Source organism: Cervus elaphus, chromosome 10, assembly GCF_910594005.1.
Source record: "Cervus elaphus chromosome 10, mCerEla1.1, whole genome shotgun sequence".
Lineage (NCBI taxonomy): Eukaryota > Metazoa > Chordata > Mammalia > Artiodactyla > Cervidae > Cervus > Cervus elaphus.
In genome coordinates, this window is record NC_057824.1 from 23,763,185 (window position 1) to 23,884,206 (window position 121,022).

Consider the following 121,022-nt stretch of genomic DNA (forward strand, 5'->3'; position numbering starts at 1 on the left):
ATCACCACCCCTGCTGGGTTACTCTACCTTCATGTTCAATTCATCAGCCAGTCCATCCCTGACATTAGAGGTAAGCTTTGACAACTAGAGAAGGGCCCTGAAACCCCCCAAAGAGACCTGGAAGTAGCCTTCAAGGTGTTCAATAATAGAGAGGAGGAGGCTAAGAGAAAAAAAGACCGTGAGAGAAAAGCTAAATATGCCTTTTTGGTGGCAGCAATTAAGGGAAGAGATCAGCCCAGCCCAAGTCATCCCAGACTGGGGTTTAAAATCCCCCCTGGACCCTGCTTCTGATGCAACCAGTCAGGACATTGGACAAAGGCATGCCCAAACTCATGGCCCCCCACAAAAGTGTGCCCAGTCTGTGGTCAATGGGGACACCGGAAGATGGACTGTCCCCAGGGATGCCCTGGCACCCCTGGGGAGGTCCCCATATCCCAGGCCTGGAAAGTGGAATGTTCACAGGGACACCCTGGCGCCCTTGGGGAGATCCCCACTTCTCCCCAGAACCCCAGCTCAACCCTACGAGAGTTGTTCCAATGACAGGACCCGGGTTCCAGCCCCCTGCCCGTGTCCTAGACATGAGCTCAGTACTTAGGGTAGATGGGATAGTGGCCAGGAAAAAGACCTCCTTTATAGTAGACACTGGAGCCGCCTTCTCTCTCTTAACTTCCTTCTCTGGCCCAACTCAAGACTCAGAACTCACAATCAAAGGGTTCTCTGGAGTTCCTTAAGACCAAAAGTCAGCTCTCCATTACTCTGTTAACTTGGAAAATCAACCCTCATACACTCATTCCTCATAATGCCTCAGTGCCCAATGGCACTCCTAGGGAGAGATTTGTTATCCAAATTGGGGGTCTTTATTACCATACCCCCTCGATACAGTCTCTATATTCTGCATGCAGATGGCACCTGGACAGTCCCTATAGCTCACCCCTGACCTTCCCTTGGATCTACCCGCCTTAGACCCCCACATCTGGGACACAGATCACCCATCCATAGCCAAACATCATCCCCCAGTCCACATTACCTTAAAAGACCCCTTGACTATAATCACCCAACAACAGTACTCTCTCACCCCGGAGGCCCACAACGGACTTAAGTCTATCATAGACCATCTTCTTCAAGCCTCCATCTTAATTCCTACCCATTCACCACACAACCGCCCCTATTCTGGCAGTGAGGAAGGGACCAAACTCTTGGAGACTGGTCCAGGATATGCAAAAAATCAGTGAGGCCGTCATGCCGACAGTCCCAGGAATCCCTAACCCTTACTCTCTTTTGTCCACCATACCCCCGACTGCAACCCACTTCACGGTATTAGATCTCAAAAACGCCTTTTTCACTATCCCCATCCACACCCTCTTCCCAGCCCTTTTTCTCCTTCACCCGGCAAGACCCTGAGACTCATGTTTCCCAACAACTAACATGGACAGTTCTTCCTCAGGGGTTCAGAGACAGTCCCCACTTTTTTGGACCGGCTTTACAAAAGGACCTACAGACACTCGACCTAGCCCCGAGTCATCTCCTCCAATATGTAGATGACCTCCTCCTTTGTAGCCCAACCCAAAAACTCTGCCTCCAACACACTGCCAAACTCCTTGGGGCCCTGGGATCCTGTGGTTATTGGGAGTCCCGATCCAAGGCCCAAGTAGTACAGACAAACGTCACCTACCTGGAGCTCTCCATGTCCCACCAACAGAGAACTATTCCCCCAGATGGAATCCAGGCCTTAATTAACTGACCACTTCTAAAAACAAAACGGGAACTCCTGTCTATCCTCGGCCTCCTAAACTTTTTCTGTATCTGGATCCTTAACTACTCCCTCATTGCAAAGCCGCTCTAGGAAGCAACTAAAGGATGTCTGGATGAGCCCCTCTTTAACCCCTCCTCGCTGGCCAATCCTATTCTCCAGCTCACCCAGAGCCTCCTCCAAGTGCCAACTCTCCACCAGACCAGACCAGACCAGACCATTCTTTCTCTTTGCCCATTCCAACCAAGGACAGGCCCTGGGGCTTCTATGTCAGCAGGCCGGAGACACCTGGGCACCCATAGCCTATCTGTCAAAACAGCTTGACATGGTGACCATGGGGTGGCCTCCCTGCATACAGGCCATGGCTGCTATCACAGCCCTCGTACCCGAAGCAAATAAACTCTCTAGGCATGCCCCTTTAACAGTCTGTTCTCCGCACTCCTTCTGAGACTTACTATCACATCGGGCTTTCCTCTCCCTTCCCCCTTCCAGGGTACAGGTCCTACATGCCTTTCTCCTCGACCCTCAGCTCTCATTCTCCCCTGCTCTCCCCTTAACCCCGCCAGTTTATCACCCACGCCCTCTACTACAGACCCCCTCCTACATAGCTGCAGCCTAACAGTAGATCTTACCCAAAACCCCTTCCAACATGTAACAGATCAGCCCATCCTAGACCCAGACACCCCACACTGGTTCATGGATGGCAGCTCTCAAAAATCCCCACCCTTCGCAGCAGGATATGCCATCATCCAGGGGGACCTTCGTCACAATCACGGGACCCAGACAATTGAAGCTTCACCTCTGCCACCTTACACCACCTCCCAACAGGCAGAACTGATAGCTCTCACCAGAGCTTTGACTCTGGCTAAAAATCTAAGGGTTAACATCCACACAGGCTCCAAATATGCCTATAACATACTTCACTCAAAACATCCTAATATGGAGAGAAAGAGGTCTCCTACCCCCAAAGGGATCCCCCATTATTAATTCAGACCTCAGCCACAAACTTGTAGAGGCAGCACTCTTACCAAACAAAGCCACCACCCTCCACTGTAGGGGACATCAAAAGGGAAGTCTCATATCAACCTACAATAATGCCACAGACCAGAAGGCAAAGGAGATAGCCCTGTCCCTTCCCTCCCTCCAGTCCCGTCATCTTAGCCCTGACTCCATCTGACCCTCCCACCACCAGAGAAATCCTCTCTTATCTACACTCACTCTTTCATCCCTCCTCCAAGACACTCCAACAGTTCCTCTGTAACCACTTCCCCATATCCAATGCTGACCAACAATATTTAGATAACCTCACTGACTCCTGTCAGACATGTCAACGTACTAATCCCAATTCCAACCTTAAACCTACATCCTTTCCGACACATGAAATGTGAGGCAGCCTCCCAGCACAGGATTGGCAGATAGACTTTACTCATATGTCCCCATTTCAGAGACTCAGATACCTCCTGGTCCTTGTGGACACCTTTTCGGGATGGATAGAAGCATTTCCCACCACAAACAAAAGAACCCACACCGTGGCCCAAATCCTCCTCACAGAAATTAGCCCCAGGTTTGGCCTACCTTCATCCCTACAGTCTGATAATGGCCCGGAATTTACGTCCAAGGTCACCCAACAACTTGTCCAATCCTTACAGATACCCCGGAGATTTCACATTCCATATCATCCCCAGTCCTCAGGAAAGGTAGAAAGGAAAGAATAGAATAATCAAAGAAACTCTTACCAAACTATCCCTCGAGGTACATCTGGGTTGGACTAAACTTTTGCCGATTGTTCTTCTCAAAGTACGGGCTTTGCCCAGAAAGCCCCTGGGGCTAAGCCCCTTTGGGGTGATGTAAGGAAGGCCCATGCTCCCTCCTGGACTCCCCCCTGAACCTCCTCCCATACCAAGCTTCCTACACTCCCCTTTGATGGAACTCCGCAATGCCCTCAGGAAATACATCAACCATAACTTGCCTGCCCCTGACCCTCAAGCCCCCTTGCCCCCTTTACAAATTGGGGACATGGTCTACCTGTCTGATAATCCCCAGGGTGACCTAACCCCAAAGTGGCAGGGACCATTCAAAATCATCCTCCTTAGCCCGCTGCAGCTTAACTCGAGAAGGTCACTTCCTGGGTACACCTCTCTCACCTAAAACGGGTCACCTCCGATCCTGCGCTGCCCTCCCTAACTGACCCCTATCAGGTCTCCCTCACAGGACCGACCTCCTTAAAACTCACCCGGCGACAACCTCTGTCAACCATCCAAGAAGACACTGAATGACCTGGACACTCCTTAACCTACAACTGTTCCTAACCCAACTACTACAAGACCTCTGGACCAGCACCCCGACCTCCTTTGAAGATCTGACCACGCCAGTGTCTCATCCATGGTTCCAGGGGACGTTTTACAACCTAAGTCCAGGCGAAATTGATTTCTTTACTCTCATTCTCTACATCATTCTACATCCTAATGAACACTGTTCCTCTTCAGATTCAACCAACTACCAACTTGGGGCCTTCCGCCCCTCGTCCTGACTGGCCTCTTCCCGTCTCTCTAACCATAACTGCACTCTTAATCTTAGTCCTTGCTATAGGCCTAGTAACTGTCTCCCCTCAGGACTGGCCACCTATCCTTCATCTCTTCGTTGGTATCGCCTACGATGTTAGCTGTGTTCTACTCCTAGGGTGCTATCTCCTCTGCACTGCCTAACTAACAGCCCCATGACTCCTCTGCTCCTTATCCTTGCTGCACTCCCCAGCCTTCTGGCCACTCCCTGCCCCTGCTCAGACATTTATTCCTATGTTCATTCCTCATGTTATAATATGGCTCCAAGATCATGCACCATGAACCTCAGGGTCGGGGTCCAAATCCCTAATCACTGCTAAAGTACAGAAGAGAGGGAGTTTCGTGAGCATCTGCCATAAGCCAAACGGAAGAAACATATGTTTCTATCCCATTACCCACTGGGGGTACTCAGACAGGGGAAGGTACCAGATCAATATCGGGAAAAGAAACAAGAACAGGTCATAAAGAACATAATTTCCTGGTTACAGGCGACCCCTGAGCCTTACAAACGCCTAGACCTCCTTTCCCAATTAGGGCCTCTCCTAAAACCTCTCTCTAACAACAAACACCTTACCCGCCTTCTCAACTCTTTCTTCCAATTCTTCCAGTACACACAACACACATCCCAGTATTGGATATGCATGTCACTGTCTCCCTCACCACACATAGCAATTCCCTTACCCTCAACCTGGCTGTCACAGGGCAACTATACTTCCTCCCCAACAAAAAACTACACAACTCACTGGGCCAGTTTCTGACAATGTCCTTCTCTCAGCCTCTTCAAACCTAACCTGTATCAACTACTCTAGTCCCAACTACACTGGTCTTACAAACTCCTCCTTCTGGAACAGCACAAATAATTGCACCAATCTGGGAATCTTCATTCTCTGTGTGACCTATACATATTCACGCCTCCCCTTAGAGCCCCCTGGACCCTGCATCTTGGTCTTCCTGACCCCGGACCTAACATTCCTCAAAGAAGAAGAGATAGAACAAATAGTCTACTCCCAAGGGAAACTTTCCCACAGAAAAAGACGAGCTGTCACAGCCCCCCTCCTGACTGGGACTGGCATAGCAGCAGCCCTAGGCATCGGGATTGGGGGCATCTCGACCTTGGCCCATTTCTACTACAAGCTGTCCCAAGAACTTAATGAGGATATGGAGGGGTAGTGGAGTCCTTCATTTCGGTCCAAAGACAAATTAACTCATTAGCCTCTGTGGCCCTACAAAATAGGCAAGCCCTGGACCTTCTCACCATGGAAAAGGAGGGACCTGCCTTTTCCAAGGAGAGGACGGCTGCTATTTTGTTAATGAAACAGGCATAGTCCAGAGCAGAACAAAGAACTTAGACACAGAATCGAATGCTACAGAAAAGAGTTATAAAACCTTTACACTCCCCCAAACCTGTTCCAACAGATTCTCCCTTGGTTGCTCCCTTTCTTGGGACCCTTGGTACTTATCATTTTATTCCTCTTATTTGGATCCTGTCTCTTCAATCTCTTTCACAGGTTTCTCCAAGACCAGGTCAAGACCATTCTTCTCGAGAGCCTCACACCGACCTCAGGAAAAGGAGACTCTGGGCCCTACGACGATCCTCTATTCCAGACCCAGAACTGTTGCCCCTATCCAGCAGGAAGTAGCCATAGAGATACGGCACCCTTTTTCCCATTTTTTATGATTTCAGGGTCTGGAATGAAGGAGTCCTTGGGCTTAGAAAAGAAAACAACGGTCTCAAAGGCCCTTGCTGAATCATCAAACTTTGGGGAAAACAAAATCGAACTTGAAGTCCTGCTCCGATGCTCCAGGCCAATTGCATCTACCTGGGACTTATCACCCCCTGCACAAAGCCTCCCATCCCCTGTTCAACTACAAATGCCATCTCAACTAAAGATTACCCAAAATGTCCGGCCTGAATAACATTTCCCTTATCGCTTCCACAAACCTCCCTTTAAATATGAAGCCTCCCTGATCCCTCTCACACTCAGCCTGTTCATTAGGCCGACTGTCACCACTCATTGCCTGAATAAAGGTAACCTATGTCTGCTGGAAGGAAAGTTATGACCAACCTGGATAGTATATTAAAAAGCAGAGACATTACTTTGCCGACAAAGGTCCGTCTGGTCAAGGCTATGGTTTTTCCAGTGGTCATGTATGGATGTGAGAGTTGGACTGTGAAGAAAGCTGAGCGCCGAAAAATTGATGCTTTTGAACTGTGGTGTTAGAGAAGACTCTTGGATTTTAAGGAGATCCAGCCAGTCCATCCTAAAGGGGATCAGTCCTGGGTGTTCACTGGAAGGACTGATGCTGAAGCTGAAACTCCAGTACTTTGGCCACCTCATGCGAAGAGTTGACTCATTGGAAAAGACCCTGACGCTGGGAGGGATAGGGGGCAGGAGGAGAAGGGGGCGACAGAGGATGAGATGGCTGGATGGCATCACCGACTCAATGGGCATGAGTTTGAGTAAACTCCGGGAGTTGGTGATGGACAGGGAGGCATGGCGTGCTGCGATTCATGGGGTCGCAAAGAGTCGGACACGACTGAGCGACTGAACTGAACTGACCTCTGTTGAGATCATCTCTCCTTCTTTTCTGCCTCGGCCTGAACTATACCTTACACAGAAAACTAAGATCATGGCATCCGGTCCCATCACTTCATGGCAAATAAATGGGGAAACAGTGGAAACAGTGACAGATTTTATTTTGGGGGGCTCCAAAATCACTGCAGATAGTGACTGCAGCCATGAAAGTAAAAGACACTTGTTCCTTGGAAAAAAGTTATGATACCTAGACAGCATATTAAAAAGCAGAGACATTACTTTGCCGACAAAGGTCCATCTAGTCAAAGCTGTGGTTTTTCCAGTGGTCATGTATAGATGTGAGAGTTGGACTATAAAGAAAGCTGAGCGCCAAAGAATTGATGTTTTTGAACTGTGGTGTTGAAGAAGATTCTTGAGAGTCACTTGGACTGCAAGGAGATCCAACCAGTCCATCCTAAAGGAGATCAGTCCTGGGTGTTCACTGGAAGGACTGATGCTGAATCTGAAACTCCAATACTTTGGCCACCTGATGTGAAGAACTGACTCACTGGAAAAGACCCTGATGCTGGGAAAGGTTGAAGACAGGTGGAGAAGGGGACAACAGAGGATGAGAGGGTTGGCTGGCATCACCGACTCAATGGGCATGAGTTTGAGTAAACTCCAGGAGTTGGTGATGGACAGGGAGGCCTGGCATTTTGCAGTCCATGGGGTCCCAAAGAGTCAGACATGACTGAGCGACTGAACTGAACTAAACTGTTATTATTTCTATTTTGAAGTGCAGAGAAGAGGCTGATTGTAAATACTTAGCCTAGACCCCACCTTCCTCCTTCCTCAGGAAATGTAAACAAGACTCTATTTGTAAATGCATAGCCTGGAGCCCATCTATCTCCTGCCTCATCCTCAGATAAGGAAGCAGCTCACAACCCCCTACCAACTCCCAACCCACTCCAGGCCCAGCTCTTCAGGGAGTGAGTAAGGGAACCTTGATTTCTTTTCACTCCCTCCTGTTGCAGTTATTGTTGTTCAGTCACCCAGTCTTGTCTGACCCCCTGCAACCCCATGGACTGCAGCACGCCAGGCCTCCCTGTCCCTCACCATCTCCTGGAGTTTGCCCAAGTTCATGCTCATCGAAGCTCCAATACTTTGGCCACCTGATGCAAAGAACTGACTCATTGGAAAAAACCCTGATGCTGGGAAAGATTGAAGGCAGGAGGAGAAGGGGGTGACAGAGGATGAGATGGTTGGATGGCATTACCGACTCAATGGACATGAGTTTGAGCAAGCTACGGTGTTGTGGAATCCAGAGCCTCAAAACATACCTCGGAGGACACTCAAGACAGAGGAGTATAGTTTATTACGCCAGCAGGTGCGGGTCCAAGGGGAATCGGCTCCCAACAAGGACCCCGATGGCTTCAGACGGCTTGGTTTTATACTCTGGTTATGTGACTGGTTACATGTACTTAGTTTTACAACATGAAGTTATACAGAGAATTAACAATTAAATTAAAAGGGACTATACGTCAAAGGGACATTGCTAACATTAGTCTAACAGAGATTAACAATTAATTAATCTAATTAATTAGATATTTAATCTAACAGAGATTAATCAGAGATTAGTCTAATCAGAGATTAATCTAGTCAGAGATTAATCTAACTGAGACAACCAGACCTTTACTTCCAATCTTTGTTTGCCATCTGTGAGAAGGGGTTTCCATGGAGACCTGGTTTTTCTTTAACAATGGTTTCCTTATTCCTGAACAAGGTTCAGGCCCAGTTCACATCCTGCCTTAAGATGGCTGACAGTCTCCAAGATGGATTTCCTCTTGTTCTCCTCCCAGCGGTCCCCAACACCGGGAATTGGTGATGGACACGGAAGCCTGGTGTGCTGCAGTCCATGGGTTCTCAAAGAGTCAGGCACGACTGAGTGACTGAACTGAACTGAACGGATGTTCACTGCATCAGTGATGTCAACCAGCCATCTCATCCTCTGATGCCCTCTTCTCCTTCTACCCTCAATCTTTCCCAGCATCAGGAACTTTTCCAGTGAGTTGTCTGTTCACATCAGATAACCAAAATACTGGAGCTTCAGTCTCAGCATCAGTCCTTCCAGTGAATATTCAGGGTTGATCTCCCGTAAGATTGACTGGTTTTATCTCCTTGCTGTCCAAGGGACTTTTAGGAGTCTTCTCCAGCACCACAGTTCGAAAGCATCAATTCTTTGGTGTTCTGCCTTCTTTACAGTCCAACTCTCACAACTGTACATGAACACTGGGAAGACTATAGCCTTTGACTATGTGGACCTTTGTTGGCAGAGTAATGTCTCTGCTTTTCAACACACTATCTAGGTGTGTCATCACTTTCCTGCCAAGGAATAATCATCTTCTGATTTCATGGCTGCAGTCACTGTCTGCAGTGATTTTAAAGCCCAAGAAGAGGAAATATGTCACTACATCCACCTTTTCTCCTTTTATTTGCCAGGCAGTAATAGGGCCAGATGCTATGATCTTAGTTTTTTTAATATGTAGTCTTACGCTGGCTTTCACGCTCCTCCTTCACCCTCATCAAGAGGCTCTTTAGTTCCTCTTTGCTTTCTGCCATTAGAGTGGTATCATCTGCATATCTGAGGTTGTTGATGTTTCTCCCACCTATCTTGATTACAGCTTGTAATTCATCCAGCTGGCATTTCTCATAATGTCCTCAGCATAGAGGTTAAACAAATAGGGTGACAGTAGACAGCCCTGTCATACTCCTTTCTTGATCTTGAACCAACCAATTGTTCCATACAGGGTTCTAACTGTTGCTAACTGTAACTGTTGCTTCTTAATCCATATACAGGTTTCTCAGGAGACAGGGAAGATGGTCTGGTACTTCCATCTCTCTAAGAGCTTTCCACAGTTTGTCATGATGCACACTGTCAAAGGCTTTAGTGTAGTCGATGAAACAAGGATAGACGTTTTTCTGAAATTCCCTCGCTTTGTCTATAATCCAGCGGATGCTGGCAATTTGATCTCTAGTTCCTCTTTCTTTTATAAACCCAGCTTAGGCATCCAGAAGTTCTTGGCTCACATAATGCTGAAGCCCAGCATGCAAGATTTTAAGCATGAATGCTGCTGCAATAGCAGCCCCAATATAGCCTTCTCTGAATTTCATGTCTGGCCTCTTAAATTTCTATTGACTAAGGAGGCCAAGAACCTTGGTCAGCCACAGACTAGCAGTATCTTTGACATCTAGGAAGCCTAGTTGCTGTAAACCCCATATTATCTGTTCATTACATGCACTATTATATACATAGCAATACAAGTGAAAGGTAGGACCCTAAACGGCAATGGTTAATCTTGCCTAAGAATAAACACACTTGCTTAGACAACCCTTTGTATCTATATCTCCTCTATCCTCCCCCACACCAATGCACAAACACACACAACATGTGCTCAAAGGGGTAGTTTGGCCGAATTAATATTTCTTATTAATCTGAACAAAAAGCTATTTACAAAATGTTATTTTACTACCTCTACTTTTAATATATATTAGGCACTTCAGAACATCTAGCAAGACTAGATATTTTTAAATAGTACTTAGCATTGTCAACTATATATAGTGAGGAATAAAATGAACATATGGAACAGTGGTTTTACTAGGAAAATATCTTCCAAACTTGGCCAGTCTGGCAGAGAAGCTTCTTCTCTTCCTCCTCATACCTTCTGCTCCATGTCCTCTAAACTACAGAAAAAAACGTGGACATTGTGTGCACCTAATGTGGCTTCTAGAGGTCATCTTAACAACACCATTTCAAAAAGCCATTCCAGAAGACAATTTTATGATTTTTTTTTTAAACAAATGGCTCTGTAAAAGTCATGTGATTTTCCTTCTTTAAATTAAAAAAATTTTATGTAGACCATCTTTAAAGTTTTTATTATATTTGTTACAACGTTGCCTCTGTTTTGGTTTTTTGGCAGTGAGTCATGTGGAATCTTAGCTCTCCATTCAGGGATTGAACCTGCACCTTCCACATTGGAAAGTGAAGTCTCAACTGCTAGACCGCCAGGGAGGTCTCCAAGTCATGTGATTTTCTAACCCTACTTCACCATATGATGGGCAACCGCTTTACAGCTGGAAGGCCTAGATGTAGCAGAAGTCTTCCTTTGAAAGGTTGGGAGAGAAGTGAAGAGCAGCGTTTCTATAATCTATGTACAGGTTTTTCATAAATGGCCAGCAAATCTCCCTCAAGGATGGTGGGCACCGCCTATTGGCCCAATGCAGTGTGTGTGTGAGTGTGTATGTGCGTGTGTTAGTCACTCAGTCATGTCCAACTCGTTGCAACCCCATGGACTGTATCCCTCCAGGCTCCTCTGTCCATGGGATTTCCCAGGCAAGAATACTGGAGTGGGTTGCCATTTCCTTCTCCAGGGGATCTTCCTGACCGAGGGATTGAACTCGTATCTCCTGCACTGGCAGGCGGATTCTTTACAGCTGAGCCACCTGGGAAGCCCAGCCCAACACAGTATGCTATTCTATTATCTCTGGCTTCCAGTGTCAAGACTCAAGGGCCACCAGTGCCCCAACTATAATTGCCACAGTTCACTCCGGGCCCTGAAAAGCTTCATTCACATTGTTTGGGACCAGTCAGTCACCTCAGGTGCTGGATTGGTGTGATAACTTGGCTTGATATTGAGATGGCCAAGCTTACGCCAGCCTAGACCAGCCTTCTCTGCCCTGGGTGCCCTTCCAGTGGTCACCTTTGTTCTTGCTCCACCAAGCATATCACCCCAAGACCCCATGTCCTCTGCAGCCTGGTGGGGGTTCACCTCAGCCCAACCCAGACAGGGCAGCCTCTGCGCCTTGAGGCCAGGCCCACAGATGCCTGCGGCCATCAGGGCATAGGGATGGAGGAATCCCTGCTGCCTTGGGACCTTGGGGTAGATGCAAGGGATGGGCGGGGATGGGTGTGGGAGGTGGCAGGGCTGGGGGTGGGGTGGGAGGAGCTAAAGCCCTAGGTCTTGCTGGGCTTCTGATCTTCTGTTTGCCAGAAATTGGGGCAAAATTCCCCCTCCTCTTTTTAAACTGCCACAGAGCTAACACATTCGCCGAAGCTGTTATCATTAAATGACCTTGTGCTTCCACCTCAAAATTTCAAGTTATTCTGAATCCACAGGATCTTAGTCAGTGCACTAGGGAGATGTAAGGAAATGTTATTTTTCAACTGGTACTTTTTTCTTAATGTTTGGGCTACTTTGGGTTTTCTGTTACTTGCAAAACATCCTAACCGATAAAAGTCCAGTCCTTCTTCCTGGAACAACTTCCCTTTTAGACCAACTTTCCTGTGAATCCAACATTTGGCAATTCTTGCCAAATTTTAATACACAGTTACCATTTATTAAAGCATTTTTCCCACTTATGGTTCCTTAATTTACAGAACAAGGGAACAAGACAGAAGGGTATTCATTGTATAATGTGTATAAAAGAAAGTAGGAGGGAGCATCGTGCTAGGTCTAAATGTTGGGAATCAGCTAAATAAGTTACTGTACATCTGTACAACAGAATATGGTGCCCTAGTTTTTAAGAAGAATGAGCTAGGTTAATGCAGACATGGAAAGAATGTCATGATATTATGTCTTTTAAAAAAAAAAAACAGCAATTATTTATTTGGCTGCGCCAGGTCTCAGTTGCCATACATGGGATCTTCAGTTGCGAAATACAGATTCTTTCACATGCAGCATGTGGGATCTATTTCCCTACCAGGGATTGAACCCAGGCCCCCGTGCATTGGGAATATAGAGTCCTAGCCACTGGACCAGGGAAGTCCCAAGGTATTATGTCTTGACTGATAAACAGAATGGTAGGATGGGCCCATTCATGTACTTATTAATAAAAGCTCTAAATTTGTACATGCCCTGTGAACAGATGTGTGTATATATGTGTGTTTAAGTAGGAAAAAGCTGTAAAGTCATGGTAGGAAGCTTAGAGTGGGATTGTAGCTAAGTTTGGTTGTGAACGTGCGTGTGTGCATGCTAAGTCGCTTTAGCTGTGTCCGACTCTTCGCAACCCTAGAGACTATAGCCCACCAGGCTCCTCTCTGTGGGATTCACCAGGCAAGAATACTGGAGTCGGTTTCCATGCCCTCCTCCAGGGGATCTTCCCGACCCAGGGATCCAACCTGGATCTACTGTGGCTCCTGCATTGCAGATAGATTCTTTACCACTGAGCCATCATGGAAGCCCTTAGATGCGAACAGGGGATTTCAAATTTTACTGTGTAGAATATGCTTGTATATGGTTTGTGTTTTATAAGGATGCATACAGATAGTCATTAGGTACATTTTAAAAAGTCAAAATCATTTAATGGGTTTGTGGTGATAGTTTTTTTATTTTTATTTTTTGTGGTGATGGTTTTAAAATCAACCTACAATTTCTAGAATACTCCTCCATTTAAAAGGTAAAATTTAATTCCCCGCCTCTTGATGCTCCAGGCTAAGTTGTACTTTCCTGCTCAGAACTGGAATCAACTATTTTTCTTAGAAGCTCAAGCTTCTTGGAGTAGAAAATAACACAAAGACTGAAACTTGGGGGAGTTCACTGCCATTAGATTGGTCATTATTTCTTGGATTTTTCAATGGGGAAAGTTAGAAATGCATATTTCTTTTGCTTTCAAAAGAGAAAATAGATTATGAATGCACAGTGTACAAAAAAGTTATTCGGATGAAGGTGCTTTCATGGTGTGATGAATATGCAGTTTCCCATTCTTGTTTTTCTTCAGTTGCTTTTTAAAAATTTAGTTGCTAAGGACACAGGACACATCATCAAATAATTTGTTTCTTTTGGTAATGAATCTTCTATTTTAGTTAGAAAGACAGAAACAATTATCCTCTCTTTTTCTACTATAGTTACTTGTCTCTGAATCATTCAAATTAAATTGAGTTGTTGCATAACCAAAATTAGTATCTTTTTTTGGTCTAACTAAATATTTTTAAAATAATATTTTGAGACAGAGAAGTAAAAAGAACAAAAATATTCTATAATCTCAGCCCTCAGAAGATTACCACTAATATTTTTAATAAAAATTACATATACATGTTAATTACTCATGGATTGGAAGACTCGATATTGTTAAGATGTCCATGCTCTATACCTGTCTACATATACAATACAATAAAAATCAATATCACTGTGGTTTTCTTATGTAAAGTGACAAGTGGATTCTATAATTTATATGGAAATGAGAAGAACTTGGAATAGGCAAAACAATTCTGAAAGTGAAGAACAAAGTTGGAGGATTTATACTCTCTAAATTAGAGGCCTACTATAAAGCCACAGTAATCAAAACTATGGGATATTGGCATGAGGATAATTATATAAATCAATAGAAACAAACAATGAGTCCAGAAATAGACTTGTACATGGTTAAATTGCTTTTTGGTAAATATTTCAAGCAATTCAAAGAGGGAAAATAACAGTCTTTTCAAAAATGTTATTGAAATGAGAAAAATAGTATGAACAAAGAAGTGAACCTTGATCCTACCTTATACTATCAACAAAAATTAACTCAACATTGATCTAGATCTATATATAAAAGCTATAATTATAAAATGTCTAAAAGAAACATAAGTGTGAATCATTGTCATGCTGTTGACTGTTGGGGTTCTGCAAACTATGGATTGCTGACCAAATCAGAGCCACTATCTGTTTTTGTAAATAAAGTTTTATTGAGACACAGACATGCTCATTCAATTAAATATTGCCTATGGTTGCTTTCACACTACAGGAGCTGACCCGAGTAATTATAACAGAGACCTGGTGGCCCATAAAGCCTAAATTATTACTTGTTTTTTTGTAAAAAACTCATATGTATCTTGGCTCTTCCATTACCTCTTTGGAAAAGTCCCTCAGAGCTATCTGAGAGGCTGTATCCAGGCTTACATCCTCAGTAAAGCCCCAAATAAAACATATTTCTCAACTCTCAGGTTGTACACTTTTTTCAGTTGACATCTGTAAGGATGTAATAATGTTACCACAATCATCCCTGATTTCAGTAATGTGACTGAATTCATTCTAAATTCCTTATTTGGTTCCAATTCACTTGTCTCACCCTTCTTCCACACCACCCTTCTCTCTCAGCAACTCTATATATACTCTTTAACTATATTCAAAATTGCTATTTTCTCAAAAGATCAAATTTGTGGGTGGGGTGGGGGCTGCAAGAAAAGGGGTAGGGAAGCAGTAGGAATAAGATGAACCAAGTCAAAAGGTACAATCTTCCAGTTATAAGATAAATAAGAATAGGGATGTAACATACAACATGCTAAATACAATCAACACTGCTATATGTTCCAAATCTGGAAAGGAGTACATCAAGGCTTTATATTGTCACCCTGCTTATTTAACTTACATGCAGAACACATCAGGCAAAATGCCAGACTGGATGAAGCACAAGCTGGAATCAAGACTGCCGAGAGAAATATCAATAACCTACACCACCCTTACGGCAGAAAGCAAAGAAGAACTAAAGAGCCTCTTGATGAAAATGAAAGAGAAGAGTGAAAAAGTTGGCTTAAAACTCAACATTCAGAAAGCTAAGATCATGGCATCCAGTCCCATCACATCATGGCATCTGTTTCCATCACTTCATGGCAAATAGATGGGGAAACAATGGAAACAGTGAGATATTTTACTTTGGGGGGCTTCAAAATCACTGCAGATGGTGACTGCAGCCATGAAAGTAAAAGACGCTTGCTCGTTGGAAGAAAAGCTATGACCAACCTAGACAACATATTAAAAAGCAAGGACATTACTTTACCAACAAAGCTCTGTCTAGTCAAAGCTACGGTTTTTCCTGTAGTCAGGTATGGATGTGAGAGTTGGACTATAAAGAAAGATGAGCATGGAAGAATTGATGCTTTTGAACTGTGGTGTGGAGAAGGCTATTGAGAGTCCCTTCGACGGCAAGGAGATCCAACCAGTCCATCCTAAAGGAAATCAGTCCTAAATATTCATTGGAAGGACTGATGCTGAAGCTGAAACTCCAATACTTTGGCCACCTGATGCAAAGAACCAACCCATTGGAAAAGACCCTGATGCTGGGAAAGATTGAAGGCAGGAGGAGAAGGGGATGACAGAGGAGGAGATGGGTTGGATGGCACCACTGACGTGATGGACATGAGTTTGAGTAGGTTCCAGGAGTTGGTGATGGACAGGGAAGAGTTGGACAGGATTGAGTGACTGAACTGAACTAAAATATATGAAGTTTTTAAAGAGTAAATTCTAAGAGTTCTCATCACACACACAGATAACTTTTCCTATTTCTTTAATTTTGTATTTATATATGATATCCATTAAATTTATTGTGGTAATCATTTCTCAAGGTAAGTCAAATCATAATGCTGTACACCTTAAATTTATACAAGGCTGCATGTCAATTATATCTCAATAAAACAGAAGAAAAATTATTTTATGAATCAAAAAACTGCAAAGAATAGCAATATTTTACATTTTCCCCAGTTTCCCTAGTGTTTGACATAAAACAGCTGGATTCTCATATCTGTTTCTGCATTCAACTTGTAGCAAAAGACTTGGTTAATTTCCTAGAAGCTTCTGGAAAATTCGATTTAACTTCTTGAGATTATGAGAATAAAAAAGGCCAGTAACATCTTCCAATTGTTAAGAAAATAGCTTGACTTTATAGACCTCCAGGGATCCCTGGACCACATTTTTGGGAACCAATTGGATTACAGTACTTATTTCTATGAATAATCTATTTCTAGATCGTCCAATTTTGGCTCTTTTTTCTCGTAGCCAGTAGTTACTAGTACAAAGTAGGCAGCTCTGTGATGAGGAGCCCTTAAACTAGATCGAGGGTGCTTAATTAGAGAATTCACTTTAATCACTAAGAAAGCGGTTATCCGGGAGCAAAGTAGGTCTGACGTTTGACGCGGCCTAGCGTGGCAATTCCGTTTAGGAAACGCAAAAAAATACTACCACTGGCCTGTGTCTCAAAATTTAAGTTGTCAAAAAAAAACCTAAATCGAGATCTACGGAATTTTTTTGAAGTATTTTAAAACTTTAAATGCCTGCAGACGGGCCACCTGTTTTTGTAAATAGTGATTTTCGGAAAACTTTCAGTCACTCAAATGCAAGGCCTGGAGCAGGAGCCTGGTCGCGCGACTTGCGAATGATACAACACACTGACAGAAAGTCGCGCGCCTGGAGGCGAACTCTCCGCACCCCTCAGCCGACTTCCACTTCCCTGCCCCCTCCACCAGGTGGCCTCTGATTGGCTGGGCTGCCGCAAGTGCGCTCTGCCATTGGCCGGAAGTCCGTCGGAGGTGGGCGCAGAGAGACTTACCTCAGTCAGTTCACCGGAGAGCGTCATTGTGCCCGGCGGTTGCAGTCCCCGGAGTTAGAGCTTGCAGCGCGGCGCCGCTTTAGGTACGTTGGAACCGGGCGAAAGCCGCGCGCCAGCGGCGGTTGGCCGGGACGGCAGTTTCTCTGGCGCCGCGTGCCTTCCTGAGGGCCGGTCCCCGGAAGCCTCGGAGCGCTGCGCGAGCCGGGCGGTTTTGGCTGGGTTGACTCCAAGGCGTATGGAGTCGCTGGGGCGCCGACCTGGCTGGGAAGACGCCGGCGAAGGGCGAAAGGACGTGTCCCCTCCCGCTGTCGGAGCGGGCGGCGAGCGAAGCGGGAGGAGCGGGCGGCGGCGTGTGCAAGTCGGGGTCGCGGAGGCTCGTCCCCTCAGGGTTTGGTACTCGGCGAGTAAGTACGAGCTTGGGGCCCGACGGGACTACTTTTAGAAACTGACGGAGAAAATGTAGTCCCTCGCCCCATCTTTGGGATTGCGTTGCAACATTCCCAGGAGCTGTTTTAGTTATAATTTATCTGAAGAAACCAGGGGGCAGAAGTTGTGTTCTTGTCCTGGCGGCGGGGAGGCTTTCATTGATGTGTGTTGTTCGAAGGCACTAGAACATTTGATGCCCAAATGCCTTTTTAAATTAAAGCACCTGGAGCACAAACGTGTGACGTACACCTGTGGAGCTCATCCGTGTAGGGATGCTGTGATTGAAGGATGAAAGCCGTGTACCAGCAGGCGTGGTTCTTTAACACAGTTTGTTTTTGAGTAAGTTTAAAAACAAAACAAAACACAAAAGACCATATCCTGCTTCTCGGCCCCCGCCCCCCGCCACTTACTTTCTCCAAATGCCCCTCCCCCACCTACTTTCTCCTTTTTGGCAAAGTTCAAGAATGTGTTCTGTACAGAGGAAGCAGTTATTTTACTTTTTCTCTCTAAAATCTCACTGTGCCTGTAAAACTGACTTCTAGGTTGAAGATGAAATTTCAAACATTGTAAGCCAGCACGTGTTGCTTCTTTTGTGAAGAGCTAGTACTCACTGCTCTAAAGACTTATGTATGGTCAAGACCTAGGAAAAGATGATCGTACTGAATAATTCATTAGAAACAAAATGTTAAAAAATAGAAGAATTATGTGAAATCCAGTTAAGTGGGCTGTTATACTAAATTGGGATTTAATAGTCTTTTCATGATGATTTTGTCATGTATTTACTTATAGCCAGTAAAATGATCTGCGACATAAGTATTTGCCAAATGGGGAAGAACATTCAAGATAATTTATATCACAGGAAAGCTATTGAAAAAACAAAAATGAAGCGTCCGGCTGAAGGACTAATTACACTGAATTCAGCTCTTCTGAAGTATGTCTTAGTTTATTCATCTTTCAATATATTTTTGGAAATGTTGAGTCTGACCATAATCAAATTAATCTACTTAACTCTCAGTCTTATCTGCAGATTTTTACAGACTACATCCTCCTAAGATTGACTTCTGCCTCAACAGAAATGCATGAACAGTGTTATTGGAAATGATTTGCATCCTTTAAGAACTGGTGTATCTAGGTACATCTTGAATTTTCTGCTCTGCTTTCCTTATTGACTCTTGTACTTCATCTCAATCTTCAATTCTACTGTATGTACTTTCTACGTGGTATCTTGAATTCTGGTCTGAAAATATTGCATGATCCCTGCATTGTTGCCTGTGCATATCATGTAGTTCTGTTATAACGGATGTGTACAGATGTATTTCATTTGATGTAATCAAATTTTAAATAACATAGTTGTTAAAAATAAAAATAAACTTTGATTTTAAATGCACGAGAGTATTCTCATTAAGTTGAATGAGATTATTACATATAAAATACAAATAACCATATTCTATCTTATTCTATTTTATATTCTTACATCATTTAAATACTTATTCTATTCTCTGAGGCTTAATTAAACCTCGACCCACACCTTTCAAATGCATTACTACAGATTCAGGTAACTTCGTATCCCTTTTTACCTTTACCAATCGAAGTAGGACAGAAAGCTTGTAGTCAGGCCATTCTAGAGGGAAGTGGACTGTCTCAATTGGGTAGATAATTGAATACAATGTTAATTTTTGAGCTTCTTATTAAATTTCTAGGGGTATAAGGGGTGTTTGTATATAGATAATTAGAGGTATTATATGTATCTATTAAATGTGGTACCATTAGTATATGTTTGAGATTTTACGGTGTATAGTGCTGCTTATGGTATAGTTACTGCAAGTTACTGGAGTCTGTTCTGGTCCTCTATTAAGGAAAAAGTAGCAGCATTAAATAAAGCTTCTACATGAAAAGCATCTCGCTGAGAATTTAAAAATAAGACACATCTCAGCCCACAAAGATCATGACTAAAATATATATTTCTAATGGGAAATTCAGATGAGGAAGTAGTTCTCTTAGGGAAAGATGTTTGCTGAAGAAATGATCTTTAAACATGACCTTAAAGCGAGTGGAGAATAAGGGAGGATGTTGGTGTATGGCAGTTTTGATGAGTTTGAAAAAAGTGAAGGCTAAATTTGTAGGAAATTTGGAGATAAAATTTGATAGCTTTAGGAAAAAGGAAATACAAAAAAGATAATGCAGTTATGATTCTCTGGTTATTTGCTTGTAACAACTCAAGTATTGATTTAATTATATGTGATAAAAAGGTGTATAGATACAGAAAAGAGCTAAATTCTCATTTGTAAGTATGGACCATGATAGTGGCTAAAATTTGTAACTGAGGAAGTACGAGTGAGCATATTTTAAAATACTGAGATTAATTAAAAGTTATGTTAGTTAAAAGTGATTGCCTTAGGCAGTGAGTGTTGACAACCAGCTATTTCGTTGTGAACATTTTATACTGCTTAATTTTATGCTATCACATAGATAAAGAAAATTTTTAAGTAAAAGCAAAATTCTCCTAGCACTTAGAAGATGTTAATACTGCTGGTCCATGGACCTCACTTAGAGTAGCAATAATATTCATGCTCATTGTAAGACCTGACACAAGTTGGTCATGTTTTGTCATTTTCTTGATCACTGTATATCCCTTAACAGTAACCTTGGCACATCATAGTGTCTGATTTTTTACTTGTGATAGGAGATTTCTTTGAATCTTAAGATCCTTGGTTGGCTCCTGAATTGTGTGTATGTGTGTGTTTTTAACCTTTTTTTTTTAAAAGTTATACAACCTATCTTAGATTCATTTTGATAATTTAAATGTAAAATATAACAATGGGACTTTATTTAGTATTGATAACATATTAGGGTAGTATTTCAACAAGAAGCAACCCAAGTGAGAGATATTTTGTAATGAAGAAAGCCAGTCCACCACCAGAAGTACAGAAAATAAATGCAATCATTATATACCCATAGTTTTAAAGTTTATAAGGAGGAGGATTTATAAGGAGGGGGAGAGAGTGATTTAATTGAAAGAAATAGACAAATTGACAATAGTAGTATACCACTCTGAAAACACTGTTAATAACTGGAAGAATATGGACAACACAGCAAAGAAATTTGAACTGGTTGACATCAACATAGAATAACACTGCACCCAGCAATGTTGGAATACATGTTCTACTCAAATACAGGTGGACCTTTTGGAAAAATTAGCCATGAAAATAGCCTCAACAAATATTACAGGATTGAAATTATTCAGAAGATTCTCTAATTACAGTGGACTTGAATTAAGCTAACCTTAAACAACAAAAATGCAACTTGGAAATCTGCAATTGCCTGGAAATTAATGTATTTCTAAATAATGGACAGATCAATATTTACCTCCACAGAAGGAATTACAATGGAAATTAGAAAGCATTTCAAACCAAATAAGAATCAAGAGGGTTCATCAGAATTTATGAGACTCAACTAAGGTAGAGCTTAGGATATTTTGTAGCTTTAAATGCAAAAGAAAAAAAAAAGGAACGTGACTGAAAGTTAAAGATCTGAATTTTCATCTCAATCTGGAAGAAAATCAGGCCTGAAGAAAACTGAATCATTGGATATCCCTCGTGGTCCATTGGTTTGGAATCCTCCTGCCAGTGCAGGGTACACAGGTTCAGTCCCTGGTCCAGAAGATCCACATGCCATGAGGCAGCTAGACCCATGCACTAGAACTACTGAGCCGGCCCTCTGGATCCCATGAGCTACAACTACTGAGCATACTTGCTGCAAATTCTGAAACCCTTGAGCCCTAGAGCCTGTACTCCACAACAAGAGAACCCATCACAACTAGAGAAAGCCTACTATGCACCAACAAAAGACTTAGACCAGCAAAAAGAAAAACTTGAATCATAAAACTAACAGGAAATGATGAAATGTTTGGAACACTACATGTAATAGAAAACTGGAAGTCAGTGCTATGAGAGTATTAAATGGATAAAAGTCTAGTGATCAAGAAAAGGAAAAAAAAAACACATCCCTTATATCAAGAATTAAAAGAGACATCGCTACAGATCTTGATTACATTGTAAGTGTAATTAGAGGATATTATGAAGAACCTTATAAACCAGGAATTCTGTTAAGCTTTGAAGTATGGAAAAACAAAATTAACAGAGAAAGACAAAATATGGATGATCCTGTATTTTAAAAAATTCACTCATAATTGAAACCTTTATCACAAACTTAACTCCAAGCCCAGATGGCATTATGATGAATTATTTCTAGAATTTAAGGAAGGAGTAATACTACTTGGAAAGACAAACTCATCAGAATTTTTTTTAAAAAAGACAACAGTTTTTTATATGAATCCTGAATAACTTTGATTTCAAAACCTGATAAAGAAAAGCTATGACTCATCTTACTGTTGATACAAATTCATAAACAAAATGTTACCGAGTTGAATACAGGAACATGAAGCAAATTTTTTTTTTTAAAGGACATATTATGACTGACTGAGGTTTACTTCAGGAATAATCTAGGTTTAATATTTTGAGAGCTCAACCAATATACAAATTAATTGGGAAAATGAGGTTATATGATCATCTAAACATACAAAAAGGATAAAGTCAAAAATATATTGATAAAACCTTCTGGGAATAGAAGGATATTTTATATTTAATGGTGTTAGTGAAACCATATACCCTCTTCAGGAATGATGATGAGAGACGGATGCCCATTAACAGCTACCTATTCATAGCATACTGTAGGTTCTAACTAATGCAGTAAGAAAATGAGAATTAGTACAGAAATAGGAAGTTCAAAAGAATATGTTAGGTTTAATAAGTGAGTTTAATGAATTAGAGATAGCAATTATATTTCTCTATTGAGGCAGAAAAAAATGAAATTTAAAATGATGCCACATAGAAAGCATTAAAAAATGAATACCTATGGCAGTAAAGGAATAGAGGAACAACAGACATGAAACATGTAAAACAAAAAATAAAATGACAGCCATTAATCCAACTATATCAATATCAAATGTGAATGGATTAGACAATTCAAATACCAGATTGTCAGACTGAATGAAACATAGCATCCAAGTATATGCTATCTGTAGGAGACACAGTTAGTTTGAAAGATACAATTATGTTGACAGTAAAAGGATTTTAAAAAACTCTGAATAGCAACCGTAAGGAAACTAGAGTAGGTATACTAATTTAAGACAAAATAGTCTTTAAAGATTAGAGGTAAAAAGGGACATTTTATAATAAAAGTTGCAGTCTTGTAGGTAGTTAATGAGAAAAATATGCAACTAAGTACAGCACTAAAATAGGTGGAATGAATACTGACAAGAATGGAGAAATAGAAAATTCAACAATAATGGTTAGAGACTAAAACACTTTCTAAGTAATAGATCAGTTAGAAAAGACTTGAGTAACTCTATGAACCAACTAGACTGAAGAAGCATCTTTTGAACATTCAGCCAAATGAAAGCAGAATATATTCTTCTCAAACGTACGTAGAAAAATTTCCAGTATAGATATTATGTTAGACTGTAAAACAACTTCAACACATTTTAAAGGACTGAAATCACAACAAAGTATGTTCTCTGACGACAGTGGAATGAAATTAGAATTGAAGAAGCACAAGAAATTTGAGAAATTCATAGCCATGAGGAAATTAAACAACACTTTCCTAAATATTAATAACTGATGGTCAAAGAAGAAATCATGAGAGAAGTTAGAAAATACTTTGACATTAAAGAAAATGAAGATGACAAAACATTTCGGGTGCAAATAGTTTCCCTTAGGAAATTTGTAGTGATAAGTGCCCGCTTTTTTTTTTTTAAAGACTTCAGTTAACTTTTAACTTTAATAAAAAAAAAAAAATAAGAAACTGAACCTAAATAGAATGAAGAAAGTAAGAATTAGAGTGGAAATTATTAATAAAATCAAGGAAGAAAAAAGTAAAATTAAGGAAATCCAAAAGTTGTTTTCAAAAAGATCAACAAAATTGACAAACCTTTACCTAGAGTGACCATGAAAAAGACTCAAATTACTAAAATATGGAATGAAAGGGTGTGTTACTACTGATCTTGCAAAAGTTAAAAAGATTGTAAGAGACTACTATAGAATGATTCACTTATATACCAATCAATCAATTGATGAATTGGACAAATTCTTAGCAAGACTCAAATGAACAAAACTGACACAAGAAGAAATAGAAAATCTGAAAAGAGATTGAATTAAAACATAAAGGAAAAACCCATTATCAGATGGTTTTACTGTTGAATTCTAACAAACGTTTAAAGATAGCAATTTTCTACAAATTTTTCCAATGAAAGAGGAAGGCCAGTATTATCCTGCTAACAAATCAAAGAGATTACAAGAAAACTACAGAGCAATATCTCTTTATGAGTAGGTGCAAAGATTGTCAACAAAATGCTAGCAAGTTGAATCCAGCAATGTCATGACCATGTGAGATTTATACCAGGAAAGCATCTTTTTCTCTGGTGCTCAGCCTTTATCGTCATGGTCCAACTCTTGGATCCGTACATGACTGCTGCAGAAACCATAGCTTTGACCATATGGATCTTTGTCGGCAAAGTGATGTCTCTACTTTTTAGTACGCTGTCTAGGTTTGTCATAGCTTTTCTTCCAAGGAGTAAGCATCTTCTAATTTTGTGACTGCAGTCACTGTCAGCAGTGATTTTGGAGCCCAAGAAAAATCTGTCACTTTTTCCTCCGTCTATTTGCCATGAAGTGATGGAAGCACAAGCTGGAATCAGGATTGCTGGGACAAATAGCAATAACCTCAGATATGCAGATGACACCACCCTTATGGCAGAAAGTGAAGAAGAACTAAAGAACCTCTTGATGAAAGTGAAAGAGGAGAGTGAAAAAGTTGGCTTAAAGCTCAGCATTCAGAAAACTAAGATCATGGCATCTGGTCCCATCACTTCATGGGAAATAGATGGGGAAACAGTGGCTGACTTTATTTTTCTGGGCTCCAAAACCACTGCAGATGGTGATTGCAGCCATGAAGTTAAAAGACTCTTACTCCTTGGAAGGAAAGTTATGACCAACCTAGACAGCATATTGAAAAGCAGAGACATTACTTTGCCAACAAAGGTCCGTCTAGTCAAGGCTATGGTTTTTCCAGTGGTCATGTATGGATGTGACTGGTCATCCATACATATGACCATATGTATGGTCATGTTGGACTATAAAGAAAGCTGAGTGCAGAAGAATTGATGCTTTTGAACTGTGGTGTTGGAGAAGACTCTTGAGAGTCCCTTGGACTGCAAGGAGATCCAACCAGTCCATCCTAAAGGAGATCGGTCCTGGGTGTTCATTGGAAGGACTGATGTTGAAGCTGAAACTCCAGAACTTTGGCCACCTCATGCGAAGAACTGACTTATTGGAAAAGACCCTGATGCTGGGGAAGGTTGAGGGCAGGAGGAGAAGGGGACGACAGAGGATGAGATGGTTGGATGGCATCACCGACTCAATGGACATGGGTTTGGGTGGACTCCGGGAGTTTGTGATGGACAGGGAGGCCTGCCGTGCTGCGATTCATGGGGTCTCAAAGAGTGGGACATGACTGAGCGACCGAACTGAACTGAACTGATGGGACTGGATGCCATGATCTTAGTTTTTTGAATGTTGAATTTTAAGCCAGCTTCTTCATTCTCCTCTTTTCATCTTCATCAAGAGCCTTTTTAGTTCCTGTTCACTTTCTGCTATTAGGATGGTATCATATGCATATCTGAGGTTATTATTTCTCCTGGCAATCTTTGATTTCAGCTTTTGATTCATCCAGCCCTGCATTTTGCATGATATACTCTGCATATAAGTTAAATAAGCAGAGTGACAATATATAGCATTGTTGTACTCTTTTGCCAATTTTGAGCTAATCTCTTGTTCCTTATCTAGTTCTAACTATTGCTTTTTGACTTGCATACAGATTTCTCAAGAGGCAGGTAAGGTAGTCTGACATTCCCATCTCTTAAAAAGTTTTCCACAGGCTGTGATCCATACAGTCAAAAGCTTTAGAGTAGTCAGTAAAGCAGAATTAGATATTTTTCTGAAATTCTCTTTTTCTATGATCCAACAGATGTTAGCAATTTGATCTCTGGTTCCTCTGCCTTTTCTAAATCCAGCTTGAACATCTGGGGGTTCTCGGTTCATGTACTGTTGAAGTCTAACTTGAAGGATTTTGAGCTTTATCTTACTATCATGTGAAATGAGCACAGTTGTATGGTAGTTTGAATATTCTCTGGCATTGCCTTTCTTTAGGATTGGAATGAAAACTGACCTTTTCCAGCCCTTTGACCATTGCCAAGTTTTCCCAATTTGCTGGCATATTGAGTGCAAAGATGATGTAACAGCATCATCTTTTAGGATTTGAGATAGCTCAGCAGGAATTCATCACTTCCATTAGTTTTGTTGGTAGTGATGCTTCCTAAGGCCCACTTGACTTCATATTCCAGGATGCCTGGCTCTAGATGAATGAACCTATCATGTTCATGGGTCATTAAGACCTTTTTTGTATGGTTCTGTGTATTCTTGCCACTTCTTAGTATCTTCTGTTTCTGTTAGTTCCTTGCCCTTTCTGTCCTTTATTGTGTCCATTTTTGAATGAAATGTTCACTTGCTATCTCCAGTTTTCTTGAAGAAATCTCTGTTCTTTCCCATTCTATTGTTTTCCTCTATTTCTTTACGTTGATCACTTAGAAAGGCTTTCTTATCTCTCCTTGCTCTTCTCTGGAACTCTGCATTCAGTTGAGTATATCTTTCCCTTTCTCCTTTGCGTTTTGCTTCTCTTGTTTTCTCAGCTATTTGTAAGGTCTCCTCAGACAACCATTTTGCCTTCTTAACATTTCCTTTTTTGGTGGGGGGATGTTTTTGATTCCTGTCTCCTGTACAGTGTTGTGAACCACTATCCATAGTTCTTCAGGCACTCTAGCAGATTTAATTCCCTTAATCTATTCATCATCTCTGCTGCATAAGCATAAGGGATTTATGTCATACCTGAATCATCTTAGTGGTTTTCCCTACTTTCTTCAGTTTAAGCCTGAATTTTGCAAAAAGGAGTTCATGATTTGAGCCACAAGCAGCTCCAGGTGTTGTTGTTGGTTTTTTTTTTTTTTTTTTTTTGCTGACTGTAAGGAGCTTCTCCATCTTCAGCTACAAAAAATATAATCAATGTGATTTCGGTATTGACCATCTGGTGATGTCCATGTGTAGAGTCGTGTCTTGTGTTATTGGAAGAGGGGGTTTGCTCTGACCATTGTGTTCTCTTGGCAAAACTCTGTTAACCTTTGCCCTGCTTCCTTTTGTGCTCCAAGGCCAAACTTGCCTGTTACTTCAGGTATCTCTTGACTTCCTGCTTTTGCATTCCAGTCCCTTATAAAAAGGACATCTATGTTTGGTGTTAGTTCTAGGTCTTGTAGGTTTTCATAGAACTGTTCGACTTCAGTTTCTTTGGCATTAGTGGTTGGGGCATAGACTTGGATTACTGTTACATTGAATGGTTTGCCTTGGAAACAAACTGAGATCATTCTGTTGTTTTTGAGATTGCACCCAAGAACTGCATTTTGGAGTCTTTTGTTGACTATGAGGGCTACTCCATTTTTTTCTAAGGGATTCTTGCCCATAGTAGTAGATGTAATAGTCATCTGAATTGAGTTTGCCTGTTCCTGTCCATTTTAGTTAACTCATTCCTAAGATGTCAGTGTTTACTCTTGCCATCTCCTGCTTGACCCCGTTTAATTTAACTTGATTCATGGACCCAACATTCTAGATTCCTATTCAGTATTGTTCTTGACAGCATCAAACTTTACTTTTCACCACCCAGACATACCTACAACTGAGCATTTCTCCTTTGGCCCATTCTCTTCATTCTTCATGGAGCTATTTCTCCACTCTCCCCCAGTAGCATATTGGATACCTATTGACTTGGGGGGCTTATCTTCCCATGTCATATCTTTTTGCCATTTCATACTGCTCATGGTGTTCTCAAGGTAAGAATACTGAAGTGGTTTGCAATTCCCTTCTCCAGCAGACTGCATTTTGTCAGAACTCTCCATCATGACCTGTCCATCTTGGGTGGCCCTGCACAGCACAGCTCATATCTTTATTAAGCATGTGTAAACCTATGGAAAGCAAATGTATACCTTAAAAAAATAGGACATTTTCACACTAAAATGACATGGAGATAGCATAAATAAGAAAATGTAAAACATAACAGCAGCAAGTTATAAAAATCTAGGGCATAAAACCAAGTGTAAAGTATTATTGTGTGATTAATTAATATGATAAATGCAAATTGGATTAAATTCTCCTACTAAAAGACAGATTCATTTGTTTAAAATATTCTCAATTTTGTAAGGAACATCTAAAACAATTTGGTGAGATGGACAATATATTCAGCTGAATTACATCATTAGATAAAATAGAATAAAAGGGGCAATTAGGTTAGGTTTTTAAAGTTTAAAATTAACAATGTTTTCAAACAATTACAGGCATACCTTGCTTTATTGCACTTAATTATTGCTTAACAGATACTATGTTTTCTACAAACTGAAGGGTTCTGGCATGCTTGCTTCGAGCAACTCTGTGGGCACCATTTATTTGACAGCCTTTGTCCAGTGGTGTCTGTCGAATTTTGGTAATTCTTATAATATTTCAAGCCTTTTCATTATTTTATTTGTTATGGTGATCTGTGATCATTGACCTTTGACATTCCTATTGGAATTGTTTTGGCATTTTGGGGGAGTAAAGTATTTTAAAATTAAGGTATGTACATTGTTCTTTTAGTCTGTTGTACACTGAGCATGCGTACTAAGTCGCTTCAGTCATGTCTGACTCTTTGCGACCCTATGGATTGTAGCCTGCCAGACTCCTTTGTCCAGGTGGCACTAGTGGTAAAGAATGCACTTGCCCATGCAGGAGACTTAAGAGACTTGGGTTCAGTCCTTGAATTGGGAAGATCCCCTGGAGGAGGGCACAGAAACCCACCCCAGGCTTATTTGCAGCAACGGATTCAAGCTGGTTGAAAAGTCAGCATGGTGATGTCAGTATTCCCCAATTAGACTGAGTTATGGGCTTCCCAGGTGGCACTAGTGGTAAAGAACCTGCCTGCCAATGCAGGAGACATCAGAGATGCAGATTCAATTTCTGGGTGAGGAAGATCCCTTGGAGAAGGGCATGGCACAACACACTTCATATTCTTGCCTAAAGAATACCATGAGTAGAGGAACCTGGCAGGTTGAAGTCCATAGTGCCTCACAGAGTTGAACACAACTGAAGCAATTTAGCACACATGCATGCATGCATTGCTTTTTATGCTTCCAGTAATAAATTTCATTCTCTCAACCTCTCTACAACATGGAAGCCATTTCTTCACCTTGTGGGCAGTTACCAGTACAGATGAGCCTTGACAACTTTGGGGTTAGAGCTACTGACCCTCCACACGGTCAGAAATCACCATATAACTTTATAGTTGGCACTCCTCAGACTCAACCAACTGTGGATGAATCCAGTAGTACAGTAGTATATATTCAGTGAAAAAAATCTGAGTATAAGTGAACCCATTTGTTTCAAACACATGTTGTCCAAGTGTCAGCTGTACTTTTCTGAGCCTTTTACAAGTTTTATTTGTACACTGAAGCATTTTGATGCAGAGGTTTATCTAAAGTTTTATCAACTACAAGTTGCACACTGTTATGAAGTATTTTTTTTGTAAACTTTATGAGTAATTCACTGTGAAAAATCATACCAATTATATGTTCATTCTGAGTTCTGCATTCCTCTTATATTTTTATCATTGTGATCATTGTGCAGCCCATAGTGTAGCTCCATGTTCTCCAATAAATTAGATCAGAAAGCATCTCTACCACCAGTAGGCCTCCGTATTTTATACATTACCATGGGGTAGGGAAGAAGTTCTCAAAGAAGAGAGATTACTTTTTAGCATAAAAGGAGTAGTCGATAAATCTTTTCTCTATTAAAATTAGTAAAGACAAACCACAGAATGAGAGAATATACCCATAACTCATAGCAAAGGGTTATTTGTATATATGGTATAGTCATAATTTGAGTTCTCTTTAAAAATAAGACAATGTAGTAGAAAAAAATGAGCAAGACATAACCAGGAATTTTGCAGACAGGGAAACAGATATAGCCAGTAAACATGAAAAAATACCAGTAATTAGTGAAATGCAAATTAAGGCAGTGAGATGCACATCTGTGTCCAAGTAGATTGATAAAAATTAGGTCTAGCAATACCAGGGGCTCAAGAGAATGTGAATAACGGCTACTTGTACACACCTCCTGCAGGGACGTAAATTGGTACAACTACTTTGGAAAGTAAGTTGGCTCTTTTGAGAACTTGAAAATTTGTGTAACTTATTGCTACCCAACAAACCCACTCAAGAAATGCTTACAGATATACAGTTTGAAGCAAATATGTTCACAGGAGCAGTGTTATTAAGAAAAACAAAAAAGATAAAAATGGAAATGACTCAAATATCCTTCATAGGTAAATGAACAAACAAATTTTGTTTTACTGACCTAGTGCTTTATTATAATGTCATGAAAATGTATGAAGTATTGCTGTATATAATCACATGCATAAAGTAGAGGAATATGAGTGAAAAAACAAGTATTAGGAAACTATGCTTTGCCCAAAAGTAAGTATAATCAAACTTCATTGTTTTCTCATGACATTTGTAGTGGAACTATAATTCGTAAAAGACAGTAGATATATAAACTCAACAATCAGGTTACAAATTACCTCAGGATGGGGAAGAGAGAAGGGGCACAGTATGGAAAACATAGGTAAATGCAAGTTGCTAATCGTATTTGGTTAAATGGTGGATGGATCAGAGATACTCAGTATCTTCAGAATGTTATTATACATTATAATATTGTATTACGTATATTTTTTTTGTTTCTTTTTTACCACACTGGGGATACATTATAATATGTATTACATGTTTTTTTTTTTAATTTGTTTCTTTTTTACCGAACTGGGGATACATTATAATATGTATTACATGTATTTTTTTAATTTGTTTCTTTTTTACCGCACTGGGGCTTCACTGCTGTGTGTAGTCTTTATCTAGTTGCAGCAAGCATTGGCGTCTCATTGCGGTGACTTCTTGTGGAACGTGGGCTCTAGGTATATGGGCTTCAGTAGCTGTGGTGCAGGCTCAATAGTTATGGCTTGCTGGCTCTAGAGCACTGGCTTAGTTGTGGCACAGAGGCTGGTTTGCTGCACAGCATGTGGGATCTTCCTGGTGTGTGTGTGTGTGCATGCTCAATTATGTCAGACTCTTTGGGACATTATGGACTCTAACCCACCAGGTTACTGTGTCCATGGATTTTCCAGGCAGGAATAGTAGGGTAGGTTGCCATTCCCTTCTCCAGGGTAGCTTCCCAGTCCAAATATTGAACCTGTGTCTCCTGCATTGTCAGGCGGATTCTTTACCTCTAGACCACCAGGGAAACCATACATGTCTTTATGCACCAAATGTAGAAGCATATTTATCTCAAAGGTTTTTACAGCTTTTCGCTAGTTTGGGACTTTTCCAAAGACCCTGAAAAGGACCACAGCAGTGTGTTCCCTTAGTTGGTGTTTGCAAGGTTTACAGAAGTAAGATATTTTAACTGTAATCATATAAGATTGTTGTGTCTCATTTTAATTTCATCTTACCCTTGCTTTACCTAGCAAAAGAATTGCTTCAGGCATTTTGTGATTGGGGATATACTTGGTCTGTCTTTAATAGGATACATTTGTGGCTCACAGTCACTGTTGAGTGTGTTCAGTTACTACTATCAGCTTTATTGTGGTGGGAATGTGTTCTGTGGTGCCTGGCACCTGGAGTATCTGAGTAGTGAAGAAGCTGAAGATTGTAATTTATGAAGCCAGAAGATAGGGGAAATTTTTTCCAATTATTTGATATTTAAAATTTTAACTAGGGAATTTAGTTCTCATAGATTTTCCCCCAAAAGATAACTTTTATTAGAAATATATTCAATAACACATTCAAGTAGAGAAATTCGCTATACATATTTTTCCTTTTGATAGAACTCTACCTTTCAAATAGAACAGATTTTTTTTCTTTTGGTTGTTTTTAAATGACACAAAGCTGTAGAATTATCAATAAGAACTTACATTTTTAGATGAAGTTGATTGTGTATACATCCTGATTTTTGGTTTAAAATTAATCAGCCCAGAACAGATGGACAAACTGTGGCATATTCAAATGATAGACTACTGTACAGCAATGAGAAAGAATGATCTACAGTTAAACAGAGCATGCATGAATCTCACAAACATAAGGAAGAGTGAAAGAAGCCAGACTGCTGCTGCTGCTGCTAAGTTGCTTCAGTCATGTCCGACACTGTGTGACCCCATCCCTGGGATTCTCCAGGCAAGAACACAGGAGTGGGTTGCCATTTCCTTCTCCAGTGCATGAAAGTGAAAAGTGAAAGTGAAGTCGCTCAGTCATGTCCGACTCTTTGCGACCCCATGGACTGCAGCCCACCAGGCTCCTCCGTCCATGAGATTTTCCAGGCAAGAGTACTGGAGTGGGGTGCCATTGCCTTCTCTGAAGCCGGACACTAAAAAGTGCTTATTATGTAATCTCATTTATATAAAATATAAAAGTGGCTTAAATTCATCTATGCTGTTAGATTGCAGGCTACTGATCACCCCTGGGAGATGGGGAACCAGTGACTAGAGGGAGAAGTATGAGGGGGCTTCTGGGGGACTGGAATTATTATTTTTTTTATTCTTTTATTTCTGTAACCTTTTTAAGGAGTAGTTAGACTCACAGCAAAATTAAGAGGAAAATAACAGATTTCTCCTAGATCCCTTGCCCCATACATACATAACCTCTGCCATTATGAATATCCCCTACCAGAGTGTGGTATATTTGTTGTAATTGATAAATCTATGAATCATTCTCTTTTTGATCTAGATTCTAGTTAAAGGGATGTATTCAGTTTGTGAAAATTCTTTTAACTGTGTACACATGATATGTGCACTTTTCTGTAGGTACTATACTCAGTGAAAAAAAAAAAAGTTTGGAAAAGAAAAAAAAAACAACAAAAAACCCCCAAAATAAAAGAATTAAAAATTGATCAGCCTTGCTCTAGAAAAGACTTGGTTTCTCCATTTTTCCTATGGTGAATATTGCAAAAACTGTATTCATAAAGAGGCAATCAAATATAGAGTCAAATAGGGAAAGTAGAACTCTTATCTTGTATCAGGCCCTTAATGAAAGTGTGCTATTTTTCTGGATTTTCTGATTTTTAAGTATGCATGACAGGTTTTTGAAATTTGAATTTATGGGTTTTTTTTCCCCCTTCTTTTAAGTAAGATTCACTCAGCCTCAGGTCTCACAAATCCTGGAATTGTTCCTGATCAAATGATATACTGAATGAAAAGAATATATATAGTCAATGAAAGCTTCAAGTAAGAAAATAGATAAGGATAAATCAAAAAATTATTCAGGTAGCTTTGGCTGGGTTTGTTGTTGTTTAGTTGCTAAGTTATGTCCAAGTCTTTGCAATCCCGTGGACCTTACCCCACCCCACTGGGTTATTTGTACCTTGAAAGGTCTTAGACTCTGTCTTTGAATTTAGTAAGTGTGCTCTATAGTTTGTTAGGTAACTCGTCTACCATGTATTATATAGTTGTTTATTTTGCTCATATTTGCCTTGTAATTTGGCAGTTTTCTTCTAAACCATTTACCTATCTATGGTTTAGATTGGACTTAATATGAATACTTAATGTGAATAATCGGAAATACAGATAAATACTCTTTTTCTCTGCTATGTAGTAGATTTTTATTTAACAAATAATTCAGAATTAAGAATGTATTGAAAAAAAATTGAAGAAAAAAGAATGTATTGAAAACTAACTTTGTTTTGTTATTTGAACTAACATCATGTTGTGTATCTTAGTGCTCACTTCATACTGATAACTGTTGGGAATCAGCTTTTGCAGTACCATTAATTTGGAAATTGGAATATTAGGAAAGCTTTAATAAAGGTGCCTCGTGATACAGAAAATGGAATATTCCATGCAAAACATTGTTTATCTGTTTTTGTGAAAAAATGTTTGAAGTATGGCCTGCTTGGATTATTTAAATTAGAACTCAATGGTTATAGTAGTGAGGTATCATAACAAAAAGTGGCCTGCTAAATGATCAGACTTAGTATCAAATAAAGGTTTACTGGCAGTATAAATTTTGGCTTTATATAGTTAGAGTTATAGAACAACGTTTAATTACAGTGACACAGATGAAAATGAATATAATTTTCAATAAAAATAGTTATCTAAATCTGGCACATAGTCTCAACATTATTTTAATATTGTAAATAAATGTTAGCTTTTGTCTGTTAGAGAAATGCATTCAAATATGGTATTTTACATTCCAGGATATGAAAGATGGCAAGTCCAGATGGAAGTAAACGGAAGATTTTAAAAGCCAAGAAAACAATGCCTGTAAGTTGCCGGAAGCAAGTAGAGATCCTGAATAAGTCGAGGAATGTTGAAGCACTAAAAACAGCAGCAATTGAGAATAATATATCAAGTGGTAATGAGAATTCAAGTACTGCTGTCATAAGTAGCAAATGTAGACATTCTGAAAATGATGCTTCCTCATTGAACTCCATCAAAAATTCAGTATGTGAACCAAAAAGTAAAGAATTTTCTCAGAATTTAATAAAACCACTAGAAATTACTGATTCGGAAACAAGATTGGAATACACAGAAGAACAAGTTGTATACCCTTGTGAAAAGCCAAGTAAAACAGTAGAATTTCCCAGGAAACTCTTTATACACGAGGCAAAAGATTCACAAAATACTACTGAAAATCATTTTGAATGTCAGGCAAGTGTAACAAGATCCTTTTTTGAACATGAAGAAGATTGTAATCTGAAATCCATTTGCCATTTATCCAGTGTATTGAGTGGTATAGTTCAAATTCCAAAGTCTACAAAAACAAATACCTTGGATGATAAGAGAATTGACAAGATAGTTTCCTATTTAGAAGCAAATTCCAGTGCTGAGTTATATGATAAAAAGCAAAGTGACATTTTAATTTTCAGTTCAGATGACCCTTTTGTGCCTGCTGATAAAATACCTAAGTTGGTGAATTCAGTCATTTCAAGTAACTGTGCTGATGACATTTTGAAAAGTGAAGAATCCTATAGAAACTATCTTTCCAGCATTTTAAGTTGTGAAAATTTAGACGCAAAGTGGCTGTCCTCACTTGACACTGATAGTAATAACAGTAAGTGAATACTTATGTATCTCTTGGAGAAATTAAAAATAGTTACTTTGCTTGGGGGAATTTCATTATCTCAGATATAGATGCAGTAGAATCCTTATAGACAGGAAAATAGTAAATGATGACAATAATTATTTCAGAGTATCTTGTTTTTGAACCATTCTTGGCAGTGATGGGGAATGGTATCCTCTGTCTCCAAAGGGAAGTAAGTTCTGGCAAAGGAGGAATCAATCACTTTCCTTTGAAAGTACAACAGGATTAAAAGGTGGTTTATAGAAATTGTTTGCTTCATTGACACCTTTTCTGTTTTTGGAGTTTTATTAATAAGAAGGCTAGTTGAGAGAGTGGGTTTTTAAAATAGTTGATGAACCCATTTCTTTCTGTAGAATTGACCTATATATCACATGCCAAGTATAAGCTGATAGATAATAAGCATACATATGCATACAGGTTTGTGTGTATGTAGTGTAAGAAATACATCAAATAATTAACCAGTGAAGTTTTAGGATTATAAAATCATTAAAATAGCAGAAGTAAATTTTATTAAAAGTAGGGTGTTTTATAGCTTAATGAAATACAAGAAAAAAATGAGTTCACAGGAAAAATATATTTGTTTTCTTGTCTCGGCTACAGAGTAATCATTTAACAAGGTGAATTTTAAATTGCTTAAAAGTAATAGTAGGGTCATCTATTAAAAATATGTTGGACTGCCTGAATAACTATAAAAATAATGTAAGACCACTCAAATAACTGTAAATAGAAGATCTAATGCTATAATTTGTTTAGTTATTATTAAATAAGCATTAAATTGGTATTAAGTAAGATGGGAGGAAAGTACATTCTAGACCAGTACTAAGATTTTTTTTTGTTGGAATTTTTTATACAATTACATTTTCTAAAAAATGCTCCTGTGGTCACGTTTTAGTTTTTAAATTTGCTTATGGGTCCCTAAATTAGAAAATCCCCCTGTTTCTTTCATTAGAAGAAATATTATCATCTCTGATCTTTTCATCTTCCCAAGGCCATAATCAAAAGAAGAGGATGTTTTCAGAAAACAAAGAAAATGTTAAGCGTGTGAAAACTTCAGAGCAAATTAATGAAAATATTTCTGTAGCTCTGGAAAAGCAAACAGCTTTGCTGGAACAGGTAAAATATTGGGCTTAAATATTTGCTTCAGAAGCTTACTTTTGATGAGTAAAAAATAGTAAAAGTTAATTGATTTACACAGTGGGTACAGATAACTTTCATGATGAAGGACTGATACATGAAAACTGAATTAGCAGGTGGAGGTGTTGCAGGAAGGGGGACCCCTTCCAGGGCCCGAAACTGGGCTCTTGTCTAACACTCGGAACTGAATTGTCCAAGGAGACACATGTGCTGACAAAGCAAGAGATTTTATTGGGAAGGGCACCCCGGGGGAGAGCAGGAGGGTAAGGGAACCCAGGAGAACTGCTCTGCCGCCTGGCTCGAAGTCTGGGGTTGTATGGTGGTTTTATGATGATGGGATTTGTTTCCGGGTGGTGTTTGGCCAATCATTCTAATTTAGAGTCTTTCCTGGTGGTGCACGCATCACTCAGCCAAGATGGATGTTAGCGAGAGGGATTCTGGGAAGTGGACGGACACACGGTGTCTCCTTTCGCCCTTTCCCGAACTCTTCCGGTTGGTAGTGGCTTATTAGTTCCATATTCCTTATCAGGATCTCCTGTCATAAAACAACTCATGCAAATGGTTACTATGGTGCCTGGTCATGGTGGGTGGTTTCAATCAATGTGCTTCCCCTAACAACTCCCCCCTGAGAGACTTAATACTCAAGATACTTCTTGGGAATTGGGGCAGAGGTCTCTTTCTTCTGTAACTTCTTCCTGCTGTGCATGGGCATAGGCCTGCCTAGCAGAGCGAAAGTCTCTCTCTACCTGATCTAAGTCAAGGTATTTTTTTTGCCTGAAACCAGCATTCAGCCTTGTAATAACAGCAATTTAGTTTGAAACTGTTGGCTCCTCTCAGAGATAAAATAGAAAGGGGCCAAACAGGAAACCTAACAGGATGGTCATCACTGGTCCCCAGAAACAGGAGGCAACATTTGGGGTGAGGTCTGCAGGGTTTGTGACTTTTTTTTTTTTTTTTTTTTTGGTTGGTGGTGAAGCAACAGGGCTGTGCTCCAGGAATTTTCTGTTTAGTCTGAAGTTACCATCCTCCACCTGGGTGGGGGCTCCAGTTCTGTAGAACTCAAAGACATTGTTAGGCATGTTTGTTTGAATAGGAACCAAGACCCTGTCTGGAGGCTGTACCACCAATTGATTGTTTCTCATCTATTTCCATATCCCCTCCCTTCCCTGATTAGCAACTGTTTGAATCTGCCTTTTGGAACCAGGGAAGGTCAAGGAGGCTGAATGAAGCCTATATCCTACAGATAAGAAATGGAGAACACACAACAGATCTGTACTCCAGAGCCCCACAGAGTCCTGCTCAGTTTTAATTTAGGGAACAGGGCAACTATGACTGTGCTATCTTCTGTCAAAATGGGGCATAGGACTGCCTCAGCTTGGAGAATAGACACTGAATTGGAAGTATTCCTGAGCTCCAAGTTCTAGATCTGAGCCTTGTATGATTAAAATCTCAATCCCTTGGTCTGCCATTTTGTTGTAACAGACCCAATTAGTAGCTGGAGGAGGGATAACTGGAATTTTAATAGACAAAATAAATCACATTTCTTTTTAGAAGAATAGGCCTGAAACCCAATCTGGACCTGGCACTTCAGGGAGACTTGTAGCCAGTTAGCCAGTTGCCTAGTTTTATAAAAAGTAAGGTTGCAGTTATTAGCTTCCAGCAGACATTGTTTTGAGAATGGTGGCATCTAAGCTTGACGTGACTCAGAAAACTCGTGTTCAGCAGTACAACATCTGACCTGAAATTACACCCATAGTAACACCTGGTTATTTCCCAGGATGTCTGAACCATAGCTACTCTATTTTGACTTTTAATTGTAAAGTTTTCCTTAATAGCCAAAGCAGATGTCACCATTAATGACATCAGTGTTTTTCTAGGTATGAGAAGATGTGAGAATTGGAACTCGTATAATCTTCTCCTGAAAAGATCTAACTATCTGAAGGCCTGTTCTGCCAGTTTTTCTCAGAGCACAGAGTGCCTCATTCCTGATTTTTACCCTGAACTCCTTTCAGGGGTGTTGAAAGTTAGCAGTTGCAGTGGCCATGATTTAATCTCTGTAGATGTAGATGGCAAGTGTCAGTCTTCAGTTGGCAGAGCCCCTTTTTGCTCATAAACTTGACCATGATTTTGAGGGGGCATTTCATGACCATATTATCCCGTGGTGCTGAGAATGTCCATTCTCAGGTTTGGCAAAGATTTTGTTGATGGGCCACTCAATGTGTTGTTACTGGACTAGGCCATAAAACTATCCAAAATTCTCTGAACCACCTCTTACTAGCCTCTTGGTCCAGGAAAATATTGCCTCTTGTTGCTTCTTCCCATATCTAGAGTTACACTGTTACCATCATCGATCTCTTATCAGAGGCCTGACACACATTTGACAGTGTAAGAAACAGCAATTTTGTAAAACAGGTGAAATACAAATAACATAGCCAGCAGTATTAGTAAAGTCACAAGTAAGACTTAAGTTAAGAGCTTCCATTAGATGTAGCCCAGTATATCTCAGGTCATCTGACTTAGTCTACTCTGTGGAATCTTCATCTTCCAGGGAAATTATATATTGGCACCACCGTCTAAAAGGCACATAGCCCAGTTGTCTCATGTTACTAGACTGATTATCCTTAGTATGATTTAATTGTTTCCAACACAGAGGAGACTTTAAACCTAAATTACCATAGCCTGGTGTTATCTATATAAATCCATCCCATGATTGTGGGAGATTTTTTCCTCCTTTGCTGAAACTTTTCTTGTTGCTCTGATTGAGTTTGAGTAATAGAAAAAGGCTCAAATTTGTGGCCAGAATCAGAGCAGGCATTATTAATTGGTCCGGTGAGGGGATCCCAACTAGCAATATCACAGTGACCTGAATATGACTATAATTTTTTTTTTTAAGTAAATTTTCTCAGGGCCAACCGGTTAGAGTCTTGTAGTAGAGAAATTTACCAAGGTAACCCAGAACTAGACACAGGTAATTGGCCACAAACCCAACAATTGGATTGATTTCTAAAACTAGCATAGCATCAGGCCTGTGATAGAAAAGCATTTGATTTATATGCAAAGGCCTAAGAAGTAAGGAAAACATTATAAATGATCATACGAATCAGATCCAGCATCTTGGGCAAGCTGTCTACCTCTGATGTCGTCATCTTCTTATCCTGGTGTAGTTTAGTTTCTCCTGATAAAACAGTCCTTCCATCCAGGTTGGAGACAGTCCCTTAAATTATGTCTTTTTCCAGTCCTGGTTGTAGGTCATGAGGCGTCTGATCTTCATCCAAAGATAGATTACTGAGATATGCTTCAGAAACAAACTTAGTATGTTCTTTAAGAATTCAACTAAAATTTACATTAATACCAAATAACAGCAAAGAACTATCCAAGAAATGATTGGTAGACCTCCATTAACAAACTGGGATTTAACATTTATTGAAACATCTTTTTCTCCCTAAAATTACCCTCATTTTTATCAAATATAACTAAATTAAGGTTAGCTTGTTTGCAAAATAGGTCTGTTCTCACTAATTTTGGTCTGATGATTTATATAACCATAATTGATCATAGATTTTTTTTTTTTTTGCTGAAACATTTATACAATCTCAGACTGAACTTTTAAAATAAAACAGGGCTGGGAAACTCACACCAAAGGCTTATCACAGATTTTGCCTAAAAAATCTAGGTGAATTCTTCCCTTTTTAAGGTCTCAAAAATTCCTTGAGATTTTTGTACCTATTAGTGAGATAACCTTCCTAGCTCATTTGATAAACTTACTGGAAACCTAAGAGTTTCAAATTTCTGGAGGAGTCAGAAAATATAATTGTTTTGTTTATAACGTATAATTTTACCAAATTATTTGCATAATTAGTTTGAGAGGAAGGTTTTCCCTACTCCCGGAAAACAAGATTCAAACCTGTAATTTGTCCGGTAGAAACCACTAAAGTTATAAGCACATTCACTGATTCATTCAGTCCTTTTTTAACTTTTGTGAAATCATCAGGTTTTTCATTAGAATACCAGGACATATCAAAATGTTAAGAACTCCATATAATTTCTAGGATATCTGTATTAGTAATTTTACCATACATTATAACATGAGCAGATTTATTACTCATTTGATAATCTTTTTCATGTAATTTAACCAACCAAATAAACACAGTTTAATATCTCTCTTTGGGATGTTTCAGGGGCCCTCTGAAGCACCCCAAAGTTAGCTAGAGGTCAAAGGAACTTCAAAAGAATTCAATTTAGGAAGTTTTATCAAAAAGATCAATTAAAAGCATTTAGAACATTTGGTCAGATTTAGTCAATGTTGATGGGTGTATCATTTAGCTTGTTGATATGTCACAATGGGCGTAAATACCAAGGCTGAAGGTCTAGTGAAAGTCACCTCCACCATCTTGGACCTAGTTGGCTCTAACCAGTTTTCTTATGGCTGTGTCATTCCTAACAAAATCCATTTATCTAACTAATTGTAATCCAATTTTAGAAAATCCTGATCATGTGTAACTCTTTTTAGTATTTTTTCATACCTTTTTTCTTTTTTTTTTTTTTTTACTGAAAGCACACTTCCTACTTTCCTTTAGCAACTAAGAACTAACTTTTATATTAGCATTTTATAGATTGGTGAGCATAAATACCAGTGATAATTTCTAAAACCCTTGCTTTCTTAGAACATTTTAGGATGGCACCAAACATTATTCATTTATAGTCCCAAATCTCTTTAGTTTCTCTGTAAAAGGAAATTAGTGTTTAGTAGTAAATGTTTCACAATCATTTTATTTGGAAATGACCTAACTGTTCAATAGACTTCTGACACTTAGCACACTTAGCACAACCCTTAGAAATTCAAGTTACACCAATCTGGAGAGACTATTTTAGACAGATATTCCTAAAAAATAATTATTCTTAATAGAGTTTATATAAAAGCTCATATCTCATTTACATTTTTTTAGAAGTTTCTTCACTTGTAATTTCCTTGTTGACAAACTTTTAGCAGATATAATATTTAACTTATGTTAAACCTAGGTACAATGAAAATATTCTACTTAATTACTCTAAGACATGTCTATATTAGATAGGTCAACAAATAATCATTAATATCAGGTATTTAATACTGAATATTTCCCAGTTCACCTGAACCTGGAATTTATTGTTTAATTTAGAATTATTTGATTTGTAAGCGCTTACCTTTCTTTAAGCCAATTAAAAGCTCATTTACAAATTAACCTCAAAAATATTACCCAGAGACAAAGACATACCAAGACATTTAGACAGACACAGTGCAAGATCTAGCTTCATTTTCTAAGTTTCGTCATGAATTAGATATTACAATATAAAATTTACTAGTTTATAAAAAAAGTTGAAATAAAATTTTTAAAGGCTTTTTCCCCTTTTCCCTCAGTCTCAGGAGTTAGAGATGGTCTAGATAAGTGTTCCTGAGAGCCCTGGTCTCAAGGCACAGGGAAAGAAAATCAAGTTCTAACAAAATGGCGGCAGGTCTAAACCAAATGGTGGCCAGACAAAGCAAAATGGCCATCAAAAATCACAACACAGAACACAGAGTTAAAACAGATACATGTAAACCTGGCAGTATCAGACACTCCCTGAAATACAAGAATACAGTCTCTCAGAAAACCTCCTATAGAGACACAGAACTTCAGATCCAAGTACTAACAGAGTAAAGGAAAATATCTCAGGTCTTCTAAGATTTCAAAGGGAGGAAAGGAAGCCAGGTTGAAAGAAGAAGGGGGAGGAGGTAGGAGAGGGGGGCAAAAGGGGTGGCCTTACGGACGTCTCCTGCCACCTGCAGATACCCAGGCCTTACGGGACTTTACCCTGGGCCTCCAGAGAAGGGAGGACTGGAACTTGGCCCTACCAGAAATCAGAACCAGAATTCGAGTTCTCTGCCAAGAGGAGGTGATCAGTCTCCAATCCTCAGCTCAGGCTGAGGCCCTTCGACCAGATTCCTGCGTCCACCAGGGGACTAGAAAAAAGGGGAAGGATAGGAAGGGTTAAGGAGAGGAAAGAGAGAGGTAAGGGGAGAGAGGTCAATAAAGTCTCTTGTTTCTTACTGGTCAGAGCACTCTGGCAAGTTGTGCACATCAGGAGGAGACCAGGGACAAAAGGGTCCCAGTTGCAGCCGCTGGGTTTGGTCCATTGGCAGGCAAGCTGGCCCCTGAGTACCCCGACTGGTTAGGATGTCAGTCTCAGCGAAGAAGAGTCCCACCAGAGTCGCCATTTGTTGCAGGAAGGGGGACCCCTTCCAGGGCCCGAAACTGGGCTCTTGTCTAACACTCGGAAAAGAATTGTCCTAGGAGACACATGTGCTGACAAAGCAAGAGATTTTATTGGGAAGGGCGCCCGGGTGGAGAGCAGGAGGGTGAGGGAACCCAGGAGAACTGCTCTGCCGCCTGGCTCGAAGTCTGGGGTTGTATGGTGATGGGATTAGTTTCCGGGTGGTCTTTGGCCAGTCATTCTATTTCAGTCTTTGCTGGTGGCGCATGCATCACTCAGCCAAGATGGATGCTAGCGAGAGGGATTCTGGGAAGTGGACGGACACACAGTGTCTCCTTTCGCCCTTTCCCGAACTCTTCCGGTTGGTGGTGGCTTATTAGTTCCATATTCCTTATCAGGATCTCCTGTCATAAAACAACTCATGCAAATGGTTACTATGGTGCCTGGCCAGGGTGGGCGGTTTCAATCAGTGTGCTTCCTCAACAGGGATATTAGGAAAAAATAATTGTTTACATCACATCTCTAGATCCTTGAAAATGGTCCCTTACAGAGAAGCCTACAGAATCATGTGACGGGAGAGAGCGGTGGTATTAACAGAGAATAGGCTTTTCAGTCAGTATTTTGCTCAAATCTTTCAGGTACTGCATGACCTTGAGCTTTGTGAACAATTCTGTCTCTTTTGTACTGGTCATGGGATTCTTTGATCTCTAGCCATAGCTGTTTGTTATCAGTTGATACTTCATAGAGTTAGGCAGCCCAGACATTCATTGTAAAGTCCTGCTACATTTGGGTTCACTTGCCATCATTTCCAAGTTTATGCAGATATGTTGCATTATCTGACATTTTGCTTTTCTGGCATCATTAAATGTACTTTTTCTTTTCTTTTTGGCCTATTTCATCTCATTGTATTACAGTTTCTATACATGTCTGATTTACTCTGAGTTTGAGTATAATGAGCTTCAAATTTAGTAAGTCCTGTATCAGGACTTGTTTTGATGGTCATGTTTTGCTATTTTATTACCACTGAAATGATGCAACTAAAAGTCATTATGTGGTAAATTAATGTCTGTCCTTAGCTATAATGGATCAAAATGTCTCAATCCAAACTATCCTACTGTTTCAGAAACAAAAACACTACTGTAGTTTCTAACACAGGCCATTAAAATTGCATAGTTACGTGTTATATGAATATATATTTGCATAATACATGGAAACCTTTTGAAAGACTCAAACAGAATCAGCTTAAAAGGTGAGGCAACACTTTGACCCTTTCTACCTCTTACTTTCTTCTGCAAGGCAAAGGAGACATTAATAAAAAACACATAAATATTCTGTTGTTTGCAAGAATGAGGTAGCAGAATTATGTTAAGCATGTGTGTGTGTATGTGTGTGTGTGTGTGTGTACACGTGTACGTATGCACGCATGTGCAGTCTCTCAATCGTATCCAACCATTTGTAGCTGCATGGGTTGTAGCCCACCAGGCTCCTGTGTCCATGGGATTTCCCAGGCAAGAATACTGAAATGAGTTGCCATTTCCTATTCCAGGGATCTTCCTGACCCAGGGATCCAACCCGCCGCGTCTTTTGTGTGGATATAGCTTAAGAGGTTGGGGATTGCAGATGTGTTATTCCCAGTGAGTTAGTAGCTGAATTCAGAAATAACTTCTGATGTGGACATATAAAGACAAAATTTATTCTTTGAACATTTAAATTTTTCTGGCATGGAAAAATCAGAGTTTCATTCACTGCTGTTACCTGCCTCACAAAATAGTCCACATTGATGCAGAATATGGTCCTTCCCATTGAGGTTTAGAGAATGCAGTTTATTTGTTATCCTCCCTGGCCACTACTACCAGAAGTTTCTTGCATTGTCCAGAGACAAAGGTTTTTAGCTAATTCCTTTTATCTGTCTCCCGGTAACTAACTCTCACTCACTTGATATTTTAATTCCTGTCTAAACAGTTGACTCTCTAAACCACATCTGTTTTCCTTGTTTGAATCCCAGTGGAATAAGGGCTTCCCATTCTGACATTGTTCTTTCCTACTGAGAGAATCCAAAAGCTGTTGACTCATCTTTTGAGGTTTCAAAAGGATCTTGTCCTGGTGTATTCCAGTTAAATTACTGAAGTAGACGGGGGTTTTCTTCTGAAAGATTACCCTATGCACCATTGTAGAAAGTTGAGTCAGATACATAATTGCCAATCTTTCTCTAATATTTAGGCCACTTTGCCTGCCATATGCAAATTGTAGCTAGGACTTCATCTGATTCCATAATTTTAGTCAAATTACCATCTGTAGAAGACATTTATGAGGTGTTTGTTGGAGGTTATTGTGCCTGCCTTCTCTATGAAGAATGTCACCACTAAATGAGAATGAATGTCTCTGCTACACCATAGGAATCATGCCTTAATGGGCAGTTATTCCAAAGTAACAAAGTTTTAAGAGTCTGCCTTCATCTGAATCATCAAGAGTACTTGTTTAAATTGTGTTTATTTTAAATTGAGCTCACTAATAATTGTTTTAAGCTTCTTTTTTCTCAAACTTACCTGATGAGAATCATTAGTGGTGACTGTACAACTTTCCAGGCCCCTTTCCAGGAAATTGTTTGATGAATCCAGGTTAGGGCCTAAGAATTTGTGATTTTTAACAAGTATTCCATGTGATTCTTCCTTACCAGGGAAGTTTGACGAACAGTGTTCCTTTTGCTTCTTAGCAAAACAGTATTTCCCTAAACAGAACGGACATGTTTTTCCAAAGTTTCATTGGGGTAGGAGCTTCACATATTGACCTTAGTCAGTGAACTGGCAAGCATGCAGTAATGCATAAAAACCTTACATGGTTGACAGGTAACGGCTGTCAGTAAAAATGGTATGAGTTTCTGAGCATTTACTTACGTTTATTTTAAGCAGTTAATTTAATCAGATATTCAAAAATTGTAAGAGTACAAGTGATAATCATGTCTAATGTTGAGAAACCACTGAAGAAATGTTAATGAAGCACTACAGAAGAAATAAAGTAGACAGTGATTTTGAGGAGCAAGAACAATTGGGAAGGAAAAGGAAAAGCCTTGGGAATAATCAAAGTTACTGATTATGACTAGTCATCCAAGTGACATCAGTATAAATGAGTTTAACATAGAAGCTGTTCTAATTTTGAACCCCAAGTTACAAGATACTAGGGGAAGATATAAACATTACTAATAAATACCTTAATTATATCATGACAGGTTTTGTACTAAAAGAGACTACTCTGTTGTGAGAGTTGCTTAAAGGAGCATTTACATTGAGCAAACACCTGTAGTGAATATTTCTGAATGTATAGCTCAGCAGAGCTGTTCATTTCCTTGGGCATTGAGATTAATTATGCTCCCTGAAAATAAGCCAATCTATTTCCTGAAAACCAGCCAGATAATGAAATTCATTAGTGTTTCATGTGTTAAGTACTATAATCTGATAGAATAGCATGCATTATGCCAGATAGCATTAGTCACATTGTCACTAGTATCTTAAAATTTTATCAACAAGAAGTCCTCCCTATCCCCCATCCCCACCCCCAAAATAAAACTATGTAAGGAAATTATTTTGCATATTTATGTCCTTTCTTTCAATTCAGTGTTTTCCATTTTACAGAGCTCTTATGCATATTATCTTTTTATGTTCTTAACAAAAATCCTACAAGCATCCCTTTTTCAATACTGTATGACATCTGTCCATTTGTGGACAGGGCAAATGAAACTCAGGTGTTGTGACTTCCCAAAGGTCATATAGCTTGTTAATGACAAGGTCAAGGCTCAAATTTTCATAATTTGCTTTGTATCTACTGCAGATCAACCAGCCATTTGAGATAAGTACAGTCTCTTTTCATAGAGTACTAGGTTTCAGTTATGGTCATTAAAAATATATATAAATGGGACCAAATAGGCTTTTATTGTTCCTTTAATTTGTATTATGGAATTCAACTGAAACTGTAGGAAACTAAAATTAGTATTGAGAGAATAAACTTAATTTCTAACTTATCCATATATTTAAATGTTAGATGTGTTCTGCTGAATTTGATTTTTAACTTTTATAAAATTTACTGATATAGTAATACAAATATATAAATAAAGTACATTTTACTAGTTACAGTAAACCTAGAAAAAAGCAAAGCTGTTTTCAAGAAGTAGCAAATAAATTGCTTTTAAATTTGAAACATGGGATGTTTTGTATTTTTAAATTCTAGGTCAGACTTTTGGTTCGACAGGAGATCTGTAGTATAAATTACAAACTATTTGATAGCAAACTGAGAGAATTGACTGAACGCATTGGGAAGACACAGTGCACAAATAAACATGAAGCAACAGCGGATAAACTCTTTGTAAGTTTCTAATTTCATTTAGTTTCATTCGAGTCGTTTTAAAAAGTAATATTTAATGATGTTGTACATGTTAGGAAAGGAAAATAAAGGTAGACTAAAATCTGATCCCTGGCCACAACCTGATATATTAATACTATACATAGAATTTATTATACCTCAGCTATTTTGGTCCTTGAGAAATACTTGTAGAGCCATCAGCCTTTAGGTGTCAATTAAAAAATACATTCTGTATTAGAGTTTATGTAACCTGTTTCAGGCTCGCTTTAGGGGTTTTTTTTGTTTGTTTTATTTTACTCTTCTAGGGTTACTTGTGGATTGATATTTCTATCACTATTAATATTATGGTGAACTAATTAGAAGTTTCATTTTCTTTTTAAATCTTCCAATCTTGGACATATTATACTAGCATCAAACCTGATTTAAATGTTTGCCTTACAGAAGAATTTCTCATATATTTGATGGATGCCTAAGTCTCACAAAACTACATAGGCAAATAGTTTTCTCGCCGTCTCTATGTGATATATTTTTTGGTACTCTGGTTTTGCATTTATTTGTTCTTTTCTTCTAGGCAAAAATAGCAAAACTTGAAAGACGTGTTAAAGCAGTGTTACCTCAAAGGCATTGTGTGGAACCAAATGTGGTATCCAACAATACAGCTTGTAAGGTTGGTATAAATGTATAGGAGTTTTAATAACTTACTTGACGCACATTATAAGTAGTGGGATTGTTAAGAACCAGAATATACTACCAGATGAAGACACGGGTTTAAAAGATAATAAATTTATACTTAAGAATATTCCTGTGACTCTGGAGAAGATAACTTCAGATAGCCAAAAGTAATGCCACTTGTATTTCTTTTATAAAATGAGTAGAGAGGTGATTTGTGATCGCCTAAACTGCCTCCCTCTGTCATTTTATCAGGATAAAAAATTTTAAACATACACAGAAAAGCTAAAAGAATTTTACAGTAAATGCTTATATAGTCAATGTATAACTTCTACCTTTATTTTTTGAATATATTTATATTTGTCATGTATCTGTCATTCTACTCATCCCCCAAGCCATCTTTATATTTGGTCCATTCATAAGTACTAAAGTATTTTGTATCAAAATACACTTTGCAGTGTCCACTTCAAAATATCTTAACATGAGTGTCATTAAATAGAATTTAGTATCTGTTTATAGTTTTTATATAAAATTTAAAATAGTCTTAAGTATACATTCCCTGAATTTTTTTCTTCTATCTTTATTCCCTTCAGTATCATATATGCACTAGCCTCAGTAACTCAACTGCAAAGCATTTTCTTCCCTGTTTTCTGAAAGTTTGTATAAGATATTTATTATTTCTTTAAATATTTGATAAAATCCACCTCTGAAAACCATTTGGGCCAGAAGTTTTCTAAGAAGACTTTTTCCTGAAAATGTAATTCTTTAATAGTATAAAGCAATTAAGATTTTTGTTTCATCTTGTGTATTAGTTTTGTAAGTTATCTTAGCAAGGAATCTGTCCATTTTATCTAAGTTGTTGGTTTTGTTGGCATAAAGTTGTTGATAAAATTCCCTTGTCATTTTAATATTTGTAAATCTGTAGTGATATACTCTTTCATTTCTGTTACTTATATAAACCATGTTTTCTTTTTTTTTTTTTTTTTGGTCAATCTTATTTTAGATGTAATTTGTTCTTTTTCCAGCTTCTTAAAAGAGAAAGAGCTTTAATTTTAACCTTCTTTTCTACTAGGAAATATTTAAAGATATAAATTTTCTTCTAAGCACTGCTTTTTCTAAGCATCCTCTTAGCACTTATGTACTTCTCAGTGTAGAAAGTATAATAATCTGTATTACACTGTATTTTTGTTTTCCATTAGTTCAAAATAATTTCTTATTTCTCTTGTGGTATTGTTCTTTGATCTATGGCTTATTTAGAAGTATGTGTTTAATTTTCAGACATTTCTTGCTATCTTAATTTTACTGATACCTGTTTTTCTCAAAAAAACATACTAGGTAAAATTTCGATCTTGAGTTTTTGACACTTAGTTTATGCCCAAGGTATGCTTTCCCCTGGTGAATGTTCCCTGTACCCTTAAAAAGACTATTGGGTGTAATATTCAATAAGTTTCACATCTGTGCTAATTGTATCAAGATGGTTCATAGTGATGATTCATGGCTCCCAAAAGATGTCCTGACCTAATCCCCAGAACCTGTGAGTATGTTACTTAATGTACTTAAAAGAAGCTTATAAATGGGAAGATTATCCTAGTGGGCTCAATATGATCATTGGGGTCCTTATAAAAAAGGAGTGAAGGTTAAAGACAGAAAATAGAGATGGGACGGTGAAAGCAGAGGTTGGATGATTGCACTGAAGATGGAGGCAAGGGCTACAAGCTAAGGAATGCTGGCAGCTCCTAGAAGCTGGAATAAAGGAAATGGATTCTCTCCTGAAGCCTCCAGAAGGGATCCAGCCCTGCTAACAACTTGATCTTAAAAAAAAACAGTTTCAAACTTCTGGCCTTCAGAAGTGTGAGAGAATAAGTTTCTGTTGTTTTAAACCACCTAGTTTGTGGTAATTTGTTATCACATCCTCCAAAAACTAATACAGGATGTAGTACCAGGAAGTATGGTGTGCTGTTGTAACAAATACCTAAAAATGTGGAAGTGGATTTGGAATGGTAGAGGCTGGAGGAATATTGAGGAACATGATTTTTCAAAAATTTGGATTGCCTTGAACAGACTTAGTAGAAATATAGATGTTAAAGTCTGCAAATAAGGGCTCAGGAGGAAATGAGAACATCTTAGAGAAACCTTATATATTTTAAGAAAATACCTAAATCTTCATAAACAGACTGTTGGTAGAAATATGGACATTTAAAAGCACTGTCCCTAAAGACTCAAATAAGGAACATATTGAAATTGGGGAGGAGGGAGTTCTTGTTGCATTGTGGCAGAAAGCTTAGCTGAAATGTGACCTCCAGTGATATAACATGGAAAGCAGAATTTACAAGTGATGAGCTTGTATTTTTATTAGGCTGTTGAGATTTTTGAGCAAAGTGTTGAAAGTTTGGCTTGGTTTCTTGCTTCTTACAGTAAAATGTGAGAGAAAAGAGATAAATTGAAGGAGAAACTGTTTAGCAAAAAGGAACCAGTATTTGATTTGGCAAAGTATTAGACTATCCAAAACTCATCAACTAGAAAAGAACAAGTTGGAAAATTGATTCATTTCTGGTCTTCACTTATTACTATAAGTATAAAAAATAAAATTTTCTTTGTTAAAGCTGAATGTTTATTAATTCCTAAAATTCAGTATAATAGGAATAAAATATCTTCTTCATTCTTCTGTATCTAAGTACTTAGGTATTTGTTTTTCCTTCTCTTAAAGCTAAGAAATTGCTTCATGTTGTCATTAGTTTTATTTCTTTTGAAGTATTTTTTAAAAATTCATTTTGGCAGAGTAACTGCGATCATGGTCATCAGCCATTGATACACATATAATTTGCTTTACCATATGTATAGAGAAATAGTTTGAGAACAATTTCCAAGTGAAATTTTAACCTATCAATTTTGTGTGGAAGACCACAGTTGGTAACCCTCCCCTCAACTGCTTTTTCCTCACCCAATTAACAGGTTGCAAATTCAGAGACAATGATTTTGGATAAGAATCCAGAGTCAGTTAATAGTCCACAGGAGAGGAAAACTGTGAAATCTGAAACTTGTAACCCTTCAGAAAAATCAAGTGGAAAGATTAATTGGTCACTGGACCATAATGAAGCTGTTTCTGAAAGGTAGGCATTTCTATAAAAATGCATGAACTTGCTCATCTAAATGTGTTTGTAAACACCATGTACTTTTTTTTCTCAACGTAAAATAGCTTAAAGCTTCATATTTATATGAAAACTATTTTTGTCCATTATGAAGAAATTGGTTCTCTAGAAGTTTAATTGTTGTTTTAACTGTACTCAATAAAACTTTGAATTGGTTAGATGATCAGGTTTTTCACTGTGATGCTTTCTATCTTTGATATGGCAACCAGAGTGATAAACTGGATCATTCTAGTAGTTTCCACTTCTACTCATAGAAGAATCAAGGCCCTATGAAACAATGGTTTCAAAAAAATTACACAGAAAAGTAAGATTAGGAAAATAATACAAGGAAAAAAGTGACTAAAATTAGTTCCCTGCATGTTGGAAGTGTATAGTATCATGATAATGTCAAATTAGAGTGAATAGACTAACTTACTCATCTAATTGATCACAAAGCGGCTTAGACACTAGATCTCGTCTAGTCTAATAAAAGATTTGGGGCTGGCGGGAAGGAAGTAATTTAGTTTAACAGAGAAGCTTGATTGGTGATCTTGGCCTGAATTGATGTTCAAGGGTAGAGGGCTGGGGACATTTTAATGAATTATTTTCACTGGTGCCTCTCAACAGTTTTTGAGCTTTATAATATTATTTATTTACTTAACATTCACTCCTTAGTATATCCTATGGTTTTGATTTTATATGGTAAATTATACCTCAGCTTTTAAAAAGAGGAAACTATATAACCAAAAACAACTGAGTTAAATAATGGCCGTTGAATGGAGAATATCACTCTTCTTCCCCAAGTGACTGTGCGTACTCAAGGATGCTGTAAAATTGAAGAGAAGCATTTCAAATCTATGCCATTTACATGCAGTTCTGACTCTTCAGAAGAAATCCTAATGTTCCATGATATTGAGGTCTGCATTCTAGTTTGAGTCAGGAAGCTGCTGTGAAGAAGGCATTTACTTAGTTGGCAAAGAAAAGAGTCACATTTCAATGAGTCTTTATTGCTGCCACTTACTGATGCCTGTGCTAAAACTCATAAAGTGACAAAAAAGAAAAATAAAATGCTGTTGATAGAAGTGAAAAAGTGAAGACACCATTATATAAATAACATTTTATAGGCTGATATGCAAAATTTATCACTGGCTTATATCTGTGATGCGAACAATTCACGTTTCCATGCGCTGTAATGAAGGCAGAATGTACGATTTATGAAACCGTTTCAGGCAGCACTCTCAGCCCGAGGTGAGTGTGAGAACAGGTGTATACAAGAAATGTGCAACTTGACCCTGGTAAGTAAGTAGGTGAGGTTCAGCGGTGAGTTTTATAAAACATTTAAGGAAGAAACAATACCAGTTTTAAACAAACCATACCAACTATAAAAATAAGAGGGACTATTCTCTAGTTCATTTCAAGAGACTAGATACTAAAGTGTATTAACTCTGACACATTGATAATAAAATCAATTGTAGAATTTTACAGAGATAGAAATTACAGTTTACGTGTACCCACAAAATGATTCAAATAATCCTAAACAAGAGACTGGTAAACCAAATTCAACAATATATAAAAGTTGAGTTTGTTCTAGGAATGCTGCAATGTTGGTTTAACAATAACGAGTTAACTTAAGTAATGTACTAGGAGAGTCATCATCAGTTCACAATAGATGTAGGATTTGATAAAAATATCTGGTTTATGATTAAAAACAAATTCTTAGCAAACTTGGAATAAGAGGTAACTTCCTTAATCTAATAAAGAGTATCTGTGCTGCTGCTGCTGCTAAGTCACTTCAGTCATGTCCGACTCTATGCGATCCCATAGACGGCAGCCCACCACCCTGTCCCTAGGATTCTCCAGGCAAGAATACTGAAGTAGGTTGCCATTTCTTTCTCCGATGCATGAAAGTGGAGTCGCTCAGTCGTGTCCAACTCTTAGCGACCCCATGGACTGCAGCCTGCTAGGCTCCTCCATCCATGGGATTTTCCAGGCAAGAGTACTGGAGTGGGTTGCCATTGCCTTCTCCAAAAGAGTATCTGTAAAAACCGTAAAACTAATCTGATAGTGAAATATGGGAAATATTCCCTTTGAGATAAAAATAGAAGGGTGCCTGCTGTTACCACTTTAATGTTATACTGATATCTTGGCTAATGCAAAAAAAGAAAAATATGAAAGAAACAGTAAATATTATTGCAGAGATGATTGGGGTATTATATATATGTAGAAAATCCAACGGAACTTACAGGTAAATTATTAGGATTAATTAGAGTTTAGCACAATTGCTAATATAAGAAAGAAGTTGTATTCCTATATACCAAATATGGGCTTCCCTGATGGCTAAGACAGTAAAGAATCTGCCTACAATGCAGGAGAGCCAGGTTCTATCCCTGTGTAGGGAAGATCCCCTGGAGAAACAAATGGCTACCCATTCCAGTATTCTTGCCTTGAGAATTCCATAGACAGAGGAGGCTGGCAAGCTACAGTCCATGGGGTCGTAAAGAGTTGGACACATGACTGAACGACTAGCACAATACGAGATATAAAAAATTAGGAAATGAAAAAACTTTTAACGTAGTATTAAACATAGCAGGTACCTAGAAATACAATTATCAGGCATGTAATAACTCTGAAGGAAATTACAAAACTTTGAGATATTAAAGAAGAATTCACTGAAGAAATGTACCATGTTTATGCTTTGGACGATGTAGTATTAGAAATTGCTGTTAGGTGAAATGAAGTGAAGTCGCTCAGTCGTGTCCGACTCTTTGCGACTCCATGGACTGTAGCCTACCAGGATTCTCAGTCCATGGGATTTTCCAGGCAAGAATACTGGAGTGGGTTGCCATGTCCTTCTCCAAGAAATTGCTGTTACATTCATTCAAATTAATTTATAGAGTAAACTTTCAGTTTCATAGTGAGCAATTTTATGGAACTTGACAAGTTGATTTAATTCTGAAATGATAAGATAAATGCAACAGATTAAGAGGTCAGGATACCTTTTAAACAGAGAAACAAACTAAAAGGAGTTTGGTATCAGACATCAGGACATTATAAAACTGCAGAAATTAGGATAATATGATATTGGCAAGTGCTGGAATAGAGCTATGTAACAGTATCTGGAAACCTCTACATCGATATATTCGTGATTTGTGTTGGAGATTGTATGGCAGATCATTGGGGAAATGGTTAACTTTTCAGTTCAGTTCAGTCTTAGTCGTGTCCGACTCTTTCTGAGCATGCCAGACTTCCCTGTCCATCACCAATGCCCAGAGCTTGCTCAAACTCATGTCCATCAAGTCGGTGATGCCATCCAACCATCTCATCCTCTGTCATCCACTTCTCGCACCTTCAATCTTTCCCAGCATCAGGGTCTTTTCCAATGAGTCAGTTCTTTGCATCAGGTGGCCAAAGTATTGGAACTTTACCATCAGTCCTTCCAATGAATATTCAGGACTGATTTCCTCTAGGATTGATTGATTTTATCTCCTTGCAGTCCACAGGACTCTCGAGTCTTCTCCAACATCATGGTTCAAAAGCATCAGTTCTTTGGCACTCAGCTTTCTTTATGGTCCAATTCTCACATCCATATATGACTCCTGGAGAAACCATAGCTTTGATGAGACCGGCCATTGTTGGCAATGTAATGTTTCTGCTTTTTAATATGCTGTCTAGGTTGATTGTAGCTTTTCTTCCAAGGAGCAAGCATCTTTTAATTTCATGGCTGCAGTCACCATCTGCAGTGATTTGGGGGCCCAAGAAAATAAAGCCTGTCACTGTTTCCATTGTTTTTTCCCACTTATTTGCCATGAAGTGATTTGACCAGATGCCATGATCTTCATTTTTTGAATGGTGAGGTTTAAGCCAGCTTTTTCACTCTCCTCTTTCACTTTCATCAAGAGGCTCTTCAGTTCCTCTACGCTTTGTGCCATAAGGGTGGTGTCATCTGCATATCTGAAGTTCTTGATATTTCTCACGCCATCTTGATTCCAGCATGTGCTTCATCCAGCCCAGCATTTCGCATGATGTGCTCTACATATAAGTTAAATAAACAGGTGACAGTATACAGCCTTGACATACTCCTTTCCCAATTTGGAACCAGTCCATTGTTCAGTGTCGGTTCTAACTGTTGCTTCTTGACCTGCATACAGATTTCTCAGGAAGCAGGTAAGGTGGTCTGGTATTCCCATCTCTTTAAGAATTTTCCATAGTTTATTGTGATCCACACAGTCAAAGGCTTTGGCATAGTCAGTAAAGCAGAAATAGATGTTTTTCTGGAACTCTCTTGCTTTTTTGATGATCCAACGGATGTTGGCAATTTGATCTCTGCTTCCTGTGCCTTTTCTAAATCCAGTGTGAACATCTGGAAGTTCACGATTCATGTACTGTTGAAGCCTGGCATGGAGAATTTTGAGCATTACTTTGCTAGCATGTGAGATAAGTGCAATTGTGTGGTAGTTTGAGCATTCTTTGGGATTGCCTTTCTTTGGGATTGGAATGAAAACTGACCTTTTCCAGTCCCGTGGCCACTGCTGAATTTTCCAAATTGCTGGCATATTGAGTGCAGCACTTTCACAGCATCATCTTTTAGGATTTGAAATAGCTCAGCTGGAATTCCACTAGCTTTGTTCATAGTGATGCTTCCTAATTCCCACTTGACTTCACACTCAAAGATGTCTGGCTCTAGGTGAGTGATCCCACCATCATGGTTATCTGGGTCATTAAGATCTTTTTGTATAGTTCTGTGTATTCTTGCCACCTCTTCTTACTGTCTTCTGCTTCTGTTAGGTCCGTACCATTTCTGTCCTTTTTAGGGCCCATCTTTGCATGAAATGTTCCCTTGGTATCTCTAATTTTCTTGACATCTGTAGTCTTTCCCATTCTATAGTTTTCCTGTTTCTTTGCACTGTTCAGTTAGTAAGGCTTTCTTATTTCTCCCTGTTATTCTTTGGAGCTCTGCATTCAGATGGGTATATTTTTCCTTTTCTCCTTTGCCTTTTGCTTCTCTTTTTTTTTTTTTTTCAGCTGTTTGTAAGGTCTCCTCAGACAACCATTTTGCCTTATTGCATTTTTTTCTTGGAGATGGTTTTGATCACCACCTCCTATAAAATGTTAAGAACCACCATCCATAGTTCTTCAGGCCCTCTGTCTATCAGATCTGATCCCTTGAATCTATTTGTCACTTTCACTGTATATTTGTAAGGGATTTGATTTAGGTCATACCTGAATGACCTCGTAGTTTTCCCTACTTTCTTCACTTAAGGTCTGAATTTTGCAATAAGGAGTTTGTGATCTGAGCCATAGTCAACTCCCGGTCTTTTTTTTTGCTTACTGTATAGAGCTGCTCCAGTTTCGGCTGCAAAGAATATAATCAGTGTGATTTTGGTATTGACCATCTGATGATGTCCATGTGTAGAGCCGTCTCTCGTGTTGTTGGAAGAGGGGGTTTGCTATAAATGGCCAATAAACACATGACATGGTGCTCATCTTCACTAAGTAATCAGGGAAATGCAAATTAAAACCACATGAGATACCATTTCGTATTGGTTAAGGAAAAGCTTCCCTCATAGCTCAGTTAAAGAATCCACCTGCCATGCAGGAGACCCTGGTTCGATTCCTGGGTCAGGAAGATCTGCTGGAGAAGGGATAGGCTACCCACTCCAGTATTCATGGGCTTCCCTTGTGGTTCAGCTGGTAAAGAATCCACCTGCAATGCCGGAGACCTGGGTTGGGAAGATCCCCTGGAGAAGAGAAAGGCTACCCTTTCCAGTGTTCTGTCCTGCAGAATTTCACGGTCTGTGTGTAAAGTCCATGGGATCGCAAAGAGTCAAACACAACTGAGTGACTTTCACTTTCAAGGAAAAGTAAAACATTTTAAATTCTGACAGTACCAGGTATTGGTGAGAGTTTGCGATAAGAGAATTGGTTTTATTTAATATTTTGTTTTTGGGTGAGTAAATTAGTATAGTTCTTCAGAAAAAAATTTGGCATTATCTAGAAATATTGAAGATCTGAATGTCCTTTGTCCTAAGAGTTTTATCCCTTGATAAATACCTAGCTAGAAACATGTACACGTGTACAATAGGACATATATATATATATTTAGGAATGTTTATTAGCAGAATTTTCCATAGTAGCTAAAAACCAGAAGGAAAAAAGTCCATCTACAGTTTAACAGAAGAATAATTGCTGTAAATCCATATGGTGGAATTCTGTACATTAACAAAAATGAACTACAGTGACATGTAACCACATGAATTATTTCCACAAAAACATGATTGAAAGGAGTATACAAGGAATAGCATGATTCCAATTCAAATGAAGTTCATCCAGCAAAAACTATGTTATTTATGGATTCAGAGGCAGATAGTGAATCTAAAGAGTAAAAAAGGGGATTGGTACCACAAATGCTGTTTATGGAGGAGATTTATGATTCAGGATAGAGGCATGTGGATTTCTGCAGTGCTAATAATTTACAATATATTTATCTGAGTAGGGGCTATGTGAATACTAGCTTTATAATTATTTATTAAGCTGAGCATGTATTTTTAATCTAACCTGAAGATAATTATTAATTAGAAATCTTAGATTATGTTTAATGTAATCTTAACTGCTTTTTGTTGACTCATAACTGTAGTCTTAATACTTGTTTTCTATTTGCCCATTATTTTTGATACTTTTCCCTTATCCGTGTCTTTTTCTCAACTTAACGTGAATTTTGTTTTGGTGAATTTTTTTTTTTTCCATTCCGCATTTCCTCATTAATTACACATCTTTCAACCTTTAGGAAAACACATTTTTCAACCTAAAGGATAACCTTCAGAAGTTTTCCTGAAGATCATGATATGTATTCTTGACTCTATTAGAGTCTGATATGAATTGCTACTTTTACCATTTTATAGGCAGTGTGTGACCTTAGAACACTTTTTAACTCCATTCACTGCTTCCTCGTGTTTGTTTCATGCACTTGAGTTTTACATTATTTTAAATCTCATAAGACAATATCATTACTTTGTACAATCATTCAGTTCAGTTCAGTTCAGTCACTCAGTCGTTGTCTGACTCTTTGCAACCCCATGAATCTCAGCACACCAGGCCTCCCTGTCCATCACCAACTCCCAGAGCTTACTCAAACTCATGCCCATCGAGTCGGTGATGCCATCCAGCCATCTCATCCTCTGTCATCCCCTTCTTCTCCTGCCCCCAATCCCTCCCAGCATCAGGGTCTTTTCCAGTGAGTCAACTCTTCGCATGAGGTGGCCAAAGTATTGGAGTTTCAGCTTCAGCATCAGTCCTTCCAATGAACACCCAGAACTGATCTCCTTTAGAATGGACTGGTTGGATCTTCTTGCAGTCCAACGGACTCTCAAGAGTCTTCTCTAACGCCACAGTTCAAAAGCATCAATTTTCAGTGCTCAGCTTGCTTCACAGTCCAATTCTCACATCCATACATGACTACTGGAAAAACCATAGCCTTGACTAGACATACCTTTGTTGGCAAAGTAATGTCTCTGCTTTTTAATACGCTATCTAGGTTGGTCATAACTTTCCTTCCAAGGAGTAAGTGTCTTTTAATTTCATGGCTGCAGTCACCATCTGCAGTGATTTTGGAGCCCAAAAAAATAAAGTCAGCCACTGTTTCCACTGTCTCCCCATCTATTTCTCATGAAGTGATGGGACCAGATGCCATGATCTTAGTTTTCTGAATGTTGACCTTTAAGCCAACTTTTTTACTCTCCTCTTTCACTTTCATCATTCACTTAAGAGTTCCTCAAATATGATTGATTGACTCTTGAACAGTAAGGGTTTGAACTGCTCAGTCTACTTATATACATGGACATAATGGATTTTTTTCAATAAAAATAGTACCTGTAAGCAAATATGAATTTCTCAGTTTCATTTTTGATGTCTAATGTTAATAATACATATACTATCTATGGTATTTTGTATCTTATAGGACAAATATTGATGTAGGTACTGACAGACAATTTATCTTGTAAACTATGTAAATTTACAGTATCAGTAAATATAGAAGAGTATTATAACTGTATTTTCCTTATGGTTTTCTTAATATTTTCTATAACTTGCTTTACTGAAAGAATACAGTATATAACATACAAAATATATGTTAACTATTTATGTTACCAGTAAGGCTTCTGGTCAATAGTAGTCTATTACTAGTTTTTGTTTTTGTTGTTGTTTAGTCATAAAGTCATGTCCATGTTTAGTCATAAAGCTGAAGGTCACGTCTTTCAACCCCATGGACGGTAGCCCCCCAAGCTCCTCTGTTTATGGAATTTCCCAGGCAAGAATACTGGAGTAGGTTGCCATATCCTTCCTCAGGGGATCTTCCCAACCTGGGGCTCGAATGCAGGTCTCCTACTTGGCAGGCAGATTCTTTACTACTGAGCCACCTATGAGGCCCATTACTAGTTTTTGGGGGAGTCAGAAGTTTATACTTGGATTGCAACTGCAATGGGGGCTTGACACCCCTAGCGCCCTCATTGTGCAAGAGTGAACTGTATTTACCCTTTCTGTTGCTCTTCATTTCTTCCTGTGTTTCCATTAGGGATACTTTTTCTTCTGCCTCAAGAATTCCATTTAATATTTGTTTTTAAAATTCCACCCAGGACATTGTATTTGTCTGGAAAAAAACTTCATATGTCTTTATTTTTAAATGTTTTAACCCGGTATTGAATTATAAGTTGGCAGTTATTTTTAGCACTTTCAAGATGTCATTACCTTGTTTTCAGACTTTTAGAATTGCTATTGAATAGTTAGATATCCATCTTATTGTTCCTTCTTTGAGGATAGTGTGTGTATTTCTGTAGCTGTTTTCAAGATAGTCTGTATATATCATTGATTTTTGTCAGTCATATTCTGTCATGTGGAGGGAAAATAGTTTATCCTGATTGGAGCTCAGAGTTCTTGAATCTGTGACTGCGTGTCTTTTCATTATCTTTGAAAGAGTCTTCTTGGCTGTTCTCCTTTTAGATGCTGGTTTTGCACCATCCTGTCTCTTCTCGCCTTCTGGTATTCCAGTTACATTCTTCTCTGTACACTCCATCTTTTTTGTTCTCTGTGCTATTTTCACTGTTTCCTATTTTATTTATCCTCTCTTCAACTGTATCCAAGTGGCTGTTAAATACTCATGTATTTAGTTCTTAGTTTCAGTTTAATGTTGCAATCTCTTCTTCCCATTGGATTCAATTTTAATAGATTCAAGTAAGTCCTCTGGTGAAATTCTTCGTCTTGTCATCACATGTTGAACATTTTAATTGCTATTATTTTCTGATTTACTTCTTATCACTCATATCTGGGTCACTTTGAGCTCTTTCTGTTTACTGAACAGGTCGTCTTCGCCTTGTTTCTTTTATTTATATACTTATGGCTGCACCGGGTCTTCATTGCTTTGCGTGCACGTTCTCTAGTTGTGGCAAGTGGTAGCTGTTCTTCACTGTGGTCCCCTGGCTTCTCATTGCAGTGGCTTCTCTTCTGGCTCTAGGCCCATGGCCTCCAGTAATTACAGCATGGAGGCTCAGTAGTTGTGGCTTGTGAGCTCTAGAGCAAAGGCTCAGTAGTTGTGGTACCCAGGTTTAGTTGTTCTGCGGCATGTAGAATCTTCCTGGACCAGGCGGGGGTCGAACTCATGTCCCCTGCACTGAGAAGTGGATTCTTATCCACTGTGCCACTAGGGAAGTTCACCCTGTTTCTTATTGCACTTACTGATTTTTTTTTGTTTGAATCTTGGAAATTATGTATTAAAAATTATGGAGGCTCTAAATGATATTATCTTTTATCAGAGTGAATTCACCCTATATTCTGGCAGGAGGCAGAGAGAGGGACACAGCCTCTTTTACTGAAGGTTTTAAAATGTACCCATTAATTCTTTGATAGTCTTGGTGGCTCCAACAACAAAGAATCCACCAGCAATGCCAGAGACCCAAGTTCAATCCCTGGGTCAGGAAGATCCCCTGGAGAAGGGAATGGTAACCCACCACAATATTCATGCCTGGAGGATCCCATGGACAGAAGAGCCTGGCAGGCTACAGTCCATGGGGTCCAAAAATGTTGGATGTGACTGAGCGGCTAATACTTGAACTTTCCCAGTAAAAGGTAGAGCCTAATTCCTGGCTTGGGCTATACTTAGTGACAGCAAATAGGATACAAAAGTAGCAAGTGACATATGTAACTAAATCACTAAAGACATTGTAGCTTTCTTTCTCTTGGACTGCTTGCTCTGGGGCAGGTTACATACCATAATAACATGGGGACAGAATAGGTTTCTTGAGGACATCAAGCGGGCCTATCCTGTCCCACATGGTGAAGCACCTTGCCAGCAACCATGTGAGGAAACCCTTTGAACGTGCCACCCCAGTCATGTATTCCAGTGACTGTAGCCCCTGCCAGCATCCTGACTGTGAGCTTGTGAGATATCCTGAGCCTAACCCCGCCCCCCAACTAGACAGTTCTGTACTTTTCCTGCAGAAACTGTGAGGTAGTAAATGTTATTTTTTATAGCCATTATGTTTGGGGATTAGTTGTTATATAGCAATAGGTAAATAGTACAACATTTCAGTCCAGTTGGGAATTGAGCAGAACTGAGGCTGATTTGCAGTTTTTGGACTCGACTTATTCTCATTTTCCTCCATTGCTGTGGTCCAGCTGTTGTTTTTTTTTCTTTAAGCTGATCTTGGTATTCCAATTTTTGTCTCCCCAATACAATTCACTTTGGTATCAGTCACTTTGTTCTTGGCATCTTTGTATTCCTGTGTGGTTTAGTTGGCAGATGCCTTGAGAGGACATCAGTGGCAAGTGTCTAGCCCACTTCTTTTCAGGATCTTAATAGTTCTTTGTATCCTGGCTTTCGTCAGAGCTTTCTGATGTCTTCAAACAGATATTTTAATTTTTATTTCTTAAAAATTTTTTTAATATAGCTTCTTAAATTGTTCAAACGTGGGACCTCCCTCCATCATAGCTGTTCTACATAGCAATTTGTGTATGTAAATTTTCTATACATAGTAATTTATTTAAAAAATTTTTAGAATATTTAAGAAATAAGGATCTTTTTAAAAAGTAAAGGGAAAATATTGTTCTTTCTATTTAAGACTTTATAATTGTATCTTCTGATACATCAGGTGTTGAAGGAATTAGTGCCACTTCTAACTTTCTGTGTCTATAGTAATGGTTCAATTTAGAAGTTTAAGTATTTTCTTTTTAGAGTGTGAAGAAAAGAAGGCAGTTAACAGCTGAGCCAAAAAGCTCATAGAAGAGAAGGCTTGTGAACCAGAATATGTATCTGATGAAAAAGGAACTTGCTTAAATAGGAAGAAAATGCCTTTATATGCAATCATTTCCAAAGATGAAAAACATCACGGTCTAAGGCACCCAAGAGCAGACCATTTCACCAGTGTTGATGCAACGAAACATTACTATTGTCTAAAAAATAAGCCTTACATTGAACTTTATGTGAAGAAATGTTTGCAGAGATACAAAGGAGAAAATAGTAGTTACCAGCTATAGTATAAAACTTTCCACTGTTTTGTGTGTGCTTCTTCCTATTCATTATTAATACTTATTTAATCTTACATTTATTACATATCTCTCTTTAACCAAGTTTCCTGCCCCTAAAACACTCAACTAGTAAATAAATGACAGAGCCAGGATTTAGACCCATTCTATTCTATTTGTTTTGGGTTGCCACAAACCATACTCATATAAGATATCAAACTTAATAAATATGTGCATTCTGACTGCTCCACTGACCCCATCTATCTCCCTCTCCTTGGTCCTTCCTATTGCCTGAGATTTAACAATATTGAAATGAGGCTAATGAATAACCCTACAATGGCCTCTTAAGTGTTGAAGTGAAAAGAAGACCCACATGTCTCTCTCACTTGTAAGTCAAAGGCTAGAAATGATTAAGCTTAGTGAGTAGAGCATGTTAGAAACTTTGAGATGGCCAGAAAACTAGGCCTCTGGAACCAAACAGTTGGCCAAGCTGTGAATGATGAATGCAAAGGGCCTCTCTCCATCATAGCTATTCTGCATAGCAATTTATGTATGTAAATTTTCTATACATAGTGATTTATTTAATTTTTTTTAGAATATTTAAGAACCTTCACTTAAGCCAAAGCCTAACCCGCAAGGCTCTAACTTCAGTTCTATGCAGGGTTGGAGTGATGATGAGGAAGCTGCAGAAAAAATGTTTGAGAGGTTGGTTCATGAGGTTTAAGGGAAAAACCGCAACATAAAGTGTGAGGTGAAGCAGCAGGTGCTGATGGAGAAGTTGCAGTAAACTATTCAGAAGATCTGCCAAAGATAATTAACAAAGGTGGTAACATTAAACAAAAGTGTAGATGAAGCAATCTTATTTTGCAAGAAGATGAAACATCTAGGACTTTCATAACAGAGAAGTCAATGTCTGGCTTCAAAATTTCAAAGGACATTGTGACATCCTTGGTGGTCCAGGGGCTGAGATTCCAACCTCCCAATGCAGGGGGCCCAGGTTTGATCCCTGGTCAGGGAACTAGATCCCACATGCCGCAACTAAAGTTTGCATGTTGCAACTAAAGATCCTGCATGCTGCAATGAAGACCGAAGATCCAGAGTTCTGCTACTAAAACCCAGCGCAGCCTAATTAATTAATTTATAAAAGTCTGACCTCCTTGGGCCCTTTTAAAAGAAAAATAAAAATTCAAAGGACAAGCTGACTCTCTTTTTTAAGGCTAATGTAGCTGGTGACTTTTAAATTGAAGCCAGTGTTCATTTACCCTTCCAAAAATCTCAGGGCTCCTAAGAATGATGCTGAATCTACTTTGCTTGTGCTGTGTAAGCAGAGCAACAATGCCTGGCTGACAGCATACCGAGGCTTAAATTACTGAATATTTTACTCAACTGCATGTTTGAGATCTGTTGCTTAGAAAAAAGTTTCCTCTTAAAATTTACTGCTCATTGACAATGCACCTGGCCACCCAAGAGCTCTGATGGAGATGTACGGTGGGATTAATATTGTTTTCATGCCTGCTAACAGAACATCTTTTCTGCAGCCCATGGATCGATCAAGGAGTAATTTCAACTTTCATTATTTTAAATACTTTGTTTAGCTATTGCTGCTATAGATAGTGATTCCTGCAATGGATCTAAGCCAAGTAATTTGAAAACTTTCTGGAAAGGAATTACCATTCTAGATACATTAAGAACATTCATGATTCATGACAAGAAGTCAAAAGGTCAACATTAACAGAAGTTTGGAGGAGGTTGATTTTAAATTTCATGGATGGCTTTGAGGGGTTCAGGACTTCAGTGGAGGAAGTAACGGTAAATGTGGAATAGCAAGAGAACTAGAAGCGGAGCCTGAAGATGAATGCATTGCTACAATCTCATGATAACCTTTGATGGACAAACAAACAAATTGGTTTTTTGAGATGGATCTGTTCTTGTTGGAGATCCTGTGAAGACTGTTGAAGGGACAACAAAGGATTTAGAATATTACATAAACTTAGTTGGTAAAGCAGTGACTAAGTCTGAGAAGATTGACTCCAATTTTTAAAGATGTTTTTCCATGGATAAAATGCTAATGCAACAGAAACACCAGTCGCTTTGTGATGGGATGAGTTAATTCATGCAGCAGATTTAACTGATCTTAAGAGGTTGCCATAGACACCCCAGCCTTCAGCAACCACCTGATCGGTCAGCAGCCATCAGCATCAACACAAGATCGTCTGTTAGCAAAAAGATTACAACTTACTGAAGGCTCACATGATGGGTTAGCATCTTTTAGAAATTAAATATTTTTAAATAAAGGTATGTACTTTTTTGGGGGGGACATAATGCTTTTTCACACTTAATAGACTACTGTGGCATGTACAGCACAGTATAGTATAGTAAACATAACTTTTATATGCACTGAGAAATCAAAAAAATTCATGTGATCTACTTTATTGAGGTATTTGCTTAATACTACTATGGTCTGGAATCAGACATGTGATGTCTCTGTGGTATGCCTGTGTTCGATTTAATTGTTTCCTTCTGCTGCTGCTGGTGCTAAGTCGCTTGGGTCATGTCCGACTCTGTGCGACCCCATAGACGGCAGCCCAACAGGCTCCCTCGTCCCTGGGGTTCTCCAGGCAAGAACACTGGAATGGGTTGCCATTTCCTTCGCCAATGCGTGAAAAGTGAAAGTGAAGTCCATCAGTCGTGTCCGATGCTTAGCAACCCCGTGGACTGCAGCCTACAAGGCTCCTCCGTCCATGGGATTTTCCAGGCAGGAGTACTGGAGTGAGGTGCCATTACCTTCTCCAGGTTTCCTTCTAATAATGAAATTAAATACTTTTTTATGTTTGGTAGTAATTTGGGTAACTTCTTTCATTAAGTTTCTCTAAGACTTTTGTATGTTTTCCTTTTGGGTTGCCTGTCGTAAATTTTTGGTCAGATTTATTTAACAAGAATATCTTTTCCCTTTCTAAGTCTTTCCACTTCTCCAGGCAAGAATACTGGAGTCAGTAGCCAATTCCCTTCTCCAGGCTTAGAGATTTTCCTGGATTTTCAGCTTTTCAGATTTTCCTGACCCAGAGATCAAACCTGGGTCTCCTGCATTGCAGGCAGATTATTATTTTTCTGATAAATGTTCCATCTGGTTTTAACTGTTTTCTCTATCTTTACTCAATATTTTTAAAACTAACTTTCATAGTTTTTTTTTTTTATGTGCTTGTTTTATAACTCCAGTATCACAATCATCTGTGTATATGTTTTTCTCTCAGTTTCCAGTCATTTGATTCTGTCAAATGTACTTGATAATTTCTGAAGAATTGGTGAGGCTCTGGATAATATCTTCCTATAGACAAGATTTATTCTGTCCTCTGGCAGATAGAGTAGGGCCTGGTCAACCTAATCTGCTCAAAGAATGGTGTAAATTCAGGCCTGTTGCTTTGGTTAGTCTCCTTCTACATCTAGTTCACTCTGACTTTGCTAATCTTCTCTGTATCATTCCAATTTTAGTATATGTGCTGCCGAAGCAAGCACTCACTCTGACTTTGAAGATGTAGCCAGCTCTTAGTGGATTCCAGCTGAAAGCGTGTAGTGCTCACCAGGGCCTCTCCTCTTTCAGTTCAGTTCAGTCACTCAGTCGTGTCCTACTCTTTGCGACCCCATGAATCACAGCACACCAGGCCTCCCTGTCCATCACCAACTCCCGGAGCTTACTCAAACTTATGTCCATCAAGTCGGTGATGCCATCCAGCCATTTCATCCTCTGTCGTCCCCTTCTCCTCCCGCCCCCAATCCCTCCCAGCATCAGGGTCTTTTCCAATGAGTCAACTCTTCGCATGAGGTGGCCAAAGTATTGGAGTTTCAGCATCAGTCCTTCCGATGAACACCCAGGACTGATCTCCTTTAGGATGGACTGGTTGGATCTCCTTGCAGTCCAAGGGACTCTCAAGAGTCTTCTCCAACACCACAGTTCAAAAACATCAATTCTTCGGCGCTCAGCTTTCTTCACCTTACCTCCCCAAACCAAAATTTCAATGTGATTGACAAAAATTTTACTCTGCTTTTTAAAGTCTTTCTGCTTAATGTCTTAGACTCTTAAATAACATTATGTTTGATCTACTATAGCAGCAAATAAAGATATTAAAAATAGTAGAGATATCAAATGAAGCATTTTGAGCTTGAGAAGAGAATTTTGTAATGTAATGAATATCTGAAAAGAGTTGCTTATAGTTTTTTGTAGTTAAGCAACAGAATTAATACAGCTATTAGTCTTCCATACACTATATGACTAGTAGAAAGAAATATATACAAAATAAACTTTGTAAGTTTTGTTCAAGGCCAAAAATGAGTAGAAGAGTAAAATATCATTGATGAAAAAATTTGGATCTGAACATTTTTTATTTATTGAACTTAGAAATAATAGCTTTTGTCAGAATCTCTTATTGAAAATTTTGGTATAGAAATTATTCAAAAAAAATTATTCAATTAAATCTGGGTTTAAAAGTGTACTTAAAAAACAGTTGATTTCACAGAAGTGGAAATCACTGTATGGGGAAACATCTCCTGTTCATGAAGTATTAACTGCTAAAGGAATTGTTCTTTTGTTGTAAACATCCAGAAGACTAGACCAAAGAAAAAAATTGTGTTCAGACATTGTTCAACAAGGAACACAAGACTATGATCCCTGTGAGAAAGGAAACCAATGAAATGCACCAAACAATTATGCCAACTCTGCCTGGAGGCACTTCCCAAGTTGAAAAACAGGGGTGGGAGGAGTCCAAACAGCCTGCCTGGTCTTGGTACATTTATCAGATATTGGAGGATCTGAATTACCTAGAAGTTTTGAGGCAGAACAATGAAGAAGAGGTCATTGCATAAAGGCAGAACTTAGTCTGCAAAGGGAACCTATCAAATCTTTGGGTGATCACAGATCTATACAAGCCAAGAATAGAAAAATGAGAGGGTTGGGTAAGGACTAATGTAAGGAAGAGAGCCAGACACTTTCTGGTGATTGCACAGAGCTGGGAACATTCTTTCTTTCTCACTGGCTATAATGAAGAGACTTAAGTGGAACAACAGGTCGAGAGTTCTTGGACGTGTATAGCTGTAGTGAGCTCAATTAGTTCTAGACTAAAAGACTGCAATAGACCTATCCCAAGAAGCTAAAAGGACTCAAAGGAGTCAAACTAATCCTCAGTAATTTAACTTTATGTGAGAATAAAGTCCAACACACTGATGGAATGAAACATCGTACAACAGTGTAAATTTTACAGTGTCTGACATCTGCTAGAAAATTACTAGGCATGCAAAATATGAAAAATATAACCTGTAACAAGGAGAAAACCAAAATGATAGAAAGAAACCTAGAATTAACATGGTTGATGGGCTTACCAGAAAACAATATAAAACAGCAATTATGTATTCTTCATAGCCAGCAATATAGAACAAAATGTCAACATGACGGGAGAAATAGAAGATATTTTAAAAATGCAAATGTACTTCTAGAGATGAGAAAGACTAAATTGAAAAGTACATTGGATAGGATTAATAACAAAATAGATAACTACTGACTTTTTAAGAATCAGTGAAATAGCATTAGAAACTGTTCAGACAAAAGCATGAGGAGAAAAAGCACAGAGCATGAGGAACTTGAAGAATAGTATCAATCAGTCTAATATATATATATATATATCATTGTAGTCATCACTAGGCAGGAGGCAGGAAAATATATCTAAAATTTTTCCAAATTTGATGAAAATTCTAAACCCATAAATAGAAAGGAACAAAGGTTAACAAACCCAAGAAGAAGAAGCAAAAGGAAAGCACATCATAACCAGATTGCTAAAAATCGGTGTTGACAAGGAAATCTTAAAGCAGCCAGAGAGAAAAGACACGTTACATGAAAGGAACAAAAGTAGGATGTGGATTCTCACTGTAAACTTTTCAAAACTTTAAAGATGTTGAAAACAAGACATCTCTAAAGTACTGAAGTGGAGCGACATCTCTAATTGATTAAAAGAGAAACTGTCTCAGTTTCTGCAGTTCTGTACTCAGTGAAAATATCTTTCAGACATGTACAGGAAAAACAGACTTTTCACACTAAAAAAAAAAGTGAAAATACATCAGCAGCAGACCTGAATTACAGGAGTGTAAAGGAGCTTCGTCAGGTAAAAGGAAAATAATACCAGATGGGAAATTGGATCTCTGCAAAGGTAAAGTAATGAAGAGTGCTAGAAGTTATAAATATGTGGATAAATATATTTTATTGTGTTTCTATATAGGGTATCTATGTGTGCTCAGTCATGGACTATAGCCTGCCAGACTTCTCTGTCCATGAAATTTTCCAGACAAGAATACTGTAGTGGATTGCCGTTTCCTGCTCTAGGGGATCTTCCTGACCCCGGGATCGGACCCACGTCTCTTGCATCTCCTGCATTGGCGGACAGATTCTTTACCACTGCTCCACCTGGGAAACCCCGTATAGGGTCTATATCTGTGTATATATCACACCGTTCCTCTGTACTATGTGGTGTGTGTATATATGTTACATATAATACTGTTTTCTTATAGTATTTCTATATACAGGCAATAAACAATTTAAAATTTTAAATTAGTGCCACTTATGAATATAACGTCATCAAAGAATGTGATATAGGCTTAAGTTACCAGAATATATATACACCTAACTTCAGAACTGTAAAGCAGACTTCAGATTTCTGGTCTGGCTTGTGAGGTGTCATCACTCCATGCTAACAAGTAAAAAGTTGAACAAACTGAAAAAAATCAACCACTCGTCTTTGATTCACCATAGAAGTAAAGTCATTGAGCAAACTACTGCCCCTCAAATTGGAGAGAGAAACAGGCAGAAATGGAGAATCAAAACTTCCTGGAATGGATCAGAAAGAAACCTCCACAGCAACCACTGCTGGGGTAGGGAATCCCAAATTGTAATTGCTAAAGGCTCAGGGAAATCCCAGAGTTAAAAACTCCAAGGAAGGGGGAAGGGGGGCAGTGTCCTGGTATTGGAGAAGACACGGTTTTGTGAGTTTTACCTATACGAGCTCTACTGATCTTCACTGGAAAAAAAATCTTTCATGCTTCCAGCAATGGGCAAGGTAAAAAGAAGCTTTTGAATAGGCCTACCCTCAGGAGAAACAATTACCAGAGACTAACCTACGTGGGGGAAAGAAAACATCCAACATGTGCTCCCTTTAGCATTACACATGGAGGAAGAGAAATAGCCAACTCCAGCCCCCTCTGGCCATCCTGTCCCACCTAAGAGGGTGGTGGGGACAGAGATGCACTAGTGAATTTCACATTCCAGGGGCACAGGCTCACTAAAAGACAGGCCTAATCATAGGAAAAGTAGAGTGCCTCTTCTTCCCACACATTTTACCATTGAATTACTGAAGGCCTGTTTACCATACATAGTTCCTTTTAACCAGTACATCATGTCTACCTTTCAACAAAAAAATGACCAGACTAAAAAACAAAAACACAATTTGAAGATAGCAAACGAGCATCAGAACCAGAGTCAGATATGGCAGGAATGTTCAAATTATCAGACCAGGAATTTTTTAGAAACTATGATTAATGTACTTTAATGGAAAGAGACAAAATCCAAGAACTCGTAAACAGAGAGATAGATATTCTAAGAAAAATGCTTGAGATGAAAACTACTGACAGAATTGAAGAAAGCCTTTTATGGGCTTATTAGTTAGACATTGCTGAGAAAAGCAATGACTGACTTTAATAATATGACTAAGAGGGAAAAAAAGTGACAAAACAATAACAACCCAGAATATCCAAGAACTCAGGACGCCTACCACAAAGGGAGTTACAGATGCATAATGGGAATTCCAGAAGGAAGAAAGAAAGGAACAAAAGCAGTGTTTGAAGTAGCAGTGACTAAAAATTTCTCCCAAATAAACATTAGAGACCAAACCACAGATCCAGGGAACTCACAGAACACCAAGCAGGGTAAATACCAAACACATACATCTAAACATAATTGAAACTTCAGAAAATTGAAGCTATCTTGAAAGCTAAGGAAAAAACACCTTGTCTATAGAGAGCTAAGGTAAGAGTTATATCAACTTCTCCTTTAAGCTATACAAACAATAAGAAAGTAAAGTATTTCAAGTGTTATGAGAACAAAATTTACGAACCTAAAATGCTTTGCATTGTAAACATCTCCTTCAAAGTTGGAGAAATAGACCTTCTCAGACAAAAATTTAGGGTATTAGTTGCCAGTAGATCTGCTTTAAAATTCTTCATAGAGAAAGAAAATGGTATGTCAGAAAATCAGATCTACATAAAGAAGAGGAATAAGTGAACATAAAGTAGAACCTTTTATTTTTCTTCTGCTTAGTTGATTTAACTGATGAGTTCAAATTAATAGCAACAGTGTATTTGATTGTGTATGCATGTGTGTGCTCATTAACACACTTACTATAAGTGAAATGAATGGCAGCAGTGATTCAAGGAACAGAAAGAGGAATTAGGAATATTTTATTATTATAAGGTACTTGTAGGGGCTTTATCAGTGACTCAACAGAAACGAATCTGCCTGCCATGCAGGAGACGCAGGTTCAATTCCTAGGTGGGAAAGATCCCCTAGAAGAGGAAATGGCAACCCACTCCAGTATTCTTGTTGGGAAATTCCATGGACAGAGGAGCTTGATGGGCTACAGTTAAGGGGTCGCAAAGAGTCAGCTGTAACTGAGTACGAAGGTACTCCTTGTGAAGCAATCTAGTATTTATTTGACAACTGGCTTGGATTAGTTGTCAATGTATTTTGCAAACTCTAGGGCAGCCACTAATTACAATAGTATAGTATGCTAAAAAAGGAGAGAAAATAGAATCATATAAAATGTAGTTTTAATCATAATTGCCAAAACTTGCCCCAGGATGTCCTTCCGTAAGTGAATGGATAAACAAATGTGGTACATTCAGACAATAGAATACTATTTAGTGCTTAAAAAAAAAAAAGAAAGAAAGAAATGAGCTATCAAGCTATGAAAAGACATGGAGGAAACTTAAATGTGTATTTTTAAATGAAAGAAGTCAATCTGAGAAAGCCGTATACTGATGATTTCAACTACATGACATTCTAGAAAAGGTAAAACTATGGAGATAGTAAGAAATCAAATGTTGCCAGAAGTTAGTAGGGAGGGATGAATAGGCAAAGCAATGGGGATTTGGGGGCAGTGAAACTATTTTATATTATACTGTAATGGTGGATACTTGTCATTGTACATTTGTCAATATCCATAGAACATCCTAACACTAAGAGTAAATGCTACTGTGGGACTTCCCTGGTGGTCCAGTGGCTGGCTGTGCTCCCAATGTAGGGACCCCGGGTTGATCCCTGGTCAAGGAACCAGATCCCACATGCCACAACGAAGAGTGCAGTGCCTATGCCACAGCTGGAAATCCTGCCTGCCACAACACATATATATATGTGTGTGTGTGTGTGTGTGTATATACATGTATATATATATATATGCCACAACTAAGACCCCATGCAGCCAAATAGTTTTAAAAGAGAGTGAATGCTAAACTATGAACTTTGGCGATAGTGGTAATGTTAGCATAGTTTCAGCAGTTGTAACAAGAGTACCGCCGTGGGAGGTTGTGTGTGGGAGGGGTTAGGGGGTATATGGGAAAACACTAGTTTCTACAACTTTATTATAAATGGAAAACTGCTGTTGGAAAAGTTATTTAGTAATTTTTAAATGTACAAAACATTACTGAGACAAAGGAGGTATAAATATATAGTGAGATGCCATGTTTACAAATCATAAAATTCATGTTGATGTCACTTCACCCAGATTGTTGTATATATTTAGTGCACTCTTAATCAAAATCTTGGCATCCTTTTCTGTAGAAAGTAACAAACGGATCCAAAACTTGTGTGAAGTGTTTCCTTGGTGCCTCAGTGGTAAAGAATCTGCCTGTCAGTGCAGGAGACAATGGATTCAATCCCTTGTCCAGAAAGATGGCACATGCCGCAGAGCAATGAAGCCCACACACATACCACAAATACTGAACCTGTGCTCTGGAGCCCAGGAGCCGCAACTACTATGCCCATGTGCTACAGCTTGTGAAGCCCTCATACCGTGGAGCCTGTGCTCCACACCAGTGAGACGCCCATGCACCACAACTAGGGAAAAGCCTGTACAGCACTGAAGACCAGCACAACCAAAAATAAACTAACAACAACAACAAAAAGCCTGTGTGAAAAGCAAAAGACCTAGAAGATGAAAACAGTGTTATAAAAGAATAACATTGGAAGACATACACTACCTGAGTTTGACTTACTGTGAAGCTATAAGAATTAAGAGAATGGTGTTGGCATGAGGAAAGAAATATAAATCAATGGACAAATTAGAGTCTACAGAGAGTCCATTGGTTTTCAATGACGTTGCCGAAATAATTTAATAGGGAAGAGGTAGTCTTTTCAACAAATGTTGCTGGAGTAACCAGAGGGGAAAAGTGAACCTCTTACAACGTATACAAAAATAACTTGAAATGAATCATAGATCAAATAGCAAAGCTAAGAATTAAAAGCATCTATAAGAAAATGGCACAACCTTGTGTACTAGTCATGTGAAATTCATGTAGCAAATTAAATTGGCTTACTAAAATTTGTGTTAAGATTTTCTTAACAAAAATTCCAATTTTAAATGTCAGTGTCAGATTCAAAAAAGTGCAGTCAGAGTAAAATGGAGCAGAAGACAGTCTTCTGACTCAGAATATTCTGTAACTAGAATCAGCATCATTTATCATCCTTTCCTCAGTTTCTTTTGTGTGGTAAATGTTGCTACTATAGTAATATAATGTAACAATTTTTTAATATATTTTAATACTTCTTCATCTGTAACAAAGAGCTTAATTTATTTTTACATTGTTTCATTTTCATGAAGGCAGATATGTGTGCTAGAGTGACATTTGTATATTTTGTACATGTACAGATATCATATACTTATAGATTATACATTTGGCTTTATTGTAAATGAATCTCTACTAAATTTTAAGGATTTCTACTAAATTCATTGTGTATTGTGAACTTTTGATTATATAAATAATTGGTTATGCCCAGGGTTTCTTGGGTACTTGGTTAATCATCTTCATTCTGACCCCCCGTATCAGTTATGAAATGGTAAAATAGAATAATTATAACCATTGATTACATGTCTCAACATAATAATACATGTTTGTTTCATTTAAGTAACGATGATGTCCTATTGATTTCTGTGGAAAATCTTAATCTGAAAACTCCAGTTACATCAAATCTAACAGGTATGTTAAGTTGATTAAAATATGATCTGTCAAATCGGAAAGCCTCAAATCAGTATTTGTTTAAAACAGACTTGAAAATTCTACTCTCAAAAAATGTTTAATTTATGTCTGTGATTAACCTGAATAAATCAGTTGATTGTTTAATAAAGTTGAGGTTCTTTTTAACCTTGTGTTAATCAATTTATGGCCTTTTCTTTCTTTACTTGTTTCTTTCTTTACGTGTGTTGAATGGCTTTATAAATTATAAAACTACTTACCTTTCATATCTGTTATTTGTACTTGTTTGCTCTGGTCTTGGTGGTGGTAGTGATGTACTTAGGATTTAAAGTTTGGCTAATCTGGGACTTCCCTGGTGGTTCAGTGGTCAAGACTGGTCTCCCAATGCAGAGGGAACAGGTTTGATCTCTGACTGGGGAACTAAGATCCCACACGCTGCACAGCACAGTCAAAAAAAGCAAAAAATAAAGTTTGGCTAATCTCTGGTATCTTTGATTTTTTTAATTTTAAAAAATAACACCTATGTTACTCTTTAGAGTTTCTCATTATACTTAGGTAAAAATCTTTAACCTTAGATTCCCAATCAATTTCCTTTCCCTTAAAATAGCTATCTTGTTGGCTCATAATTTCTTCTTCAAAATTCCCCATTTTGTTTTCATTTTTAGTATATATTAGAGAATTTAATTTACATCTTATTTTCAGAAAACTTTATCTCCACTTACATAACTACTTAATTGCCCTCATGATTTGGGCTGTTAAGATTATAAATCAGATAGTTAAGGGATATTACACATTTATCTGATGCCTTTACTGGTTCTATGAAGAATCCTCTTCAGCCATTGCAGGTGGTCTAATCTAAAGATACTATAAATTTTAAAAATGTGTACATTTCCAAGTTTATTTCCTCAAATGCTACAGTAGTTTACAGACAGATACTCAAAAAAGCGTTACTAATACAGTTGTAAAGGTACCAAAGGACAAAACCTTTTGAACCAAAATTAGGTTTTGCTTTTTTTGGACTGGTTTGTTGGTCTTTGGAATGAGTCAGTTGAGTTACAATTTTTTATGATTATATAATGGTTAGTTAGCATCCCCATTATTATTGTTTCAGCATTTGTATCTTATAAGGTCCATAAATATTTAATAGTTAGTAAACTTGTCAAATGTTCATATTTTAATAATTTTCTTTCAGCTACTGGAAAAATTACATCAGGAAATTCTAACAATTCAGCTGATGCTGAAAAGAGAGCTATGGTAGGTAGCAAACATTGTCTCTGAATATTATTTATTTGAATATGTTAGTTCTAGGAACTTTAGTGTTGCTACATGTTGGATGACTCATCTATGTCATTCATTCTTTGGGAGAGTCATTCTCTGAGAAATTAATATCTGATTAGCTAGCATGACCAGGTTCCAGTCCAGTTTAAACATTAAAAAGCAAACAGCTAATGATAAACATGTTTCACAACTGTATTTATTACCAGATTAAATCATTTAGACTCTCCTTAGTCATCCTCACAGAAACTGGATAGTATTTTACAAGCTTCTCTTTCATAGTAGAGTTGAACTAAACCATAAAACTTAAAGAATGTTCAATCTCTAGCTTATAAATGGTAATTTGAAATAACGTGTTTTATTTTATTTTTTGTGTGTTTTATTTTTTAAAAAACATTTTCTGTTGAGGCACAATCATTTTTAACAACTTTCCAGGCTATAGAGAAGAAACATGATTCTGTGATTGACCTGACAAAAGAAGACCTGTCAAACTGCAACACAGGTAAAGGATTTTTCTTTTTCAAGAAAGTAGGAAAGGGTAACAACTCAAAATACGTTTGACCCATTTATGAACTTTTTTGTGTGTGTTAGTGTACATTAATTTTATCATGTGTAGATTTGTGGAGCTGCCACTACAATCAAATTACACAACTCCAAGTTTCCCTCATACTACCTGTAAGGATTTTTTTAGGATTTTCCCCCAGTCCCTAAACCCTGGCAACCACTAATCTGTTCCTCACTATTATATTGTTGTGTGAATGTTATATAAATGTGATATAATATGTATCCTTCTTTCACTCATCGTCATTTCCCCCAAGGGTCATCCAAGTTGTTGAGCAAGTATTCCTTTTTTTTTTTTTTTTTTAAGTATTCCTTTTTATTGCCGAGTAGTATTCCATGATGTGAATGTGTAGTGATTTATCCATTCACTCATCTGGGTTGCCTGGGGCTATTGGAAATCTCTGTTTTACCTGTGAGACACCCCTGTTTTCCTTAAACAATAGTGGCTATGAGAGGATGCCAGGGCATAACCTGAAAATGTGACAGCAGGGCCCTGTTTCTCAGATTTAAACAAAGAGAAGTGAAATGCAGTGTTCTAGGGCTGCTAATAAATTACAAGGTTTCATCTCCTAATTGCACTTGTGTGTTTATGGTACTATTTTGATGAAATATTTGAATTCCACTTATTAGGATTGGTAAATTATGTAATACTTAAAAGCAGAGATTACTATATGAACTACACAGTCCAGTTCATTCTCCCATCACAACTGTGGATCCAAACAAAGGTTGAACTATTGAAATCTTCAGGAACTTCATGATAGAATCAAAAAACCCTTCAGTTTCCAATTTCAAAAAGATTAAAATGAATTGGAGTCCATAATGAATCTGGTGTATATTTTTGTCTTTAGAGTAAAATCCAAATTCATTAACAAGATATACAGAATTCTTTTATTAAATATCTTTAATTTTTTTTTAATTTTTAAATGGTAGATAATTGCTTTACAGTGCTGTGTTGGTTTCTGCCATACAGCAGCATAAATCAGCCGTAAGTATACATATGTCCCCTCCCTCTTGAAAGTTCCTCTCGCCCTGTACAGAATTTTTAATGACTTAGACCTTGAAAACTTTTTTAGCTTCATCTTCTACAAATTCCTTCCCTCTGCCTTAATAGCATCTCAGTAGGTAGTGCTGCTTCTCTCCTTGCCATCACTACATATGCTATTCTCTCTGCCAGGAATGCTCTCCCCTCTGTACCTTCTTAGGCTTGTTTGATGACCCCACTTCTCGTATTTTAATATATTCAGTTTAGACACTTGTGCTGAACTATTCCTTCCAGGCAGAAATTGGCTATCTTGGCTCTCCTTACCCTTGGTATTTTGTGCATGCCTATATTATACCTTTATTTTTCTGTTCTATAATTGTTTCTGCACATATCTGTCTTCCTAAAAAGACTTAACGTTCTTTGCAGCAACTTTAATGTTTTTATTAATCCGTGTATTTTCATCTTTTTAGCACAGTGCTTGGCACACAGTATACTTTTCCCCAAAGAATGTTGAATTAATGCAGATTTTGCATTAAATCGTTTTTTTTGTTTGTTTGTTTGTTTGTTTTACAGCTCTGTTACAACTCAGTTTTATTAGGAAAAACAAAGGATAGTACACCCTCGAGGCATGAGGGTGGGCCAACCCCAAAGGAGAGGCCCATTAAATAGTTTTAAAAGAAATGTAAGTTTATATACTATGAACAGGATTGTAAATTAATTTTTCTGGAAGACATTTTGTTACATCGAAACTTTACAAATATGCAAGCCTTGTGACTCAATTCTTTGAATAATTATCTGAAAAGCCTAAAGTATAGAGGAAATATGAAAATGTTCATTGCAGTGCTATTCATGAAAAATAAAACTTTGGAAACCCTTAAATTTCTAGAAATAAGAGATTAATTGCAAAAATTAGATTTATATGGTACAACCATATTCAGCCACTAAAAATAATATCAAACAAGTATATATATTTATATAAACATGTTAATAATATGTCAAGAGAAAAAAGTTATGAAAGTACATATGTAGACTCAGGGTGGAGTTAATGGGATCAGACTTAAACTAGTAGAAAACTAAACAAGATCTAGGAAAATTTTTTTCACATATTACAGTACAGGACTGCAGTCTCTGAGAGAAGGGAATGAATGAGATGAGCCCTGTGAGTTGCCCCAGATTTCGTTCTAGATTGATGTCCTCTGACGGAAATCCTAAGCAGAGAGAGGCTGTCTTGCTCAGGCGGCGGCAGCGACTGACGCGCAGAGAGGCCGAGGTAGCTGGAATGAGGTGAAGAATACTGAGATGAGGAAGCCACTCAGAGAAAGAGTTCCAAGAGGTTAGCATAGGAGTCCTCTTGAGTCTGCTGAAATATCGAGTCACACACGCATAGAGTGAGATTGCATGAAACTGGGCAGAGTGACCAACGGTCTTCACGCCAAACATTCTCCAGAGCTCAGACAGCAGTGGGAAGTGTTCCATACCTGACACGCCATAGTGGCAGATTCTCACTGAATACATGGGTGTGAATTCATCTTAGAGCAAAAGCAGCTCTAGCTTTGCCCTAATAAGACCGAAGTAAGCGGCTAATCACACAAAGCCTGCTTTTTTTCAGAGAAGACAATAGAATTCAACACACAACCATGTAAAATTCATAATATTCATCATCAAATTTTTAAAAGTCACTTGAGATAGAGGAAGAAAAATGGAATCCAAAACCAGGAGAAAAATTAGTCAAAAGAAAGACTTTTGACAGATGACAGAATTAACAGACTAAGACCTTAAAAGAACTGATAGAAATATACTCAGAGTTTTAAAGGAAAACATGAACAAATAAGAGAAATAAAAGATAGAAAATCAAATGAAGTAAAAAGAAACTACTGAAAGTTCAGTAGATGGAATAAACAGCGTATTAAGCAACCACACTGTTGGACTGGATAACAAAACAAGACCCAACTATGATAGCTACATGATGTGCATTAAATATAAATATATGGATAGGTTAAAATTAAAAGGGTGTAAGAAGGTAAGCCATGCAGACACTAATCATAAAGTTACAGTGGCTATATTATTATAAGACTGACTTAAGAACAAGGAATATTACTAGGGGAAAAAAAAGGCTGTTTCATAACAGTGCAACAGTCATTTCATCAGAAAGGCACACTAAACCTATGTTTATGGGACTTCCCTGGTGGTCCAGTGGTTAAGAATCTGCCTTCCAATGCAGGGATGTGGGTTCAGTCCTGGGTAGGGGAACTAAAATCCCACATGCCATGATGCATGGGGCAGCTGAGCCCATGTGCCACAGCTACTGAGCCTGCATGCTCTAGAGCCCTTGCACTGCAACAGGAAAAGTCCATGCACACTGCAGCTAGAGTAAGCCCACACGCTGCAACCAAAAAAACAAACCAGTTGTTTTGGCTGACCCAGTGTACCCAAAAAACAAATCTACACTTAACGCACGTTATGGTAGAACTTCAAGATTCCTAATATAAAAACTAATTGGACGAAATTATAAATAGAAAGGTAATTATAATTTGAGGTGCCAACACTCCCTTCTCAGTAGTTGATACAATATATAGTCAGTAAAGTTATAGAACCGTGAGCCACACTATCAACCAACTAAATAATCTACTTGACATTTATAGAACACGCAAACGCAGTCACAGAATATGCATTCTTTTTAAGTGCATATGAAACATACCACAAAACTGGTTCTACTGTAAAACTAGTCTCAGTATATTTAAAAGGATAGAGAATATATTCTATGATTACAGATAGAATACAAAAAGTAATCAGTAACAGAAAGCTATTTGGGTAATACCTAGATATTTGGAAACTAAAGATTGTATTTCTCAATAACCCATGAGTCAAAGAAATCCAAAGGGAAGTTTAAAAATATTTTGAACTGAATGAAAACACAGCATATCAAAATCTAAAGGAATGCAACTAAAGCAGTGCTTAGAGAAAATTACTAGCATTATTTATATTAGGAAAGATAGAAAGTAAAATGAAAGTCTAACATGAATAACCTAAGATTCTGCCTTAAGACATTGCTTTGCTGACAAAGGTCCATCTAGTCAAAGCTATGGTTTTTCCAGTAGTCATGTATGGATATGAGAGTTGGACCATAAAGAAGGCTAAGTGCCAAAGAATTGATGTTTTTGAGCTGTGGTGTTGGAGAAGACTCTTGAGAGTCCCCTGGACTGCAAGAAGATCAAGCCAGTCAAACCTGAAGGAAATCAACCCTGAATATTCATTGGAAGGACTAATGCTGAAACTGAAGCTCTAATACTTTGGCCACCTAATGCAAAGAGCTGACTCATTGGAAAAGACCCTGATGCTGGAAAAGATTGAAGGCAGAAGGAGAAGGGGATGACAGAGGATGAGATGGGTAGATGGTATCACTGATTCAGTGGACATGAGTTTGAGCAGGTTCCTGGAGATGGTGATGGACAGGGAGGCCTGGCGTGCTGCGGTCTGTTGTGTTGCAGAGTTGAACACAACCGAGCAGCTGAGCAACAGCAACTGCCTTACGTACAAAAAGAACAAATTAAACCCAAAGCAAGTAGGTGACCCATCACTAGAAAAGATACGGGGATGGCAAATAAACAGAAGACATTCTCAACGTTGTTCATCATAGGAAGTTAAGACCATAATGAGATGCTATAGCACAGCCACTAAAATGGCTGAAATGTAAACAACTGAAAATATACAGTGTTGATAAGGATGTGGAACAACCTGCAATTCTCTTGTTTTCCTGGTAGGAATATAAAATGGTAAGACCACTTTGGAAGTGGTTTTGCAGTTTCTAAACACATTAGCAATTGACACTAGTATTCCATCTTTAGGTATTTCTCAAGAGAGATGAAAACCTACATCTACACAAAATGTGCATGCTCTGTCGCTCAGATTCTGCAACCCTATGGACTGTAGCCCATTTTTCAGGCAGGATTACTGGAGTAGGTTGCCATTTCCTTGTGCAGGGGATCTTCTAACATAGGGATCAAACCTGCATCTCACATGTCTCCTCTATTGCAGGTGGATTCTTTACCACTGAGGCACTGGGGAAGCCCATCTACACAAAGACTTTTACACAAATGTTGTAGCAACTTTATTCATAATAGTCCCAAACTAGAAACAACCCAAATGTTCATCAATAGATAAGTAGGTTGTGGCATAACTGTCTATAGAGCTAAGTACTACTCAACATAAAAATGAACAAAATATATTATCATATACAACAACATTGATGAATGTCAGAAACAAAATGTTGAACAAAAACCATGTTAATTTGGTTTATGTCAAATACTAGAAAAAGCCATCTAATTGTTAGTGACAACAGACCTATGGTTTCATGGGGCCAGTGATGAGAGAGGGACTGTGAATATTACTGAATTTCAGCTTGTCCTGCTCACTGCGTGACAGGCCAGTAAATCGAGAGATGAGTTGTTAGGGCAAGGAGTGGCAACTTCCTTCAGAAAGCCAGGAAACTTAAGAAGATGGTCAACTAATGTCCCAAAGAACCATCTTCTCTGAGTCAGAATTCAGGCTTCTTTTATACTAAAAGGGGAGGGAATGTGGTTGGTTGCTACAGACTTCTTGGTGTCAGAATCCTTTGTTCTTGACAGCTATTTGTTCACATAGGTCCTTTTACAGTGTTCCTTTAAACCTCCAGCAAGACAAATGTTATTCTCTATTCTGCAACTTTTTAATCTCTATGTAAATGGGAAGGTGTTATATAACTTTAAAGGTCAGCACCTTGAGAATGAGCTATCCTATATATTTCATGCCATCAGCAATGTTTTTAACTTACAGCAAAAGCAGTAGAATACAAAGGTTCAAATAAAAGAAATAGATCCAATATGGAGTCAGATTCATTTGTATTATCAAAAGGGACACTATTTGGTGTAATATAAACATTGTATCTTGAAGTTGGTGAGGGTTTCACAATAGTACATTTGTCAAAACTCAAAGAGTTGCACATTTTAAATGGGTACATTATACTATATGTAAATTGTGTCTGAATAGTTCACTTTTATGGGCTTCCCTGGTAGCTCAGATGGTAAAGAATGCCTTCAGTGCAGAAGACCCAGGTTTGATCCTTGGGTCAGGAAGATCCCCTGGAGAAGGAAATGGCTACCCACTTAAGTATCCTTTTCTGGAGAATTCCATGGACAGAGGAGCCTAGTGGGCTTATTGTCATGGGGTCACAAAGAGTCAGACATGACTCAGTGACTTCCACTTTCACTTTTAAATGCAAACTTTAAAAATCATGTCTATAATATAAATATTTACTATGGAAAACAGTGTGGAGATTTCTTAAAAAACTGGAAATAGAACTGCCATATGACCCAGCAATCCCACTCCTGGGCATACACACCAAGGAAACCAGATCTGAAAGAGACACATGCACCGCAATGTTCATCGCAGCACTGCTTATAATAGCCAGGACATGGAAGCAACCTAGATGCCCATCAGCAGACGAATGGATAAGGAAGCTGTGGTACATATACACCATGGAATATTACTCAGCCGTTAAAAAGAATTCATTTGAATCAGTTCTAATGAGATGGATGAAACTGGAGCCCATTATACACAGTGAAGTAAGCCAGAAAGATAAAGACCATTACAGTACACTAACACATATATATGGAATTTAGAAAGATGGTAACGATAACCCTATATGCAAAACAGAAAAAGAGACACAGAAGTACAGAACAGACTTTTGGACTCTGGGAGAAGGCGTGGGTGGGATGTTTCGAGAGAACAGCATCGAAACATGTATATTATCTAGGGTGAAACATATCACCAGCCCAGGCTGGACGCATGAGACAAGTGCTCGGGCCTGGTGCACTGGGAAGACCCAGAGGGAGTGGGTAGAGAGGGAGGTGGGAGGGGGGATCGGGATGGGGAATACATGTAACTCCATGGCTAATTCATGTCAATGTATGACAGAAACCACTACAATATTGTAGTGGCCTCCAACTAATAAAAATAAATGAAAAAAAAAATTTATAAGTGAATGCATGTACATATACCTGCAGCAAAGGATCTGGAAGGTCAAACACCAAAGGATTAAGTTGAAACTAGAAGCCACAATTCTCCCCTAGCAATTTAATGAGAAAGAATGTTAAAATAATGGGGTGCTTGCTCCTGTTGTTTTGAGAATATAAAGTTCTGAAGTAACCGTCACCCATTTTTATGTAGGTAAGGATAAAAGCTGCAGAGTGTTTGCCAGACATTGACACTGATGAGGGAGAGGATCCAAACAGTTACTGATTTGGGACAAAAGTCCTGTTTCGTTTCTAACCTGTTTAAATGTGCTAAGGCTTGTTGACCTACTGCCTTGAAAGAAGGAATATTAGTTAGCAAAGCTTTTATCTGTTGAAATTTTTTTTTGTATGAAACTGTTCACTTGAAAATATAAAGGAGGTTATTTGTATCTGCTCTTATGCATTGATTAACCTGCAGATTATGATTTCACAAATCTAGTTTTAATTAACAAACCCATTAAAAAGGCTGTGCAGATTATCTTACAATTAAAAGCATGAAATCATTACCTCTTCTAAAAAGATTTTTTAATACCAGTAAATAATGTGACTAATAAGATATCTTTGAAACACTATGAAGAATCTTAATTATCCTTGTCAGTTAAAAGGAAAACACAAATGAAAGAAATTTTGAGGAGATTCATAAAATATATTAAACAGTTATTAATATATCACAGCACACACAATGAATCTAAAATGGTTTTTGCTGCTTATTAAATATGTTCAAATTTCTGAAATTTCTAGTTATCAGGCCTTGCTTTCCAACATGGAGCCCTTTTTCTTACTATCCTCTTAATACTTTCCCTGGTTGTCCTCAAACTAATCTTGTACCTACTAAACTTTCTTTCTCTCCCTCACACCCACGTTTTCTCTATTTTTCTCCTTTTCTTTCTTCTTCTACGCATCTCTCTCTCTCCCATTCTCTGTTCTGTCTCTCCTTCCTCCCCTTCCCTTCCAGCAGCCCACAGTGTATGTCTTATTCCCCCCGGGCTAACATGGACCTCAGCAGTAGAGATTCTTGCAACCCAGGTCTGCGTGAGTTCTAGTCTGAATTCGCAGATCTTGTTTTGTGTTGCACGTTCATACAGGATTGTGAACCGTTCCGTGTTTACAGACAACCGTGTTGACCGTTAGGCCCCTAAGACTGCTAAGCAGGAATCCCTCTTCTATGGGTAATGTTTCCTAGTTCCCAGTTGCACCACAATGTACATGTTTACCTTGAAAGGGGACTTTTTGTCATATAAAAGAAAAATTATCTATATTTGATACCTTTGGGTCTTGAACTTTTAGCAAAAGTTTATCTTATTTCATAGTTCTATAATTTTAACTCACATTTACTTATTACACAAGATGTAAACTGCTGTTGGCTTTAAAGGTTATGGGATTGATTATTGCAGATAAATTTTACTTTTAAACTTTGTGTTGTTCACAGAAAGCCCAGTATCCACCCTTGAGTCACCTATGAAAGCTGTTTCAGTCTCAAAAGAGACAACCCCAGTGTCACAGAATGCAGCCCAGGTACTGATACAAAATGTTCTGTAAGGGATATTTGTTCCAAGTTGAGTGAAAGCACCCATTTCACTAATGAAGAAACAGTGGGTCATGTTTCAGCTTCAAAAGCACTTTAGTATGCTTTTTAAATGTGCTATTATGAATCTACTTATTTACTCAATTAAAATAATGTAATTGAATTTTCCAGAAGCTACAGAATTAAAACAAGTCCATTTTTTAATCCAGCAAATTGGAAAAGATTTTTAAGAGTAGTAGCCATTGTTAATGAGGGTGGAGGGAAATGGGTGTTCTCCTACACTTGTACTTTTCATGTAAATTGGCACAGTGTTTGGGAACACAGTTTGGCAGTGAGATGGAATATTTCTCCAGAAGGTCTGGGACCTAACCCATTCTAAATTAGTGATATTCCAAAGTGTACAGATCTTAACTCCAAAAGAAGCTAATGTTTGAAAAAACTGGAACCAGCCTCACATATCCTTGAAGCATCCTTTTGCTCTTATGATTTTGATAAATGGATTGAGGAATGGGAAACATATTGTAGAACTGCAGTTGACCACTTTAAAAAAAATCAGAACCCACCAATTCAGCTTGCTAAACTTTCTATGAACGTGTTTTAGGTTCGTGAGTCCTTTGAGCACCTGCCACCTCTCCCAGAACCGCCGCCACTACTCCCGGAACTGGTAGACAAAATCCGAGATACACTTCCTCCACAGAAGCCTGAGCTCAAAGTCAAACGGGTGCTGAGACCCAGGGGAATCGCACTGACATGGAACATCACCAAGATCAACCCCAAGTGCGCCCCCGTGGAGAGCTACCACCTTTTTCTCTGCCACGAGAGCCCGAGTAATCAGCTGATCTGGAAGAAGATCGGAGAGATTAAGGCTTTGCCGCTCCCGATGGCCTGTACTTTATCTCAGTTTTTAGCTTCCAGAAAGTATTATTTTACTGTCCAATCAAAAGACATTTTTGGACGGTATGGACCGTTTTGTGACATAAAATCCATTCCTGGGTTTTCTGAAAATCTCACCTAAAAGTAAAAAATGTATTTTCTAATTGCACATTTTGCGTTTTCATATTTGAATTATTTGTTTACAATGTTTCTGTAACACTATTCACTGTCTTAAAGGGCCAGTTCAGGTTGTGAACCCTTCATACAGGGACAGTCCCTTTTCCCATGTTGTAAGTGGCCTCTTGTTTAATGAATTCTGATTTGCATTCAAGAAGTACTTCAATGGATATCATGGACCCATGCCACTCAGCCGTAGGTGCAATAACTTTGGTACTATGGAGCTGTTGCTTCTATGAGAAGCCCTAGGAGGCAAGCAGCCCCCATTTTCTCTGTTGACAGTCCACTTTTGGTGACTTGTTTGTGGTCCCATACAGGTACAGGGAAATTCAGCTGTTTACTGAGGCCTGATCATTCCCCAGGGTGCATCTCCACCAAGGTTTTTTGAGACTAGATGTCTTCCCATTCTGTTCATATTCTAAGGGCTATGAATTTGTACCCCCCCCCCCAACTCCGCCCTTTTGTTTTGGGCCATGTCAATCATTTGGGGAAACAGTCTAGAGGTTTTCCCTAAATCAGTTTGTATACTTAACATGTGTAATAAAGCTAGTTAAACATTGTGTGCTGTGTACACAAAAAATACAGTAGCTCTTATAAAATAAAAAATTATCCAACCTGCTGTTTGAGTTGAGGAAAATGAAGTTGTGAACCGTAAATTTAAGGCTTTAATTTGGCGAACCCCTTGGTTCATTTCCAGGCTGCCATCGTTACTCAGAGAAAGAATATAACACGGAGGGTTCCCATAGATGTATCCTGCTTACCTCTGTCTTAGGGATCACTGATGTGATGCTGCAGCTCCTACAAATAGCCCAAGAAACGCAACAGATGAGCATAGTAGACAAGTGTCAGTCAGGACCCAAGGGGAAAAACTGTGGATGAGTAACACTAGGACGTTAAGAAAACAGAAAAATAGCTGTTAGTGGGAAACTTCCCACAAAGAGGCATCCTTGGTTGGTACATAGTGAAAGTTCAGACGTCAGAGGCTCTGAGATTTAAAAAACTGAACCAGGGAATGGCTTTCCTTGGCATTTTGTGAATGCTGTCACATCTTCAGTCATAAATAAAGATGTTGTTTTTCAGTCTCTTGTGTCTTTACCTTTTCAACCAATATGACTGGAAAAGCCAGATTCTGAATTTGAAGAGATGAGCACCCCCTGTGAGGCCCTGTTTCTGGCCCAGAGCGGTGGAGGGCATACTGCAGCAGAGGACAAGGGCTTCAGTTCGGGGATGACGGCACCTTTGGGTTGGCACTCACCAAGCGAGGCCCAGTGCCTTGACCCCAAAGCAGGACTTTGGTGTGCATCAGCTCCCCAACCAGCAGATCTTTTGGCCTGTTGATAGGTAAACAAGTCTTCAGGAAGAAAACTTTTCACAGTGACAGGAAGAGGAGGCAGGCAGATGGCAAGCATCCTCAAACTGCTGGCTCAGAAAGCATCAGTGTTTGTTGCATGTTTTAGGGTCAAGAGCAAGATCCTCCACTGTTATCCAGCAAGGACACCAGAACAGAACCGGCCTGGGGACAAGACCAGGACGTGCAGTTACATAGTACAAGGTAAACACCCCACCCCCACCCAGGAAAAGTCTCATGTTCTTTTGGTGGGAAATCTTTATGCCTCCTAAGCAACAGAACCAAAATCTTAAATTGACCGGCTAAAATTGACTATATTGAGAAAAGGCTGTGGGTAGTTTATGGAATTACCAGGGAGCTCAGAGACTCTAGCTTGGAAAACAGGAAAGGGGAAAAGATAACTTTGCAACAAATTCCCATGAGGTTTCAGACTTGAGATGGTTTATGCAATTTATATTCTACTACATAATAATATGTTGACTTTTTAAAATGCACAACATTTTAGTGTGATATGTCGACTTCAAAAAAATGCAGTTTGAGAGTTGTGAGTTAAGTTTTATTTGGGGTAAAATGAGGACTGCAGCCCAGGAGACAGCACCTCAGCTCTGAGAAACTGCTCCAAAGAGGCAGGGGGGAAGGTCAGTATGTATGTGATCTGGGTGAAGGGGAAATACATGCGATCAAGCACTTAAATTTCCAAAAGGTTTCTATAGTCTAGTGAAGATTTTGCTAGTCACGAAGAGCAGTCACCATGAAAGATTTTAGTGGTTTTCTAGATACGAGAAGATACAAGAATTGGGCTCATAAAATCAACTCCTGAAAATACCTATGTGAAGAACTGTTCCGCCAGCACCCGAACCCCTCAAAGCACAGAGGGACTCATTTCTCATCTCCACCCTGAACTCCTTTCAGGGGGTGTTGAAGGTCAGCAGCTGTAGCAGTACATGATTTAATCCTTGTAGATGACAAGTGCCAATTTGTAGTTGACAGTGAAGATATTTTCTGCCCATTTTAAAGATGTGGAAACAGGACCTGGGAGTTGAGTTGGCTTGTCCAAGTCATAAAGACGCAGCCCGTTTACACACAGCGCTTGTCCTGGGTTCCGCCTATACACACAGGCTGTGCTGCCCCGTGGGGACAACGGGGGAAACTGGAAACCGTCCCCACTGTCCTTGTTGCTTTATGGCTCCAGAATCAAAACCCCAGACACACATTTCATCTGGCATTTGCGGTCCGTGAGAGGTGCACTCTACTTCTCTTAATAGGGTAGATGTGCTGGCTTTGGGTCCTGTCTGCATCACTAGGCTGGAACTGCCTTCCCGGGATGTCCTTCCCTGGCTGGTTCAAGTTTAGTGTCACGAGACGCTGCATGAGATTCAGAGCAGAAGCACAACATCAGTTCCCTGTTGTGTGTTCTGAAGGTGGATGCAGGGCCTCAGAGCGTGGCGGCTCCCAAGCTCTGCCAGCTACAGACTCTCGGCTCCCACCGCTTCAGCCAGAGCCTGTCCAAGGCAGGGCACGTCCGTGTGCTGCCCTGGGCCCTTCTTACTGGGCGTGTTTCCTGTGGCTTCAAGGCTGGAGGTGGTGACACAGACGTGCTTCCAGTTTGTCTTTGCTCTTTTCCACGTCCTTCCTTCCTTCCTTCCTTCCTTCCTTCCTTCCTTCCTTCCTGTCAACCACCTGGCTGGCCTCTGGCAACTCCAGACTCGAATAGACTTGGAGGGAACAGCTTGCATAGACTTCTCCACGAGCTCTCCCACAGCGGGCCAGGTCTAGCCCCTATGATCAGTTCCCAGTTCTACAGCTTCGACGGCTCCCTCAGAGACCAGGAGGCCCCCACACAGTGGAGGCGCATTCTCACCCCGGGAGCTGAGTAGGGAAGTAGCTTGTCCGACTGTCCTAGAAACGGAGCGTCTTGTATATTGTTCTCGTGGAATTAGGAATTCACAGAAAGACCCTTGAGTCTGAAAGCCAGTTCCAGCCTTCTTCACTGTGAGGTTAGCATCTGAGCCTCCTGTTTCTCAATGTGTTGACTCCTTCGTCTCCCTCTTTCTCCCTCTTTGATTATTTAACTGGGGCTCTGCTGCCTGAGCTCAAGAACTGTGAGACATTCAGGGTCATTGTAAGGAGTTAACAATGTAACAAGCAAGTCCTTTATTAGCAAATAGTTGAAATCAAAAACATTTAAGTCTATGCTGGGGGTGGGGAAATTAGAAATACCTTGTTTCCGAGGTAACCACTAATTTACTGGGGTGCAAGGATCAGCAGGAGATGGCATGTCACTCAGAGGTGGCTGTGGACATAGAAGAAAATCCTTTTAAAAATTATAATGTGAACCTTCTCAAGAAGACTTGAGAGTCCCTTGCACTGCGAGGGGATCAAACCAGTCAATCTTAACAGAAATCAACCCTGAATGTTCATTGGGAGGACCGATGCTGAAGCTGAAGATCCAATACTTTGCCATCTGATGCAAAGAGTCAACTCATTGGAAAAGACCCTGATGCTGGGAAAGACTGAAGGCAGGAGGAGAAGGGGACGACAGGACAAGATGGTTGGATGGCATCCCCGAGTCAATGGACATGAGTTTGAGCAAACTCCGGGAGACTGTGGAGGACAGGGAAGCCTGGCGTGCTGGAGTCCATGGGGTTGCAGAGTCAGACACAACTGAGTGACTGAACAACGGCAACAATGTGAACACTTTTCCAGTGTGGAGACAGAGGCAGAGACAGAGGCAGAGCCTGCAGTGAGGCAGTCACAAGCCAAGGAGCAGCGGAGCCACCAGCAGCTGGAAGAGGGGAGGAGGGATGGTCCTCCAGAGCCTTCAGAGGGAGCATAGCCCTGCCAGCATCTTGGTTTCAGACTTCCAGCCTCTCGAGCTGTGAGAAAATCCATTTCTGTTGTTCCAAGCCACCGAGTTTGTGGGAATTTGTTAAGCAGCCTTAGGGAAATTAATCCAGTCACTCATCCCTGGGGACCACAATTTGTTTAAAACAATGACGCCTGGCCCTTACCCAACAATTTGTGGAGCTGGGAATTCCAAGGTGCATTGCAGGAAGGAGGACCCCTTCCAGGGCCCCAAAGGGAGCATTTGTCTAACACTCAGAAATGAATTGTCTAAGTAGACATGTGTGCTCACAAAGCAAGAGACTTTATAGGGAAGTGGTGCCCTGGTGGAGAGCAGGAGGGGGAGGGAACACAGGAGGACTGCCCTGCCACGTGGCTCGCAGTCTAGGGTTTCGTGGTGATGGGATTAGTTTCCAGGTTGCCTTAGGCCAATCATTCTGATTCAGGGTCCTTCTGGTGACACACGCATCGCTCAGCTGAGATGGACGCCAGCTAGAAAGATCTGGGAGGTAGCAGGACATGTGGCATCTCCTTTTGACCTTTCCTGAATTCTTCCATTGATGCTGGCTTGTTAGTTCCATGTTCCTTATCAGGACCTTCTGTTGTGAAATAACTCACCCAAATGGTCACTATGGTCCCTGGCCAAGGTGAGTGGTCTCAGTCAGTGTTTCCCACAACAGGTGCCCATAAGACACTCTCATTAGCTGTTGTTCAGTCGCTAAGTCATGTCTGACTCTTTGTGACCCCATGAACTGCAGCACGCCAGGCTTCTGTCCTTCACTATCTTCCAGAATTTCCTCAAATTCATGTCCACTAAGTCAGTGATGCCATCCAACCATCTCATCCTCTGTCACCCTGTTCTCCTCTTGCCCTCAGTCTTTCCCAGCATCAGGGTCTGGTTTGATCTGGTTTGATCTCCCTGCTCTCCAAGGGACTCTCAAGAGTCTTCTCCAGCACCACAGTTTGAAAGCATCAGTTCTTTGGTGCTCAGCCTTCTTTATGGTCCAACTCTTACATTCATACGTGACTACTGGAAAAGCCATAGCTTTGATGATACATCTCTGCTTTTTAATACACTGTCTACATTTGTCATAGCTCTTCTTCCAAGGAGCAAGTGTTTACAGTCACCATCCACAGTGATTTTGGAGCCCAAGAAAATGAAATCTGACACTGTTTCCACTTTTTCCCCAGCTGTTTGCCATGAAGTGATGGGACTGGATGCCATGATGACTGTTGAATTTTAAGACAGCTTTCTCACTCTCTTCCTCACTCAAGAGGCTCTTCAGTTCCTTTTCAATTTCTGCCATTAGAGCTGTATCATCTGCATATCTGAGGTTGTTGATATTTCTCCTGGCAATCTTGATTCCAGCTTGTGAGTCATGCAGCCCAGCATTTCTCATGATGTACTCTGCCTATAAGTTAAATAAACAGGGTGACAATATACAGCCTTGATTTACTCCTTTCCCTCTTTGGAACCAGTCTGTTGTTCCATGTCCAGTTCTAAGTGTTGCTTCTTGTCCTGCATGTAGATTTTTCAGGAAGCAGGTAAGGTGGTCTGGTGTTCTCACTTCTTTAAGAATATCCCTCAGTTTGTTGTGATCCACACAGTCAAAGGCTTTAGCATAGTCAATGAGGTGGTGTTATGCCCTAAACTTGGAAGACGCAAAGCCCCTTTCAATCATTTCACAATGTCTTCCCATCACTGAGGTATGTCCAACACCATGAAATCAGATGGTGGTTTTATCTTCAACTGGTAGATGGCAGTTGTCAACTACAAATTGGCACTTGCCAAGAGCATTGCCTTCTAAGGCCCACTTGACTTCACATTCCAGGATGTCTGGCACTAGGTGAGTGATCATACCACCGTGATTATCTGGGTCATGAAGATCTTTTTTGTACAGTTCTTCTGTGTATTCTTGCCACCTCTTCTTAATATCTTCTGCTTCTGTTAGGTCCATACCATTTCTATCCTTTATTGAACCCATCTTTGCATGGAATGTTCCTTTGGTATCTCTAATTTTCTTGAAGAGATCTCTAGTCTTTCCCATTCTGTTGTTTTCCTCTATTACTTTGCACTGATCGCTGAGGAAGGCTTTCTTTTTTTTTTTCCATTTATTTTTATTAGTTGGAGGCTAATTACTTCACAACATTGCAGTGGGTTTTGTCATACACTGACATGAATCAGGCATGGATTTACATGTATTCCCTATCCCGATCCCCCCTCCCACCTCCCTCTCCACCCGATTCCTCTGGGTCTTCCCAGTGCACCAGGCCCGAGCACTTGTCTCATGCATCCCACCTGGGCTGGTGATCTGTTTCACTATAGATAATATACATGCTGTTCTCTCGAAACATCCCACCCTCGCCTTCTCCCACAGAGTCCAAAAGTCTGTTCTGTATTTCTGTGTCTCTTTTTCTGTTTTGCATATAGGGTTATCATTACCATCTTTCTAAATTCCATATATATGTGTTAGTATGCTGTAATGTTCTTTATCTTTCTGGCTTACTTCACTCTGTATAATGGGTTCCAGTTTCATCCATCTCATTAGAACTGATTCAAATGAATTCTTTTTAATGGATGAGTAATATTCCATGGTGTATATGTACCACAGCTTCCTTATCCATTCGTCTGCTGATGGGCATCTAGGTTGCTTCCATGTCCTGGCTGTGATGAACATTGGGGTGCACGTGTCTCTTTCAGATCTGGTTGAGGAAGGCTTTCTTATCTCTCCTTGCTATTCTTTGGAACTCTGCATTCAAATGGGAATATCTTTCCTTTTCTCCTTTGCTTTTCACTTCTCTTCTTTTCACATCTATTTGTAAGGCCTCCTCAGACAACCATTTTGCCTTTTTGCATTTCTTTTCCATGGGGATGGTCTCGATCCCTGTCTCCTGTACAATGTCATGAACCTCCATCCATAGTTCATCAGGCACTGTCTATCAGATCTAGTCCCTTAAATCTATTTCTCACTTCCACTGTATAATCATAAGGGATTTGATTTAGGTCATCATACCTGAATGGTCTAGTGGTTTTCCCTACTTTCTTCAATTTAAGTCTGAATTTGGCAATAAGGAGTTCATGATCTGAGCCACAGTCAGCTCCCAGTCTTGTTTTTGCTGACTGTATAGAGCTTCTCCATCTTTGGCTGCAAAGAAGATAATCAATCTGATTTTGGTGTTGACCATCTGGTGATGTCCATGTGTAGAGTCTTCTCTGTGGAAGACTCCACAGTCTCTTCTGTGGAGACTACTCCACAGTCTCTTCTGTGTGGAAGAGGGTGTTTGTTATGACCAGTGCATTCTCTTTGCAAAACTCTATTAGCCTTTGCCCTGCTTCATTCCGTACTCCAAGGCCAAATTTTCCTGTTACTCCAGGTATTTCTTGACTTCCTACTTTTGCATTCCAGTCCCCTATAATGAAAAGGACATCTTTATTAGGTGTTAGTTGTAAAAGGTCTTGTAGGTCTTCATAGAACCCGTTCAACTTCAGCTTCTTCAGCATTACTGGTTGGGGCATAGACTTGGATTACCATGATATTGAATGGTTTGCCTTGGAAATGAACAGAGATCATTATGTCATTTTTGAGATTGCATCCAAGCACTGCATTTTGGACTCTTTTGTTGACCATGATGGCTACTCCATTTCTTCTAAGGGATTCCTGCTCACAGTAGTAGATATAATGGTCATCTGAGTTAAATTCACCCATTCCAATCCATTTTAGTTCGCTGATTCCTAGACTGTCGACATTCAATTCCAGTTGAGCTATTTCAAATCCTGAAAGATGATGCTGTGAAGGTGGTGCACTCAATATGCCAGAAAATTTGGAAAACTCAGCAGTGGCCACGGGACTGGATAAGGTCAATTTTCATTCCAATCCCAAAGAAAGGCAATGCCAAAGAATGCTCAAACTACCACATGATTGCACTCATCTCACATGCTAGTAAAGTAATGCTCAAAATTCTCCAAGCCAGGCTTCAGCAATACGTGAACGGTGAACTTCCAGACGTTCAAGCTGGTTTTAGAAAACGCAGAGGAACCAGAGATCAAATTGTCAACATCCACTGGATCATCAAAAAAGCAAGAGAGTTCCAGAAAAACATCTATTTCTGCGTTATTGTTTATGCCAAAGCCTTTGACTGTGTGGATCACAATAAACTGTGGAAAATTCTGAAAGAGATGGGAATACAGACCACCTGACCTGCCTCTTGAGAAACCTATATGTAGGTCAGGAAGCAACAGTTAGAACTGGACATGGAACAACAGACTGGTTCCGAATAGGAAAAGAGTATGTCAAGGCTGTATATTGTCACCCTGCTTGTTTAACTTATGTGCAGAGTACATCATGAGAAATGCTGGGCTGGAAGAAGCACAAGCTGGAATCAAGATTGCCGGGAGAAATATCAATAACCTCAGATATGCAGATGACGCAGAAAGTGAAGAGGAACTAAAAAACCTCTTGATGAAAGTGAAAGAGGAGACTGAAAAAGTTGGCTTAAAGGTCAACATTCAGAAAACTAAGATCATGGCATCTGGTCCCATCACTTCATGAGAAATAGATGGGGAAACAGTGGAAACAGTGTCAGACTTTATGTTTTTGGGCTCCAAAATCACTGCAGATGGTGATTGCAGCCATGAATTTAAAAGACGCTTACTCCTTGGAAGGAAAGTTATGACCAACCTAGATAGCATATTAAAAAGCAGAGACATTACTTTGCCAACAAAGGTCTGTCTGGTCAAGGCTATGGTTTTTCCAGTGTTCATGTTTGGATGTGAGAGTTGGACTGTGAAGATAGCTGAGCACCGAAGAATTGATGCTTTTGAACTGTGGTGTTGGAGAAGACTCTTGAGAGTCCCTTAGACTGCAAGGAGATCCAACCAGTTCATCTTAAAGGAAATCAGTCCTGGGTGTTCATTGGAAGGACTGATGCTGAAGCTGAAACCCCAATACTTGGGCCACCTCATGCCAAGAGTTGACTAAGAGAGCTCTCTGAAATGAAGCCGGGAGGCCATCAGGGGAGTGGGACTCGTGCACGTCTCATTTTGGTTGGAATCTGACCTTTTGAGCACTTACTCAAAAGTGCTGGGAGGGATTGGGGGCAGGAGGAGAAGGGGATGACAGTGGATGAGATGGCTGGATGGCATCACTGACTCGATGGACATGAGTTTGAGTAAACTCCGGGAGTTGGTGATGGACAGGGAGGCCTGGCGTGCTGTGATTCATGGGGTCACAAGGAGTCAGACACGACTGAGCGACTGATCTGAAGAGCATTGCTAGCAACTGAAAAGCAAGGGCATTTGCCATTTGCCTCTGTGGAGACTGAACACTGTACTGTTGACCTTCAACACCCCCTGAGGGAGTTAAGGTGGATTGAGACACTCTATGCTCCAGGGGATCTGGTGGGACAGGTCTTTAGATAGATATTTTCAGAAATTGAATTTATGCTCCCAATTCTTGCATCTCCTCATATCTAGAAAAGCACTAAATCCCTTCATGGTGACATCAGATCCTTGTGACTAGCAGAAAATCTTTTGCAATATGAGTACTTAATGGTATTGAATTTCCCCTTCACCAAAACCTTATATATTGACCTTCCCCCACTGCCTTTTTGGAGCCGTGTCTCGGAGCCGTCTCTCAGAGCTCTCTGAGGTGCTGCCTCCCGGGCTGCAGTCCTCGTTTTGCCTCAAATAAAACTTAACTCACAGCTCTCACATTGTGCATTTTTTCAGTCGGCAGCAGCTGTTGAACAATAACTCCTATCAAGGCTTCAAAGAACAAAGAGCCTTATTTAGGGTCCTAAGAACTGCAATTCGGGAGACACAGATTCAGGTAAAATCAAAAGAGTGTTCCGGGGAAGAGGGCATTGAGGCCTTCGAAAGACAAAAGCCCCAAGGTTATTCAGGCTCCAGGTCTGGCAGTTATCTAGAGTTTCTGGAACATTGTGCAGGTGTCCTGGATGCCTGCTTTAAGATAGTAAGTGCTCAAAAGGTCAGATTCCAACCAAAATGAGACGTGCACGAGTCCCACTCCCCTGATGGCCTCTTGGCTTCATTTCAGAGAGCTCTCTTAGCAATGCTCAGTCCATCTTTTTTTAAATATAATTTTATTTATTTCACTGATTGGCCACCTCATGGGAAGAGTTGGCTCATTGGAAAAGACCCTGATGCTGGGAAGGATTGAGGGCAGGAGGAGAAGGGGACGACATAGGATGAGATGGCTGGATGGCATCACCGACTCAATGGACATGGGTTTGGGTAGACTCCGGGAGTTGGTGATAGACAGGGAGGCCTGGCGTGCTGTGATTCATGGGGTCACAAAGAGTCGGACACGACTGAGCGACTGAACTGATTTATTTTTGTTTTGGCCGTGCAGGGTCTTCACTGCGGGGCAGGCTTTTCTGTGGTTGCAGCGAGCGGGCTGCTCTCCTGTTGTGGAGCAGGGGGCTCTAGGGCACCCAGGCTTCAATGGTAGCGGCTCCCAGGCTCCCACGCACAGGCTCAATAGCTGTGCTCACTGCCTTAGTTGCTCTGCATCATGTAGGTTCTTCCCAGGTCAGGGATCGAACCCGTGTCTCCTGCATTGGCAGGCAGATGAGCCGCCCGGGAAGCTCCTTCCTCCATCTTGATGTCCCTTTGACAGAGCTGAAGTGGATAAAGCATAGACATACACTTATGTTCGCTGTTACCACAAATCCAGAGGATGGAGTTAAATCATTGAATTTAAAAAAAGTCCTGTAACACAGACGAATCTAATTCAATCACTTCCTATCTTTTAGCCTCCTGAGATTTTCTCAGGGGGAGGATTGTAGCTACTTGATTTTTTTTTATGCTATTCCCATGTTGAAAGGGATCAACATTTGCTACCACAAATATGTCACTTCACCATAAAATGGATTATGTTGCACAGAAGGCATTAGAGAAAGCCGAAGACACAGGAAGAACTCACTGCCCTCCCCTGTCTGCCTAAAATCAGGGCATAAATTTCCATTTGTAAAGATGGAAATTTCCCTCTCCAGTGCCTAGAAGACCTAAGATCAATCTGCACAACAGACCCTACTAAGCAAACCCTTTGTTGTTTTTTTGTTCAGTCCCTGAGTCGCATATGAGTGTTTGTGACCCCATGGACTGCCTTATTTACTATGTATTTCCTAGTCTGTGTGTGTTAGTCACTCAGTCGTGTCCAACTCTTTTGTGACCCCGTGGGCTGTAGCCCGTCAGGCTCTTCTGTCCTTGGGATTCTCCAGGCAAGAGTACTGGAGTGGGTTGTCATTCCCTTCACCAAGGGATCTTCCCGACCCGAGGATTGAACTTGCATCTATTATGTCTCTTGCATTGGCAGGCAGGTTCTTTACCATTAATGCCACCTAGGAAGCCCTTAACATATGTAATTTCTAACCAATCAGTTTAAAGGCCACCACATCCAGTTTGACATCTTTATGGCTTATTTTGAGCCCCAGTTTCTAAGTTTCCTCAGACACTGAGTCGCCATCCTGTGACCCTTTCTCATGATCCCAGGCCATTATTTAGGGACCAGATGTAGGGGCTAAGAGTTAATGGTCCACCTGATATTTTTCTTCCTGATAAGTTGGACAGCAGTTAATAGATGTCCTGTCCTGGTTCTGGATGTTTTATGAGCCGCCAGACCAGGGAGGCATTCTTCAGAATGCCAGGAAATTGGAATAAAGGGTATATAGATTTAGGTTAATGGAGCAAGATGTTTATGAAAAAAAAGACCGAGGTCTCAGTGTTTTATGTTGAGTGCCTAGCAGTTTCTACCTCACTCTGACATCACCTTGCTATCTCACCATTAGCCAGCCAGAGATTTGTGTGCAAGCTAACCACAGACCCTGGGACATCCCACCCCCATCTCCACCACAACCTGGCTTTTAAAAGTGCTTTGCTGAAACCCTTCGAGGAGCTTGGGGCTTTTTAGGTCATGAGCCAAACCCCATCTCCTTGCCTGGCCCTGCAATAAATCTTGCTCTGCTCCGAATTCCAATGTTTCAGTTTGACCTTACTGTGCATCAGGTCTACACGTTTGCGATAGCTCACACACCAGAATCTAAGCCTCCAAGGGCGCAGGTAAGTTCTAAGACCACAGTGTGTGTGTGCTAAGTCATGTCTGACTCTTTGGGCCCCATGGACTGTAGCCCGCCAGGCTCTGTCCATGGGATTCTCCGGGCAAGAATACTGGAGTGGGTTGCCATTTCCTCCTCCAGGGGATCTTCTTGACCCAGGGATTGAACCTGTGTCTCTTGCATTGGCCGGTGGATTCTTTACCACTAGTGCCACCTGGCGACAGAGACCACAGGAATTATGAGTGGTGGAAGATCTTGACAGACTGGCTCTGTAGATGGTAGAAAAGAACAAAAATTAGTTAAAACTCAAACCATCACTAGTCAACAAGCAACAGCTCTTACACACAATGAAATAATACTCCAGACACCAGGATGTTTTTCTCAAATTTCGTTGAAAGGAATGTTGCAATGAAAAGACAAAAAGAGAAATGAGTTCTCTTTCCCTTTCCTGAGAACAAAGAAGATAAAGAGAACAGTGAGCGGGGCTGAACACTCCTAGTTGTTGTTTTTTTTTTTTTTTTTTTACTTTAACTGCTCCTGAAGAGGAAAAGTTAAAATTTACAATAACTTCCGGCTCGTTCTGCCTCTGTAATTTAGTTTGCTCCTTGCAAAGTCTGGATCACGTAGGTCACGTAGTCTCGGGAAAACGGGGACTTCTAACAATGCTAGGAGCTGAAACTTCTCTCTCACTCACCTTTGCCCCGCTTTTGCAATTGCCCAGCCCCTGTAATCCTCCTTAACCATGCTTGTCTGGGTAAAAGGTCAGGCATTCCGCACCCCCGCCCCGGTCCTAACCGGTGTTCCTGTGCGCGAAACCCCTGGTTCAAACTAGCCTATTGACAGTTAGCATTGCCTACTGTAGCCTGATGTCACGCACTGCCTATAAAAGCTCTGTAACCCCTTTGTTCGGGGACCCAGAGCTTGGCGTTGCTAACTCCTCGGGGCCGCCGGCGTCATAAACCTGAATTCTCCAGCTCTCCCAGGGTGGGGCTTGCTTTCTCAAGCCCGACTTCTGTAACACTCCTAACTCTGCGTGTAACTAAGTTTGCTTCTCTGCCCCCTAACTCCACAGGAGCTACAATCCGCATTTCCTCCTTTGCCTCTATGCTAAATACATCCCCTATCTGTTTACCCCTACAACACTCTTCCCTTCTTAGTTACACATCGGAAGGCTGCAGGGCCACCAAACTGCCAGACTCAATCCCTGGGTTACTGGCGCCATTTTATGACTGTCTTTGAAACAATGCAAGAAGAAGAAATCAGGATCCCACCACCTTTGTTCCTCATCACCGACTCCTGACTGCGAGCCCCTGCCTTATATAAGCCCCTAGACTCCTCAAGGGTGTCGGAGGGGGCACAGTTCTTGAGGCATGAGCCTACTGTTGTCCTCTCTCCGCCGGCTGAGAATTAAAACCAACTTTCTATTTCCTCTGAACTCTGTCTCCATATTTTTCATTTGGCTTCAGTGGGCAGAGAAGGCCTTTAATTTTGGCCAGCAACAAGAATTTTGAAGTTAGGACCAAAGATTTGTGAGATTGAAACTGAACAGCACCCCGTGGGTACTTCCTGGTGGCAGATCCTTCTATGTCCCATGTCTTTTTTGTTTGTAGGAGAAAGGTTCTAGCCTCACAGGTCTTTCTCCAGAATCCAAAGAGCAGACTCAAGCAGTCACTAATTAGGGAAGTGAGGGAACGCACGAACAAGGCAAAGGCAGTCAAGCCAGAAAGCTAGTGATAGTTTGAACCACAGGTCAGCCGTGAAACAGTCACAGCACCCCGGTTCATCCTCCAGGGATACAGATAACAATCTGACACGTATGTCAAGCTGTTCACAGAAACCAGGGCCTCACTGGATAGAAACTGCTGACCACTAGCACGTAGACGGCAGACTGGTTGGGGTCAGATGATTGATGGCTAAGTTTCCCTAAACATCTCCTGTTACCTCACCAACCACAGCAAGAACGTCCGCAAGCTGATCACCCCACCCCTGCTGCTGCCCTTGTTGCTCTTGTTCACCCACTCAGTCGTATCCGACTCTTTTTCAACCCCGTGGACTGTAGCCCCCCCAAGTCTGCTCTGTCCATGGCATGTTCCAGGCAAGAATACTGGAGTGGGTTGCCATTTCCTTCTCCAGAGGATCTTCCTGAACCAGGGATCGAACCTGCATCTCCTGCAGGTGAATTCTTTACTGCTAAGCCACCAGGGAAGCCCTGTTAAGAGGTTTACGACATGGTAGACGTTTGGTAAAGACACATAGCCTCAGCAACCCAAAACTCTATTTTCATCCATGGGTGAAATTTTACAGTGAAATATCCATGCATTCATTCATCAAGAAATCTACTAGATGTCAGACACTGTGCCAGGCGCTCGTGTGGAGGACAAGGCTGATCACTGTCCCTGCCCTCTAGGAGCTGACCTGAGAGGAGACACAGGAGTTAACAAGTAAAAAGTGCACACGTGAGACTTTCAGAGAGTGATGCAATGTGGTCTGCGTGAAAATAAGCAGGGAGATGCCGTGTGGCGTGATAGCTTCCTCCTGGGGACTTCCCTGGTGGTCCAGGGGCTGAGACTCCAAGCTCTCAATGTGAGAGGGCCTGGGTTCAGTCCCTGGTCAGTGAACCAGAGTCTGCATGCCGCGACTAAGAATTCACATCCTCCAGCGACAAGATCGTGCATGCTACAACCAAGATCCCAGATCCCACGTACCACAACTAAGACCCCAAGCAGTCAAGTAAATAAGTATTAAAAGAGAAGCAGGAGAACTTCCTGGAAGAGGAGGCACTTAAGCTGAGGGATCCTAAAGAGAAAGACATGAGACTGCCTGGAGAATGGCCCACGAGGGAAGTCCTCTGAAGGAAAAGGATTTGGGTTTAAAGGGGGACCTCATGGGACAATGAAAGGCCATGCATGACCCTCAGCAGATCCTGGATCTAGAGGACCTTATTTGGACCTTGATGAAGTCTGACTCTGGACTCTGTGGGTAAGTGTTAAATCACCTGAAAGCCACGGTCGTATTGGACTTACGTGGAGAGACACTCTTGTCCTTAGGAGAGATGTTGAAGTCCTTGGAGGCAAAGTGCCTTGGAGGCAAAGCTGACTCACAAAGGACTCATAAAATATTTACACACACACACACACAAAGAGAATAATAAAAGCAAATGTGACCAAAATGTTAATAGTTGGTGACTCTAAGTGGCAAGTAGGGTTATTCTTGCAACATTTCTGCAGGTTGAAAATTTTCATAATGAGCAACTGGGGAGACAAAATAATGGACTGTGGATTCTTAGAGTCCATGGAGGGTCGGGTGAGACCATCCCCTGGAAATCCTGATTTAGCTGAAATCTACAGGATGAGATGGTTCGACAACATCACCGACTCAACGGACATGAATTTGAGCAAACTCCGGGAGATAGTGGACAACAGAGGAGCCTGGCGTGCTACAGTCCTTGGGATCAACAAAGAGTCAGACATGACTTAGCAATTGAACAGCAGCAGTAGGCTGGGTAGAACACACCAGGTGAAGTGCATGGGAGGAACGTTTGCAAGAGGCAGGTGGTTCGGGAGAGTCCAGGGTGGGGACCAGACCTCGTCCTGGTACCTAGCCTAGTACCTCCCAGGCCACTTGCCCTTCTGCAGTGCTGCTCTGCCTCCCTCCCCACTCTGGAAGTGGACTCTGTCTCTCTACCTCCTGGGCTCTGGGGCTTCTAGGATGACTTTGACCAACAGAATACAATGAAAGCAATGCTTTGCCAGCTCTGGGAGCCAGCCAGGCGGCTTCTATTTCCTGTTTCTCGGATACCAGCTACCATCTAAGAAGTACAACAACCCTGAGATCACCTGTGGCTGGGAAGCCCAGGCCACAAGACCCTGGAGGACAAAATGCCACATGGAGAGAGGGGGTGGGGGGAAGGGAGCCCTGAGGTGGAAGATCTGTGAGTACGGGAATCATCTTTGGAGCAGATCGTGAGTTGCAAAAGCCCCAGCTGAGATCACATGGAGCAGATGAACATCCCAACTGAATCCTAGCCATAAGTGGACCCATAAAACTGTGGGCAAAATAAAATTATTTTAAACCACTTCAGTTTGGGGCTCCTTTGTGAGGCAGCAACCAGCACCTGGGACGCTGTTAAACACTGTTGTCCGTGTTAAGAATTTCGGTCATCATCTTGGGAGCAACAGAGAGCCACTGAAGCTTTCAACCCAGATGGGAGACAGGACCAGGCTGCAGGTTGCGATAACTCTGGCTGCCATAGAGAAAATGGGCTGGGAGTGGGGGTGGGGGGGCGATGAGTAGGCGGAAGCCAGGGTGACAAATTAAAAGGCTATGGTGGACTTCCCTGGTGGTGCAGTGGATAGCCTTGAGGCAGTCTGAGCGTGGAAAAGAAATCTCCAGACAGAGCATTTCAGAAAGGAGTGAGTTTATTAAGAACAAAGGGCAGAGATAATGTGGGCACTGCAAACACAGCGGGCTGACCTCCTACTAGACCGAGGAGAGTCAACGCTTTTCAAGGGTTAATAGCCAATTTTTACAGCCTCGAGACAAAGAAAATTCCTGCTGGAAGGTTGGCATCAGGTGATTGGCTAGGGTGCTATAGGGTGACTACCAAGGTGGGCATTTTTGCCGAATTTGGGATCAGGAAGCTTGTTAGTGATGATCAGGGGGGCTTTTGGCAACACTTACAGAGGGGTTCAGTCAGCTTTGGAGGTGACCTTGGTTCTGGATTCTGCTTCTGTGGCCTTGGTATCAAAGGCTTCACACCCGTGGGTTTGGGGCAGGACTCAACAGATAGAATCCACCTGTCAATGCTGGGGACACAGGTTTGGTTCCCTCTCCTTGAAGACTCCACATGCTGCAGAGCAACTAAGCCCATGCACCCCAACTACTGAGCCCGAGCACTAGAGCCCACAAGCGCAACTACTGAAGCCCACACGGCTGAGAACCCGTGCTCTGCAACAAGAGAAGCCCCTGCAATGAGAAGCCCGTGCTTTGCCACCAAGAGTAGCCCTGGCTCGCCGCAACTAGCAAAAGTCCACTACAGCAACAAAGACCCAGAACAGCCAAAAATAAATAGATTAATAACTTAAAAAAAAAGGTTATGGCAATGGTCAGGGCAACATGACAGCAGCTGAGACTGGGAAGTGATCTCCAGAGGTAGTGGAACTGAAGAATAAACTCTTTGCTGGGAAACATCAATGCACATACCAGCCTCAGGATTCAGTTACTCTGCCCCACTTCTATTAAGGAGGACAAAATAAATGTACACACCCTTCTTCCTCCAGGAAGAAATAGCAAGGCAGAAGGAAATGTAGAATGGCCACAAAAGGACCCCTGTAATGATTTCTCTTCTCTGAGGAATATCCAATTCAGGAAAAAAAAAAAAAGACTTTTTATCTGACCGGACCAAACCAAATTGCTTTGGTTTCTGATTGAGACTGTAATTGAATATAGAGATGCATAGAGTCCAGGTCAATGGTTAAATGTTGAGATTTTGGAATGTTTGCAGTTTACCGCCCGCATTCAATTTCACAAATTTCATCCCTTCATCTTGGAAGACCTGTTCGTTCAAGACCTGAACGAACAATTTGGAGCAATGGCCACCAGGGGGCAGTCACGCCCCTTCTCCGTAGTGTTGAAGCTGAAATTAAACCTGCAGTTTCAGGAGATGGTCTGCAATGCAGGAGACTGCAGTTTCAGTCCCTGGGTGGGGAAGATCCCCTGGAGAAGGGAATGGCTACCCACATCCGTATTCTTGCCTGGAGAATTCCATGGACGAGAAGTCTGGCGGGCAACAGTCCACAGGATCGCAAAGAGTCAGACAGGACTGAGCAACTGACACTTTCACTTATCATTTTCGGTGTTGGAACCAATCAGTGGTCACAAAACTACCAAACGACGCATTTGAAACCACGGTGCCAGTGTTGCAAGACCGTAGCTAATACGGGTACGGAAAGGTCCTTTCCTCCCAGACCTCCACATGGACTCGCAGTTGATTTTGTGTCTGGAGTCAAACATTTTCACTGGAATTGCTTTTCTAAACTTAGAGTCAGAAGCTCTTCCTTACCCATGTTCTCCACTCTGTAGCTTCAGGTCCACTCAGAAACAAAAGCCCTAGCAGGTGGATTTTATCATTCTCACTTCATTTCATTAAATTGGAATTGAATGGTATAAATTAGAGGCAATTAATTTAAGCTGAAAGTCCAATGCAAGTGGAAAAGACTCAAATCCCAATGAGATTCTGGAAAGCAAACTTACCCTTTGTTGTCTGTGATGAAAGTGGCAAAATAAACAGCACACACTTTCTGGTCCCCACCTAGCTCCTCCCCCAACCCCGTGACAAATCCAAAGAGGACATAGCCTTCCAGAACCTTCCAGCAGCATGCAGACAAAGATGAAGAGAGAAACTTCAGAGTTGTGTAGTGCAGCAGTCCCCAACTTTTTGGCACTAGGAGCCTGTTTGGTGGAAGATAATATTTCCATGGACTGGTGGGGAGAGGTGGTGGATGGTCTGAGGATGATTCAAGTACATTACATTTATTGTGCACTTGATTTCTATTATTATTACATCAGCTCCACCTCAGATCATCAGGCATCAGATTCTGGAGGTTGGGAACCCATGGTCTAGTGGACCAGAATTTCAGCAACAAGAGCATTTATGGGAGGAGCCTGGGGTAGCCCACAGAACTGTGCTGTCAGCTAGAGATGGCTCAAAAGGCACCACAGTGGAGAATCAAAGGACAGGAGCTAATGGAGACCGTAAAATGTAGCTGCCTGAGGGTCGTGTTTCCCACACTCATGAGCCTGGGAGAGTCTAGAGAGAAGTGCCCATGGACCTGGCTTGGGTCACGAGACACCTTGATAGATCGACATGCCTACCCAATTGCCCACTGGCAGGTAGAGATGATTCCAAAAGGGGTTTGGGGTGTCGTTACCAAAGGAAAGGGAATGGCCAGAAAGAAAGCAACACATGTCAATATGATTAACGGGAATTTTGTAAACCTCCCACGTGGCGCTAGTGGTAAAGACTCCCCCTGCCAATGCAGGAGACATAAGAGATGTGGTTTTGATCCCTGGGTCAGGAAGATCCCCTGGAGGAGGGTATGGCAATCCATTCCAGTACTCTTGCCTGGAGAATCCCATGGACAGAGGAGCCTGGGCAGGCTACAGTCCATAGGGCTGCAAAGAGTCGGGCAAGGCTGAAGCAACTTAGCACACATGGACCATGAAGTGAGATTTCCTTTCTTTTTAAACTTTATCATTTTGGGTTGGACTACATTGAAGTCAGGTTATTGCATTTTCAAACCACCCCTTAGGTCTGCTTATCCCGATCAGTGGACAAAGCAGAGAACCATGGGAGAAGAAAAGAAGTTTAGGCGAGCTGGACCGCAACCAGCTCCTAATTCAGGTTGTCTGGCCTAGTTTACAGGGTTAGGCATCCCATGAGATATTCCCAGTTGTGATCCACTGACATCGTTTGGTCCAAATTCCTCGAGAACTCGTTAACAGATTCCAGGACCTCCGCCCCTTGAGTGGGACCTTGAGGACCCCACTCCACAAGTCTGGGGCAAGGCCCAGGAATCTGTATTCTCAACATGCTCCCCAGGGAATGCCAAGGCAGCCAGTCGCTGGACTTAGACTTTAAGAACTCCACCCTCCCACCCCCCTGCCACCAAATTGTAAATGCTTTTTCTTGAGCATATGTGCTTAGTCACTCAGTTGTATTCAGCTCTTCGCAACCCCATGGACTCCTCTGTCCATGGAATACTTTAGGCAAGAATACTGGAGTGGGTAGCCATGTCCTTCTCTAGGGGATCTTCCCAACCCAGGGATTGAACCCAGGTCTCTTGTGTCTCCTGCATTAGCAGGCATGTTCTTAACTACTGTGCCACATGGAAAACCCTTTCAAGTAGCAGGAGACAGAAATTTAGGCTAAATTTGAAACCAGTTGAGCTGCTGGCAAAATCTGGCAAACCACACATTTTGCCCACTGGTTCTCTGCTTCCTCTGCCAGAAAACAAGCCAAGCAAGACGGAGGCTGGAACTGGAGGCTGAGTCATCAGTCCTTTAAATAAGCACGCCTGTTACTGCCCTCAACTCACCGCGGGGAAGGAAGGGGGGTTGCTGGGAGGCGGGAGTCTGCAGGCCACACCTTGCCAGCAAGCGGAGGCAACTCTCCAGCAGAGGCTGGCTGTCTGCAGTTCACGCTGAAGGCTCCAGATCCTGGCTGGGACCTCCTGGCAGCCCAACTCTCCCATTAATCCCTTGGGGAAGCCTTTCACTCCAGTAGCTGCTTCAAGGAGGAAGGTCCACACTTTCCGCCTCCTCCAGGAAGCCCTTCTGATTCAGTCCCCCCTGTTTTCAGCCTCTGCCAACCCTGGAGCCTTCAGCACTCCCCTGAACTGCCTGTTTGATGTGTCTGTGTGTGTGTGTTTTAAGTTGTGGTAAAAAAAAAATAAAGCACATATCATGAAATTACCCTCTTCACAAAGAGTTTTGTTTGCTTTTTTAAAAAAATATTTATTTACTTGGCTGCATCTGGTCTTAGTTGCAGCTTCAGGATCTTTCGTTTCAGCCCAGGCTGTTTATTGCAGTGTGCAGGTTTCTCTAGTTGCGGGGCTTAGTTGCATCCAGGGCTATATGGGATCTTAGTTCCCTGATCAGGGATTGAACCCACATCCTCTGCACTGGGAGGCAGATTCTTAACCACTGGACCACCAGGGAAGTCCCAACAAAGTTTTAAGTGAACACAACTGTACAGCTGGGCTTCCCTGGTGGCTCAGTGGTAAAGAACCCACCTGCCAACGGAGGAGACATGGGTTTGATCCCTGGGTTGGGAAGATCCCCTGGAGGAGGGCACGGCAGCCCTCTCCAGTATTCTTGCCTGGGAAATCCCATGGACAGAGGAGCCTGGTAGGCTACAGTCCATGGGGTTGCAAAAGAGTCAGACATGACTTAGAGACTGAATAGCAATAAATGTACCTGTAAGGACCGTGTTGCAAAGCCTTTCTAGAGCTCCTCTATCTTGCAGGACTGAAATTGTACCCACTGAACAGCAAAGCCCCACACCCCCCTCCATTCCCCTCCCCAAGTCCTTGGCAACCACCCTTCCACTTGCTGTTTCTATGAATCTGACGACTTTAAAAATACCTCACGTAAGCAGCATCAAGAGATGGAAACCATCTAAATGCCTGTTGCAAGATGGGTGGAGAAAGGAAACAGGGTGTTTTCCATAGGATGGCATATTATTCAGGCACAAAGGAGGGAATCTTGTCACAGGCTGCACCGTGGATGAACCCGGAGGACATTGTGCTCGCTGAGAAAAGCCAGCCCTGGGAGGTCAGATTCTGCCCAAGCTTGACTCTCGTTTAATTGGACCCGAGTCATAAGATGGCATCTTCAAATCACCTGGAGATCCTCAACAACGTCCACACCTGGCTGCTCTCCAGACCAAGGAGGTGGTGACCACCGTGGGATCCAGGCCTCAGAAGCCCCCCAAGTCGTTCCAGCATATGGCAAGGTTGAGAACCCAGGATCTGGAGTCGGAAAATCTAATTTCAATCCTCAAGTCTGCTGCTTACTGGGTAAGTGGGCTTGGCCCGATGAACCGTCATAAGAGAGGAATAGTCCTCACTGAGCGCTGGGCGTAGGTCCCCTTGCTCTTGCTGCCATCTGCTCCCATCTTACAGACAGCAGAGGCCCAGAGACATCAAGCAGCTTGCCTGAGGTCACACAGCAGGGAAACGTGGGGACCAGGTTTGAATGCAGGCAGCCAGCTCACCAGAAAGCATTGGCATGCAGCTCTCATTGGTACTAGTGAGATACTTCTGGATGTCACACCTCATTCTGAGAACATCTGAAGGCCTCTCAGGCACCTTTTATTTGGGAACAAAAGACCAGCCATCCCAGGATGACAGAGGATGACAGAGAGGGAAAGCAGGCTTCAGGTGAGACAGCATCACTGACTCAATGGGCGTGAATCTGAGTAAACTCCAGGAGATAGTGAAGGACAGTGGAGTCTGGCGTGCTGGAGGCCATTGGGTCACAAAGATTCGGACACAACTCAGCGACTGAGCACCACCACCACCAGGCTACAGGGGAATGCAAACCGAAGCACAGCTAAGAAGACAGAGACATGGCGGCCGCCTTGTTAAACCCTGTCCCGCGTCACCAATTCAGGGTCGGAGCGGGAATGTGGATGCTACACTCGGCTCAGGGGCATTCCTCTCTGCACGACACGGCGGCAAGTCATGGCAACTGAACTTCCCCTTCTGACCAAAAGAAGCTGTTATATTTCAGGGAACCCTATGCCAAGGTCCAGGCTCACGTTGCTTTGCTCTCCTGAGCAATTCACCTCTGGAATTACACCGCTCTCCTTCTACAAACACGGAGAGACCCTTCTTTCCTGGTTCCTCCCGTCTCTGTTTGCGCTAGTTGATGACAAATATTGAGCTAATGTGCAGTTTAAGCTTCGGGACCAGGAACATCCCATACCGCTCAGAGACAGGTCAGGACCCACGGTGTGGCAGGCTGTCGTTGGCTTCATCCTGTTTCCTCCAATGCTGTGACCTGTTGTGGGCCTGGCGGCCTCCTCAAGGATGCCAATTACCGTATTTCCTGGTATATAAAGCCCTACTGCGGAGGTGGTTCCCAGCTGGGGGCAGTTTTGCCTTCCCTCCCCAGGGGACATCTGGCAATGTCTGGAGACAGTTTGTGCGTGTATGCATGCATGCGTGCTAAGTCGATTCAAGTCGTGTTCAGCTCTTTGCGACCCTATAAACTGTAGACCACCAGGCTCTTCTGTCTGTGGGATTCTCCGGGCAAGAATACTGGAGTGGGTTCTCATGCCCTCCTCCAGGGGATCTTCCTACCCCAGGGATCAAACTCACATCTCCTACGGCTCCTGTGTTGCAGCTGGAGCCACTGGCGAAGCTCCAGAGGCAGTTTCAGTCAGTCAGTTCAGTTGCTCGGTCGTGTCCAACTCTTCGTGACTCCATGGACTGCAGCATGCCAGGCTTCCCTGTCCATCACCAACTCCTGGAGCTTGGTCAAACTCATCTCCATCGAGTTGGTGCTGTCATCCAAACATCTCATTCTCTGTTGAACCCTTCTCTTCCTGCCTTCAATCTTTCCCAGCATCAGGGTCGTTTCCAATGAGTCAGTTCTTTGCATCAGGTGCCCAAATTATTGGAGTTTCAGATTCAGCATCAGTCTGTCCAATGAATATTCAGGACTGATTTCCTTTAGGATGGACTGGTTGGATCTCCTTGCAGTCCAAGGGACTCTCAAGAGTCTTCTCCAACACCACAGTTCAAAAGCGTCAGTACTTCAGTGCTCAGCTTTCTTTATAGTCCAGCTCTCACATCCATACATGACTACTGGAAAAACCATAGCTTTGACTAAGTGGACCTTTGTTGGCAAAGTAATGTCTCTGCTTTTTAATATGCTGTCTAGGTTGGTCATCACTATCCTTCCAAGGAGTAAGCGTCTTTTAATTTCATGGCTGCAATCACCATCTGCAGTGATTTTGGAGCCCAAGAAAATAAAGTCTATCACTGTTTCCATTGTTTCCCCATCTATTTGCCATGAAGTGATAGAACCGGATGCCATGATCTTAGTTTTTTGAATGTTGAGTTTTAAGCCAACTTTTTCACTCTCCTCTTTCATTTTCAAGAGGCTCTTTAGTTCTTCTTTGCTTTCTGCCATAACGGTGGTGTCATCTGCATATCTGAGATTATTGATATTTTTCCTGGCAATCTTGATTCCAGCTTGTGCTTTATCCAGCCCAACATTTCGCATGATGTAATCTGCATATGTTAAATAAGCAGGGTGACAGTATGCAGCCTTGATGTACTCCTTTCCCAATTTGGAACCAGTCCGTTTTTCCATGTTCGATTCTAACTGTTGCTTCTTGACATCCATACCAATTTCTCAGGAGGCAGGTCAGGTGGTCTGGTATTCCCATCTCTTTCAGAATTTTCCACAGTTTATTGTGATCCACACATTTTTTGGGCTCCAAAATCACTGCAGATGATGACTGCAGCCATGAAATTAAAAGACACTTACTCCTTGGAAGGAAAGTGATGACCAACTTAGACAGCATATTAAAAAGCAGAGACATTACTTTGCCATCAAAGGTCCATCTGGTCAAGGCTATGGTTTTTCCAGTGGTCATGTATGGATGTGAGAGTTGGACTATAAAGAAAGCTGAGTGCTGAAAAATCGATGCTTTTGAACTATAGTGTTGGAGAAGACTCTTGAGAGTCCCTTGAACTGCAAGGAGATCCAACCAGCTCATCCTAAAGGAGATTAGTCCTGGGTGTTCATTGGAAGGACTGATGCTGAAGCTGGAACTCCAGTACTTTGGCCACCTCATGCAAAGAGTTGACTCATTGGAAAAAGCCCTGATGCTGGGAGGGATTGAGGGCAGGAAGAGAAGGGGACGACAGAGGATGAGATGGCTGGATGGCATCACCGACTCGATGGACATGGGTTTGAGTAAACTCCAGAAGTTGGTGATGGACAGGGAGGCCTGGCATGCTGTGATTCATGGGGTCGCAGAGTCAGACACGAATGAGCGACTGAACTGAACTGAATTGAACTGATTGTGATCCACACAGTCAAAGGCTTTGGCATAGTCAATAAAGCAGAAATAGATGTTTCTCTGGAACTCTCTTGCTTTTTCAATGATCCAAAAGATGTTGGCAATTTGATCTCTGGTTCCTCTGCCTTTTCTAAAACCAGCTTGAACATCTGGAAGTTCACCGTTCATGTATTGCTGAAGCCTGGCTTGGAGAATTTTGAGCATTACTTTACTAGCATGTGAGATGAGTGCAATTGTGCAGTAGTTTGAGCATTCTTTGACATTGCCTTTCTTTGGGATTGGAATGAAAACTGACATTTTCCAGTCCTGTGGCCACTGCTGAATTTTCCAGATTTGCTGACATATTGAGTGCAGCACTTTCACAGCATCATCTTTTAAGAGTTGAAATAGCTCAACTGGAATTCCATCACCTCCACTAGCTTTGTTCTAGTGATGCTTCGTAAGGCCCACTTGACTTTGCATTCCAGGATGTCTGGCTCTAGGTGAGTGAACACACCATCTTGGTTTTCTGGGTCAAGAAGGTCTTTTTCTGCCTAGTTCTGTGTACTCTTGCCACCTCTTCTTAATATCTTCTGCTTCTGTTAGGTCCATACTATTTCTGTCCTTTATTGGGCGCATCTTTGCCTGAAATGTTCCCTTGGTATCTCTAATTTTCTTGAAGAGATCTCTAGTCTTTCCCTTTCTATTGTGTGCTTAGTCACTCAGTCGTGTAGACTCTTTGCGACCCCATGGACTGTAACCCGCCAGGCTCCTCTGCCCAGGGGGATTCTCCAGGCAAGAATACTGGAGTGGGTTGCCATTTCCTCCTCCAAGCCCATTCTATTATTTCCCTCAATTTCTTTGCATTGATCGCTGAGGAAGGCTTTCTTATCTCTCCTTGCTATTCTTTGGAACTCTGCATTCAGATGGATATATCTTTCCTTTTCTCCTTTGCCTTTTCTTCTTCTGCCTTTCACTTCTCTTCTTTTCACAGCCTCCTAAGACAACTGTTTTGCCTTTTTGCATTTCTTTTTCTTGGAGATGGTCTTGATCCCTGCCTCCTGTACAAATTCATGAACCTTCATCCATAGTTCTTCAGGCCCTCTGTCTCTCAGATCTAATCCCTTGAAGTGATTTGTCACTTCCACTGTATAACCATAAGGGATTTGATTTAGGTCATGCCTGAATGATTTAGTGGTTGTCCCTACTTCTCTTTAAGTCTGAATTTTGCAGTAAGGAGTTCATGATCTGAGCCACAGTCAGCTCCTGGTCTTATTTTTGCTGACTATATAGAGTTTCTCCATCTTTGGCTACAAAGAATATAATCAATCTGATTTTGGTATTGACCATCTGGTGATGTCCAAGTGTAGAGTCTTCTCTTGTGTTGTTGGAAGAGGGTGTTTTCTATGACCAGTGCATTCTCTTGGCAAAACTCTATTAGCCTTTGCCCTGCTTCATTCTGTACTCCAAGACCAAATTTGCATGTTATTCCAGGTATCACTTGACTTCCTACTTTTGCATTCCAGTCCCCTATAATGAAAACAACAACTTTTTTGGGTGTTAGATCTAGAAGGTCTTGTAGATCTTCATAGAACCGTTCAGCTTCTTCAGCGTTACTGATTGGGGCATAGACTTGGATTACTGTGATATTAAATGGTTTGCCATGGAAATGAACAGAGATCATTCTGTCATTTTCAAGATGGCACCCAAGTACTGCATTTCGGACTCTTGTTGACTATGAGGGCTACTCCATTTCTTCTAAGGGATTCTTGCCCACAGTAGTAGATATGATGGTCATCTGAATTAAGTTCACCCATCCCAGTCCACTTTAGTTCACTGATTCCTAAAATGTCAATGTTCACTCTTGCCATCTCCTGTTTGACCACTTCCAATTTACTTTGATTCATGGGCCTAACGTTCCAGGTTCCTATGCAATATTGTTCTTTACAGCATCCAACTTTACTTCCATCACCAGTCATGTCCACAACTGTGTGTTGTTTTTGCTTTGGCTCCTTCTCTTCATTCTTTCTGTAGTTATTTCTCCCTCTTCTCCAGTAGCATATTGGGCACCTACCAACCTGGGGAGTTCCTCTTTTAGTGTCATATCTTTTTGCCTTTTCATGCTATTCATGGGGTTCTCAAGGCAAGAACACTGAAGTGGTTTGCCATTCCCTTCTCCAGTGGACCACATTTTGTCAGAACTCTCCACCACTGTCTTGGGTGGTCCTACATGGCATGGCTCATAGTTTCATTGAGTTAGACAAGGCTGTGGTGCATGTGAGTTTTCTCTGATTGTGGTTTTCATTCTGTCTGCCCTCTGATAAGGATAAGAGGCTTAAGGATGGGAGAGACTGACTGTGGGGGAAACTAGGTCTTGTTCTGATAGGCGGGGCATCCTCAGTAAATCTTTAATCCAATTTTCTGTTGATGGGTGGGGCCATGTTCCCTTCCTGTTATTTGACCTGAGACCAAACTATGGTGGGGGTAAAGAAGATAGTGGCCTCCTTCAAAAGGTCCCATGAAGCACTGCTGCGCTCGGCGCCCCTGACCCTGCAACAGGCCAACGCTGACCCACGCCTGTGCCGGAGACTCCTGGACCCTCACAGGCGGGTCTGGGTCAGTCTCTTGTAGGCTCACTGCTCCCTTCTCCTGGGTCCTGGTGCACAAGGTTCTGTTTGCGCCCTCCAAGAGTCTGTTTCCCCAGGCCTGTGTGAGTTCTGGAATCAAATCCCACTGGCTTCCAAAATCAAATTCCCTGGGGGTTGTCAGTCCCTTTGCCAGATCCCCAGGTTGGGAAATCTGTTGTGGGTCCTAGAACTTTCTTAACAGTGTGAGAATTTATTTGGTATTTGGTTCTGCAGTTTGTGGGTCTCGGTGGGGGCTCTGGGTCCTGGTGCACACGAGGTTTTGTTTGAGCCCTCCGAGCGTCTCTGGTGGGTATGCGGTTTGATTCTAAACATGATTTTGCCCCTCCTACCACCTTGCTGGGGCTTCTCCTTTGCCCCTGGACGTGGGGTATCTTTTTTCGGTTCTCCTGTCGTTGGTTGTTCAGCAGTGGGTTGTAATTTTGGAGTTCTCGCAGGAGAAGATGAGTGCACATCCTTCTGCTCTGCCATGTTCTGTGTGCCCCCCATCCTCATAGACAGTTTATTTATTATACATAGTATTTGGATGTATTTACATTTCAAGAAGTTGGCTCAGAGTTTGGGATGAATATGCAGCCTTATATAATTTTCATAATTTAAAATAATGTGAAATACACTTTCTGTGAAGGTTCTTGTATTAATACCATAAAGTCTGATTTTCAGAAATGAAATTATTGGAATTAAGTGGGACATGCCTATCTACACATAGGAAGTAAAGTCAGAAAGAGAGTTAAATCTGCACTCCTGCCCAGACATAGAAGTCCGACCAACTTGAGCTCGCCTCTGAAGCAGTTTAAGTTGTCTCAATTGAGCGGTGCAGTTGGCATCTAGTGGGTGGAGGCCAAGGATGCTGCTAAACGCCTGACGTGCACAGAACAGCCCTCGCGGCAGAGAATTTCCTGGCCCCCAGCGTCAACTGTGCAGTGTTGAGAAACCCTCATATATAATGTGGAGCTCTTTCAAGGAAAATCTGCAAGAAAACATTCACAAGTACTTTTCATAATACAATTATTCAAAATGACTTCAAAGTGGTTCTGCACTTAAAATATCTTCTTTTTAAGCAAGAACAGTAAATTCTACCCTGACATCCAGCTGCAAACTGTAAATCTCCTTCAATGTTGTCATATTCTACTGGCTAAAAAGAGTACGGATTTTAAAACTGAGCTGAAAATTAATAACTTGAGCTCAATGAAAACAGCTACCCAGCCATGCCCTGGTAGTAATAGATTAAACTGTCAAGCAGTGAGGAATAACTCACATTAGCTTTTATCAGCTGTCTTGCATCCAGCTACATTGGACGTGAAAAAAAAGTCTTTGCTTTATGGCTTTATATGCTAAGTCGCTAAGTCATGTCCGACTCTTTGAGATCCCATGGATTTGCAACCCGCCCGGCTCCTCTGTTGGTGAGATTTTCCAGGCAAGAAGACTGGAGGGGGTTGTCGCTTTCTCCTCCAGGATTACGGTACACGTTTAGTGCTTTATTGTTCTGTTGTGTTGCCACAAACCACCACTAGAGGGTGGTAGTATTACCTTCTCTTTCACCCTGGCCACTTGGCCTTTCAGAAGCAGGATAAAGTTTGGACACATGTTCTGGATGGAGGAGTAGAGATTCATATTCACGTCTAAATGTAAAATACTTCTTGTTCCAGTATTTACCTCCAAATGTAAAATGAAAACCCATCTGACTTGTGTACATAGGGCCTGATCCCTTAAAATAATAGTTAGCAGACTTTTTATGATCGTCAGAATAAACTGAAGGGCTTATAAAAACCAGATTCTGAGTCATGCTCTTAGAGATTTAACAGGCTTAGTTTAGAATCTGCACTTTCACAAATATTCCATGTGTGTGTTAAACAATTCAACTGTTTCACATACACATGTGTACACACACACACACACACACACACACTTCTCCATTTTGTGACCCTAACGGAAGCCTGTGGTAATAGATTTGCTAATTCTTTGCTTCTACCCTCGTCTCTGTATTCCTTTCCCTGAAGGAGGGAGCTGATTTCACCTCCTATGAACCTGGGTAAGATTTGTAACCTGCTTGGCCAACAGAAGGCAGAAAATAATGGTATCTTAATTGCAAGCTTAAGAGGCTTCATGTTGCACTTGCATCCTGCATCTCTGCCATCACTGAGACGATACCTGAGTCAGTCTGATACAGGACAGGAGACCTAGGAATGAGGTTGAGTTGCCCCAGTCACTTCAGCCAAGGGCATTACCAGCCAACACCTAGACCCGTGAGCATATCCAGCCAAGGTCAGCATACCTGCTCATCCAAACCCTAGCTGGTCCCAGACACGTGAACAGCGAACACTGATTGTTGTATGGATTGTGGCTGTGGTTGAGCAGCAGTAGCTAACTCACCCGCTATCTTGCAAGCATCCGCCGTCAATCAAGGGCTTCCCTGGTGTCTCAGACGGTACAGAATCCACCTGCAAATGCAGGAGACCCGGGTTCAATCCCTGGGTCAGGAAGATCCCCCGGAGAAAGGAATGGGAACCCACTCCAGTATTCTTGCCTGGAGAATCCCATGGACAGAGGAGTCTACAGTCCATGGGGGTCACAAAGAGTCAGACACGACTGAGCGATGAAGCACGCATGCACTGTCAATCAAAGCAGGTGACTTTTGGGGAGATCAGAGACAGAGGGAAAGGCTCTGCCTCCTTGCTGTACTTAACTGCTCTTCCCATCACTTTCCCACCAATAAAATGAGCACACCAGGGTCTGCCCTCTCTGTTGGGTGGGCGGTCACAAGAATCAAATGATACAGTTCATACGAAGGCCCTTTGTAAGCTGAAGTTCTGGGTAGGTCTGGAAGCACAGTGTCCCCCACATGGTGACAGGTCTTGGATGAGCACTGTTGCATTATCTTGTTTCATCCTCACGCCCCTGTATACAGACTGGAATCGCCCATTCCTTCCCGCCCTCAGCTCTCCTGGTCTCAGCATCAATGTCATCTCATCACTGAGTCCTCACCCAGCCCAGGCTGCTCTCTTTATAACACACTATTTCCTTCACAGATTATATCCCAAGTTGTAGCTTTTTCCTGTTTGCAAACTTCTTGAAAATTTAGTTCAATTGGAGGATATTTGCTTTACAATGTTGTGCTGGTTTCTGCTGCCGATTTGTAATTTTACTTATCCTTTTCCTCGTTTATTGTCTGCTCCCCCTGCCCCATGACAACGTAGGCTCCGTGGGTGCATGGGGCTATTCTGTGTGGTACAGCCTCTCTCGGTGCCTAGTCCGATGTGTGGACCATGGTAGGTGCTCCACAAATATTCAGGGAAGAAGAGACCCAGGGACTAAGCATCATCCTGGTTATGCAGATTAGGCCACGAGGTTTAAAGAGTCTAAGTAGCTGACTCAAGCCTCTTGTCTTCTAATTGCCCAGTCAGGTCGGAACTCCGGTTTACATGGCCTCCCAGGGAAGATTTGGTTGGTTGCAGAAGTCCCGGGCCAAGGCCTTGGATGGGGGCGAGGAAAGCAATGATCAGAACAGAAAAAGGCAGATGAAAGCTCCTGCCCCATGGGTGATGAGTCAGAAACCTCAGCTTCTTAAAGCCGGAGAGGCTCTGTAATTAGTGAGCTCCGGACACCTGGCGGGGCTGCCTCTCCCGCAGGCCATCTGTGCGCGCCTGCACAACGCGCTTCCTGCTGCCCCTTCCACCCGGAGCCTTGCACGCCCAGAAGCTCGAGGGGGAGCTGAGCTCAGAGGAGGGAGAGAGGATGGGCTTTCTTGGAAGCTGGGAGCATCTGATCATACACCCAAGTGTGGCTAAACCAAAATATTTGTTTCTTTTCCTTTTCTTTTTTTTTTCGGACATAAAGTGTGGCATGCAGGATCTCAGCTCCCTCACTTCGATGGAACCTACCCCCTCTGCAGTGGAAGTGGGAGTCTTAACCACTGGACCGCCAGGAAGTTCCCAAAATATATATTTCTAATTTCCTGTTGCATCGGGATGTCCTACAAGGTCAACTTGAGAGAGGAAACCCAGCTCAGACGGAGGAGACGGAGGAAATCCAACAAGGGAGAACAAAGCACGCATGTGAATTCCCTTACACCAGTGAGGACATCAGAGTTCACGCTCTCTGGTATTACACATGTCCTCCCCCAATGCAGGGCCTCCCTGGAGGCTCAGATGTTAAAGAATGTGCCTGTAATGTAGGAGACCCGGGTTCAGTCCCTGGGTTGGGAAGATCCCCTGGAGAAGGAAATGGCAACCCACTCCACTATTCTTGCCTGGAGAATCCCATGGACAGAGGAGCCTGGCTGGCTACAGTCCATGGGGTTGCAGAGTCGGACACACCTGAGTGACAACACATGCCTCCAATGCACCCATATAAGAAAGACAAGATGGGAGGGGGTTGTGGTAGGTGGAATCATGGCCCACCCCTCAAAGATGTCCACTTTCGAGTCCCAGAAGCTGTGATGTGTTACTTTACATGGCAAACAGACTTCGAGGATGTGATTAAGTTAAGAATCTTGAGATGGGAAGTTTATCCTGGATTATCAGGGCGAGCCCAGTATGATCACAGGGTCCTGGGAGGTCAGAGAGAAGAGAAGATGCTTTGAAGATGGAGGGAGGGGCCATGCACCAAGGAATGCAGGTGGATTTAGACACACACTCCCAAAGGGAAGAAATGGATTCTTCCCCTGGAGCTTCTAGAAGGCACCAGCCCTGCCAATACCCAACGAAACTAATTTGAGATTTCTGACCTGCCGTAATGTGAGATAATAAATTTAAGTTGTTTTAAAGCCACTAAGGTTGTGGTGATCTCTTAAAGCAGCACCAGGAAACTATGACAGGTTTGAAAGTAAACTACGAGGCAAATAGTCCAGTGGCAGCCAACAGATTCACCTGGTACCTGAAGTCACATCACGAAAGAGGAAGTTATCCTTTTCTGTTCACTTACTGAGTAGATCAAGTAGGTATGGCCCTGATCATTTTTAACAGCTACACTTCTGATACTAACCTCCTTAGATTCACTTAGATACTTAGCTTCACTCAGTCTCACTTGTGGCACGCAGGACCTTCAATCTTTAGTTGCAGTACGTGAACTCCAAGTTGTGGCATGAGATCTAGTTCCCTGACCAGGAATCAAACCTGGCCCCTCTGCATTGGCAGCACAGAGTCTCAGCCCCTGGACCATCAGGGAAGTCTCTAACCTCCTTTCTTAGTTAAGAAAGAGCAAGGGGACGTCCCTGGTCGTCCAATGGCTAAGACTCCACACTCCCAATGCAGTGGGCCCAGGTTTGATCCCTGGTCAGGGAACTAGATCCTACATGCTGCAACTATGACCTGGCACAGCCAAGTAAATAAATATATATACTTTAAGAAAATATATATTCTTTAAGAAAAAAAGAAAGAGTAGTCCTCAGACTCAAAACCTCCTACTAACAACCATTTGAAATATGCATTTAATAACATTCTTAATTGTATCTCATTTTTATTGCTCAGTTGTGTCCAACCCTTAGGAGCCCCATGGACTGTGTAGCAGGCTCCTCTGTCCATGGAATTTTCCAGGCAAGAATACTGGAGTGGGGGTGCCATTTCCTACTCCAGAGGATCTTCCAGACTCAGGAATCAAACCCACATTTCTTGCATCTCCTGAGTTGGCAGAGGGATTCTTTACCACTAGTGCCAACTGGGAAGCCCATCTCATTTCTAACTGGGTCATTAATGACAACTGATGTTGGTCTCCAACTTTATGAATTTGAAATAAATTATAAATTTTGTTTTTCTCCTGAATAAATGCATTTATATAAAAGAGAGTTGATTTAAGGGAGAAAAAATGTCCAGTCAACGATAGTGTAGGATGTACATACCTACAAGCAAAGAGCATGCAGATGGCGTATGCATCAATAACGTTTGGTAAACACTAGCTTAGCTGTGGGACAATAAGGAACTGAGCTTCTAATGGCGTTTAGCAGGCACCAGCCTGTCTTCCCAGTGTCTGAATTTCCCTCTTTTGTTGGGGGCATTTCCTTCTTTCTGGGTCTTTGTGGGCTGCAGAACTTACCTCCCACTGTAGAAACTGGAGATGCTTGATAAGCATTTCCCAGCCTCCCTTGCAGCAAGGCCGTGGTTACGTGACCCAGTCTTCACCAATCAGATGCACTGTGCCCGGCTCTGCATCTAAAGCAGTCAGGGTGGCACAGATGCTTTCCATAAGATCAAGTTCTCGGTGCGAGCAGCATCATGTTGTGGGGACAGCCGTGGTTTCCTTAGAAAACTTTGTTCTGTGGGACCATCCGATGCAGTGTGGGGAGCTGGGGGTGTCTAGCTGACTTCCTTTGAATAGATTTCTGATTTAACATTTTTTTTTCTGTTTATATTTTGGCCACACGTGCAGCATGTGGGATCTTAGTTACCCAACCAGGGAGAGAACCCATCCCCCTCTGCATTGGAAGCACAGACCCTTAACCACTGAACCACCAGGGAAGTCCCTTCTTTTCTGTTAAGCCAGCCAAAGTCACTGTTGCTTGCAACTCAGGATCCTGACTGAAACAGAACGTGGGTGCTACAAGCCACAGACACGGTGGTGGAGCAGAGGGCAGCTGGGGCCCGCTTTCCAGGCTGGGAGGCAGTGGCCCAGGCATTGCTGTTGCAAAACCTTTGTTTACACCAGGGTTTGGAAGCTTTCTGTAGAGGGCCAGCTAGTCAGGGTTTCACACTTAGGTCCATATGGTCTCTTCTGCAGTTGCGCAAGTCTGCCTTTGACAGCAGCCTGGAATAGCATGCAAATTAGTGGGCGTGGCTATGCGCCAATAATACTGTGTTTAGAAAATCAAGCAGTTGCCTGGATTTGGCCCATGGACCATGGTTTAACCCTGGTTTAAACTGTCACCTATTTCACACGAACCATGTACCCGTGGATGTTGTGAGCATCAGAAAAACTTGTAGAAACACATCAGGACACTCCTGTGACAAAAAGTCAATCTTGGGCCAAAGATGGTTCATTTAATGACAAAAATGGAAGAAAATACGGCTTTACTGAGATTCTTTCTGCCTAAGACTGGCAATCTAAATTGGTGGAGAATCCAGTGATTGGGAGATTTACAGGGATAAGCAAGTCAGATTCGGAAATAGAGGCTGGTAAACTTTATTTGTCAAGGGCCAGATAAGTAAGGTGAAAAGACAGCCCTCAGATTGGGAGAAAATAATAGCAAATGAAGAAACAGACAAAGGATTAACCTCAAAAATATACAAGCAACACCTGCAGCTCAATTCCAGAAAAATAAATGACCCAATCAAAAAATGGGCCAAAGAACTAAACAGACATTTCTCCAAAGAAGACATACAGATGGCTAACAAACACATGAAAAGATGCTCAACATCACTCATTATTAGAGAAATGCAAATCAAAACCACAAGGAGGTACCATTACACACCAGTCAGGATGGCTGCTATCGAAAAGTCTACAAGCAATAAATGCTGGAGAGGGTGTGGAGAAATGGGAACCCTCTTACACTGTTGGTGGGAATGCAAACTAGTACAGTCGCTATGGAAAACAGTGTGGAGATTTCTTAAAAAACTGGAAATAGAACTGCCATATGACCCAGCAATCCCACTTCTGGGCATACACACTGAGGAAACCAGATCTGAAAGAGACACGTGTACACCAATGTTCATCGCAGCACTGTTTATAATAGCCAGGACATGGAAGCAACCTAGATGCCCATCAGCAGATGAATGGATAAGGAAGCTGTGGTACATATACACCATGGAATATTACTCAGCCGTTAAAAAGAATTCATTTGAACCAGTCCTAATGAGATGGATGAAACTGGAGCCCATTATACAGAGTGAAGTAAGCCAGAAAGATAAAGAACATTACAGCATACTAACACATATATATGGAATTTAGAAAGATGGTAACGATAACCCTGTATGCAAAACAGAAAAAGAGACACAGAAATACAGAACAGATTTTTGAACTCTGTGGGAGAAGGTGAGGGTGGGATATTTCAAAAGAACAGCGTGTATACTATCTATGGTGAAACAGATCACCAGCCCAGGTGGGATGCATGAGACAAGTGCTCGGGCCTGGTGCACTGGGAAGACCCAGAGGAATCGGGTGGAGAGGGAGGTGGGAGGGGGGATCGGGATGGGGAATACGTGTAAATCTATGGCTGATTCATATCAATGTATGACAAAACCCACTGAAATGTTGTGAAGTAATTAGCCTCCAACTAATAAAAAAAAAAAAATAAGAAAAAAATAAATAAATAAATATTTTAGGTGTTACCGGTCACATACATTCTCTTTTTTGCATTTTTAAAATAACTCTTTTTAAAAAATTATTTATTTATTTAATTTTGACTGCTCTGGGTCTTCACTGCTGCACGTGGGCTTTCTCTAGCTGCGGTGAGCAGGGGCTACTCTCGCTGCGATGCATGGGCTTCTTGTTGCAGCGGCTTTTCTTGCTACAGAGCACGGGTTCTAGAGCGCACAGGCTTCACTTAGTTGTGGCACACAGGCTTAGCTGGCCCGCAGCATGTGAAATCTTCCCAGACCAGGGATTGAACCCATGTCCCCTGCATTGGCAGGTGAATTTTTAACCACTAGGACCACCAGGAAGCCCCAAATAACTCTTGAAGAGTGAAAAGGCATTCCGCATTTGAGGACCACAAAAAGACAGGGCTTTGGCCAGCAAGCCAGTAGTTTGCTAAGCCCTGGCCTAGACTAAGGGTTCGTGGTGTGGAGGCAAAAAGCTGGGCAGAAGATATATGAGGTGATAGGAAGATATGTCAGATCCTGTAGCATTCTTCATCAAAGATCAGCCTGGGGACACAGCTTGGACTGAAGGCTTGAAGAGACTGAAGCATAAGACTGAGAGGTGGGAATTCTCAGGTCCAAAG

At 40.9% G+C, this 121,022-nt stretch overlaps 1 protein-coding gene and 1 pseudogene across 3 annotated transcripts; one reads left to right on the plus strand and one right to left on the minus strand.

Annotated features, from left to right (window-relative positions):
• Positions 1-17,168: 17,168 nt before the first annotated feature.
• On the plus strand, positions 17,169-85,739 carry ATF7IP2 (activating transcription factor 7 interacting protein 2). Of its 3 annotated transcripts, XM_043914298.1 has the most exons (11): positions 17,169-17,266; positions 34,031-34,887; positions 35,906-36,030; positions 46,501-46,635; positions 47,204-47,299; positions 50,254-50,411; positions 73,150-73,220; positions 74,410-74,471; positions 74,928-74,994; positions 83,515-83,600; positions 84,212-85,739. In XM_043914298.1, the coding sequence occupies exons 2-11, from the start codon at positions 34,041-34,043 to the stop codon at positions 84,623-84,625; spliced, it is 2,061 nt and encodes a 686-aa protein (XP_043770233.1). In that variant the 5' UTR covers positions 17,169-17,266; positions 34,031-34,040; the 3' UTR covers positions 84,626-85,739. The 3 variants fall into 3 exon arrangements, with proteins under 3 accessions (XP_043770233.1, XP_043770234.1, XP_043770235.1); XM_043914299.1 differs by lacking the exon at positions 46,501-46,635; XM_043914300.1 differs by lacking the exons at positions 35,906-36,030; positions 46,501-46,635 and having other exon boundaries at positions 34,031-34,097.
• Positions 65,351-65,450, minus strand: LOC122702344 (annotated as a pseudogene).
• Positions 85,740-121,022: the final 35,283 nt, after the last annotated feature.

Coding starts and splice junctions, on each gene's coding strand:
- ATF7IP2 (XM_043914298.1), top strand. CDS start 34,041: ATGGCAAGTCCAGATGGAAGTAAACGGAAGATTTTAAAAGCCAAGAAA. Junction 34,888..35,905: donor TGACACTGATAGTAATAACA/GTAAGTGAATAC, acceptor CATCTTCCCAAG/GCCATAATCAAAAGAAGAGG. Junction 74,472..74,927: donor ATGCTGAAAAGAGAGCTATG/GTAGGTAGCAAA, acceptor ACAACTTTCCAG/GCTATAGAGAAGAAACATGA.